General features: G+C 35.9%; 1 non-coding gene and 2 pseudogenes across 1 annotated transcript; all 3 read left to right on the forward strand.

Annotated features, from left to right (window-relative positions):
* Positions 1 to 10,666: 10,666 nt before the first annotated feature.
* Positions 10,667 to 10,737, forward strand: TRNAT-AGU (transfer RNA threonine (anticodon AGU)). The gene has a single exon. It is a non-coding gene; the product is annotated as a tRNA-Thr (tRNA).
* Positions 10,738 to 15,853: 5,116 nt separating this feature from the next.
* On the forward strand, positions 15,854 to 79,587 carry LOC131077348 (polyubiquitin-like; annotated as a pseudogene).
* A 12,319-nt stretch (positions 79,588 to 91,906) lies between these two features.
* LOC131875481 (uncharacterized) lies at positions 91,907 to 93,576 on the forward strand (annotated as a pseudogene).
* Positions 93,577 to 144,179: the final 50,603 nt, after the last annotated feature.

Genomic DNA, 144,179 nt, shown 5'->3' on the forward strand with positions numbered 1-144,179 from the left:
ATCGGAAGTCCAAAAATGGAGAGTTTATACAAAAAAAGGAGGCGGGAGGCAGAGCCTCAACCACCAAACTGTGAAATTAGACTAAACAAACATCATATATAGTTATCAGCTATATAGTATAGGTAGTTCTAATTTTATCAGAGGGTACTACTACAGGATCTCGTCCTGATCTTCCAGCCAGGTGGTCCAGCCTAGTGGTCCTTCCATCCATGCCACCTTTTTTCCTTCCAGGATCTAGGAACACATTTCTACCTTGTTGAAGGGTGGAGGTCGGTTGTCCTGTAGCTCCTTAATGAGTTTCTTCACAGCCTTATCAAAGGAGACTTGGTTTTCAGCGAGTCTAGCCCATTCATAGCCATCTTGCATCTCGTAAACAAACATAGTTGCTCTGCCATCTTTGAGGAATCGCAGCAGCTTGTTCCTCTCTAAGTTCATCAGAAAGCAAACCTGCACAACAATTTTGTAATGTGTGAGTTTTTTTAAAAAACCAGTAAGTACGCTTTCATTGCCTTGAAACTTCTCCTCATTCCTTAGTTTCCAAATAAACCAAAGTATGAAGGTAGATAGAATTTGCCAGACTAGGTTAGCATCCTTCTTGAGTCCATGAATAAAACCAGTGATTATATCAAGAGTACAAACATGTTCTGTGATAGAGATTCCAAATAGCAGCCATATTTCTCTAGCAAAAGAGCAGTCAAGAAAAATGTGGTGCGCAGTCTCAAGCTTCTTGCAAACAGAGCATAGGTCGTATGCAACAGTTTTATTTCTAATAGGTAATCTGTTTAATATAAGTTGCCATCTAAAGCATTTGATCTTAGGGGGGATGGGGGATCTACATAATTTCTCAAAGGTTTTCTGCCATGCGTGGAGATTATGATCAACATACCACAGAGCATTAATATGATTGATCACCAAGGTGTCATTGTTAAGCAGGGTATAAATAGACTCGGCCTTGATCTTGGGGAGGGTGGAGCCATCTTTCCAAAGGAAGGTAAGGTACCTGTGAGCATCTACATGCGTGTTTCTAGGAAGATGGAGAGGGGTACATGCCTGCTTAATCATGTTGTAGGTCCTCTTATGCGAGGTAGGGAGATCATATTTATTGCTAAGAGTTTCCCAGCTGATAAGATTGTCATGTTCTAATATATCCATAAGGTACTTGACACCTTTATTGTGCCAGTACTTAGCAGAGCATCATGGGTTAAGGCAAGGGGTTTAGAGTTGTAATATAGGTTCCACCATATTGACCTTTCATCGTGGAGGGTAGCATCATAGTCAATGTTAGAGTTGACAATAAGCCTACGCACATGCTCCCAGGCTTTTCAGATAGATTTAAACATGCAGGTACCTTGGACAAACATAGAGAAATTGCCTGCAATCATATCACTGAGGGGGAGGGTTTTCCAGGTTTTGGCAGTCTTGGGGACACCATTTTGTATATTGTTCCTGATGAGAATCTTCCAAGGTTCATGACCTTCGAGTGAGTGGAATATCCATTTGGCCACAAGGGCTATTCCCTGCAGCCTAAGATCCTTAAGGCCCAACCCACCAGGTTTTTTGTCTAGGTGGCACCAGGCCCATTTGACAGCGTGAGCTTTCCTCTTGCCCTTGCCATCTGACCAAAGGAAACGTCTGATAGCCTTTTGGATTTCAAAAATTTGATAGTTGCTGAACATCCAGACAGAGGAATAGTAAATACTATAGGAGGAGAGGATTTTCTAGCAGACTTGAATCCTGTTGGCTAGGGATAGGACCCTATTGTCCCATTTATTTAGCTTCCTATCTATTTTTCCTTTGACCCAGCTCCACATGTCTCTCAGAGATGGGGAAACAAATAAGGGGATACCTAAGTACCTAACTATTTTGTTAGGTCCTCCCCAAGCATAACCAAACTATTGAAGCCAATCTAGAGGCTCATCTTTCCACCCAAGAATGGATTTTGAGCTAGAAATCCGAGCACCTGACGCTCTACCAAAGGTGTCAAATTTTTTATTGAGGGAAACAATATTATGCCTATAGAGCTCCAGGAATAGCAAGGTGTCATCGACAAACTGAATGTTGATTAATTCAGAGTTGTCCGACATCTTGATGCCATGCACTCTAGGGGATAGGGTGTCGTCTCTTAGGAGATAGTAGAGGGCATCTGATGCTATGACAAACAGAGCAGGGGCAAGGGGGCAACCCTGCCTAATTGATCAGGGTGGATGCATCCTTGAGGAGGATCTGGACATAATCACAGAATTCACTAGGGAAGATGAAGGCTTGGAGCATCATGAGGATGAAGCCCCATTCCACCCTATCATAGGCTTTTTCAAAGTCGACAAGGAACATGGTTGAGTCTTGGTTCAAGGTTTTGGCCCATTCCATGGATTCCCAGCTGGTCACAAGATTCTCTAATATGTACCTGTCTTTAATGAACCTTGTCTGGGTAGAGAAGATGAATTTGGGGAGGATATTCTCAAGGCGGGAGGCTAAGGCTTTGGCTAAGATTTTGTAGGAGACGTTGAGGAGGGTAATTAGCCTCCAGTTTTTTATGAGGGCTTTGTCCCCATCTTTTGGGATAAGTTTAACAATAACCATATTGATGGACTCCCCCAGGGTGCAAGTATCAAGTGCTTCATTATAGATACCATAGAGATCATTAGTGATCCAATCAATATTGACTTTGTAGAATTCAGCAAGAAGGTCGTTGGGGCCTGGGGCCTTATCATCCTTGAGTGCCTTAATGGCATTAGCAATTTCTTGCTTGGAGATCCTAGCTTTGAGGAGGAGGGCTTCATTCTCAGATATTCGTTTTGGGATAATGGAACTACATTTACTTCGAGCATCTTTCGAGGCTTCATTATCCTCTGAGGTAAACAGGGTTTTGTAAAACATTTCAAAGGCATCTTTGATATCATTGATATTCAGGAGCTCCTTATCTTCTACGGTTATTCTGTCAATTTTCTCTTTGGTCTGTTTTTGCTTTAGAAGATTAAAGAAAAGTTTGGAGCCTTTATCTCCATACTTAAGCCAGTGATAGCGGGCTCTGATGAAAGCCCCTTTGATTTTTATTTGTTGATGTTTTCTGAGGATGTCCCTAGCTTCAGAAACCTGCTTGGCCAAGGTAGGGGAGGAGGGATGTACTTGTATTTCTTATTCTAGAGAGTGGAGTTGATGTGTAAGGGATTTCTCCTAGGATCTAAAGTCCTTAGCTTTCTTTTGGCCAATGGTTTGAAATATCTTCTACCAAGAGGAAATGTTTCTCTTCCATCTGAGAATATGGGATTGAGGCAACTGAGGTTGCAAGTTGAAGAGACTAACTATTTTGATGGCATTAAGGACTTCCTTGTCTTATAGCAAGGAGGTGTTGAGGAAAAATTTCTTACTGTGGGGGTAGTTATTAGTGATGGAGTTTCTAGTGTTAATGATGGCAAGGATAGGAAAATGGTCAGAAAGGGTTACTAGAAGGACAACCACCGCATTCCCAAGTTGATTGGGGGAGAAAGAAAAGAAATTATTATTAACATAAAACCTATCTAGTCTGGAATAGATCCGATTAGTGCCTTGCTGAAAGTTGCACCAAGTATACCATAGGTTATGGGCATCAGATTTGGTGCCTTCCAGGGGGTCAAACAACTGGAGTTGATGCTTAAACCTGTCCCAGTGAGGTTTTTCTGGATTTTTCTATTCAAAAGGAAGGCCCCTAGCCTTGTCATCCTGGTGTTCAGTCATGTTAAAGTCTCCGACCATGACCTAGGGGATACTTGGGAGGATGTTAGCCAAATCCAGAGGGACAATCTTTCCTTATAGTCATTGGGTGCATATATGGAGCATATGCCAAAGCAAGATCCTCTAATATCTAATGTAACCCAGGCTACTCGATTACAAGGGGAAGTTCCCTTATTCCTGAGGTAGTTTGCCCATTTAGGGGCTAGAAGAAGGCCAACTCCTCCCTTACCTCTCGGGTGCTTGGTGTAAATTTTAATTGCATCTCTCCAAATGAAGTCAAGAGCAGTGTCAAGAGAGAAACCAACGGCTTTAAGTTCTTGTAGCATAAGGAAATCTAAGTTTTTATGGGAGTCTAGAAACCTTTTGATTACAAATTTCCTGTCAGGCGACTCAAGGCCTCTAATGTTCCATGATATGTACTTCATTAGAAAGGGGGGCTAAACAGGGTTGGTAGGGAGATCATGTTGATCTCCAAGTTTTTTCTTGTTCTTAGATCCCATAGGTCTACCTTTCTTCTTATTCATGGAGGATCCTTTCATAAGGTCCTCATCATCTTCACTAATCTCGGATGGCTCAATTCTAACATCTGCATTTCCTCCTATGTCGGACCCAGACAACTGGGAGCCTGGAAAACCAAGGAGCATCATGCTAGAGCTAATGTCATCTAGACCCTTGTTGGCATAGATAAATTCTATCACATGACTATCCTCTATTTCATTAAGTTGGGACCCTGTCGAGGGGTTGGTGGTGCTAACATCAAAGGTAAGGCCTGCAAATGAAGATGGTGTCATTTGTTTGGGTGTTCCAGATCTGAGTACCATTTTTGCAGTATTATCATTGATGCTAGCATCATCAGCACCACGATTAGGGTTTTCCAAATTTTTAACCATTTTTTTAACCAGAGAATTAGTCAGGTTTTGCGCAGTGGATGGTAGGTCCTTAATTTCAGGAGGGGGATTTCCAGTAACGGTCAATTGATTTGTACTTGGGACATTAGATCGGTTTAGGGAATTTTGGTGGGTTAATTTTCGTCTTCGCTTTCTTGAGGTAACCACTTGAAAACAATCAGAAGGTGATTCTTTGGAGCTTTTGAGGGGTCGGAAATAGGGATGAGGGGTTCAGGGACCAGAGGTGTGAGATCAACATGCATCGGGTTTAATTCATTGGGCTTGGGACCGGGTGCAAAGGTTTTTCCGCTAGCAGAGTGCAGGGGAATCGAATTTAGGTCATTATTGGCTTTAGGGTTTTCTGAGGTATTGGGTGAATCATTCTTTTGTTTCCTGCGATTGATGATTGGACAGTTTTTACGAATATGCCCTTCCTTTTTGCAAAGAAAACAGGCGTTCAAACCTCCAAGCATCTCAATAGGGCAGAGGAAGGTGTCTCCATTAATATTTAGGTTTAAGCAAGGGGGGATGTCAATTCCAGGCTTAATAGATACGAGCATTCTTGCATCTAGGTTGGCCATCAGACGGGTAGTCTCATCAACCCTAATTGTTTTGCCAAACGGTTCCATTAGTTGGGGAAAAAATCACCACAGAAAGGGAGGGACATCTTTAAGGATGACCCATTTGGGGGAGGAAAGTGCGAGAACTTCTTCATTGACCGCCTCTGGAGACCAAGCTAGGGATCAAAAGGATGTATTTCCGACCATCCAGTATTGGCGTTTGAGGGCTTCCAGTTGGGCTTCATGCGAGTTTAAAAAAATATGGTAGAGACCTCTCTGAATTTGCCTACAGAACGATATTTTAAGCCCTAGTTTTAGGTTCCAAAGATTGTTAAACTAGTCATCTAACAATTTCCTAGGCGGACATTTTTGGATGCCCACACAAGCAAAGAAAATAGCAGTGTCACATAACCCAAGTTTTTCTGAAGCAATTTCATTCAACATCTCATTATTTGGTGAAATGCAGAAGGAGTCCGAGGTAATGCGAGGGCACTTACCTTCCTTATTGGATCCTTCGCCGTCAGGAGCCTTAAGGAATTGCGTCGATGGGTGGACTCCATTCACAAGCAGGGTGACGATCTCCGCAAAAGTTTTTTTTAGGGTTGTGGTTGTGTGAGCGGCAGATTTTGGGCCATTAATGGCTCCTCCATCTGACTCTGGCTCCATCAAGAACCAGGGTTGGGTCACACTGGGCATGTAAAGAGGCAGTGCAGTTAGGTTTAACTAATAGTGGAGAGCATTTAAAACCAAATGGATTCGAAAAGATGCAAGTGGGCGAGGTAGAGATCGCAAACCAGGTGGAGGAGGTTAACTCCTCCACGTTGACTCCTTGATTCTGCTTCCGTCGTCGACTGCCTTAAGTCCAAAAAATTTGCAGAGCTCGCCTTCATTATTATTTTAATCCGTGAGAGAAGATTTAATTAAATAAATATGATTTATTTATTTAATTAATGATCTGAATTTGGTTAAGTGAATTAAATCAAATAAATTGAATAATTTATTTAATTAATAGGAGAAGAGGGTTAAGATGAATTAATTAAATATTAATTTAATTAATTATTGATTGATGGTTAAATAATCAAATAAATACTAAATATTCATTTAATTAAGTGGACAAATTTATGTGACTACACCTTCATTTGATGCTTTCACAGAAATGTTGATTTTGGAACAATCTAAGTTGTTGAACATGGGACTTCTCAAGTCTTCAAAGTCCAAGGATTTAGTGGATAATCAAGGGAATCAAGGAAGTCAAGGCAAAGATTCCAAGAAGAAGAAGAATCACTCTAAGTCAAAGCCACAACAGGAAAAAGGACAATCATCCTCTCCATCACAAGGTGATTTTTCATCCTCTTCCAAGAAGGGGACACCACCTAAGAAGGATAAACCAACTTGTGCATATTGCAAGAAGTATGGTCATGATGAGCATCGATGCCACACAAAGCAAGTTGATGAGTTAACTAATCTTCTTAAGAAAAACAACATCAACTTGCCATCCGCCTACACAAAGAAGGATTCATCTCCTTCCTCTTCCTCACATTCTAAGGGAAAAGAGCAAGCATTTGTGGCTACAATAGGTTCTTCACAACAATGGATACTTGACTCGGGTGCCTCATATCACATGGGTTCTACAAAGGAGCAGTTTTCTTCATTGGAGCCATCTAAGGTACCTCACATTTACATAGGTGATGATACACAAGTAGAGGTTGAAGGGAAAGGTTTAGTTGACATGGATGATGGAACTTTTGAGAATGTTCTCTATGTTCCTAACTTGTATACCAATCTTCTCTCTATCTACCAAATCACTCACTATGGGAATGGGAAAAAGGTTGAGTTTACACCAGATCCAGTTGTGGTAAAGGAACTTGATGATGATGCCTTGGTAGCAGTGGGACAAGTCAATGACAACTCAAGGCTTTATTCATTCTCCCACTTTGTGCCAAGTTCACCTTCTAGGGCCTTTCTTACTCATTCAAATTCTGAAAGTAAGCTATGGCATGAGCGGTTTGATCACCTCAACTACCGCTATCTTCAGCAGCTCAACACTAAAGACATGGTCACAGGTCTACCTCAAATCAGTTTTTCAGAGGGTGTATGTTCAGGTTGTTCCATGGGCAAGCATCTCGAGGAGAAGTTTGATAAGGGGAAAGCTTGGAGAACTTTGGAAGTTCTTCAACTTGTTCACAGCGATGTAGCAGGTCCATTTCCAGCACCTTCATCTAGCAAGGCCCGCTATGTCCTCACCTTCATTGATGACTACTCCTGTTTCACTTGGGTCTACTTTCTCATTCATAAGAGTGAAGTATTTGATAGATTTCAGGACTTCAAGACTCGTGTGGAGAAGCAATCCAGGAAAGTGGTCAAGATTCTTCACACAGATAATGGAAGGGAATATGTGAACAAGAGACTTGAGGATTTCTGTACATTTGAGGGGATTGATCTTCAGTATTTTGTAGCATACACTCCACAGCAGAACAGAGTTGCAGAATGCAAGAATATAACTCTCAAAGAAATGGCTAGCTGTATGATTCATGCACAATCTCTTGATCCCGCCTTTTGGGCAGAGGCTATCAGTTGTGCCACACACATCCAGAATCGGGTTCCTCACAAAGATTTGCAAGGTATTACTCCTTTTGAAGTTTGGGCTGGTAGGAAACCGATTGTGAGACATTTCAGAGTATTTGGGTGTCCAGCATGGGCTCGCATTCCTCCGCAGAAACGCAAGGCATTGGAACCTCAGAGTCGGCGTTGTGTATTTGTTGGATATCCTGAGGGTGTTAAGGCATATAGATTGATGGATCCTGAGACACATGAGGTGTTCATTGAGAGGAGTGTTCACTTTGAGGAAAGCTCACCTAGCTTAACCTCTCTACCTCCTCCACCTTCCTCCATTGTGGATAGTGATGCTAGTGATTCAAATGATGAGACTCCTTCAACTCCGACTCACAGGGTTACACCTTCACAGGGTCCACTTGTAGTTGAGGAGCCTCATTCTCCACCTCCACCTCCACCTCATTGGGCTTGATAGAAACTTGAGTCAGCGGGTTATCTTGTTGGGGATCCTTTAGATACATAGAGGACTCGATCATAGCATCAAGATCTTCCACATGAATTCATTGCTACCGCTTCCGATCCATAGACATTTCGGGAAGCATCAGGGGTTCCTGAGTGGGACCAAGCTATGGAGGAAGAGTATAGTTCCTTGATGAGGAGCAACACATGGTATGATGAGAAACAACACATGGGATTTAGTCCATCTCCCTAAGGGGAGAAAGATGGTTCGATGCAAGTGGATCTATCAGACCAAGTTTGTAGCGGATGGTAGTGTGGATAAGTACAAGGCTCGACTTGTTGCGAAAGGTTTCTCTCAGGTTGCAGGTGTTGACTATACTGAGACCTTTGCGCCCGTAGCCAAGATGAAATCCACTCGCTGGACACTTGCTATTGCTGCAGCTCATGGTTGGGTTGTACATCATATGGATTTGAAGAGTGTTTTTCTTCATGGTGATCTTGATGAGGAGATTTATATGGAGCAGCCACAGGGTTTCATCCAAGATACTTCCTTGTTTTGCAGACTAAGGAAATCTCTCTATGGCCTTAAGCAGGTCCCCAGGGCTTGGTATGCCAAGATGGATTCTTTTCTTCTCTCAGCAGGGTTCACCAGGTGTCATTTTGATCCGAATGTCTACATTTTGCGATAGGATGACTCTCACTTGATACTTGTGCTCTATGTTGATGATTTGATCATTACAGGGAGTACCACATCCATCATTAGCAGGGTCAAATCTGCTTTGCATGACAAATTTGCTATGACTGACTTGGGTCTTTTGCACTACTTTCTCAGGATAGAGATTTGACAGTCACCTTTTGGGATTACACTATTGCAGCCCAAGTATGCTCTTGATCTACTTGCATGCTTTCATATGGTTGATTGTAAGCCTGCCCTGACTCCCTTTCTTTTAGGAGTCAAGCTTAAGGCTCAGTGTTCTTCTCCACCAGTTGATGCCACTTTGTATCATCAGCTTGTGGGTAGTATCATCTACGTGACCCATACACGCCCTGATATTTCATTTGCAGTTGGCATGGTAATCCGCTTCATGCAAAAACCACATGAGATTCATTGGAAAGCCGCCAAATGCATCCTTCATTACATCCAGGGTACACATCACTATGGGATTCACTATGCAGCAGGCACAGGACTTCGCTTTCTTGGTTACACACTCTTCGATTGGGCTGGCGATCTTGATGATCGTAAGTCTACTTCAGGTTACAGTTTTCACCTTGGTTTAGGCCCCATTTGTTGGCAGAGCAAGAAGCAACATGTTATTGCTCTCTCTTCGACTAAGGCTAAGTATCGAGGTGCTGTTAACACAGCGACTGAGACCATTTGGCTCCAACAGATTCTCACAAAGTTTGGATTCACCACTCCACGGTCGACAGTTCTACATTGCGACAATCAGAGTGCTATTGCAATCTCGAAGAACCCGGTCCAGCACCAGCGGACCAAACACATCGAGATTCATATGCACTATATCCGAGAGCTCATTCAGGAGTAGGTCATTGATTTGCAGTATTGTCCTACAGCGGAGCAGGCTGCTGACATATTCACCAAACCTTTCACCAAGAGTAAGTTCCAGCAGTTGCGAGCTCTCTTGGAGGTGCGGGATGTGTCATTAGGGGGGGTCAGCTGACTTCTCCTTCCTCTCTTATGGGGGGACTTTTTCCTCCTTGAGGTTTTGTCCTTCTTCTTTGAGAGTCTTTTGTACATTCATCTCTCTTTTGGGGGGGAGTTTTTTTCCCACTGGGTTTTCTCCCTTTCTCCGTTTGTGAGAGATTGCATTGCATAGTTTTGCTTTCTTTTGCATATTGTACGTGGGTACCTATCATGGCCTAGTAGTCGGGACCCATCTTGCATTGTTGACTTGAGTCTTCATTCCCCTAAGTTGCACTTAAGGGGGGTTGTTGGTGTAAATAAATATTCATTATGGATATTATTACACTTTACTTAAGTTAGCTTAGGATAATGCATCTCTTCGTAGTTTGGATTTGAGACACTTAGGGAAGTGTGCACATAGGGATAGAGCTTGTAGGACAAATTCCACCTTTTGTGGTCTTGTTTTGTTGTTACACTCCACATTCAATGGGTCATCCACCTCTTGTGGAATATTATATTATTTATCCTACCTACCCTTGTTTCTCATTGAGCCACATGTCATGATTGTGTGCTCGTGCATCCATATGGCCTTGCTTATATAAGAAAGCCTATATTCATTGTATTGGTTAATCCAGTTGATCATTTGCATATTGATGAGAATACAGTTTGTTCTTGTCATTCTATTGTCTCTCTTTTTATGCTTTTCATTGTGCCCTTGATCTTGGCAAAATCCTACATGGTATTACAGTCAGGTCCAGGCTAGGAGCCCCAAGCACACGAGAGGTGTGGCTTAAGGGGGGGTGTTGGTGTTGGAAATAAGCCACACCCGGACCGACGATGGATTGGTCCAAGAGGGGCCAGTAGCTCAGTGGTAGAGCACTCCAGCAGTGTTGGAAGGTCCTAGGTTCGAGTCCTAGCTGGTCCATGTCTCAACACTTATTAATGTACTCTTTTAGCTTGAAGGCCGCTATGTTAGTTTTTTATTTAAAATGTCTGAAAAATGCAATTCAAAATAGGAAGAATTATTTTTAGAAAAATGGCATGCATTTCCTATAGCTCAATTGTGAAAAAGCAAACTAACTTGGGTTTTCTTTTGAGTATTTTTAACTAAAAAAAAATTATCGTTTTGAGAAAACATGTGCACTTTTAAAAAGAACATAAATGAATTATACACATTTTTAGTTTATTTAACAATTTAATTTAACTTTTCCAAATATGCAAAGCTTGAGGGTAATAAAAAATTATGCTCATAGGTCAAATATTGTTAAGGAAAATCTCCATTCTATGATAACATATTGAAAGAACTAGGAACACAATAATGAAAACTAAAGTAATTTTTATTTTTTTTTGATCGGTAATTGGCTGAAGCCTAAATAGCTTTTGACTGGAGCTATGAACCAGTGGGGACACAGTAGGGGGCCTCATCCCCATTACATATCTTTGAATTATTATTATTATATTTGATTAGATTGACCCCAAGACCTTCCCCATCCTATGGAAGGCCAAGAGTCACAAATTAGAATTCCGATGTCCCTATTGGGAATTGAACTTGGGTCTCCACAGTGGGAACCTAGTGTACTAACCAGTTAAGCTCAACCCCTTGGACTTTTAAAAAAAAAAAGGTCGAAGCCGCAATATTTTGAATTATTATTTTTATTATTATTATTATAATGTTTGATTAGATTGGCCCTAGACCTTCCCCATTTTTATGGAAGGCCAAGAGTCACAACTTAGAATTCCACTTTAGATGTTCTTATTGGGAATTGAACTTGGGTCTCCACAGTGAGAACCCAATGTTTTGACCAGTTAAGCTCAACCCCTTGGACATATATGAATGTGAAGTAATAGGCCGAAGCCACAGTATTTTTTGAATTATTATTATTATTATGTTTGATTAGATTGACCCTAGACCTTCCCTATTTTTATGGAAGGCCAAGAGTCACATCATTATTATTATTATTATTATTATTATTATTATTATGTTTGATTAGATTGACCCTAGACCTTCCCTATTTTTATGGAAGGCCAAGAATCACAACTTAGAATTCATTTTAGATGTCCCTATTGGGAATTGAACTTGGGTCTACATAGTGAGAACCAGTGTTTTAACCAATGAAGCTCAACCCCTTGGACGAAAACTAAAGTAATATTATTTTAGGGGATGTACATTACATTTCAATACATAAGTTTATAATGTTGTTGCTTTCTCCATCCTAAACAATTAGCTCACTTTTATTTATATGTACAACTAATATAACTTACCTATCTAACCAACTTATCATATGGTTAGCATAACATTTTCGATAAAAGACATTACTTTTAAGACATTATTTTTAGAAATAAATTTATCAGTTTAATTTAAGAATTTTGTACATGGTTGCTGATTTGGAACTCTCATTGTGAATTGTTTGGGTCCAAATTTGTGTGTGGATCTAAATATATATCTCATGGAGATGATATGATAAATCCTCATAGCTTGCAACATGTTTTATCTCATTATTTGATATATGAATTTAGTAAGGACAAGAGATGTTTACAAAATGACTTAAGGGAATTTATTGGATTGTGAGGGTTATGTTCTCCTTAATTAGACCTCTAGCAAATCGACTTAAGGACAATAAACAAGCATGCAATAATCTTAGGATGTTTTTTTGCAAATTAAATGACTATACTCTTATGGACTCTGATGCTAGATATCTGTTAGATGATTCATTCTAATAAGAATTAGTTTGTAAATACACAATCCTAATGAACAATACTTCTTCTTTTTTTTCAATAAAAGTGGATTATTCCACTAAACTTTTCTATTAATATTTTTTATTTTTTACACGGGATTCAAAGAGCATACCAGAGGAAAGATCCCTGAGAAGAAAACCTCCGGGCACAACTCATAAAATAAGCCTATAGTATCTAACGGATCAATATATACACCCCGCCCAAAACCACATACAAAATGCGGTCACAACACATATAATATTAGTTTTGCATAGAGCCCATATGACAATTTGCCAAAAAAAAAAAAAACCCATCGGATAATTTTCAAATGTAGACTCCATAGTTGCTATCAATGGAAGAAGACAAAATTTTCCAAAGTCCTGTGCCAAGTCCCATGAGCCAAAAATCTTCCTGCCAAAAAAGAAAGTATCAAAAAACCTTTGAAAAAACACTATTATATCAAATACCATGACCTCGAACACTTCTCCAAACAACGAACATGAATACTTGAAATGAAAGGGGAAAGCGTGAATAATTATCATCATAAAATTTTACATCGACGTTACTCAAGAAAATCATATGACTATTGCTGCAAACCTTCCCATACCCTAGAAGGAATTTCCTCAAAACCCACCTCTCACCGATTAGCATTGCTATCAATGGCTAAATTTGCCAAATAATCTGCAATCTTATTAACTTCTCTGTAACAATGGGATACCAAGAAAGATTCAAACAATTCTAATTTTTGTAAAATGGGATCAAGTATATACTGCAAATTCCAACAATTCGATTTCTTTTTCATAACACATTGAATAATCACCATAGAATCACCTTCAATTATTAAGTCCTTAATACCCAAAGAGATTGCCATATCCAATCTAAAAGACAAAGCATGAAATTCCGCATAATTGTTAGTTTTAAAACCAATAGCATGACACTTAGCTCGAATAAAATTTGCATTGTGATCATAAATTACCATGCCTACCCCAGCTGGCCCAAGGTTACCACGAGAGGCCCCATCAAAATTTAGTTTAAAGTGCCCTTGCGGAGGAGGTTTCCATCTAGCAGAGCATCTCTTACCTATTGCATCATTCTTTTTTAAAATTGAACCATGAGAGGGTAAAAGTGACAGCAGCTTCCAAACTCTAGTAACTCTACTATCCCAATGCGAAAAAGAAGTAAGATTTTCCAAATTCTTATAAATAAACGACAAAGCAACCTCAGAGATTGAAGACTCAATTTTTAATAGAACCTCAGACACAGGAGACCTTGTTTTTTTAAATATCCTGTTGTTTCTCTCTAGCCAAACATTCCAAATCACAATAGATGGAGATATGATCCAAAGGCATGCATAAAAAGATGAGGCAAACATAAATGGCCAAGATCTAAAATGGGAAATGAGATCCTTACCAATAACAAAGGATATATTTAACTTCTCAAACAACCACTGCCAACATTCTAAGCATAATCACAATGTAGGAATAAGTGTGAAGAAGATTCCAAATTTTTGTTACAAAGGACACAAGGGAAAACAACAATAATACCAAGTCTGTCTAGTCTCATACCTGTAAGGACTCTATCCTGAACTACCAACCAAGCAAAGGCTCTAGCTTTGGGAAGACAAGCCAAATGTCAAAACAACTTATAAGGCCAAGAAGATAAATCTTTAGCAACCATAAGAGAGTTGTAACCATCTTTAACAGTGTACTTACCTGAAATATTCTTTGTCCAAATAAGTTCATCCTCAGAATCAGAAAGAAATACAATTCTATCCCCCAAAATCTTTTCAAAATCTAATTTCATGCTTTGATCAACATCTAAGAAATCAATCGACTTCCATCTAGCTAGCTTAAGGGGACCACTAGTCACAATTTCAAAATAATCTGCTACAAAAACACCCCAAAGGGAGGAAAGAACAGTGATCAGAGGAGACCAATCCCTAATATTCACCAAAGGTGTGTGTCCATTCCATACTTCATCCCAAAATCTGACCTTTCTACCATTATGAACAATCCATGAGAGATGAGGCAAAATAACTGATCTACATTACAAAGGAAATTCCAAATAGCAGAACCCGAAGGCAAATTTGAGACTTTAAAAATTTACTCTCTCGGTCCATTATTTAAATATTTGGCAAACATAATCTGTGCCCATAAGGAGCTAGGCTTGTCATATAATTTCCAAACCAACATAGCACCTAAGGCTAAATTCTGATTCTCTAGACTCCGAATTCTTGTTCCCCCAAGTTCCTTAAGCAAACATACCTTATCCCATGCAACTAAAGGGAGTTTCTTCTTGTCATCTTTATTATTGTTCCAAAGAAAATCTCTAAGAGTATCATGTAAACTAACAATGGCTACTTTTGGAGACTTCAAAACAGACATGAGATATATGGGAACAACATTCAAAACAGACTTGATGAGAACAATTTTACCCGCCAAAGTTAACCATCTATGATTCCATGAGAGAATTCTTTTAGAAATGACCGAAATAATCTTATCCCAAAAACCAATCTTATCCTATTTAACAAAGAAAGGAATCCCAAGGTAAGTACATGGAAGATTTCCAGTCTCAAATCCCCAAAAGGATTGCAACCTATGCTGAACCAGTTGTGATGTATTAAGGAAAAAAATCTTTGATTTATCTCCATTCACTTTCTAACCAGAAAACGATGCATAATTTTGTATTATTCCTTTAATCACTTTTGCCTCAACTAACGAAACATGTCCAAATAATAGAGTATCATCTGCAAAGAGACAATGAGAAATACTTTGGGGAATATTTTGAATCCTTATACCTTTCCAAAGCCCTCCCCACTTTAGCAGCCCTAATAGCCCAACTAAAAGCAATACTTTTAATTGATTTATAATAATTAATAAAAAAATGATAAAAATTTTAAATTTGAAAATATATAATTCAAAATTATAAATACATACTTACAAACAAAATGAATAAACAAATAATTTAAATATAAATAAATATACTAAAATAACCTAAACATTGTAAACACGATTTTTATCATTACAACAATAAAATTCATTTTTTTAAATCTAAAAAACATTGGAATTGGATTCAAACTCACGCTTGAAAATAGTGGGAAATCCCCTTTTTAATTTTAGTGTTTGAAATCAACAAAAATAGTTGAAAGTCTCCCTTTGAAAATTGTCTAAAATTGACCATCCCCCATATTCCAAACTTCAACTCATCCTGGAACGTTCCGAGTTCGAATCGCGCCTTCTTCCAAACGGCACTAGAAACTACGCGACGGTTTACAATGGGAATGACTCTGTTGAGAGAGTATAAATAGGCTCCTCGGGTCTTCTTCTAACGCAATCTGATTTTGAGTTTCATTAAAAGAGGCTGAATAGTTTTCAAAGTAGGACGCTTGTTTCTCTAAATCCATCGATTTACAGGTTTTCTGTTGAAGAAAGCAAGAAATACAGTATGCAGATATTCGTGAAGACTCTGACAGGCAAAACCATCACTCTGGAGGTGGAAAGCTCTGATACCATCGACAATGTGAAGGCTAAGATCCAGGACAAGGAGGGAATCCCTCCCGATCAGCAGCGCCTCATCTTTGCCGGCAAACAGCTCGAGGAGGGGCGTACCCTTGCTGATTACAACATCCAAAAGGAATCCACCCTTCACCTGGTTCTCCGTCTTAGGGGAGGAATGCAAATCTTTGTCAAAACCCTAACGGGCAAAACCATCACTCTGGAGGTGGAGAGCTCCGACACCATTGACAATGTCAAGGCCAAAATTCAGGACAAGGAGGGGATTCCCCCAAATCAGCAGCGCTTGATCTTTGCCGGCAAACAGCTGGAAGACGGCAGAACCCTTGCCGACTACAACATTCAGAAGGAATCCACCCTTCACCTGGTTCTTCGTCTGAGGGGAGGAATGCAGATTTTTGTGAAGACATTGACAGGCAAGACAATCACCCTGGAGGTGGAGAGCTCTGACACAATCGACAACGTCAAGGCCAAAATTCAAGACAAGGAGGGCATTCCCCCGGATCAACAGCGTCTGATTTTCGCTGGTAAACAGCTGGAAGACGGCAGAACCCTTGCCGATTACAATATCCAGAAGGAGTCCACCCTTCACCTTGTGCTTCGCCTGCGTGGTGGAATGCAGATCTTTGTGAAAACCCTCACCGGCAAAACCATCACTTTGGAAGTGGAGAGCTCCGACACGATTGACAATGTGAAAGCGAAGATCCAAGACAAGGAAGGCATTCCTCCCGATCAACAGCGCCTCATCTTCGCTGGGAAGCAGCTGGAGGATGGCCGGACTCTTGCTGATTACAACATACAGAAGGAGTCCACCCTTCACCTTGTCCTGCGCCTCCGTGGAGGGTTTTAATCCTATATTTCTGTTTAATTCGTACCTCTGATATATATGTATACGACCTTTTTCATCAAATAAATAAATCTCTGTTCCATTAGAGTGCAATTTGCTTGTGTGTTTCTACTTAAGATAACTCAGACGATTTTGTAGTTATTTTGCTCTTAAGAAGGAATCTTTGCCGTGAAAAAAGTAATACAGAAGTCAAATGACACAATGATTTTGCTGTCTGAGTTTCTCTAACTGATGTTTTGTTGTTCTGAGCTTTTTCCAACTGATTCTTCTCTTGCTGCTCTTCAAATTTTTATTAAATTGCGACTGTGGAGGCCATTCTGATTTGCCTTTTTAAAAATCTTGACTAAGAACTCTTGAATGCAAAATCTGTCAGATGATAGTTAAAACACAGGGTTATAATTTTGTGAAAGCTACTTTTCAAATAATCTTGGCATAGAAGCAAAAACCTTGAAGTTCTTTAAGCCTGCCTTTACCTAAAATCAAAATCAACTTGGAAGTACTTTTAATTTCTCATCTGCCATTTCACTGACTGGGCAAACTTAAGCAAAGCCACCTTAATAGACAGTGGGGAACATAGACAAATTGTCATGAAGGAGGAATGGTTAAGGAATGAAAGATTGCAAGATTCTTTAATGCCTTCCTCTGCATGTAGGCTTACTTCATGTGAGGTCTAGAGGAATGAGCAAATGAGACGCTGCATAATGGCATACTTCATACCTCCCTCTGCATGCCGCTTGCTTTACATGAGTTAGCAGAAGTAAATCAAGTGTGACGCAATCTAAGATATCTCCCATTCATCACTTTTCTGTTGTACTTCAGAAATTGTGTTAGGGGGGGTTCATATAATTCTGTCCTGTAGTACATCTGTTATATCTTCTACAACGACCCAGTTTAAATTCTAAAACAAATTTTAAGACAATGATGATTATTACTATTTCATTGTTTCTATAAATTCCTCTGAATCCTAAGACTAAGCTCAAGCTATAGAGTAATTGCTTAACATAAGATTTTTTCCCCAAAGTGGTCTCCAAATTTTGAAAAGAATATTGAACCTGCGAGACGAAGTTAAACTTTGCAACAGCTAACATATGCCAAAGACAGTATAGAATTGGAACTATTTGAACATTCAAGAAAATTGCAAAACCACATCAATATTTTAACAAACTGATAGAATAATCTTTTGCAAATTCGAAGCCCAAATAAATCCCTCAAGGAAATGTGCTCACAAGGACCCTGCACTTCTCTGCATCTTCAACTCTCTCCACTTCCACACAACATTTGCAGGCAGGGAGAACATTTGTTGGCATCCTCAATGCCTGTCCCAATATGAGAGGTCAGCCTGTGCCAAAAAGACAGCCTTTCAACAGGGTTTGGACATCCATTAAAGCATACTGGAAGGGCATTTTGGGCAGATTTTAATTGCAGATGTTTTGGCAGAAGATTGTAGAAAATACAAACCAATTCCTCTTATTCTGTTTTGAAATAGGCTCAATGTTTTCTGCAAATGTCTGGCAAGCTAGCAAGAATGCAGCTAGATTGTTCTAATGAATTTTTGCCCGTAAAACTTGGGCATGTTCAACTTTAGAAACTTCTGTTGCAAACAAATAATTAAAATATCCAACAGAACGTATTGGCTAGAAAAGATCTGTATTTATGCATCTCTTAAAGAAAATCATCATGTCTTAAAATCCAATATATCTGGAAATAAAATAAATCTTTGAGGTAAGATCTGTATTTATGCATCTCTTAAAGAAAATCATCATGTCTTAAAATCCAATATATCTGGAAATAAAATAAATCTTTGAGGTAAGGTAACATTCTATAATACTTCTTATGGAAAAAGTCATTTTGTGCTACATCTTTAAAATATATGAGCATCATATTATATTCGTTGGATTTCTTATGATGATATTCACTTATGTAAATCTCATCATAGTAACATAATGGAAGGGAAAACCACTGAGCTCATATGGTCCTTCTAATTACCTTATACATTTCATGATTCAATATAATTATAATTATGTATGTAACATGTTGGTCGCATTCACATATATGTATTATAATAGCATATTTCTAAGTTCATAACCTTGATGGCTTGAAAATCTGGTTATTGTTGTTATAAGAACTCTATACACCTAATTTGTTGTTTTATCTACATTATTTTGGTAAGAAATTATCTTAAATAAGTTGTGTTGGTAGATTATGTACTTTGGAGATGAGTGATGAGCTGATATCTAGTTTGCATGTACCTCAAGGAGACGGATCCTAAAAGTTGAGCTAATAAAATGAGTTAATATATATTTTATAATTTGTTATGAGAAATTGAAGAACTTCATTGGAAGAATATAGAGGGAAAGTCTTGGATTGTCTTCTAACAACCATGCCATGTAAGATGTAAAGAAGTAGGGTTGATGACATATCACATGAGAATTGAAGTATATTACAAAGTGAACTTATGTGTTGTCAAAGAGAAATTGATAACTAGAAACACCATCACCTAGATGAGGAAGAAACTTTTTCATGAAGATATCTCAAAGAGGCGATTAAGTTTAGTCTTGGAAATTGTTTTGCCACCATTTTAATGCTAATTAAATCAAATGGAGAGGTTGTTACCAATCATGAACCTATACCACAAATATCAAGTGATTAGTTTAGACAAAAAACGTTGTTATGTCAACTAGTGAAAGAAGACAATATTGAAGGGTAGGGATCTACTGACAATGGACATGGAAAATTATAGGGGTCTTCATGGCAAAAAGTGAGACACATTTCTCAAAATGTTTTTTAAATTTCCATGAAGTCAAGAGAAAGAGGAAGGGAAACACATTGTTATGTTCAAAGATGGACAATTCTAAAACATAAAATTTTAAATTAGAGCATACCTATGAAGAAAAAGACCTTATTGTTCTCATTGTGGGAACCCAGGGAACAAAGGCATCAGCATTATTACGTTGAATTCTTGTCGCAAAACAAAAAAAATAAAAGCAATGTTGAATCAGTTCAAGCAACCTTTATTTGATATAATACTTGATAATGCATAGCATTGTAAGGAAAAGGGAGACGATGTGTCAAGTACTCAAAGTGCTTGCCCAAAATAAAACGTTGTGAGTAGGCAAATGCTAGATGGCACCATGCTATAAAAGACAATGATATCATTAGGCTGATATGGTGCAAGGACCATGATAAATGCAAGAAAAATGATAATACATGCAAGCAAACAAACAAGAATATACAAATTATTCAAAGATAAATAAAGATTTTGTCCCTAGCCCAATTGATTGATTGATAACATTGATAACATTTTTGACAAGGAGAATAATGTAAGGATTAGGAATGATATATCATGATGCCGACTTGAGTAAAAATGGATTGATGTTTGTAGTAAGGATCATAAAAAAACTAAATAATGCTTTGGGTGATGTGCTAGATTGTTTGCCTAAATCTCATTGATTGGGATGGCATGCATTTGTTTGGATTGTTTGAGGATTGTAGGGGATATGGAGGCTTGGTACCAAGTATATATACAAGGATGAAGTGATGGAGGCATTTCCTAGATCAAAGATGGGATTGTTGGATGGAGGGTTTGAAGGAAGCACATGAGTGTAGAGAGTATCTAGCAAATGACTTTGTAACATATATAGTAAAGATGGGAGGAATTGGGGGTAATGAGAGAGGTTTCAGCATGTCATATCCATGTATTATGTTGCATATGAATAACATGCCCCTTTTTGGATGTATTGTAGCATATAGGTTGAGAACATTGAATAAAAATTTACCAATATTCATGTGGGATGATAGGGTAAGGGTTTCATTTTCAAGAGGATAACTTGATTGTTCAATGTAGTAGAGGATTCATGGAGAGCTATAAGATGCATAATTATAAAATAAATTAAGGCTTGTATTCTCCAAATTATGCTTCAACAATATGCACCAATTCATATTAAGATCAAAAGCGATAAGGGGGGATAAATTGGGTATGATGGGAGAAGTATGCAAATGTAACAAATGGGTAGATGATGGGTGGAGAGGAAGGAAGATGATTGCCCACATGTGTAGGGTGGTTTTAGATAAAATATTTATGCATGATGCATGTTTACCAAGTTTGCATCATGGTGCTTCTCCAAGGCATCATAAGAATAATTTTCATTATTTGATGATTTTTTCTCTTTACTTTTTTAAATATAAAATAAAATTATATTACTTGGAAAAGATAGATGGGATTCAATTTAAGGTATGTGAATTGGATTTGGGTGTGGAAGAGGGTGTTGGATGAATTCAAAAATTTGTTTACATCCATTAGTGGTAGTATCCCATTCTAAATAATTGATTTTACAAACCATGTTAATTGTCATCACACTCCTAGATATTAGTAAAAATCTTGTTGAGTGCTAATTTGGCTTCCCTAAATTGGAAAAACAATATAATATCATATCCCTAATATTGTAGGATGTGGCCAATGGAAATGAATGGTATGGTGAATGAATGATAATGGGGATTAGGCCAAATAATCGATTAAATGGATGTGATATATTGGATAATGGATTGGATAACGGTAAATAGGTGGATGGAAGGACGAGGTAGTGAAGGTAGAGGGAAATGTCAAGGAACTAACACAAACTAGGGCCAAAATTTGTTGATACCATGATAGATATTAAAGCTTAGAATTAGGATCCAGGATTTAAGTGTGTGGGATTTTAGTGGTTAGTGCATTTAGATGGGAGTGTGAGTATTATTGATTTTTGAATAAAGGGACCCAAAAAGGATTTAGGATTTCCAAGATGGGGATGCTTGAATTTATATAGAGGATTATAGGATCAAAGTAGGGGATATGGATTTCTGGATTTGGAATGGAGTGGACATTTGGAGAGACAAATTTGGATGGTCCTTGTGGATGGATTGTTTCTTTATGCTTGCGAACCCTTATTCAAATGCTTCATTTTTAAATGGTGGGCATAATTGGTATTTTTCCTTAATGTGGATTTTGGATCTAAATTTCATTTGATTTTACATGTCGATGTGTTTTGACATGGTGATTCTTAGATTTTTGTAGACTTTGTTTTTATATGTTTTTGCATACAAAATTCTTTCAAACACTATGTTTTGGTCCCACAAAGAGATAATATCTTGGCATTCTATGAATTGGATGATGAATTCATCATTTTGCAATATTCTAATGATGCTCAAATATTTTGATCCTATTTAAGGATTTCAAGAGATGCATAGCTAAGATTAATAAAAGGATTACTGGAGGAGGTGATCGGAGTGATGAGGATGATGGGATCGATGAGAGGATTGGTGCTAGAACTCTCATGAGAGGAGTAAAGAGAGAAACCTTTTTTTTTTTTATGTTGGAAGAAGTTTCTTTATCTTTTGTAGAGGTGTTACGAATGTCTTTCTCATGAGATCTATAATTGAGGCCTTAAAAATCTTATATTTTCTTAGTTTAGATGGGTTCTAATATGCCCTATTCGTGAAGGCCTAACTCAGATAGTTCATGTTTTGAGAAATCCAATTGGCTATGAGATATGTATTACAACAAAAATAATATTTTCAAATATATTTTTAGATGAGTGGGGAATGGTGGTGATTTTAGTTTCCTTACCAATAATAAAACTAGATTGGATGAAGGTAGGGGATAATGGAAAGGATTAGTTGGGATGCTTGGATATTGACTTGGATGGGGAAAAGTTTGCAGATGACTTGGTACAATCTCTTTACATATTTGGGTGTGCTTAGATGATATGAGGATGGACTAGAATTTTGTGTTAGCAAATAGTGCATAGATAGATGAGGCACATGTAACATTTATGGATATGGGGTTTGAGACATGTAAGATTTGTATGGATGCAATAGAATGACGAGTGTTCAAAATTTCACACCTTAGCTTGTAGTTTGTGATTTAGGGTCCTTTGTGAATTACCCTTGGAGGAAATCCCTAAATTTGGCATTATTTAATGGGTGTTTGAAGTGGCATGGGTTAGATTATGAAGGTTTTGAGGATGAAGGAGTGTTATATGAGGTGGAGTCTATGAGGTGCTTGCATTAGATAGGGATTTTGAATATGTATAAGTGATGAAGGGATTGGACTAAAGAGTTGAATCCATTGTCAAATGTACCATAAATATTTAACTAATAGATGCTTATTTAGGTTCAACAAAATAGATTTTTCTATCCATTTCTTGATCCAAAGTCATTATGAGTGGATAATTAGAGATTGTGCAATTTTTCTTGAAGTGGTACTTTCTAAGGGTTTGTGAGTAAGTTTTTCTTGGTCCATAAGACTCATTATCATCATAGATATCGAATTCATATTGATTGGCAAAGCTAGAATCATCATCATTAAAGAAGGATCTTCTAAAAAGACAAGGGGACTCATAAAAAATAGCGTAACATTTTACATTTGGATTGGGATGGATGACATATTGATTTTGGTTTTAGATTGAATATTTATTTTGATATCAAGTGATTTAAAATTTGATGTACGAAATTTCAAATCATGGATAAGTTTGTAGTTCTTGATTGGATTGGGGGTGATGGGATTTGGTTTAGGGAAGATTTTGGTGGATAAATAGATGACTGAGACAATTGGATGATTTAATTTGATTGATTTTTTATAGTTAGTATAAGATAAATTTCTCAGAAAGGATTTGAGTCCAATGATTATATACTTAGGATAGGTAAAGTTCCTAAGAAAGAATTGGATTTTATTAGAGTTAAGGTTTGATCCTGATAATGGTTGGATTCAGATTGGATGGAATTCAATTTGGTTGGGTTAGATTATTTGGATTAGGAAAAGTGGAATGGAGAAGATTAGGGTTTCCTTGGATTTTATATTTATCTTTAGTTGTCTTGGATTCCTTAGGGTTTTGGATTAGGATCTAGGATTACTAGGATGGATTTAAGGTTTATAAGTTGTATGAGGGGATTTGAGCTCTAAGGATGATTAATTTGGATGGTTAAATTGGGATTATAGTTGGGAATATGGTATTAGGCATCCAACTTTATTTTACAAGAGTATTTGGATTTTCATTTTATTTTCCTCAATGGTTGGTTTTGATTTTGATGGTTGATGGTGAACAATGTTAATTATTCTAAATTCAAGGGGTGAGCATGGACTTTGACAAGAAAACATACCAATCGCAATAATAACCTATATTTTTCCAAGTAGGTATATTACAACCAAACATGGTTGATGGTTCCTAGCTAGGATGAACATGGTTGCTAGATGATGTCCTTAATATAACCAAAGGTGCATGAAGCCTAATTTTATGCAATGAGAGGGTATGTCTAATGGCTTAGTGTGAGAGGGTGACCCACCCTCCTCCTTCACTTTTGTAAGGTATACATTTATTTCATGCTTAGTGATAATAAAAAGTGTCCTTAATGGGATAGCCTCTTAACTCTCTCCAAAATCTATATACCCTTCTAGAACATTAAGTTTTGATTTGTCCCCTTTAGTGTGAAAAATAATTTAATACAATCACATGAAAGAAATACCAATTTCTTTTAATCTCCAAGATCACCACATGGCACAAGGAGCAAGCATACCCACTTGGCTCTGCTAGGATTTGTTGATGTGTGTTTTATGCACATACGAACACCGAATAAAATACCAAAGTATTTTACCCTATCTTGAACAAAAACACTGAATATGATATGATTGAGAAAGATCATATTGTGATTCCAAGGTTTCTATGATCAGTTCTTGACATGTGGGTAACTTAATGGCTTGACGTGATAATGTTGTTTTCACTTGGGGACTTACGTAATTGTTCAATATTGAGACTCTTCTGAATTGGATTTGGAATAGGAATGCTGGTAACTGAGTATTTTGGAATTCAACTCTTGATTCTAATCTAACAAATATTTCTAAAAAAGGGAAAAAGAAATAGGGTTTAGGAATTCTATTCTAAAACCTAGAATGCAAGAAAGGGGTGAATGACTCGCTAGAATCCTATTGGGCAAGGTCTCACCATCAAATCAAACAATTTGACACAAGATAAGTGCAATCATCTAAGGTATACTTCAAAGATGTTCAAATCATTACCATCAAACATTGATACCATTCAAGTTAATGCATAACAATGGAGGTATAAAAATTGAAGTTAACTGCATGCAAAATTCCAATTGACCACACAAGGCACACTTACAATCAGCAAGAGGCTAATGGTATGGACTAATGGATTCCATATAAATGCATTCAACAAATTCTCTCATTCAACCTAAAAATACTTGAAAGCAAATTCTAATGTAACTTGGAGGAATTGAGAACCTCAAATGTACACAACACTTAGAAAAAAATCACCATCAATTCGAACAATTACTTATATTCAAATCTGCGGCATATACTGACAATTCTAAAAAATATCGCTCTTACAAATGAGAGGCAATGGGGTTTATATAGAGTCTCAAATGAAATGAATGGCCAAGATTGAATCAAAATCAAGGGTCAAGATCATGCCAACATTTCCCTAAAGTTCCCCTAATTAGGGTTTACATAAAAAATGGAGCCACCAACATATGGCTCAATAAAATAATACCTAATAATCAAATAGGGAATCTTCTAAAATATTTAGGTCCGCATCTCTTTCTCTCACAACATATTATAGGAATCTAGCCAATACAAAATCTAATTCCTACATGGAAATGCTTGGCAAAGCATCCTGTTGCACATCAATCAAATCCAATGTATCAGAACAAGCATCTAAGGTGTTCTCCCAATCTGGCATAAGCTTCTGCAAATTATGGACATGGACCAGCAAGGAAACCAAATCATATGTTTGATTCTTCTTCAAAGAATCCAACTGATTGAAGTACATGAACTTCATCTTATCTCTCAACTTTGCTAAGTGTAAACCACTGGCATCACTGACATCCACTCTCAATCTCTTCAATTGATTTAAGGATCCTCAATTGTATCTCTTGAATCGATCCTTCAATCTCTACACAATCCTTGCGTGCATGCCCATAAGTGAATTTCTTCATGGTTGATGAACAATACTAGCCATGGAAATCATATATGTCTCCATCATGCACAACTCCTTCCCTGATCAATGTGGTCATGTCAAAGGATTTCAAATCCTTTACACATTCCCATGCTCTCTCTTCCCAAGGAATTTTAAATTCCTTTTGTCCTTTCTTTTCCCCATGCAATCTTCTATTTGGGAATTTTTAATTCCCTTGTCCCTTCCCAAGGAATTTTAAATTCCTTTTATTCTTCAAATGTGCCTAGGGATCTCTTTCGCATGCACCTAGAGGAGTGTGGAGACAAGAAATGCCTTTATGGAAAATCTCTTGGTCTCTACACCTTGTCCTCTCAAATTTGGTTTGGAAGATTCAAAATCGGTTGGTACTCCTATGATGACCGGATGTAAGTTGACTAAAGATGACGATTCCACTAAGGCAAATCGGACTAGATATAGATCTATGATTGGTGGATTGCTCTATTTGACTCAGACCAGACCTAATACCATTAATGTCGTTTGTCTCAAGTTGTTATATTTCAAGATGATCCTAAGGAATCTCATGTTGTAGTTGTCAAAAGAATTTTTCATATATTTGAAAGGAACAATTGATTTTGGTATGTGGTATCCTAAAGATGATGATTTTACTTTGAGTGCTTTTACTGATGTTGATTGGGTAGGAGATGTGGATGACAGAAAGAGTACTAGTGGTGGTACATTTTTCTTGGGAAAAAGATTAGTTTCATGGTTGAGCAAAAAACAAAATTCTATTTCTCTATATACTGCAGAGGTGGAGTATATTGTTGCTACAAACAATTGTACTCAGGTGGTATGGATGAAGTAGAAGTTGAAAGATATCAGAGTAGTGTATGATGAGCCTACTGCTATCTACTGTGACAATTCAAGTGCAATTAACATTTCTAAAATCCAGTGTTGCATTCAAAGACTAAACATATATCCATCAAGTTTCACTTTTTGAGAGACAAGGTAAATGAGAAGGAAGACAGATTGGAGTATGTACCTACTAAGGAACAAATTGTAGACATCTTCACAAAGCCATTGCCTAAGGATACTTTTGAGTATCTTTGAGGGAAGTTAGGGGTGATTTCCCCTCCTAATATGAATTAAGATGCATTGGTATGCATCAGTTTGGTGCATTTCACAGTCATATCTTGTAATTATCTAGATTGATGATTGGTGGGTGCTACTCAGGGGGAGTAGTCAGTTTTGAGAATCAGTTTTGTGAGTCAGATGTTTAGATTCGGGGTGAGAGAGTCAGTTTTGTGGTTTGATTGCAAATATGTGTCTTTGCCATTGACGTCAAAGGGGGAGCTCGAGTCATGTGAAAATTTGTGAAGAAATGTAGTAAGTAAGGTCTAAGGGGGAGTTGTTGATATTTTTATTTGTCTTTGATTGTGTCAGCTTTTCACATAATATGTTGCCATCAATGGCAAAGGGGGAGATTGTAGGAAGAATGTTCCAAACATGTGCTTGAGAGATATTTGAGAGGTGTGTTGTCAACATATTTTTTTGTTTGAGACAGTGATGCAATGAAGTTTGTTTAGCATGATTAAGATTAGAGTTTGCAAATTAAAGGATTTTTAGAGGGTTGTATGTAGTTGATTCGGTTCAAGATTCAGAGGTCCGCATAGATATTTGATTGAATTATGGGTATCTATGTTGTGGCTAGTTTTTTTAGTTGTCTAGTGGTGACAGAGTGACAGTATTTTGAGATCTGCATTGCTTCACATTATAATATTTTATTTTATAGATTTCTAGAGGTATGTTTGGGACGTTGGTGTGTGTCCTCAATTCAAGTGGTTCATGGTTTGGAGGTCCGCAAGTTATTTTTCAAGGTTGACAATCATTGCAGTTAGTGTTCTTGAGGTTCGGTATGAAGATGCTGGTGATCCTAGTAATTTGTATTGGTGCAAATGCTTGTATTGTAGGTCCTGATGCTTGTAGATGTTTCTGGATCATGTGTCTTTTGTGTTGGTGGTCTGCATTGATCGTTGAGCTCATAATTGATGTTTTTCTTTGGTACGTTGGTGTTCTTTATGTTCTCGGTCAACTAGATGCTTGTAGCATGTTGCAGATGTTCAAGGCGTAATTTTTGGAGGTGTAGCGTGTTCGAGGCAAAGATTTGGGTCTATGTTATGTCTTGACGGACATTGCTTGGCCTGCACGTAATATTGTATTGAGTGTGGTTGTATTTTTGTAATTAGGTGGTGAGTGTCGATCAGACCTTGATGATTTCTCCAAGGTTGATGTCATGTATAAATAAATGTAATAATCTTGTATTCATGTGGATGTGTGGATGAGTATGAGTATGTATGTACGCTGAATGTATACATCTTTTGAAGATTGAGAAGAAGTGTGAAAAAGAAAGTTGTGTGCTTCAATGGAACTGAACCGGGCATTGAGATGCTATTCCACAGTTCATTATTTCTAGATGTGATCTGTGACTGTTTGTACAAGTAGTGAGCCTTCCCTGGGCAATGAGCCTTCTTATTTTGAGAAGTGATCTCTAGGTAGTGTGCCTGAATGCATGTGCATTACCCATTGTAATACTTCTAACAGAATATACCTATTTTATGGGTTCATCCCTATCGTGGTTTTTCCCTTAACTAGGTTTCCACGTCAAAAATATTGGTGTTGTGTGTTTATGATGTGTTGTTGATCTATGCTTTCATGTTTAATTATCAGATCTAAGAATAAGTTTAAGTTGCTTGAGTTTTTGGTGACAACTGATTCACCCCCCCTCTCAGTTGTCTACCCTATTTCCATCAATTGGTATCAGAGTTATTTCCATCACACATTTCTCATCTTCTAATTATTTTTCAAGAGTTCTTGGTGTATATATTTAGATTAAATTATTTTGGATTAATGTTTCCTTCTATCTCTTTCCATCCTCAAATATATATGAAAACCCAACTTCTAAAATCCCAGAGGTCGTTTAATGAATCACAACGGGTCCCTATTCATTAAAATTCCCATAAAGTTTTTTTTTCGTAGATCCAAATCTTAAGATCAACAGTTCTTTTTTGGCATGCCCGATGAGACCTTGATTTTGAGACCTTAAAGGAATTATATGAGACATAGGCTTATTACTAGATCTCAAACCACCAGAATCGAAGCCTATCTAGTATATATATCATAAGTCAAGGCTACTAGACAAACCACAAACCAAACTCAAGTACAAGTTTAGTCATAGCTTTAGATGGCTATGCTACCTAGAATTTTTTTGCTTGGGATAATGGTAGTCCATTAGTTGCTCACATGCCTCCTACTCAATGGGATCCCACTCCCATTTCAACATCGAAAGCTTTTCCTAGGTTTACAGGAGAAGATTTTAACACACCCACAAAGCATTTGTAAGATGTAGCTTATTATTGTAGGGTACATACCATCACAAATAAAATTGTTTCTCTTAGACTTCTTGTAACTTCTTTCAAAGGAAAAAATCTTGCATGCCTATTTGATCATTCACATAAATACACTCAACAAAAAATTAAGCCCCATTTGAACATAAAAATAAGTATTAGCCATAGAAGGACTAATAAAAAAAGGTCATAGATCCTAAAGTCGACCATAAATTGGAGGAGGAGACCACTGGGGAAGGTTATGATCAGAGGATTGATGGAAAAGTTGATAAGATCACTAGTGGTGACGCCCCCAAAAATGAACAGGACAATCTTGGTGAGAAAACTCCCCCTTCAAATCCTCCCTCTGAGGGTTTGAAAGGATTTGTGGACACCATCGATTGGTTAATTAACAGTTACAAGAAAGTTGTGGAGTACAATAAGAAGCTGAGCCACAGGGTCCAAATTATGGAGACAATCAGTATTGGTGGAGGCAAATCTATGGCGGAATATGTTGAGGATTTGACTAAAACTTTTGCCAGAGCCAAAGAGATCAGAGATTCCTTCAACCCTAGGTTCAAACAAATTGAGAAGGACCTGACAGAGATAAAAACTAATGATAATGTTATGGATCAAAGAATGGCGGATATTGATAACAAATTCAACAAAATTGAAAAATGCCTGAAAAGTATTGCTGAACAAAGCTTTAGCATTCTAAAGGCCTTGGCCGACAATACCAAAATCCTCACCAACAAACTGGAGGACGAGAAGGATTCCCTGGAGCTATAACCAGACATTGAAGATATGGGAGAAGTGCAAGGACCTAGAACAAGAACCTGAGGCAAAAAGAAGGAGAAGAAGCCAAACAAGGATATGAAAGAACTCAAAGTTGTTGCAGCAAACTATGACCAGCTGGTCAATAAGGCGGTGAATCTTCTTAAGTCTTTATAGTTGTTGTTAATCTTTTGTCTTTTCTCTGGTTCTTCCGCTTTGCTGTCTCTTTCTTTTGATGTCCGTTCAGTTTACTGGCCTTTTTGCTAGTTGTTTTGTAAGTTGTTTCAAGCAGGTCTGGATGCTTTTTGATAAACTATTTTATGCTCCTATGTTAAAGGTTTCAAGTCCTTAAAACCTGTTTTTCATATTAATAAAAAAAAAAGGTCATAGATAATGCTCTTGTGCGCTTATACAACTCTTGACAATAGTATGTAATCAACAAAAACAAAAGCCTTTTTTGAAACGAACAATTGTTGTTAGTCATAGAATGATTAAAGTCATTCTTGACTAGAACATTTCTTTCCTAAAAAGAAAATCAATATAATGGCTAGAAAATTGAGTGAGTATGATGGTTTAGTGATAGATCAAGACAACTTCTAGGGGTAGAGGTATACCTCCTAGGTTGAGAAGGGCAACCTAGTGATAAGGCAAGGTGATATGATATTGTAGTAAAAAGTTTCACATTTTATAAGCATATAATACTCCTACTACAAAAATAACTATATTAGCTTATAAATTTTATAATATCCTTTCAATGTTTAATTACTATCTTAAGAAAAAAAAGTTAAAATTATCAATTAATTTTAGTCTGATATTTCTTATGAGCTCAAAATAATTTAGGTGTAATTACTAGTATGATCATTTTAGTTTTTCAAGCCAAGGGAACAAACCTTTCTCTTGTGTGTGCATTCATGAAAACCAAAGAGCCACTTACGAGAAAGCTATCATGTAAGGAAAAATGATATTAACTATTAATGCTCAATAAACTAAATATTAGATCTTGCAAATCACATGAGACCACCCTTAAAACTACTCTTAATCATTTTGCTTGAACCTCTAGAATTCCAAGTAATTTAATCTCTTATATATAAAATTAAGATTTAAAAAATTATATTCAAAATTTTTACATAAATGTTTTAAACATCTAATTTTTTTTTATCATAATGAAAAAGTATTCAAAACTGAAGGGATTAAACCCCATTGCCCCTAAATTATACTTCAAAATTGAATTAAATTGGGATAATGCAAATAACCCATAGGTGGACAAAATAATATCACAAGTTTACATGCCAAGAGTGACAATTCCAATAACACTAATCACACTGCTTACAAACATGCATAAACTCTTATTTTATTGTCTATCTTCACACATAGTCAATTCTCATAAGTAGCAAGTATGCAAGAGATAGATGACAAACTATGTGTGTTTCTTTCAAGAATGGTGCCACATTGTGAATGCCACAAAGATGATTTTAAAGAATTTTAAATAAACAACAAACAAAACCCATGAAGCAAATGAAGAGGGATATTAAGATAACCTTTAATAGAAGGCTTCTTGCTACTCTTTTAACAACTTTCATGGGAAATTATTGTTAGGGTTTCAAGCAGATCCGAAGCAAGCATGAACTAACAATTATATGTAGATTTAAATACAAAAGATAAAGGAATAAAACAAGACATAGATAACACAGAGATTTAACGTGGTTCACCCAGAATGGGTTACGTCCACCATACACAGCCGTCCAATCTTTCTTATTATCCAGCAAAAATAGTACATCAACCTTACAATGCCTTAAGCATCCCAGCCGCTTATAACATGCATTTTTAGGGCAAAAACAAAGTCAATTTTTTTAGGGTTTTTATTACAATGTCAGTTTTAATAAAAAAATACCCCAAAAAAATTTTCTCGGGGGCTCCCGCCCTGGAACCCCTACCCGGCCCCAGACCCCGATGAGGATACGTGTTGAGTGTACAATACTTTGCTGATCAGTCACCACATTTCAACAATCTCCCACTTGGAGACTAATTAGGCTCCACACCGAACAATCTCCCACTTGGAGACTGATACTACATGACACCACTGTACATGCAACATCCGCTGGATAAAACACTAGGACTCGACTGGTATAAATTCCACAATTATCAACAAAGAAGACCAACAGAAACTGATGAAGAAATCAGCTTCTCTTGTGGAACTGCCTTCGTGAACAGATCGGCAGGATTCTCACTTGTGTGAATCTTCTCAAGCCATAACTGACCCTCCTCCAAAACAGTCCAGATGAAGTGGTACCTGAGCTGAATGTGCTTTGTCCTTGAATGAAAAGTAGAGTTCTTCACAAGATGAATGGCACTCTGGCTATTAGTATACAATGGGCTATCCTCTTGTGTCTGACCCAATTCCTCCAGAAAACATTGCAACCAAATCATCTCCTTCCTGGCTTCTATAGCAGCAACATACTCAGCTTCAGTGGTTGAAAGTGCAACAACCTTTTGCAGCCTAGAAATCCAACTGACTGCAGTTCCCCCTATAGTAAAAACATACCCTGTAGTACTCCTCCATGAATCAATATCACCCGCCAGATCAGAGTCAACAAATCCACTCAGAGCAGCATTAGATCCTTTGAAACATAATGCCTTCGTAGTAGTTCCTTTCAAATACCGAAGAATCCATTTCACAGCATTCCAATGTTCCATACCCGGATTACTCATAAACCTACTCACAACTCCCACTGCATGTGCAATATTTGGCCTTGTGCATACCATTGCATACATTAGACTGCCAACAGCTGATGAATACGGGATGTTAGACATTTTATTAACCTCTTCCTATGCCTTTGGGCACATCTCCTTAGTCAATTTGAAATGACTAGCCAAAGGTGTACTAACCGCTTTTGCACCCTGCATGTTAAATCTTTTCAACACCTTCTTTATATACTCACTTTGGGACAAATTCAAGGTTCTATTTTTCCTGTCCCGTGTAATCCTCATACTGAGAATTTGCTTAGCTGCACCCAAATCCTTCATAGCAAATGACCTGGCTAATTTCTGTTTAAGATCATTTATATGTTGCATGCTAGATCCAGCAACAAGCATGTCATCAACATAAAGCAACAGGATAATATAACTGCCATTATCAAATCTCTTAAAATATACACAATGATCAGAATGACATCTATGATAACCATGTTCAGCCATGAAACTATCAAATTTTAAATACCATTGTCGGGGTGCTTGCTTTAGGCCATACAGACTTTTCTTCAACCTGCACACCAAGTTCTCCTTACCTTTGACCTCATATCCCTGTGGTTGCAACATGTAAATTTCCTCCTCCAAATCTCCATGGAGAAAAGTTGTTTTCACATCTAATTGTTCAAGATGTAAATTATCTGCAGCCACAACACTAAGTACAGTTCTAATTGAAGTCATTTTTACAACTAGAGAAAATATTTCATCATAATCTATACCCTTTTTATGTGCAAAACCTTTTACCACAAGTCTGGCCTTATATCTTTTCTGACCTCCTTCCTCCTCCTTCAGCCTATAAACCCATTTGTTAGGCAAAGATTTTTTTTCTGCAGGTAAAGGGACTATATCCCAAGTCTTATTTTTCATCAAGGAGTCCATCTCCTCTTTCATGCCTAGCTCCCACTATTGTTTGGCATCCACCTGCATTGCTTCTTGATATTCTTCTGGTTTACCAGAATCAGTTAATAATATAGAATACAAAGAAGGAGAAAATCTTTCAGGGGGTCTACTTGACCTTGTAGAACGTCTAACACTTGCAGGAGTTTGTGGGACATTCTATTGTTGCTGAGCATTAGGTACCTATGGCATTTCATTTTCAGGAATCTCATCCAACACCACATATTCTTGCTTGTCCTGTTCATGCTTCTTTTCCTGCATCTGTTCTTTATACATAACCTTCTCATTGAATATAACATCTCTACTTCTAATTATTTTCTTATTTTCAAAATCCCATAACCGATAGCCATATTCATCTATCCCATATCCAATGAAGGTACATTGTCTGAGATTTAACATCAAGTTTGGTTCTATTTTCTTTATCAACATGGACAAAAGCTTCGCAGCCAAAAGTTTTTAGAAAAGAATAATTTACCTTTTTACCAGTCCATGCCTCCTCTGGAATACCACCATCTAAAGGGGTTGAAGGTCCTCTATTTATCAAATAGACAACAGTATGTACAACATCTGCCCAAAAATGTAAGGGCAATCTAGCATGCAATCTCATGCTCCTCACACGTTCCATGATACTCCTATTCATTCTCTCTGACACACCATTTTCCTGTGGATTTCCTGGAACTGTCTTCTGCTTTCGAATCCCATTTAAGGAGCAGTAATCTTCAAATGCTTTGCTGCAATACTCACCTCCATTATCCGATCTGAGACACTTCAACTTTTTTCCTGTCTCATTCTCAACCAAAGCTTTCCATTTCTTAAAAGTTTCAAAAACATCTGATTTTTGTTTTAGGAAATATACCCATGTTTTTCTGGTTGAGTCATCAATAAAAATAACATAATAACAAGAGCCACCAAGAGATGATACCTGAGCCAGTCCCCATACATTTGAATGTACAAGCTTTAACTTCTCACTCTTCTTCTCTTTCGCAACCTTGAGAAATCTGACTCTTTTCTGTTTACCATAAACATAGTTTTCACATAACTCTAAATCAATCTTCTTTAGTCTTAGCAATAGATTTTTGGAGTGAAGGGTTTTCATCCCTTTCTCACTCATGTGCCCAAGCCTATGGTGCCACATTATCGAATCTGTTCTTGCAACATTTATTGTTGTTGTCCTTGTAGTAACTTTATCTATAGCAGCTAGGGTAGAGTAAGTGTTACCTGTACACAGATATAATGTGTCTACCTTCACACCTTTAGCTATTACTAATGATCCTTTAGCGACCTTCCACATACTGTCTGAGAGGGTAACTATGCAACCTTCACTGCCTAGTTGCCCTGTAGAAATTAAATTTCTTCTTAAATTAGGAACATGTCTTACCTCCTGCAGAAACCAGTCATTTCCATTCTACAACTTGATCTTTATCTTTCCTTTTCCAACAATTTGACAGGGCTCATCATCACCCAAATATACCTGTCCAAAATCACCTTGAACATAATCTAGAAAATATTTTCTATGGGGTGTAGCATGAAATGAAGCCCCAAAATCTATTATCCAGGAATCATTAACATTATCCAAACATAAGATTAAAGCATCTTGTAAAGTATTACTTGCAATATTAGCTTCCTTACTGTCATTTTCATTTTTGTCTCCTTCTTTGTTTTTCCGAGAGCAACAGTCTTTCTCTAGATGACCAGGCTTTCCTCAGTACCAGCAATCTTTCTTTCCTCTAGATTGAGAGCGTCCTTTCTTTGACTTCCCTTGTGACTTCTCATTCCAAGGGCCTTTTCCTCTTTCTTTTGATCTTCCTCTGTTCTCCACATTCAAAACACTACCCAATGATGTTGGAGTCTCACCTGTGCTTTTCCTTCGCATTTCCTCGCTTAGGATAACACCAACAATATCATCAAATACCAAAGTATTTTTACCAGAGACAAAGTTACTTATAGCCATAACCAAGCTATTCCAGCTTTCTAGCAAAGAACATAAAATCAAGAGAGCCCTAACCTCTTCTGCAAAGGTAATTTTTACTGAAGACAATTGACTAGTAATTGTATTAAATTCATTTAAGTGCTCCGCTACAGATCCGCCCTCACTCATTTTCAAATTAAACAAACGCTTCATAAGAAATACCTTATTCAAAGCCGAGGGTTTCTCATACAACTTAGCCAATGTTGCCATCAAATCTACAGTTGTTTTTGCTTATGTTATATTGAATGCTATAGACGGCACAAGGCACAATCGAATGGATCCCAGTGCCTTTCTATCTAAAATGTCCCACTCTTCATCTGACATTGTGGTCGGTTTCTTTGCCTTTCCTTCCAATGGCCGCCACAAATATTTTTGATACAGGTAATCCTCCATCTGCATTTTCCATAACTAATAATTCTGGCTGTTAAACTTTTCGACCTTGAATTTGGAATCCTCCATTGCTCCCACTCAAATCCAAATCTGAGAGTCCTGCCAATTTACAGAATACCTCGCTCTGATACCAATTGTTAGGGTTTCAAGCAGATCCGAAGCAAATATGAACTAACAATTATATGTAGATTTAAATACAAAAGATAAAGGAATAAAACAAGACACAGATAACACAGAGATTTAACGTGGTTCACCCAGAATGGGTTACGTCCACCATACACAGCCGTCCAATCTTTCTTATTATCCAGCAAAAATAGTACATCAACCTTACAATGCCTTAAGCATCCCAGCCCCTTATAACATGCATTTTTAGGGCAAAAACAAAGTCGACCTTTTTAGGGTTTTTATTACAATGTCAGTTTTCATGAAAAAAATACCCCCAAAAAAATTTCTCGGAGGCTCCCGCCCCCGAACCCCGATGAGGATACATGCTCAGTGTACAGTACTTTGCTAATCAGTCGCCACATTTCAACAATTATGACTGGAGGTCTTGGTGGCAAGGAAATTAGATATGGTGGTGATGAATATGCACAAGTAACATTTAAGCATAGATTGTATGGATTTCTTAATGTTATATTACAATAAGTTGAGTGTGTATATATAGAAGGGGATAGACATAATTATGGATGATATAATAGGGAAAAGATTGAGTGACAAAGAGAGATGTCTTATGAGTCATCATAAATTTGATTGCATGATAATATTGTAAGTCAATATTATGTGAGAGCGTATTTATGAAAGATTAATGTTGGTCAACCCTTTAAGTTGTTCTAAGAAATTAATAAACAACATGTGTAAGTAAAGCAAAATGTTGAGTCAAAATCCACTTCCATTTGTTGAATGGCTTTACACTCAATATAAACCACATTCATTGAGTGCACCAAATTTATATGCACTACCTTTAAAACCCTAACAAACTTAAAACTTTCCTATATAATTGTTCAATAGTAAAAAATAAACAACGTAAAATAAAATCTAATACTTGTATTTAGAAAGAAACACCAATAGACATGGTTATTCCTTCAAATCTTTGAAAAAACATGTCGGGGAATCAGTTGAAGCGAAACGCATGCAAGAGTAACTTTGAACATTTTCCCTTTGAAAGTTGTCCGCAATTGACCATCTAATATTCCAAATTTCAATGCATCCAAGAAAGTTCTGAGTTCGAATCCCGCCTTCTTCGAAACGACACAACCGCCAGTAGAAACTACGCGCTGGTTTACATGTTTCGTGCTACAAGGGAAATGAATTGTCTGAAGACAGACTATAAATAGGATTCTCGGTTCTTCCCTTCACACATTCTCAATTTGGATTTTGTTGAAATAGCTGAATAGATTTCAAAGTAGGACACTTAATTTTCCTGAATCCATCTATGGAAGGGCTTCAATTTGCAGGTTTAGTGTTGAAGAAAGGGAGTAATAATACATCATGCAGATATTTGTGAAGACATTGACAGGCAAGACCATGATAGATGTCATAATAGGTCCTATAATGTCATAAGACCCCTTAAGAGGACCTATTATGACATTATACCCCTTTGTAGGACCCGTTAAAAGGTATTATGTCATAATAGGACTAATAATGACATAATAAGATCTATGATGATGTAATAGGTCCTATTATGTCATCATAGGTCCTATTATGACATCATAGGTCATATTATATCATAAAACCCCTTACAAAGGCCTATTATGACTTTATACCCCTTACTAGGACTTGTTAAGGGGTATTATGTCATAATAGGTCCTATTATGACAAAATATGACCTATTATGACATAATAGGTCCTATTATGACAAAATATGACCTATTATGACATAATAGGTCCTATTATGTCACAATGCAACCTATTATGTCATAATAGTTCCCATTGTGACATAATAGGTCCTATTATGACAAAATACGACCTATTATGACATAATAGGTCCTATTATGACATAATAGGTCCTATTATGACATAATAGGTCCTATTATGACATAATAGGTCCTATTATGTCATAAGACCCTTAAGAGGATCTATTAAGACATTATACCTCTTACTAGGACCTATTATGACATAAGACCCCTTAGTAGGACCTATTATGACATATGTAGAGAAAGATAAGTTGGTTGGGAGAGAGAGATGGTACGCTAAGAGAGAGGTAGAGATGTATATATAGAGAAATATATAGGTAGGTAGGGGGTAAGGGGAGGTGTATAGAGATAGTGAAGATAAAGAGTAAAGAGTTAAGGATGTGAGAGAGAGGTAGAGACATAGTTTTAGATTTTGGGAGAGAGGGGACAAAGTGAGATAGAAAGGGAAAAAAAGACAAACAGAAATATGACTTATATATAAATTTTATATTTCATGTATATATAGCTTGTATTTTTTATTACAAAAATTTTAAAAAAAATTTAATTTTAATTTTTTTTATAAAGGAAACAGGATCCCGTTTTGTTTTTGAAACGGGATCCTGTTTTGTTTTTGAAACGGGATCCCGTTTCTTAGATCTAGGCTCGGGATCCTGAAGCTAAACGGGATCTGGTTTCAAATTTTGGCTCGGGATCTTGACATGAAACGGGATCCCGTTTCGTTTCTCATGCATTCCGTGAGATTTGCATTTTTTTTCTAAGTGTAAAACTTCCACACTAAGTGGACACATCTTTGTGCACTTACCCATATATATATATATATATATATATAGAGAGAGAGAGAGAGAGAGAGAGAGAGAGAGAGAGAGAGAGAGAGAGAGAGAGAGAGAGAGAGAGAGAGAGAGAGAGAGAGAGAGAGAGAGAGAGAGAGAGAGAGAGAGAGAGAGAGAGAGATTAATATTTAAAATTGCATCTATAACATTTAACAAAATCCTCTTCCATGATGTTATTTTAGATGACATACCCTATTATAGAGCTCCTATTCTGGTACAATTAAGAAGTAGATAAGCAAAGGTTTTTGAGACAAACTTTATAGAGCTTCCGCATAATTTGATCACTTTAACTAAAATAAAAATTATTTATCTTGTAGTCACACAAATCTGTCCAGCTTAATTAAATAAATATTCGCTATTTATTTGATTAAAAATCCACTAGCCATGAGTTAATTAAATAAATATTTAATTAATTCATCTCCAAACATTCTTCTATTAATTAAATAAATTATTCAATTTATTTTAATTAATTCATTAAACCAAATACAAATCAATTAAATAAATAAAATCTATTTATTTAATTAAAAATCCCTTTTTCCTCTTTTAAATAAATTAAATAAAACATTTATTTAAATCATTACCCCTCCCACTTGCATTTTCCTACAAATGCAACTTGCACACATTTATTGAAATAAATTAATTTTTATTTTAATAAAATCCTATTTTCCCTCACCCACCAAATCCACTTGCAAAATCTAATCTCCTTCTAGATTCTTCTAACCCCTTCCTAATTAGCCTAATCCATCCCCTAATTATTGTCACATTCCTAAGCAAAATGGAGTCACTTCTCAAAGACTCCAAAGTCTTTGAAAAGCATTTAATGCTTTGTGTGTTCAACAAATTAACCCCCAAAGTCTTCCAAGACCACTAATGGCTCTTACATGACCATTTATGGCTCTTACATAACCATTTATGGTTATTTCAAACTTGTCCCCCTAAACATTTATTGTTTTGACCATATTCATCCATTTCACATTTGCACAAGAGTTTATCCATTAGATAAAAGCTTTATTCTTTGAATAAAGATTTTATTCATTCAACCAATCTTGACTCTAAATCTCAAAGTCATATCAGGCATTTAATGCTTATTCTCTCCCCTCTCAACCTATCTCACATTGACACTTGTCATCCTGGGATTGGGTTGAAAGCCCTCACATGGATTTGAAATCATTCAATCCTGACCCTTGTTGAGATTGCTCAATCTCAACCATCCATTGCTCCATTTTTCCTATAAATAGAGCCCATTTCTTCATAATCCAGATCCTGAAAACATGTATGCATCTAAGCTATAGACATTTTAGAGAGCATTTTTAGCATAATCATCTAATACCTTGTTATTTTGGTTAAAATATATCATTTTAGTATCAATAGCATAGCATTAGCTTCTCATTTCATATTCAAAATTCAATATTACAATCTCAATCCTCCATAAGCATCCATAGTGCAAAAAGTTGCTGAGAGCTACACTATTTTGAAACTTGGAGAGGAGAGGAACAAGGGAGAAAGGAACCAAAACCATGCTAAGAGGCATTTGGAGATGCCTCATTATCTTTGCTTCTTTAGTTAGATACATTAGCATGCTTTTAGTATCTCTCTTGATATGCCTTTTTAGATTAGTTTTTGATTGACTAACACTAACAATCTAATGGTTTTGTGTCTTTTTGTGTTGTTGATCATTCACTAACCTTGTGCCATTTAGGAGGGCATCATATCTAATTACAAAATAATATTAACTCAATCTATAGTTAAATTGTCTTTGTGATTCCTTCTCTTCTAGTCCTGTTTAGGTGCAATTGTTGTACCTTCCATTACATTTATTGTGCGAGTCAAGGCTATAATGAAATGGAAACTCCATTGGCAAGTTTCTAAATTCTTCTATTAACATTAAGAATTACGCTAGCATACATTTGCACAAATATACATTGAAATAGATTTCTCAGAAGGCTAGTCAAAATATATTCATATGAAAAAAGATGCTAGGTACTTATTGTTTCAAACTCTAGACTATGTTAATGTTTCATTCAACTGTCATTGATGTTTTCAATAAGGACACTCTTCTTCTTCTTGTCCAAGAATGCACAAATTTGTTTCTAAGAAATCTTCTGAAATTCTTTCCATTAATGCAACTTGGTGGAAAGGGGCCCCTCCCCCTCAACATGTAAATGTTTAGATGTGTGAGGTACAAATTTAAGCTACTTCAACTCTAGATCCAAGGACGTGTCTCCCATCTCAAGGATGATATGCCTTTTATGCACCCTTGTGTACCCAAGGCTTCTTTGTTAATGGAGTTGGATGATATTCTATTTGAAGAGAGGGTTCTAGAATACGCTCCCACAAAATCTATAAAGAAAGTTGGAAAATTAGAGCTTGGGGTACATTTCCAAATTAAAAATCCGATGGTATTGGATTATGTAACTTCACAAGTAATTGTTGAAGGTCAAGTCTATGTTCCATGAAAGTGCATTAGGTTAGTTGAAATATATGAAGAAATTACCCATGAACCTTTAGTCTTCAAATTTGAATTGATAGCTAACCTAACCCATTCATTGCCTATTTTTTAAAATATCTAGGGTATCTTTTGCATTCCTATACATTATTTTCAATATTTTTATAATCTATTGCATGATAGTAAGATATGAAGAATGCTATAATAATTATAATCAAGATAAATAGATCTATATGTCGAGTATATTTGATATTATTTGTAGCGACTGTAGTAATTACTGACAATAATTTATTGCAAATAAAGCACTCCAATTAATTCAGGGAAAAATAAATAAACGAAGAGGCTTTGTTAATATTTCTCATTATTTAATAAAAGTAATTAGGTTCTATTTGGATTCCTTTCAAGTATATGTGTCATTCCCCTTTAGTTTTCAAATAGTCTAGATCTCTTCAAATTGCATATTTCATTTTTTTAAAACTCGGACCTTTAAATATATACTTGCAACGATTTTCAATTACAATAGGCAATTTTTTCAATCATTTGCTAAAGGAGACATATTATAAGAAAAATCCAAGCTGTTATTTGTGATGTATGTCGTAACTACTGGAAACTATTAACATCGACATCAAGCTCTCCAATAACATTGGGACAAAGAAAACATACAATGAATTGTCAATATTTCTCATTCATTAATATATGTAATAGGTTTAAGGTGGATATTTTCCATATTCTATGTTGTTCCCTTCTAATCTTTTACAAATTTCAAATTTATGTATTCTAAAAAGAGTTAGATTTTGAGATATACAGTTGTGGGAATTTTAAGCTATACGAAAAGATCTCGGTTGAAGGAAGATTACACTAGAAGTGCTACAGATCATATGGGTAAACACTTGCTAAAAAATATCCTTCATAAAGAACCATGAAAGACTACAAGACTACTTCTCAAGCCATGTATTTACATCTTTGATTTTAGTTCTTAAGTTTTAAACTGCAACACAAATTTGCAGGAACTCATTTCTTTGTAAAACAATAACTTTGATTTGAAAAGATTAAAATGCCACTAAAACATGCAACCCATAACAAGATTGATGAAGATAAACTTTCATATTGAATGTGTTTGGTATCATTTGCTGCGTCTGTAGTTACAACTGACAATCATTTACTAAAATAATATTTTGGGTCTTAGTTACTTACTGAGAAAATCACAATGCAAAATTTCAGTGAGCATGAATGGACCCATGCAATTTTAGATTGGGCATCATTTTTTAAAAACACGGTTCTGATTTTTCCTTTTTCTCATGATGTGTATTGTAGTAATCTTCATTCTTCCTCCTCTTAGCAGCTACCTGATCAGGGCGAATTTTGTCATCTACCAAGATATAAACTCCAGGAGACCAAGTATTTGCTCTACAAAGGATTTGCGTCATATGTTCGATGACTCTAAGCCAAACAAAGTCGATCTTGTTCTGCTTCGGTGTGCAAAGGCAGTGAAGGTAGTGCAATGCCGCTTTCATTACTTTTTTGTCCGCTTTAAAGTTCCTCAACAACCAAAAATGATCCAATGGTTCAAGAGGTTGCAATTGTCTTGCACACTTCTACGCAAATGTAAACCGTCGATATTTAAAGTCATCAGATACATCTCATATAAGAGACGCTTTTGGCGTAATAATATTTTAAAATTCAATTTAAAATGAAGAGTATTTAAAAAAAATGTATTTTTAACAATTTAAATTTGAAAAAGAGGTGGAAGAATAATTATTTTTAGGCTTGAGATATTTAAATTTAGAAAATTTTCATTCATTGTTATTAATAGGAATAAAATTATTAAGAATGTGAAAATAATGTAAATTAATGGTTTTTAAGATCATAAATATTTATTTTTTAAAATTTAATTTTTTTTTAATGTTTGTTAAAAACTTGTTTCTTGTATTTAGGAGTATTTTAAATGACTGATATTTTTTCACCTAGCATAATAGTTTTTAAAAATAAGATAAATTTATAATATATCTTTTTTATTGATAAAATAGGAATTTTTAGCTTGGTTTGAGTCATTTGAAGTCACAAATGGGGATCTCATTGCCAACATGAATATGTGCTCATTAGTTTAGTAGAGGTGCAAAGCTTGCAAGAATATTGGCCTAATGAGGGTTTGGAAAACAAAGACATGAGCATGAAGGCCAAAAGCTTTAACACAAAGATTCAAGTTTTTGAGCATGCAATACTCAAGATCACAATGGCTTAGTGAAGGTTTGAACCTTAATGGTTAGCTACAACAACAATGTCACAGTTCAAATATGTAAACATAAACACAAAATCCCCCAAAAAATTAAAAATAAGAAAAGATCATCCCAAGCACATCATCCAGAAGCTGAAGGGAGGTAAAGTGTAATTTGGGGTGTGACATAATCCATTTCTTAACCCCTATAATGCAAGAAGCCTAATAGGATTAGGTGTCTTATGCTAGACATCTTCTAGGGAAAATCCTTCAAGATTGTTGCCATTAAAGATTCTCTACATGAAAAATGAAGGTCTAGTCTCCAAGATGAGATCCAAACCCTAAGATTGACTTGATTTACTAATTAAATTATATTAATTAAAAAACTACTGTATTGATTAAGTCTTCAACTTAATAATTGGTTCTAATCCTACAACTATTAAATATTTAATATAATTGACATGAAGCACTTCTAATTTTCAAACAATTTGATTTTAAATTCTCAAGAAAATGTTAAACTTCTTTGTTTCAATAATTATCGCACCACTGATTAAATTTGGCACTATATGAGTAGTAACCTTACCAAAAGATCTTAACCATCTAACAACTTAAGTTTTACAAAATTAATTTAGATCAATTCTTTGTCCCTTAAGGATGAACAATTTCGAAGCATATTTTAAACCCTTCCTTTCCAATATTTCATTAATCCATCCTTACAAAAAATTCTAAATAAACATTGAATTTTCAAAATTATTTAAATAATGATAAACAAATAAATTTTTCAATATATAAGATTCATTTTCCATCACTAATTGAATAGCACATAAAATTAATTATGGTTTGAAAAATGAGATAATAATGAAAATGAAAATAATAATTTAAATTAACCATTACACCTATTATTACTTAATGTGGTACTATTATTTGGTTTGAATGTTGTTATAATCCAACCATAGAGATAAAATTCTTATTCTTTCCAAAACTTACAAGATATTTATTCTACTTAAATACTTTCATAGATAATAAATTAAAATAAAACCTCATCATGAATAAAGATTTATTTTGATATTAGCGAAAGAAATATGAAGATAGTAAGAAAATAATATTGTATTCATTGCATACTTCTAAACCAAAACAAGAATATGAATCTAAATATTTCATTTGAACAAGTATGTATTACGATATATTTAAACAAACTTATTTCTCTTTCATCAACAACCAAAAATTAATCCAAGACTATGATACAACAAGTCATATGCTAATATATAATTAATACAACATGAGTGAATGCAATAATACTTCATTTATATAAACCGCATTAAAAAAATATGTTTAATACAATAAATTTTTACATCATAGAATCATCCGCTACAACTTGAATCACTCATTTACAATAAATTTTATAGTTGTTACACAACCCTTTTTAGTAACTTAGACAAGAGAGAAATGGCTCTAATCTCCCAATAAATTAAATCACTCGAGCAATCTCTTTAATTATGCATGTCAATCATAGTTTGCTATTTTTTTTTGCACTTAGGTCTCTTAAGAGACATTGTCAAAAACTAGTCTAAAATGATCATGTGATATATAGGGTATGAATAGAAGCCTTCCCTATCATTAATCTATCTATGCCCAAATGTGTTGGCACACTCATTTTGGCTTCATGATGCACATAACACAAAATATGCTTCTTGCCACATTTGTATTTCTCTCAACTTATACTTTTTACAAGAATACATTTGATGTTGGCAGGGTCAAATGGTGTTGAGTTGACTAGGAAATGTAGAGGGATCTATATGAAACATTTATTGGTGTCATGACTTATGAGAATTAATTTGTCATTGTTTGGTAAATTTTTCTCTTAAGGCTCTTAAAAGATTTACTTGGAATAGTGTAGTTTGGAAGGACCAACTAACCTAGGGAGCATGTTACGAGACTTTTTCCCATGGAAATAAATTGTAATAAATATAATTAAATAAATATAATTATGAACATTATTATAGTTATGAAAGGGTGTGATTTTTGGTAACCATCTCGTGACATTATATAAACCCATGAATTAATAAATAAGGATACACAAAGGGAGAAAATAATAGAAGAAAAAGAGATTGAAAGAAACAAAAGCAAGAGGATAGTTACGGTCTAGTGGCTGTGCATTGGGAATTGGAGAAGGGGCATACATTGTGTGTCCAACTCAAGGTACAACATACACCTGGGAGTGTCCTGGCTAGGGCTGTGTTTATTTCATGTTGTGAAGGCATGTGGGGTTCTGTGTAGGAACCGTGTCCTCCTAGAGTGCTTCGTTGAACTAGCGGCTCAAGTCAATCAACTTAAGAAGGAATCTATAGAACGAAGCAAACAAAAAGAGATGTCAATCTCAGGAAGCAAGAAAAGTTCTCGATCAACACGACATCAAAACAAAAGAAATGAAAAACATAGAACAAAAAGTAAATGACGACGAGAATCATCCGAAGAGAGTGACACTTCCGAATCAAGCAATTCTAACACTTCTGAATCAGGATCCTCAGAAAACACATTTAGCAAACAAACACAACGAGAATTAGATAATTTTGCCCGTAAATTCAAGCTACCTAAATATAGTGGTGACATTGGTACAAGAGAGGAAGCAGAGCAGTGGTTGACTAACCTAGAAAGATATTTTGACTTACAAAACACAAGTATCTATGCTAGAACAAATATCACCACCTACCAATTGAAAAGTAGTGCATTAAATTGGTGGCAAGATACAGTTAGATCTTTAAAGCTATGAACTGATAGAACAAAATGGTCACAATTTAAACAATTATTTCAACAGAAATATCTTTCCAATTACTTTTTACAAGAAAAGAAGAATGAATTTTTTGAATTAAAACAAAGGCTATAAACTATAAGTGAATATAAACAAAAATTTGAAAGACTTAATAGATTTGTACCATTCATCGAAGGACATGATCATGTTGTTAGATATATTAATGGTTTAAGATATGAATACCAAGCTCAAGTATGGTGCGGCAAGCCAGTATCAGTAGATGAAGCTGCACAAATTGAAGAAAAATTTGAAAATTATCATCAAATTTCAAGACAAAAAAGAGAAAATTGCAAAAGAAATAGGGAAGGATCATATAAGGAAACATTCAAAAAAGGAAGACACTATTCCAACCAAAATACAGTTCAGTTTAGATCCATCAATATGTCCCATTTCAACAAAGACCACAAGACATCATCAAGAAGTCAATGTTGGGCTTGTGGCGAGAATCATCTTCAGCGAAATTGTCCTCGAATGCACCCTTATTGTGGGAAATGTGGCAAGAACCACCGTAAAAATGATCATTCATGCAAACCCCAACAACACCAAAATAAAGATAATAAATTTTTCACCCCTTCCAACATGAAGATTTATGCAACTATAGATACCGGTACAGTACATTACCAACCTTCTTTAATTGAAATTAAATGTTCTATAAATAATCATCCCATTGTTTTTCTTGTTGATTTAGGAAGTAGTCATAACTTTATTTATCCTAGGGTTGTAGCACAACTAACAATTGCATCTAAATCAATAGAACCTTTAGATGGTAGAATAGTTAGACAAACAGGCGCAATTATTGAAAATTTAAAAGTTGAATTAGACAAGCTTGTAACATATGATCATTTTCACATATTAAATCTAGGTATGTATGATGCTATTATAGGTATGAGTTGGTTGGAGAAAATCAATTCTTTCCTAGGTTGTTAAAACAAACAGGTTATGCTAAACTCTAACATGCGGATATGCCATATTTTACAGGGGGAGAAAAGACCTCTTCACATTAAAACCATTTCAGCAATGCAAGTTAAGCATAGTGCGAGGAAAAAATGTAAAATATTTTGTGCTATTCTTTTTAAAACATGTGATAAATTTAAATTAGATATTAATATTAAACCTGTGCTGCAATTATTTAAAGATGTGTTCCCCAAAGAATTAAATAGCTTACCTCCTAAATGATCTATAGAACATGCAATTGATCTAGTTCCCGAGGTAGAACCTGTCTCCAAAGCTCCCTATCGATAGTCAATCCCTAAATTAACTGAACTAAAAATCCAATTAATGCAACTACTTAAGGAAGGTAAGATAAGGCCAAGGATCTCTCCATGGGGTGCACTAGTATTATTTGTTAAAAAGAAAGATGGGACCATGAGGTTATGTATAGATTATAGAAAACTTAAAAAAATAAACCATAAAGAACAAGTACCCCTTGCCTCAAATTGATGACCTCCTAGACCAATTACATGGTGCCAAAGGCTTTTCCAAAATAGATCTATGGCCAGGATACCATCAAATTCATATTAAAGAATTTGATATTTCCAAAATGGCATTTTGAACACAATATGGTCATTATGAATTTGTGGTAATGCCTTTTGGTCTAACTAACGCACCTGCAACCTTTATGACCTTGATGCATGATATATTCTGACCATTTCTAGATGTATTTGTTATCATATTTTAGGATGACATATTAATATACTCAAAAAATGAGCAAGAACATGAGCAACATTTGAGGATGGTACTAGAAACCTTACGAAAACACAAATTATATGCCAAATTAAGCAAGTGTAAATTCTTTAAATCAGAGGTATCTTATTTAGGTCATATAGTTTCAGAAAAAGGTATTTCACCAGACCCTGCTAAGATCAAAGCAATTCAAGATTGGCCTATCCCCAAGGATGCTCACGGAGTAAGAAGTTTCCTAGGATTATCTGGGTTCTATCGTTGGTATGTTAAAAACTATTCAAAAATTGTTGCACCTTTAACCGACCTAACTAAGAAAGATCAAAATTATAAATGGACTGATGAATGTGATAAGGCTTTTGAAATATTAAAAACATTGCTAACAACTGCACCTATTCTTTGCATTCCAAATTTTAGCAAACCTTTTGTTGTGATTACAGATGCATGTGGGAAAGGTGTAGGTGGTGTTCTAATGTAGGATAACCAAGTTGTATGCTATGAATCAAGAAAATTATTACCTACCGAAAGAAACTATCCTATTCATGATCTTGAATTATTAGGGATTGTCCATGCCTTAAAGGTTTGGCGACACTATTTATTGGGAAATAGTTTATTTTGAAAATAAACCATCGTAGTCTTCAACACATATTTATTGGGAGACAAGTTCATTGGGAAACACATTTATTGGGAAACACGTTTATTGGGAAACAAGTTTATCTTGAAAATAATGAATATAATTAGATAAAAAAAATTGTATTAATTATCATATAATATCAATACAAAATTCAGAAGTCTTGGTTGGAGAACACACAGCCAGCTAGCGTTTTAGATCACATAGAGCAAATAAAACCATGATAGGAAGGATCGTGGGCCATATTATGAGGCCACATACATAAGATGCGTCTGAGATAAAAAATTATAGAGATGTGTCCCATAACCAAAATATAACATAGAGGATTGACAACTAGATAAATAGGAAGGAAGAGTCGGGATCATTATTGTCACCCACAAGGGGGAGCCACGTAGTCCATCCTAGCTCCCCCTCACACCATACCAACACATTTCCTTCGGCGAACTGGTCTCTGAAGGGGTGTGAAGGCAGACCTTCTAGTTCCAACTCGATAAAATCCTCTCTCTGTTGTCTTGCCTCCATCTCTTGCATGAATCTCATTAACGCCTGCTCGAAATGTGTCTTGTTGCTTCCCATACGGTCCCAAGTGAAGCCATGGGATAGCTCTCGGATGAAGACAAGAGTTGTTCCATTCTTCAACCATCTGTCAAACTTGTCCTCATCCAACCGTAGAACCACAGTGACCTGCATAGAAACAAGGTAACGAATGAGTCTCCTAAGAGACTCAGTGAGGTATCTACCCTTTTCAATAAACACATCATCATTCCTAGATTTCCAAATAATCCAAATAATTTCCAATGAGAGAACAAACCAAAAAAGATTAGCACATTTCTTGCCACCTCTAACATAACCAAGTACCACCTCTTCAATATAAAGACATTTATTATTAACTGAGATGCCAAACAATTTTCATACTTCTTTGGCAAATGACATTCAAAGAAAATATGAGGCACTGACTCGGGGAGACAACATTGTTTACACGGTAGGGGGACGCCATTGTTATCTTTAAGCGGAAGCTTGTGAAGCAAGAGTTTCTAGGCAAAAATTAGATAAAATTTAATTTAATTATAATATTTTTTTATACCATATAAAAATGATTTACCCAAATTATAAAAAATCAAAATTAATCTCATATAATTAATTTCTTACATACTTTTAAAATAAAATATACTTAAGATTATAAGGCCTAATATGGTCGATTAAAAAAAAACTTATTACTATATTTGTATTTTAGCACATTTGTTATCCATTAATGAGGGCTCCAAATAACTGTGTGGGGGGTATATATGTAAATAAACCTATATTTAGCCGATAGGCTATTGCCCTTGGGGCTACCCCACGTCGAGAAACTGTCTCATTTCCCAAATGGTATTTTCCCAAATATTGTAAGCATTTCCCAAATGGTATTTCCAAAATGATTTTACTCTTTATTTGCAAAAATGATTTAAGCATTACATTACACACTGTTGTCACTCAAAATACCATTTGCTTCCAAAGTAAGCCAATTTGCCTAAAATTTTTATGATACATCCTACAAAAAAAAAATCAACTTGGCACTTTAAATCTGAATTTGCTTTCAGTTACAATTACTTCTTCATCTTGAGACAACCATTTGAATTTTTTCCCTCTTTTCTTCTAGTAGCTAAAAAGGAAATAGAGAGCAACTCATTACATACACCATAAAACTCAATCCAATAAATAAAAAGTTGAAGAATGGCGCTTTACATGAGAGAGATGACATAGAAACCAACGAGTTTAGGTTGCCCTCAAACCACAAAATTTAGGAAAAAGAACTATGTGGTGAAATCTATAGCTTGCATTACATTGAATTCATTTCAGAGGGAATAGAAGATTCACCTGCAATATTAAGTACACAGGAAGTCAAATTAACTTCTATAAGTCATGACTCGATTGATTGATCAACAACAAATAATAAAGAAGTTGCACTTGATAAATGATTAGCTAGTATGGAATCTTACAAAGGATTTACTACTCAGCCTCATTCTTTATTGCAATTCTCCTTGTTGCTTGCACTGGGTGTGAAGAATGCCCATGGATTTCACATCCAAAATGATCACTTTGTTGTAAGTATGAACAAACCATATGGGTCCTCTTGAAGAAAAATTCCACTGGAGGTTGTGTCAGGTTTTGTGAGATGTCTACCTGATTAACAGTGCCATTCTCATCTTGTAAGTCTAGTTTTGGTGTTTAGTGCTGGAACTTCCTTCGTTAAAGAAGTGAAATGGCCCAGTGATATTTGTAATTTTATAGCATGATACTTAGAAGACATGCAGGAAAAAATTAATTATAAGTTTAGCAAATAATTTTTTTATAAAAGATTAATTAGATCATATAATTAACAATACAACATTGCAAAACAAGATATTTCACAAACCAAATTATATTATAATATTATTTGAAAAACAAATAGTATATGTTTAAAGACACTTCTTAATAATATGACTAATTTTTACTATTTTTTTAATTTTTTTTTGAAAAAAGGGGTAAAGATTTATTCAGAAATCATAGAAATACAAAGAACAGGCCTTAGGCCCACCAAGATACCAACAAAAACTAAAAGGATCCTAAAGGAACCACCGACGCCACCATTGCAAAGTCCAGTGACCATAGCAATAGATCCGACTATCAGATTTCCAATGATAATACCTTTTCGGAAAGCCCTCAAAAAGATGACATAGGGCCAAAGGCCAACTACTTTGGAATTACACAAAAAACCAGGCTCATCCGAAGCCTTGAAGGGCCTCAAAAATGACAATGAAAATGAATCAAACATAAAAGGGAAACTGATCCTACACCACGGGGTGCTCTTGCATCATCCTATCTTCTAGCATTAACCTATCTAAAGTTTCAAGATAATCAGGAGGTAGACCATCCCTTCCACTAAAATACCAACCATCAACATGCTCTAAAACCCACTTGGCCAAACAATCAACCACTCTATTCCACTCCCTAAGAATATGAAAAAATGAGACAAATTCCAATGGATTACACAGTTGTAAAATCCGTCTGACCATAGAAGCTGATTGCCAACTCACATCATTCAAATTTTGTTTGTTCAACATGTCCACAACAATCTAAGAATTCTACTCACAAATAATCTTCCTCCATCCTAAACAACAACCTCGCTCAACAACAATCTTAATAGCTAGGGCCTCCATAAGATTGCTAGAGTGTTGCACAATATAAATAGAGAAGAAAAAAATTGCACAACCATCATCACCTCTCCCTATACCTCCAATACCTGCATGTCCAGGATTCCCACAAGAAGAGCCATCTGTATTAATTTTTAAGATTCCCACAGGAGGGGGAATCTACCTTCCATCTCTACTTATCCGCTGCTTTGCATGTCGAGATCTATTTCCAGCAGCACAGTCCATTTTAATGTTTTCCAATTGCAGATTCCTTACAATAGCATAATCACCCGGATCAAAATTTTCAGACAAATTGGACTTAGCCGAGATTGTCTCCTGAAGCCTATTAACTATCTTCTACCATAGCTGAGGACTCCCTATATGTGAATCACAAAAGACCCTCTGATTCCTTTCCAGCCACAAATTCTAGATAATAAGGGTTGGCCCAATAGCCCATGCCACTTGAAGAAAAGAGGTCTTTGCTGGGGATTTGCCCAAGCTATCCCAAAATTCAATTAAGGAGGTAGCATGAAAACAAGCATGTTGCCAAGTCTCCCACCACTTATGCCAAATCTCCCTAGAGAAAGGGCATAGAAAAAACAAGTGGGAGCAGTCTTCCTCATTATGCATACAAAGATAACAGATAGATGGTCCCTGGAAGCCTCTCTTACGGAGATTCTCCCATGTGAGGCATTTCCTCTAAGCAACCAACCATAAGAAGAAATTACATTTCGGCCAAGAGAAGCTATTCCAAACCTTCTTCCACCAAGGAACATCCGTCGGGACATGCAATTGCCTATCAAGCTGAGCATAACCTTCAACAACATAAAACTTGCCATTTGGATTAGGACCCCAAGCCAAAATATCTCTCACCTTGAGGGAACTACATAACCTACCCTCCAAGATATTAACCAACACCACACGATGTTCATCTAAACCACCCAAGGACCATTCAAGAGGATCCTTCCAACAAGTCACCTCAACCTGTCCAATGTACCTAACTGTTTTAAAATTATCCACCTTAACCCATCCAGCATCAGTGGAAAATGTTGCAAAGAGGTTGAAGTTGTGGATAACTAGACATAATAGAAGGGTGACAATCCCAAGAGTCCTGCCAAAAAAGAGCTTCAAAGCCTCTATTACAAATTCAAAAAAGGCCATCTTTAATAAGTTGGGTACCTTTTTTAAGAGTATCTCAGATACAAGAGCCCCTGCCCACTAAACTAAGATGAGGCACCTCATGATCATTAGCACCAGGGAGATACTTGTGGGTTAAAATCTTGGCCCAGTCCTGATCCTGACTATTACACGACCTCTAATACAGCTTAACTGCCAAGGCCTTGCTAACCAAAGCAATAGATCTGAGGCCAAGACCCCCAGCATGTCTCGGTCTACAAACAGAGTCCCATTTAACTAAACTCCACTTAGAAGAAAGAAAACTAGTAGACCAAAGAAATTGAAAGGAAAGAGCATCAAACTCTCTCACAAAGATGGAGGGGGGAGCCTGCATAAAACACCTATAAATAGGAAAGTCTTGCACCACAATCTTCAAAAGAATCACTCTTCTAGAAGAGGATAACCACCTGTAAGTCCAATGATTAACCTTACAACGAAATTTATCCAAAATTCCTTGCCAAAAATCTCCACGTTGAACCCCCAAATATGAGGATCCTGACAATTCTATTCTGAATAAGCCGAGGGGTATTAAAGAAATATATGGATGATTTATCTTCATTAATTTTGTGACCTGAGGCTTTGCAATAAATATCCAAAGCTCTCTTGAAATTCACTGCCTCATTGTTTCTGACCTTGCCCATCAAACCTATGTCATCCACAAACTAGAGATGAGAGTAGGGAGGTAGAGAATTACTCCAAACCCAGCCTTGAATAAGACCATGTCTCACCTGGGAAGTGAGAAATCTGCCAAGACCTTCAGCCATGAGAATAAATAAGTAGGGAGATAAAGGGTCTCCTTGCCAAAGCCCCCATGAAGTGCTAAACAATTTTGAGGGTTCCCCATTAATAAGAACTAAGAAAGAGGCAGAAATCACACAACTAAGAACCCAATTCACCCACTCTTCTCCAAAACCAAAAGACAAAAGGATCTTTTGTAAGAAATCCCAACTCACCCTATCATAAGCTTTGGCCATTTCAAGTTTAATAAACATAGCCTTCTCCTTAGAGGAAGCCATCAAATGAATAGCCTCCATTGCTATCACAACTCCATCAAGGATCTATCTTCCATCAATGAAACCACCTTGCTCCTTAGAAACCAAAGTGCAGAGGAGAGATATGAGTTGTTCAACACTCAATTTAGTGATTATCTTGTAGACAAAATTACATAAAGCAATAGGCATGTACTGATCCAATCTATTAGCCCCCTCCCTCTTAGGAATGAGAGCCAAGAAGGTAGAATTCATAGATTTGAGCATTTATTTATTCCCATGAGATTCTTGAACCACATCTAGAAGATCATACTTTATAATCTCCCAAAATTCTTTAAAAAACTCAATAGGAAACCCGTCAGGGCCACGAGCCTTGCCTTTTTTCATTTGAAACACAACCCCCTCAAGTTCAGACAACAAAATGGGGTGCAAGAGAGAATCATTCATTTCAACAGAGACAAGAGGGGGAGTACAGTTCAAGATTGCCCTCTCTTCCACCATAGCTTTGAGATCCTCTTTGGTAAACAAATTAGAAAAAAAATTGATAGCTTCCGTTGCAATTTCTTCTTTAGATGAAAGATGAACCCCTTCTAAAGAAATGAGAGAGGTAATAGAGTTACCATACCTCCGAGCCTTAACATAATTATGAAAAAAAGCAGTGTTTCTATCACCTTCTTGGAGCCAATCCACACAAGACTTTTGTTTCCAGAAAATCTCCTCACGCAACTCCCACTCTTCTAAGTCCTTTAGAGCAAGGGAATCGGCCATACTGAGCTCCACAGTCATCCCTTGATCCCTAATTTGACGTGTAGCCTCATCCAGCTTGGATTGAGATTCCATATTGTGTCTATGCAGGTTCCCAAAACATTGTTTATTCCATCTCTTCAGCCTGCATTTTACATGTTTTAATCTCTTCCCAAAGGAGTACATAGCCCACCCATGGGTAGGCACCCCTTCATCCCACCAATCAACCATAAGATCCCTCAATGACTGATCACAAAGCCACATCAATTGAAATTTAAAAGAGGGATTTTTGGAGGCTCTAAAAGATGTAATAGAAATCTTAATAGGCCAATGATCAAAACCCCTCCAATCAAGAATTTCTGAACTAGTGGACCACTTATCATGCACCTAATAGCAGGAAACCAAAAATCTATCAAGCCTTTCAGAGATAGCCTCAACACCAATCCTCCTATTATTCCATGTAAAGACACCATTAATTGGCTTCACATCAATGAGATTCAAGAGACCAATATTATCTCTGAGTAAATTTGAGGAAGGATCAAGCCTGAATAACCCACCTCGCGTTTCCTCCAAACTAGTAATGGCATTAAAATCTCCAGCCAAAATCCAGGGGAGAAAAGGATCCTGAGCCTGAACAAGATTGATGTGAGCCCAAAGATGAGACTTACCCACAAGATCAGTAGGAGCATAAATATTAGAGAAGAAGCATCTTTCTCCGATCTCAAAGCTAGAAGTGACCATAGAAATGGAAGACCTACTAGAAAACCACCACAAAGGGAAAAATTTCATCAGGTTCCAGAAGCAAGCAACCCCCCCTGTACGGCCATGAGAGCTCACTCCTTGCCAAAGGCCCTAGGGCCAAACACGCAAAGCACAACTAGCCAAACCATCCATTGAAAGCTTGGTTTCCTGAATAAAAACAACATCAGGAGACTCAGAGTCAATTAATCTAGGAACAACCTTTTGTCTAGGGATGTTGTTCAACCCCCTTACATTCCATGAGAGAACAATCATTTATGTGGTTGAGAGAAGTGGGAATCAATGGGCTTCACAGACCCCGACTCAACCAAAGTATCACCAATAAGCTTAACCATTTCCTGATTCATTTTTCATTCACTCCTTAAAGGTTTGTCTAAAGAACCCGTTTTGAGGGTCTTCTATTGCAAGCCTAAAACAGGTGGTGCTTTTTTACTCTTCACTAAACCTAAGGCCACTATAGTGGAAGGAGGAGTAGACGCCATGACCACTGCACCTTCAGGGACTTGTGACTCACTAAGATCTCAGTTGTCCTAAACATGGGAAGGCAAATCCATAACCATTTGAACATCCTATTGATTCTCCAAAGATAGGGCCCGACCCTCTTTCTTGGAATCCCCATCCAACACCTCATGCTAAAATTGGGCACCCAAGGACATTTCAACTGGAACTCTTTCCTCTTGGACCAAATCCTCTAGAACCTCAAACCTATTTAGGGTGACATCATTTTGTCTATCCAACCAAGTTCTCTTCTTTCCCTTGTCTTTATTCCGAGGTTTGATAGGAATGAAGCCATCTTTATCAACAAGACCATTAGGCATAGGGGCTTTCCCCTTATCTTCTCCCAAAATAGAGTGAGGAGGATTGGAAACAACTAGTTTAGAAGATTTATTTTTGGGACATCTCTATTGTAAATGACCATATTCATGGCAAATTCTGCATCTAAATTTCTTCACTCAATCTCACTGCTCCTTAGTAGAATTAAAGCCAATATGCCAAGGTTTGATAAAGAGTCCCAACTGGTTGAAAAAATAAGGGCCACCCTCAAAAGCCTTGTTCTTGTCTGCCAGGTTGGAAAAAATAGTTATTGGCTACCATAAGTAGCTCCATGTCTCCTTCAGGATTCTAGACACGACATGCCCAAGACTCTAAAATAGGTATAGAGAGGCGAAGACCGATAAATTTTCATATGAGAGCATGATTGCACCAATATTCAACATCCTCTAAAATTTGCTCAGGTTGAATAACCAGAACTGGACGATCTTGGGATCTCTCCAAACAAGCATTCACCTTTTTCATGCAAAAAGGCTCTTTTGAAGAAGAGACGCCTGCCCCTGATTGGGAATGACCAATGTGTTCCTTTCCACATGCATGCATCAAATGAGATGGATCCGCCATATCTAGATCTCCAGAGACCATCTGAGAAGAGGATAATCCTCTATTCTCCATGCATCCAGAGAAAATACCAAAAGAAGAAAAAGAAGGGTGGAAAACCCAACCCCACACACCCCAACGACAACCCAGAGCAGAAGAAATAGAAAAGGGTTGCAAAAAAAACCCTGCGGCAACCCAGAAAACCCGACCACAGGCAAGCAAAAATCGACCCCCAGCAAGCAAGAACCCCCCCCCCCTAGAATGAAGCAAGCAGAGCGCAGGACACAGGCTAGGGCACGTCGACCCTACCATGACACCCACGCACACACAGAGCCATCTCCCACATTCCCTTCCAAATCAAGACTAATTATTAGTATTTAATTATTTAATTCAGAGACTAATTTTAATTAGTATTTAATTATTTAATTCAGAGACTAATTTTTTAGTATTTAATCATTCTCTAAAGCAATTCAACTCAAAGACAAACTTAATTCAAACACTCTCTAATCAATTCAATTCAAAGAATAATTTTTTAGTATTTAATTCAAAGTCTAATTTTAGTATTTAATTCAATTTGTATAGTTTTATCTCACATATAATCACGGTTTCCCATTCATATTGGTTGTATATGCAGGCTTGAGATGCTCATTTAAGGTTTGACTGATATTCTTATCCAAAAATTATTGCTTCACTATAGTTTATTTTAAGATTTGAGTGTATTTTTTATATGTAAGATTTTAGTTTAGACTACGTGAAAGAAAAGCTTGGAGGTTGGAGGTCCTTATATAGGAAGAGTGACTATGAAACCAAGAATTATTGAATAAATAATAAACAACAGTTACAACTTCCCATGACTGCCTTCCCTCATATATTATATGAGGGAAAACTTTATACAAGTTGTGGGCCAACTAGAGACCAATGGAGTATGAGTATAATGCTTGAAGTAAATTATTATTTGCAGATTTGAAAGATTGATTCACGGGTCCATAGTAGGATTAGTTTTATCCCAAAATTAAACCATCTTTATTATTTTATTATTTTTACAAATATATATTACCTTTTATTATTATTTCTTATGTAATTTGGTACAATCCATATACTCTCTTTATAGAAAAAAGGTATGTAATTCCAAGCCTGGTCACTTACACAATTATACTAATTTTCTTCAATATTAGCACTCTATGGATTTCTATATTGCAAGCAAGGCTCATGAAGATCATCTCCCCAACTTTTTTTTAAAGGAACAACACCAGATGCAAAGAAGAAATCTCCACACCAGCTTCATTGTAGAAGAGAACACAAAGATGAACATACATACTCCCTGAATCAATTTATTACAACTCTAGAAAAAAAATGTTCACATATTTTGTATTTGTATGATTTTTTCTCACATTTATAATTATATAAATTACTATCGGCGTTATCCATTGCACCTCACTTAGCCCACCACGCCGCTTCGACACCTATTCAACTCCACCATGCCACAAACGATATAAATAGAATTTGACTGACCACAACACAAATGAATTTATGACAGGAATTGGAGCAAGTTTTGGTAAAAATTACTTTGATTGTTCATTGAAATCACATTGAATAATTAGGACTTAGAATCAGTTATTGTTTCTTGCTGTGTTAATTTGTCACATTTTAAAGGGGTTTGTAATTCATATTGCATGCTTGAAGATATTGAGGATAATATATGTTGCTATTGAGTGGCTTTAAATCGAATAGATATCATATAATATTCCTAATATTCCTATCAATTATATTATAGAGATGTTCCTACAAGACAGGAAATGGAGATGGGGAGTGGACATTCTATCCCTATTTCACCTAGCCCTAAGACACTTGTGAACTAGGACATGTCAAAATATCTTGTGGGTCAAGCATCCAAGGGTCACACTAATTAGCAGTAACCGGATTTGTAAATGTTCAAATTCATACAGACAATAGTTTCTTTATAGCTAGAAAGTCCTTTCCATCATGCATGCTGATGTCATTGCATATTTTTACATTTCTCTATTATCATCAATGTTTTTACTTTTTAGGCTTCCACAGTACTTGCATTTGGTTCAATTCAACTAGGCTGTAAGGAATTGTCCATCTTTTGGACTTGTTATGGGAGAAGTCACTAATAATAATTTGTTCATTTTTAAGTTACCAAAGGTTGAAAGCAGTGCTTTGATTCACATGAGATGATCTAGATTTCTCTGTACTAAGGTTTTTAGACATTAAGCTTTCACTTAAATTGGATGTGTTTTAGGTGATATTTTTTTCTTGTGGATTAGGTGAGACCATATATCAAGCGAGCTTACTGTGGTTCTTGTTCTGTATGGATGTAGGGCCAAAAGAGTTCATGGCCTTGTGGCATGATCTGTAGGTATGGCGAGTTCAAAATGATTAGTATTTGTGCTTTATTAAGGTCATTTTTCTCCGTTGTATATGAAAATTAATTTATATTTGAAACATATTTCATACTTTGACAGTTACATATGAGGCTTCATTACATCATATCCCATTCAAATTCTAGTTTAGCCATTTTGAGCACAACTTCTTGTTATAAATTAACAATAGCCAGACAACCAATAAATACCTAAACTAAATATTTTGTGCAGTCAAATACCTAAAACATTGCTCAAAATAAATAAAATAACAATATAAAATGGACAACACAAATTTACGTGGAAAACCCCAACTGAGGAAAAATCCACGAGAAAAGGATTAGTAGCATTTTATTAATCATGAAAATGTACATCAAAAACAATTACCTCATAATTCTCAAAGAGGCTTATGATATAGATTCTAGAAACTGACAAAGAAACTGTCCACCGAACAACCTTTGGAAATGGAAACGGTTCCAAACCTAATCTCCTCATAAAACTTTTGTTTTTTTTTGATCTCACAAATAACAATCTCCCACATGAGATCAAATAGAGGTTTACACATTATTTTATATTTCCTTGCTGCTGATCTAATTCCAGGTTGTTTCATCACATTTGTATCACACCAACTGAGGTTCTACAAAGATATTGTTTATCCCTCGGTAAAAAATTGGTTAACATATCGGCTAGATTATGTTGCGTGTATTTTCTCCAATAGTAGTAGACCATCATTGAGCACTTGGCAAATCCAATGACATTTAACATCAATGTGTTTTGTTTTATCATGAAAGGTCGGATTTTTGGCAAGATGAATTGCACTTTAGCTATCACAATTCAATACATACTTTTCTTGTTGCAAACCTAGTTCTTCCAAAAACCTCCTCATCCAAAGCATTTATTTTCTTGCTTTAGTTGCTGCAATATATACAACCTATGTGGTAGATAGAGCCACTACTTTTTGTAACCTAGATACCCATGAGACTGTAGTTCCCACAAAAGTATAAATATGTCCTGTTGTAGATCTCCGAGAATCTATGTTACCTGCCATATCAGCATCTGTAAATCCTTCCAACAAGATATCAACATCCTGAAAACATAAGCAATGATTAACTAATCCTTTAATGTATCTAAGAATCCATTTAACTGCAACCCAATGTTCTTTGCCTGGATTTGCCAGAAACCTACTTACAACTCCCACTGAATGTGCAATGTCAGGACGTGTGCATCCCATAGCATACATAAGACTTCCTATTGCAGAGGCATATGAAATTTTGGATATTTCTTCCTTTTCTTCAATAGTAATGGGACATTGATTAGATGATAATTTAAAATGAGAAGTAAGTGGTGTACCGACAGGCTTTCCACTAGACATATTAAATTTTTCCCAACCTTTTCAAGATATTGCTGTTGTGATAGCCATAATTTTTTGTTTTCTCTATCACAAGTAATTTGCATCCCCAAAATCTACCTTGTTGGTCCCAAATCTTTCATTGGAAAGGCCTGACTTAATTCTTCTTTTAAATTTTTAATCATTAACTTGTCTTTTCCCGCAATCAACATGTCATCAACATACAATAATAAGACAATAAAATTACCATTTTCTTCTCTTTTAATGTATACACAATGATCTAAATTTAATCTTTTAAAACCATTATTAACCATAAAAGAATCAAATTTCTTATACCATTGACGTAGGGCTTGTTTCAACCCATAAAAACACTTATTTAACTTGCAGACCAAATTTTCTCTACCTTTTTCAATAAATCCCTCTAGCTACTCCATAAAAATTTCTTCATCTAAAACTCCATGTAAAAAGGTTGTCTTGACATCTAATTGTTCTAATTCTAATTCTAGAGCAACAACAAGACCAATTACTCCTTGTATTGATGTCATTTTAACAACTGGGGAATTTTTTTAAGTAAATCAATTCTTGGTTCTTGTTCAAATCCTTTCACCACGAGTCGTGCTTTAAATGTTTTATGATTTTCTTTGCCTTCATGTTTTAGGCGATACACCCACTTGTTCTTTAGAACTTTTCTTCCTTTTGGTCTTTAAACCAAGTCCCATGTGTTATTTTCATGTAGAGATTTTATCTCTTCTTGCATAGCCTCTTTCCAATTTACACAATTTTCACCTTCAACTGCTTCCTAAAAACAAGTAGGTTCACCTTCATCAGTAAATAACACACATTCTGATGGGAAATACCTTTGTGAAGGCCTATGTGTCCTACTCAATCTACGAAGTTGTTCTTGTACTTCTTGTTGGTGTCCCTGATTTTCATTTTGTTAAAAGGGCTATTCATTATCTTCTTGTAATGGTGGCTGGTTTTCTTGTTGTTTTTCCTGTACTTTTGGAATTTCAATAAATTGCTTCTCCACACCATTTTCAATAGTCTTAATTTTTTTTTCTTCATTAAAAATAACATCCCTACTTCTAATAATCCGCCTTGTTAAAGGATCCCACAACTGGTAACCTAACTCGTTATCAACATATCCTAAGAACATACATTTAAGTGACTTTTCATCCAACTTGGACCTTTGTTCATTAGGAATATGTGCATATGCTTCGTATAGCTCAAATCTTTACCAATCCATACCTTTTCGGGAATACCACCATTTAATGAAGTTGTGGGAGAACAATTTATTAAGTAGCAAGCTGTATTAAGAGCCTCTGCCCAAAAATATTTTGGCAAACTAGAATTTAAAGGCATACTCCTTACTTTTTCCATTATTGTTTGATTCATTCTTTCAGTTGTTCCAATTTGTTGTGGGGTGCGTGGAACTGTTTTGATGTGCTTTATCCCATGCTTACTGCAATACTCTTCAAACAATTTAGAACAATATTCCCCACCATTATTTGTTCTAATGCATATCAGCAATTTATTAGTTTCTCGTTCAATAGCCACATGAAATTTCTGAAAAAACCTAATCTTTTCTCTTCATAGCATAAGCCCACACCTTCTTCAATGCATCATCAAAAAAAGTTACAAAATAAATTGCTCCTCTTAATGATTTTACATTAATTGGGCCACATACATCAGAATGTATCAAATCTAATATTTATGTATCTCTTTTAGGACTATCTCTTATAAATGATACCCTTTTCTGTCTACCCATAACACAATGTTCACAAAATTTAAATTATGTACCTTTTATGCCAGGTAAAAGCTTTTGTTCGACAAGAATTTTCAGGCCTCTTTCAGTCATGTGGCCAAGTCTTTTGTGCCATAAATCTACTCTAGACTCCTCCTTTGCAATAGCAACAGTGTCTAATCTTTGCAACTTTGATTTCAATCTGTAGAGAGAGCCTATTTTCTGCCCTTTTGCAACAACCAGCGAATCTTTTATAATTTTCCATCCTCCTTTTCCAAACGTTGTATGGTAGCTTTCATCATCTAGCTTTCCAGATAAAATCAAATTCATTCCAAGTTCTGGTACATGCCTAACCTGTGTAAGCAATAGACTACAACCATCTTCTATTTTTATTAGAATGTCTCCTATTCCTTCAATAACATAGACTCTTATCACCCAAGCGAACTTTACCCATATAATCAGATCTATAAGAAATAAAATTTTCTTTTCTTGGTGTAACATGATAGAAGGCTCCAGAATCTAAAATCAAATCACTATAATAGTTAGAAGTAGAAAGACATACATCCTCATAAGGTACAATAATTAATACCTCTCCTTCTGCAGGACAACAATAGTTTCCTCATTATTGTTGGCTACCTTTTGGTCCTTTTGTTCCTTCTTTAATTTCCAGCAATGTTTTTTGATACGGCCAAGTTTTCCATAATGATAGCAGGTAATTCTTCCACGCCTAGACTTTGACCTACCTCTAGAAATCTATCTCTTGGAGTTATTTCTATATGGCTTCCTTCCACGATCACTCGGGGTTAATGCCTCCATATTTGGGATTTCTTCTCCCATAGATTTCCTGTGCATTTCTTCATTCAATAAACTATTAGAAACATCTTCAAAAGATAATTTACCTTTTGGTGTTGCATTACTTATGGCGACAACTAAGTTTTGCCAACTATCAGGCATAGAACTTAATAGTAGAAGAGTTCTAATCTCATCATCAAAAACAATCTTCAATGAAGTCAATTGATTCAACACTGTGTGCAGCTCATTTAAATGTTCAGCCACTGAACTTCCTTCCCTCATTTTGAGATTCAATAAACTTTTCATCAAAAAAATTTCCATAATGATGTAGTTGTCTTTTCTTGTGAAATATGGAAGTATACCGTGTCTACCAAAGATTGTCGAATAGTAGCAATTGTCTTTCGATCTAACTTGTCCCAATCTTCATCACTCATATTTTGTGGCTTATTTGATTTTCCCTGAATCAACAATTGTAGATCTTTGAGGGTGAGTATATCTTCCATTTTCGACCTCCATATGTTAAAGTTTGCCCTTGTAGGTTTTTCAATACTTATCATTGATTCCATTGAATCACCTGCAAATAAAACTTATACACACCAAATCTGCAACAAAGGCTTAGCAGGCTCTGATACCAGGTGTTATAAATTAACGACAACCATACAACTAATAAATACCTAAGCTAAATATTTTTTGCAGTCGAATACCTAAAACATTGCTCAAAATAAATAAAATAACAATATAAAATGGACAACACAAATTTACGTGGAAAACCCTAACTGGGGATAAAAACCACAGGAAAAGGATCAACAACATTTTATTAATCACGGAAATGTACATCAAAAACAACTACCTCACAATTCTCAAAGAGGCTTATGATATAGATTCTGGAAACTGACAAAGAAACTGTCCACTGAATAACCTTTGGAAACGGAAATGGTTCCAAACCTAATCTCCTCATAATAATAATCTATTTTATTTGATCTTACAAATAACACTTGTGGCTATGGTACTTGAAGTACATGAATTTGACCTTTATTCCTTATTGGTATTGCTCTAAAATCATATTTTGGGTATTTCTTCTGTTACCTTCAAATTTATTTGCACCTAAAGTTGCATTTGAATTTCAAGTAGGAGTTTTTTGACATGAAGATTCATTTTCACAAAAACGTGGGATCCAAATCCACTTCTAATTATCTGACAGTGAATTTTCCTTACCACTTTCAAAGATGATAACCTTGCAAATGCCTTAAGCACAAAGGCTTAAGTATATATATCTGCCCATATGCCTGCATGTTGCGTTTGAGAATACAATGACAAGACTTCTTTATAAGACCCATTCGATGCATACTCTCTACGGATCGAATTCCAGAGGAAAGCATCTCGTTTCTGCATTTTGTCAAACCCTTGGCGACCATTATCCATACTACCATGCTTAGAACACATGTGCACTAGTTTGGTACTTAAAGAGACATTTTGTCCAAGCCCATTGACATGAACGAGGGCATTTAATTGGTTAAGTGTTGTGATATTGGTGCACTCCTTTGCTAAGGAAGCATGTGTAGCAATGATATCCCCAAATATTTGGTTTTCAAATGCACTGATATTGTCTTTGAACTGAAAAACATGTTTTAATGATTCTAGGTTTTGTTCCAAAATTGCCTGATAAACTGAAGAAAAATTGTTTGTGAAGGTTGCAAAGGAACGAAATGGATAGGCCAACAATGAGAACCTTATGGGAACTTTTCTTGAAATAGCATTGCTAGAAACCATTTAGCATAACAATGGTGGACATTTGATTGAATCAGTTCCTGAGTTTTCCCTTGCCCATTTTGAAATGTTAATTGATGGAAACACATTTTGATGGAACGAAACAACTCTGGCTGTTGTAGACACCTAAAATTAATATTCAATTAATTTAAGCCTATCAACATAATTAATTAATTTAATTGTGTTATCCTTATTCCTCTCAAAATCAATTAAATTAAATTTAATTAATCTTGTCACTATTGTCAAATAATTAATTTATCAAATAAATTAATTATTCCCTTATTCTTCTAAAGTCCCCTCCAATAATAATTTCCTCTAAACCCACTCAGTTAATTAATTTTAATTAATTAACCTAGTCATGTGATTCCTACAAATCACTTTTCCTAGTCCCATTAGCCTAATTAATCCTTCTAGAATCTCTCATAATCATGCTTATCATTATCTCTCAATTTTTAATTCCCACTCATGTCACATCAACATTGAGTCTCTCAAAGAAATTCATATTTCTTTGAATCCTTCAATGCATCCTTATTTTGGAATTTTTAATTCCTCATATTTGAAATTCAAATTTCTCCCCCCTTTTCCCAAGGAATTTTATATTCTTGTTTATTTTCCCAAGGCACCCTTGATCCATGTCTTCTATCTAAAATCAATCTCAACGGGCTTCATGATCAAATCAATCTTGGCCCTCCATTGGCCTTCTCCAATCTATAAATTGGAGCCTATTCTCCTCACAAATCATCCACTTCTCATGCATTGTCATGTTGCTCTTTTCTCCTCTCTCTCTTCATATTCCTCTACCAAATCCATCCATCTTTAATCCATCACTCAGATCCAATCCTATCAAATCCACTTACCTTGTTGAGCATTTGGAGAGCATTCCACATCCATCAAGAAGGAGCCCATCCAATCAAGTTGAAGAGAGGTGTTATTCAACTTCACCGAAGGCTCAATCTGAGAGAGAAGGTAAAGGTTTGCAAGGTATAAGCATTATCTTCATGTTTTTATGTGGTTTTATTCATGTTTCATGTTTCAATATCTTTTAGTGTTGTGTTTGTGCACTAACCACATGAATCCACCTTACTGGTTTTTCCCCTCTTCAGCTGCTATAATGAAAAAGTGAGCAACATAGCTTACGAATAAAAATATTTGCCAATTCTTTTGTTGAGATGTATATGAGATTCTGTTTCTAAATTCTTTTGGCTGCATGTAGTAGGGTATTCTAACATGCATGCTAATGCTAGCTTCCAATGGAACTCGTGGTAGTGCTAGTCCTTTGGAATCAAAGGTTTGTGTTTTTTAGCCTAAACAACAAAATTAAAGTTTTTTGAAATTGATTCCAGAAAGTTTGGTTCAAATTGCACCACCAACCACTAAATTAGAAGGTAAATTCTTTTATCGTAGCAATGAAGTTGCTTTGGAGCAATGTGAGTATTAGCATCAGGTCTGGAATTTGATGACTACCTTTGTCGGTCAAATGATTTTTTCATGAGTGTTTGGTCATTGTAGTGCCTTTCATTTTATCTTTTAGGAAAAATAAAGTGTTAAATTGTGTTTTATTTATGATAATATAAAATACTTTAATTTATAATAACAAAGGAGATGTGCAGATTTTAATTAAAATGCAGAAGGAATAAAAATTTAAAGGTGCATATGAAAATTAGAGGGAAAAGACAAGGATCAACATTGGAAATTGAAAGAGTGATTGGTAGGGTTGAAAAGTTTTGAAATATCAATTCAAAGTTGTAGATTTAAAAACAAAGAAGTGGGTGTAGATATCAAATATGATATAGATTTAAAAAAATGAAAAAAATTAGAAAACAATGATAAATTAGTATATTAAAAAATCTTAAATTTATTAAGTAAGTTTCTAAATTCACACGGGCCAAAAATCTTGTTCATAATTAAAATAGAAACTATTCTAAATTTTTTAATTAAAATATTTTAAAAATTAGAAAGAAATATCCTATCATTTCGATTATGACAAGTTTCTAGATTGATATTTAAGACAATCTAATAAAAAAAATTGACAAAAAAATTGTACAAAATTAGAAACAATTATATTCTAATCCTTGTCTTCGGACATGTAGTGTCGCGGTTAAAACACTTCGTTGGTGAAGCGGCCACCAAGGTTCAAACCCCTGCTGAGCCATTGTGCTCGCAGGCCTTGTGTCTTCGTTGGGTCGTTGTGCTCACGAGTTTAAACAAGTGAAGTTTGGGGATGAGGTCCCCCAGTTGTGGCCTCACCGGTTCATAGCTCTAGGTCAAAAGCGTTTCACGTGGAGCTGGAGGGCATGTCATGCTAGCGTCGCCAGTCACGTTAAAAAGTTTACCAGACATATCCTACCATTTCAAAATATTCTAAATAAATTTAAGTTTTTTATAATTATTCTAAAATAATATATCAATTATATTATATACTAAAATAGTATATAATATATATTACCTATTATGATTTTTTATGGTTTATTAATAATTTGAAGTGTCATATGTACAGTTTTAAGAAAAAATAGCAAGTCAATGATACAGTCCAATAATTTTATAAGTTGTCATATATGGTCTAAAAGATAAAAGGCCATATAGACCGTCAAATTCCAAGCTTGATTAACAAGTATAGAGATCTAGCAAGTATAGAGATCTAATTGATGTCCAACAACTTAGCTAATGAAAGTCTTTATACCTCATTTTCAAGTACATACATTTTCAATTATGACAAGTCAAACACCTGAAAGAATTGTGCCTTTTGTTTATAAGTGAATGCATGGCTTTTATATTTTTAAATGTATGATTTCTAATTATTGATATAAAAAATAAAAAATAAAGGAATGCTTCTTTTATAATAATTTAAGGTAAAGTAATAAATGTAGTAATTGATTTTAGGTTAATTAATTATTAAAAAAATAATATTTAATATTTATATCTTGATAATGACCTTACAAATAGTTGTCTTCTTGTACATATGAGTTTCTTACAAGAGGATATCAATCTTCAAAGGAATTGAGATTTTTATACTAGAGTTATTATTAATGATTTTTGTCATACATTCAACTTAAGAAAAGTTCATTCAATTTATATCTATCCATGTAGTTTTTGGGAAAGTAGGATAATCAAATATATGTACATTTTATTTTACAAAGTAGTTTAGGTTTTGAATTTTGAGATTTTTCTAATAATTGATTAGGGTTCTTATTGTTGCTCATTAACATATCCAACATTTGCTATGTTTTTCATTAGAAGAGTACTAATATACTCTACACATGGACATTAGTTATAGGGGTTTTGCTACACTAATAAAGACAATTTATATATTTTGTCATATCCTTGAAGAAAATAATACAATTTTTTTTATCCTTTTCCAAATTGTGATGATTGTATAGAAGATGTCTAAAAAACTAGCAACACATGTAATTGACCTTGTAAGTTAATCGTCTTCATATATTGTAAATTTTTTGTATTACGAGAATATTTTTGCACAGCATGCCAATCTAAACCCATTTGTATTTGTTCTAAGCAATTTTCTTCACCTTTGAAGATCAGCTAACGTGTATTCCAAACACTTACTCCTACCAAAAACAATATTCAACTCTCACGACTTTCTCTATCCAAAGTATATCTAACTATCGGCGTAACCATTGCACCTCATTTAGATGCAAGTGCTAGTTTTAAATTTAAAACTATGGGCATCAATAGATAGTCATTTATTGTACAGGACAATCATACATCCTACAACCTGCTCCTTTAACCTGCCAAAGATAGGACAATATTTTATTGTTAAATGCATGTTGTAACAGTTGCACAGGTTTGAAAAGGACACCAAAGAATGAATGAATGAATGAGTTTTAATGACGTCCACGAGACCCAATGACCTAAGGGACCCACAAGCTCAAATTGGCCTAGTTTCAAACTCTTTTCCATGCTGGATCTTCTCTTGTGAATCTTGATTAAGAGGTTCGTTGTTTTGTGAAGTCTTGACTCTTCAAAAAGCTCGTTCAAACTGTCCACTTTTAATTCATTACCAAACTGACTATGAATGTCTTCATACGTTGTACAGTTCATAATGAAATGCCATCCTGTTTCTACTGTCCTCTTGCTGCAAAAAGACCTATTTGAAATTCGACAAGTTGTAGTCTCTAATCTGTACATGTAAGTTTTTTAGTACTGAAATACTAACCAGTTTTTTAGTACTTTCAACCACTAATGTATTAAAGTTTTTTTTTTTTTTTGAAAAGTGTGCGTTTATGCAAAGATTTAATAGGATCAAGATATTGAAATATAGTATGTCAAGTTGGCGGAAGACATAATTAAAAGAAGATAGTCCATTCACGATAAGCAAAGTGTTTTATTGAATTATTTAGTGTCATTGCTTTATACGATTCACCAACTCCGACGAATCCTTAAAAAGTTGAACATAATCTATACTGTTCCGAATTTAGAGATAAAAACTACCGATAAAAATGGACGGCTCTGATCAGACTTAGAAGTGAACCTGTCCATTTGAAATAGAAGACACCTTGAAATATTTGCTTGCAAGAATACGCTTAACGTCATTAAAACTCTTCTTCATTCATTCATTTGCTCTACCTCGAAAGAATGATGTATCTACTCGAGAGAAGAGGACATTTACTCCAAATTTTATTTCATTAAGTTTTGGGGAAGGTTTCAAATCTGCCGTCCACTACATTCACAGCGCAGGAGGTGCAGGGGTCGAGGCGCATGAGAGCTTGCAGCACGCAACACTTGTACAATTAATTAATGAAGGAAACGGTGGTAGTAGAAAATCTCTGTTTCAAACTTCAACTCATCCCTGACCGTTCCAAGTTCGTATCGATCCTTTCCGGTAACCGACAGTTGCCAGTAGAAACTGCGCGCTGGTTCACAAGGGAAACGAATTGTCCGTAGAGAGACTACAAATAGGCTTCTCGGCTCTTCCCTTCACACATTCAAATTTTGGGTTTTGTAAAACATCGCTGAATAGGTTCCAAAGTAGGATGCTTATTTCTCTGTAAAGGCTTCGATTTGCAGGTTTTGGGTTGAAGAAAGAAAGACATAGATGATGCAGATATTTATGAAGACATTGACAGGCAAAATGAATACTCTGGAGGTGGAAAGCTATGAATCGCTCCACGCAACGGCCTTTCCCTTTCTCTTTCTTTTCACTTGTATTTTTTCGTGTATTTGACTCTGGAACAGCTTCTTCATTGCCTTGGAGGTCTTCCTTCTCACAGCCGCTTTTGCTTATTTGAGAAGCAGCCTTCTCTTGTTTCTTTGCCTCATTTTTGTCAGTGCTCTAGGGTTTGTAGATTGGGTGCCTCTTCGCATGGAGAATTCTTCAAATACGCTACTTCTTGAGAAACGAAAAACACAAGTGATGAGAAGACAAGAGAATAGGAAGGGAAGGCAGGCCAACAAGTCTGATAAAAGAAAACTTTGCCTGGAGCGCAAGAATGAAGAAGCGTTCTGCAGTTAAAATCGCGTCTTCCTGGAAGCGGCACAATATAAATAGGCTTCTCGGGTTTTCTCTAACACAATCTGTTTTTGGTTTTGATTAAAAACGGCTGAATAGTTTTCAAAGTAGGACGCTTATTTCTCTTAATCCATATCTGTAAAGGCTTTGATTTGCAGGTTCTATGTTGAAGTAAGCAAGAAATACAGTTTGCAGATATTCGTGAAGACTTTGGAGGTGGAAAGCTCTGATTGCATCGAAAATGTAAAGGCAAGGATCGAGGACAAGGAGGGAATCACTTCCGATCAGCTGCGCCTCATCTTTGCAGGCAAACTGCTGGAAGAGGGGCGTACCCTTGCCGATTATAACATCCAGAAAGAGTCTACCCTTACCTGGTTCTCCGTTTCAGAGGAGGAATGCAGATCTTCGGTGAGGAGCAGTTCGAGGATGGCCGAATTCTCGCTGATTACAGCATATAGAAAGAGTTAAACTTCATCTCGTTCTGCCTCTTCGCGCAGGGTTTTAATTCTATATTTCTGCTTTAGACGAGATTTTTCATCAAATAAATAAATCTCTTCCATTGGTGTGCAATTTGCCTATGTGCTAATGCTTAGATAAGCCGAATAAAGGATTTTATCGTCATTTTCCTCTCAGGGATAAATCTTTGCTATGAACAAATTAATACTTTCGTCAAATTACCTCTATGGTTCAAGTAACACACTTAAGCCCCCTGGCATGCATTTGGTCTGTTAACAAGTTCAATTTACATAAATTAATGAAAGTTATTTTGTCCATGAAAAATGGGGGCTGCAAGCACATTCATTTCATTTGAAATTTAGTTCTGAATCTAGGAAAGAGCCCTAAATCCTAAAAAGGAAATAATTCATGAAGATGGGCATGAGCAATTTTATTGGTGAATATAGATTTATTGATATCCGTGACAAACATAATAAGCAATATCATGAATCATGTGACATAAAATCATGTAGACAAGTGAAAACAAAAGTGGTGGAACATGAATAGATATAAGTCTGTAAGTAGTGAAATTGTCAAGGGACTATAGTATAGCTTGTAACTTAACATGTAAGAAGCATTAGTGTCAAAAGGTAATAGATGTTCCTCAGGTCAGGAAAACACAACATAAACCATAACATATAGATGGATTGAGAATAGGAAAAACACAACAAACATGACATAAATAATAAAGAAAAAAAGTAAGAACACAAAAAGATAATGTAGAAAAAAATATGAGTTTGTAGGTAAATAAAGCTTAAAAATGTTCATTGTCTCATGGAAAGATCATTATCTTCCCAAAAAATAGTAGCATGTTCTTCTTCCTAAGTGCATGAGTTTATTTTTTAAGTACACATTCCCTCTTAATAGGGATTGACGATTTTGGTGAACAGACTATCATTAAGTGAAATTGTAGGAGAGTCTTTCTTAACCCATTACTCTTGCTTCTTAGGAGTTGGTTTCATTAAAGATTTTATATTTTTTGAATCATAATACTTTGTTTTGGTGTCCATGGAGAAGTTATTTAAGCATGAAATGCATGTTGTTGAAATAGTGTTCTAATCCTTTTAATGTGGTATAGGTAAAATATGCTTAGAATGACCATGTGGCATTTTAGCCTCTTCTCTCTTTTCTTAAATCTCTTATAAATAATTTTGATAAACAGTGTTGATGCAATAGGAAAACTCCTCTTGCCTGCAACAACAACACACTAACACAAAAATAACTATATATACTTTGCTTCAGTTTGAATTCACAAACACAAAACAAATTCTTTTCATTGCTTAAAGACTAATATAGATTACAATTAAAAACTCTATGAATACATATACTAATCATTATCAAAAATCCCATCATCAATGCCCATGAATTTCTTATCGGGCCTCCTCCTTACAACTACAACCCACACTTTCACTCACTAAATAAAATCTACAAACATTTTCTTTACTCCTCTTGCGCATTGGGTCTCTCAACAACTCTTTGTTATGTCATTCAATGCACCTACTCTCGCTGTTTTGGTCTTTCTATTGTGTAGGTCTTACTGCACTTTCTCACACACCTCCATCCATACTTCCACCCATTATTTTCATGTCTAACACTTCCAAACTTTGCAAGAATTTCCTTTCACACTATTATCTCCTCCTTTACCAATTGGTTTGTCTTACTTTTCAGACATTCATTTCTTTCATAGCCACCCCCTTCTTCTTTAGACTCCCCTCTTATTTGATGATGCTTCTATTTTTATTTGTTTCTTTGCACAACTTTTCTCACGACCCTCTCCCACGATCATTCCCATGACCACTCTCTTATAGAGAATTAAAGCTCTACCTCCACTCAATGCGTTACTCATAGAAAGGATGTTGGTAATGGTCGAGTCTTTAATTCCAGCTTTGACCTCCAACAGATGTGCATACTCTATTTTATTATTTAGCACACACAAGCAACATGATGCAAAAGGTTGTGGAATTCAACGTTATGTTTTCCAAGTATAAATCCTTCTTTACAAATCCAGTCTGCGCATAGATTCCATAGTGAAATCCTTTGAGATTGCAAATAATCTATGGCGAACTCCTTCATTGTGGCAATTACACATGAAACTATTTCTTTTTCGTCTTCTTCTAGCATTTCGTCGAAACAACTGTCACCCTCCTCTCAAAACTTTGCTTCCTACTCTTTGCTCCTCTCATGGATTGGCATCCACCATATACTATCCTCCACCGATGACTCTCTCCTCTCTTCTTATCCTTTATGGGATCCAATCCACCATCAACTAACCTCCACCAAATATCCACTCCACTCTTCTCCTCTTTTGTGGATTTCAATCCACCACGAACCAACCACCTCCACCAAGTTTCACTTGCAAAACCTTTCACAACTTCCACCTACAAATATGCAACATTTGTATTCCACCTTGTCAGTATACCATTCTCTTTCTCACTCACTTAAGCACACACAAATCCATCTCAAATTCTTTATTACAAAATTCATAAAAAATTTACCTCTTCTGTTGCAACATCTTATTTATGACCTATCACTGCAACTGTAAATTCCTTTGGCAATTCATTTTTTATCTCATTCTCTTCACTTAAAGTGATCTCTTCTCCAAGCAATGGGTCATCTTCATCAGGTCCTCAATCAACCTCTACTCTAACGTCAACTTTGTTCTCTTCTTTAATGGCTTCAACAAGATATATAACTCCATCATCCCTTTGACCTTGTATTGGTACTTAAATTTCCATCTCTTACTTTGTGCTCTCCTCAAATAATACTTTTACAACATGTTAGCCCTATTTTTTATTATGATGCAAAAACTGGATAAGCCCTACAAACTTTTGTTCGAATTCATACTTCAATTCTCTAAGTTCATTTTTCAAGTAAATTGTTCACCTCGTTCATCTTTTGGGATCTATGTAGTTGCTTCTTAGTCCTAGCTTTGGTGTTAATTCAAAAAATTAGCTCAAAGTTGTCTTTTTAAGTCTTCTTTTCTAAAATAGTGCAAAGTCAGAGTTTAAGTCCAATATTACACTTCTCTTAGTCTCTTGGTGTAAAGTCGAAGTTTACGTCCAATATTGCACTTGCTTGGGTTAAATGCATCCAAAATATGTATTTCGGGTTTGTAAATTTGAAATACACATCTTGGTGTATTTCGGGTTTGCAAACCCAAAATACACATTTACGTCACATGTTTGGGGTTCATTAATTGTTTGTCTTTCAAATTGTATCGATTTCTTCTTGCTTTCAATCTTCTTTTAATCTTATTTTTGGTCTTTTTGCTTTCCATTTTTCTCCTGAGTGCCTAGAGTCTTGTCAAGCTGTGGAGTTTGAGAGGCTAAAGGTGTTTGAAATCTTCCCTTCCGGACATGTTTCTTTACTTCATTTCTTACTGTTTTAGGGTTTGTATTCTTTCTTTTTACCCGACTATTCAAGTTTTGAATGATCAAGCATTGTTTTCATTTCGACCATTTCATGGTGTACGCCAGGGATATAATATTATCATACATCATGTTTCTTTGTCATGATGTATGGCGGGGTTGTATCCCCAACATACACGATTTTTATTTCAAATGCCATAACCTGCAATTGTTGTTTGGTGAAAGTTGGGGCCTTAACCCGAACATACACCAAATGTCAATGTTTGATGTATGTCGAGGTTACTGTTGGACCTCAACAATTTTGCTAAATTTTGAGGGCCAATGTTGAAAAATTTGCTTGTGACACTTAGAAACACTTCCACAAAATCAATCGAAGTAGCCCAATTTGAGGCTGAATATTTTCACACCCATCGATTGTCATCAAAAATTGCTTTGGGATCTTCTTGACCTCTTATCAGAGATGACATATGACCATTTGCAGCCTCTTGGGATCAGAATTGATGAGTTTTTGAATTCTTTGTTTTGGGGTCCTGAGGTAGGTTTGTTGTTTGCAATTGTTAAACTTTTCTAAGTAGTCATCTTTGGAGAGTTGCATTTCATTTCCTATTGAGTTTCTTGTCAAACCAACAATTTTTTGTGTTTTTTTGCACCCTAATGAAGCCCCATGTCAGTTTGTAGAACTCCATGAATCCATTTGACATGTTTTCTAGGTCAAATCTATTTGCAAATTGTTCAGATTTGCAAACTGAACTGTGCAAAATTTGCTAAAGTAGTCCTACATTCTGATTTTTATTTCATGACCTATTGACCTACATGAAAAAATTAATGTTTCCCATGATTATCTATATGTTTATCTACCACTTTGCCGGTTTGCAACTCCCTAACATTTCATTTGATGTTTTTTCAAAGTCGGATGTAGAAGGACTTTGTGAAGGTTGAAAAAATAGCACTTTCAAAAAACAATTGAGTAGGCAAATTTGAGGATTAAAATATTTCACCTTAGACATCGTCATGAGAAACCGTTTGGCATTCTAAATTCTTTGTATGACATTCTACAAATGTGCTAGTTTTTAGAACTTGGGGGGTGATTTGATCATTTTTTGAAGCCAATTTCAAAGGCTACTTAGGTTGTTTTGATCAGAATTCAGAGCTGTCAAGCATCAAATTAAATCATCATTTGCTCAAATTTTTGAGCCCCAAATACATCCAAATGAGTTTTCAGAGCATTTTCAATGGTCAATTGTCCAGGAACAAAATTTATTTTAGTCGGACCCACCAGGGACCCTACTAATGACGAAGCCCAATAAGACAAATTGAAGTCTATTATAAGAAAGATATATTAATTAAATCTATTTGATCTAAATAATATTATGTCCAAGTCAATTTGGATGATAAAGGTAGGAACGGTTATTCAAATCATCAAATTGATTTGAGTACTGGGTAATGAAAGGAAAATTACATAAATCATTTTGTAATGATTTAGTCAAAGTAAGTGTAAAACATTTTTTAAATCATTTTAGTGTAATGGTGGTGAAAGAGGGCGATGAAGAAATCAAGGGGAAATCTTTTCTCTCCTCAAGAGAAGGAGGGGAATTTTCACAAAAGATTCTCCTTAACCTTTTCATGCACATTACATTTAAAAGAGGGGGGAGAATTCACTAGATCCAATCTCAATAGGAAGAGATTGAATGCTAAGTGAATTGACAATGGATTTGGAAAGTAAAAGTAACCCCTCTTTTAGAATATAAAAGGTTGGATTATGCGATTTAAGACTAAGCGTAAAAGAGACAAAGAAATGACTATAACTTGAGATAGGAATGCACGATGAAGTTGTGCACCTTGAATTGGCAGTAAAATGTCGAGATGAAGCTCCCATGCAAATTCAAGTGAAAGTTGTCAGGACCATGTTGAAAGTGCACACGGTCCTCTGAAAAATCTGCGCATTGAAAAGGGTTTCTCATTATAATTAATGGGCAGTCCTTTAGTTGGACCTAATGGATGTATAGGTGGAAGAGTAACCAGATTAGAGATCAATAAAAAAATTCATAATATCCTACCCCACACTTGTAACTAAGATTTTTTTTTAAAAGTAGCTAAATGATCACTCTGGAATAATAACCATTTGAAAAGGTATTAGATGTTTGAAATTTTAAAGGAAAGAATGCATGGAAGATGATGAGGATAAGTGTATGAGTTAGGTTCATTATATATATATATATATATCCCTTAAATAGAGGGGTAAAAATAAAAAGCACTTACATATAGGTTATTAATTAGTGTAAAAACATGAAATGTAAGATTTTGTTTCTAGTTTACAAATATGTAATTTACTTAGTACCTAGAAAATAAAAGTGATTTTTGTATAGGATGTTGTCAGTCATATTATCAAAGTCCATTCCTTCCAACAATTTATTAAGATTTTTGTTTTAAATTAATTAATAAATAAAAATATATATTCAACACTAAAAAATATTTATATATTTATATGAAAACTATATATTATTATTTCTAATGGATTTTAATTTCAACCAAAAATTCTTTAAAAATGTTATCAACAATATTGCCAAAATATGTTCCTTTTGAAAAAAATTACTTCATGATTCTTTTTTAAAGAGTGGACCATACTTACTTGTAAACCTATTACGTTTTATGAGGTATGGTTTGAACATCACAAGATAGCAAGCAATCTTGTATGATAGTCTTAACATTTCATATGATATAATTAATCATAAATATTTAAAATAAAAATAAAAAATATGTTACATGGAAGTAGATTTGTGCCCTAATCCTACTATTGGAAATCATTTAACTAGAGAAGAACTTAGAGCTTATTAATGTACTCTTGTAGCTTGAAGGGTGATGTAATTTTTCATTTAAAATGTTCGAAAAATGCAGTTCAAAATAAGAAGAATTATTTTAAGAAAAATGACATGTATTTCCTCTAACTCAATTTTGAACAAGCAAACTAACTTGGGTTTGCTTTTGAGTATTTTTAACTAAAAAATTGTTGTTTTCAGAAAACATGTGCATTTTTTAAAAGAACATAATTGAATTATACACATTTTTAGTTTATTTAACAATTTAATTTAACTTTTCCAAATATGCAAAGTTTGAGGGTAATAAAAAAATTACATTCATAGGCCAAACATTGTTAAGGGAAATCTCCATTACTATGACAACATATTGATAGAACTAGGAACACATAATAATGAAAAGTAAACCATGAATAATAGTATAAAAAGAAAGTAATATTATTTTAGGGGATGTACATTACATTTCAATACACAAGTTTATAATGTTATTGCTTTCTCCATCTTATACGATTAGCCCACTTTTATTTATATGTACAATTAATATAACTTATCTATCTAAACAACTTATCATCTGGCTAGCATAACATTTCCAATAAAAGACACTACTTTTAGAAATACATTTGTCAAAATTTAAGAATTTTGTACATTGTTGCTGATTTGGAACTCTCATTGTGAATGTTTGGGTCCAAATTTGTGTGTGGATCTAAATATATATCTCATAGAGATGATATGATAAATCCTCATAGCTTGCAACATGTTTTATTTCATTATTTGATATATGAATTTATTAAGGATAAGAGATGTTTACAAAATGGCTTAAGGGAATTTATTCGATTGTGAGGGCCATGTTCTTCTTAATTAGACCTCTAGCAAACCGACTTTATAACGTTGGGCAAAAATTTAAGAACAATAAACAAGCATACAATAATCTTAAGGTGTTTTTTTGTAAATTGAATCTATATATATTCTTTGACTATACTCTTATAGATTGTGATGCTAGATATGCATTAGATGATTCATTCTAATAAGAATTAGTTTGTAAATATACAATCCTAATGAACAATACTTTTAATTGATTCATAATAATTAATTTAAAAAATAATAAAATTTTAAATTTGAAAATATTTAATTCAGAATTAAGAATATATATTTACAAACAAAATGAATAAACTAAATAAATAATACTAAAATAACAACATTGTAAACACGTTTTTTTATCATTACAACAATTAAATTTATTTTTCTAAATCTAAAAAATGTTGAAATTAGATTCAAACGCACTCTTGAAAATAGTTGGAAATCCCCGTTTTAATTTTAGTGTTTGAAATGTTACTCTTCCTTGATGCTCATTCTTTTGAAATCAGCAAAAATAGTTGAAAGTCTAGCTTTGAAAGTTGTCTAAAATTGACCATCCCCCCATATTCCCAACTTCAACTCATCCCAGAAAGTTCCGGAGTTTTTGAGTCGCGCCTTCTTCGAAACGGCACTAGAAACCACGCCACGGTTCACTCGTATCGTGCTACAACGGAAACGATTCCGTAGAGAGAGTATAAATAGGCTTCTCGGATCTTCTTCTACACACAATATGATTTTGGGTTTCATTAAAAAAGGCTGAATAGTTTTCAAAGTAGGACGCTTGTTTCTCTGAGTCCATTTCTCTAAAGGCTTTGATTTGCAGCTTTTCTGTTGAAGAAAGCAAGAAATACAATATGCAGATATTCGTAAAGACTTTGACCGGCAAAACCATCACTCTGGAGGTAGAAAGCTCTGATACCATCGATAATGTGAAGGCGAAGATCCAGGACAAGGAGGGGATCCCTCCCGATCAGCAGCGCCTCATTTTTGCCGGCAAGCAGTTGGAGGACGGCCGTACGCTTGCTGATTACAACATTCAAAAGGAGTCCACCCTTCACCTGGTTCTCCGTCTCAGGGGAGGAATGCAAATCTTTGTCAAAACCCTAACGGGCAAAACTATTACTCTGGAGGTGGAGAGTTCAGACACCATTGACAATGTGAAGGCCAAAATCCAAGACAAGGAAGGAATTCCCCCAGATCAGCAGCGATTGATCTTTGCAGGCAAACAGCTGGAGGACGGCAGGACCCTTGCCGACTACAACATCCAGAAGGAATCCACCCTTCACCTGGTTCTTCGTCTGAGGGGAGGAATGCAGATTTTTGTGAAGACATTGACAGGCAAGACAATCACTCTAGAGGTGGAGAGTTCTGACACCATCGACAACGTTAAGGCTAAAATTCAGGACAAGGAGGGCATTCCCCCAGATCAGCAGCGCCTGATCTTCGCTGGTAAACAGCTGGAAGACGGCAGAACCCTAGCCGACTACAATATCCAGAAGGAATCCACCCTTCATCTTGTGTTGCGCCTGCGTGGTGGAATGCAGATCTTTGTCAAAACCCTCACCGGCAAAACCATTACTTTGGAAGTTGAGAGCTCCGACACGATTGACAATGTGAAGGCGAAGATCCAAGACAAGGAGGGCATTCCTCCCGATCAACAGCGCCTCATCTTCGCTGGGAAGCAGCTCGAGGATGGCCGAACCCTTGCTGATTACAACATACAGAAGGAGTCCACCCTTCACCTCGTCCTGCGCCTGCGAGGAGGGTTTTAATCCTATATTTCTGTTGAACTCGGACCTCTGATATATGTATTCGACCTTTTTCATCAAATAATAAATCTCTATTCCGTTAGTGTGCAATTTGCTTGTGTGCTTCTACTTATATAACCCTGAGAGGATTTTGTGGTTATTTTTCTCATACAAAGGAATCTTCTTTGCTGTGAACAAAGTAATACAGAAGTCAAATGACACAATAACTTGGCTGTCTGAGTTTCTGTAACTGATGTTTTGTTGTTCTGAGTTTTTTGCAACTGATTCTTCGCTTGCTGCTCTTCAAATTTTTATTAAATTGTGATTGTGGAGGCTATTCTGATTTTGCTTTTTTAAAAGTAATATTAAGAACTCTTAAATACGAAGTCTGTCAGATGATTGTTAAAATGCATGGCTATTATATTGTGAAGGCTGCTTTTAAAATAAACTATGGCATAGAAGCAAGAACAGTGGGAAACAGAGACAAATTGTCACGATGGAGGAATGATAGATTGCTAGATTTACATGTAGGGCTCAAGTCATATCCATACTTCCATCTGCATGTAGGTTTCCTTCATATGAGGTCAAGGGTCTATCAATACTAATAGAGGAATGAGCGAATGATACCCTGCATGCTGGCTTACTTCTAACTAAATAGATTGGCTCAACCATTTTCAAAATCACGCGTGATGCAATCTCAGGTATCTTCCTATGATCATTTTCGTGTTATTTGTAAGCAATTGTGTAAGGGGGATTTCATACAACTCCCTGTCCTATAGTAAATCTACTATATCTTCTACAACAAGCCAGTTTTAATTGTAATTTGTTTTAAAGACAATGGTGATTATTGCTATTTCATGGTTTCTGTACAGACCTGTCAATCCTGAGAGTAAGCTTAAGCTAGAGTAATTGCTAACTGTCTGCAGGGAGAACATTTTCTGGAATTGTCATTGGCTGTGCCAGAAAGAGAGCCTTGCAGCAGGGTTTGGACATCCATTAAAGCATAATGAAAGGGGTATTTATGGTAGAGTATAATGCAGATGTTTTGGCAGAAATGTGGACTGAATTTTCTCAGGCTACATGACATCATTTCATCTTGTTGTGTCTTTAAATAGGCTCAATGTTTTCTGGCAATGTCTGGCAAGCCAGTAAGAATGCAGCTAGGTTGTTTTTAATGAAATTCTGTGCATAGAAAATGGGCATGTTCAACTTATCAGAGGTCGTGTTGCAAACAATTAAATAAATGTGAACAGAAACTATTGGCCAAACTTTATAATACCTCCATTTTATACCTACAAAATATCCCAAGAATGATATCACACTGATCACATTCTTTATGATATTCATGTTGCAAATCGATGTAAAACTCCTCACACGATTCAACATAACTAACTTATGTATGCAATATTTTGATATTTCATTATTTCATCTACATGTACATGTTACATAATATTGATGGCTTAAAGATCTAAAGAAATTGTTAAAGGAAAGAGAAAATCCAAAGGTGAGTTTGTCTTAATATAGTTTATTTACTTTGGAGATGAATGATGAGCTAATATTTGGTTTGCATGTACCTCAAGCAAATGAATTGTGATAGTTGAGCTAATAAAATGAGTTATTGCAGATTTTAAAATTTGTTATGAAAAATAGATCTAAATAGGTGACATAAAGAACTTTATTAGAAGATTATAGAGGAAAGCGGATGGGATGTCATGGATCGTAAGGTCTTTTGAGCATATTTATCTCTTCTTAATGATATTCTTGAATTGTCTTCTAACAACCGTGTCACATAGGATGTAAAGGAGTAGGTCACATGGGAATTGAAGGATATTATAAACTGAACTTATGTGTTGTCAAAGAGAAATTGACAACTACAAATGCCATCACCTAGGCAAAAAAGATTTTTCATGAAGATATCTTAAAGAGGAGATTGAGTTTAGTTTTAGAACTTGTGCCACCACCTTTTTAATGCTTATTAAATCAATTGAAGAGGTTGTCTCCAACAATGAGCCTATGCCACAAACATCAAGCGATTGATATAGGACATGTTCCTAGCCAAAAAAAAGGTTGATATGCCAATTGCAAGAAATCCATTTCTACAAAGAAATGTACTAAACAAAATTTGAGGAAATTGTGGCAACTCCACGAAAGTATAGAAAAATCTCTAAAACATAAATACTATATTTTTTGATGCAATATTTGGATAATTGACTATATGATTTTTCATGTTTATCATTTTATTCACACACTACATCGTCTTTCACAATTGGCATAGAGTCCTCCAGGACTAGGGAAAAGAACCAATCCACACCTTTAGTAGTCAACACACCAACCACAACTTTCAGAAACTCAAACCCCCATTTTGGCTTCTTACAAGCAGCCTCATTAACACCAATCACACCAATGATAAAAGCAATTTAGGACCTAATATAATTTGGAACATTGACCAACCAAAACCCAAGTCCAAAAGAAACCCCAAATCTAACATCATTAATTATAATTTTTGGATGAACACATTCATTCTCCTCAGCAATATCTAACGTCACCACTATAAAAGTAGATATAATATCATAATTAACTTAATATTTGTGAGCATAAGCCATAAAAATATCCCCTAAAACAATTCTCATTGTATGTAACATGACACAGATTTTATTTTGAACACTTTGTTCAAGTAGAATTCTATGATCTCACCTCTAAAAGAAATTTGTCTCATCTTAGAATAAAGAAGACACATTGTAGTATCCATTGCACCAAAAATAATGAAATAAGTAATGGATTCATCATTTTTCCACATCAAAAAGTACCACACACAAGGGAGAGTGGATTGAGCTGAACTAGCACACTGTAATGATGTGACTTTGTGCAGATTCCTTGGCCCCACTATTATTTTGTTCCTTCATTTGTTTTCTATTAACGCTTTGTTCCTTTCTCGCTCTATAGCCGCCACCATGACAATGTAAACGTTTTAAATTATTAAAGTTTGTTTTCTCTTCCACCTAAGGGAATTATTTAAATGGTAAATTTAAATAATTATCTAATTTAATTTTTACTATTTTTTTTTAAGTGTTGTCATATGGAGACAATTCTTTTTATTTGAAATGGACCGAGCTGATTTGAAACATCCTCGGCTCAAACTGCTCGAAAAGGGATGCAAGACGATTGCATTCATCTTGACCATTCGTTATTTTGCAAGAGAATTTTACCCTGACTTTTAATGAATATCACCCGCGAGCAATTTTTTATTATACAAAAACTATCTAGTCACCACACACGCCCTTCGATTCACTGTGCTAAATGAAATAGAATGTAGAAGTACACATTTAAAATATTAAAAAATGGTTGCAGTGGTAAAATAATTTTAAAAAATGTTAAGATGTGTGCAGTGTTAATTCCTAATTTATCGTTTCCATTCTCACTTTATATAAATGTATGTATAAATAAAATATGATATATTATAATAAAATAACATTTTTTATTATAAATATACAAACATTATAATAAATAGAATTATATTAATAATTTATATATAAATAATATAAATAAGAGTCATGTAAGAGGAAAAATCTGAAATCATTATGGAGGGTGTACTTCATTGATATAATTAATAGTATATAAATTGAATTAATTATGTTTATAAATATAGTGTTTATATATATTTGATTTGAAAATTATATATATAGTTATCTTGGCTTGCTCTTATTTTTGATGATGGAGCATGTAATTTGATCTAAAACATTGAAGAAATAATTACAAACAACTTTTATCAATAATAATAATTTTAGTAAATTGTAATTTAACTTTTAGAAAATATTATATAAATAAATAATTATGTTTTAGATTATATATATATATATATATATATATTCCCACAAGTTTAGCAACCCAATTAATAATATATAAGTTCTACAATATTAATAATTATTATTCATATATAAATTGAATTACATAAATTTATAAACTAACTTTACTTTTTACCTTTTTAATGAGTTTTATTTGATTTTTTTAATTTTTTTAAAGTTTCCTTTTACTTATAATTTTTACATTACAGTAGAATTTTATCTTTAACAATTTGAATATAATTTTTCTAAATTTCAATATTCTATTTGAAGTAGAATTTTACGTTCAATTTTATAATAATTATAATTGATTACTATTGAATTTATCTTTCATAACAACTAATACAAAAATTATTTATTTAGGTACATGTTTCATTCATTTTTAAAATTTGATATATTAAAAAAAATGTTTTATTTTAAATTTAATTACTTGTCAATTTAAAATGTTTATCATTTATTAATAAAATTTTAAAACTATTATAATTCTATAAAATACAACATATGCAAAATATGTTTTTGTTTTTGTTCTTGATTTTTCTTTCTTTGATTGATCCAAACAAAAATAATTATGATGATGTTAGGATATTAAGGTTATTATTAAGAATTCTTCTATAATAAAATTTCATATAGAGAAAGGGGCCTAATTACTACCTATATTCATTCATTGAATTTTGCTAATTAAAAGCCGATTAAAAAAATCTGCTAGGCCAACACTAGTCCATTAGTAGACCCAAAAGTTGGAAAAAAAGTTAGTAACTAGACTAATTGTACAACTTTAATAGTACCTTAGCATACAATTACTAGGGCATTTGTGCATATTCAATTAGTTTTGCAAATTTTGGGGTGGTCAAAGTGAATAGTTAACAGGAAAATAGAGTATGTATTGAATGTTCAATCAAAATGACCGCTTTTTGGCCCTTGCACGAGTATGTATTGAATGTTAAATCAAAATGACCACTTTTTGGCCCTTGCACGCAAAACAAATCCCACTGTGCTCAACGTAACTACCCACAAGCCAAACAATATGTATAAGCACTCAAGTCACATATGAAGAAGACCAAAACAATCTAGTCATCAAGACCAAATGTACTATTTAGGAGCTATAAGGTGCATGAAGTTAGCCACAATGGCTATTGATTCCCTTACCCTAATATAATTTAAATTATTATTATATCTTATATTTTATATTATGTAAATTCATTTTGTAAAGTACTATAGTTATATTAATAATTAATGAATATATTTTATAATAGAAATTATTAGATATAAATATAATATAATATATAATTATTATTAAGTCAAACCCTTAAAATTAAATTCTCTATATTTATAAATATTAGAAACATATTGTCGATTCTTATATTGGGTGGTAGTAATGAAGTTTTGTTCTAAGTTCCATGGTTATTTTGAAAATGTTAGAGAGCATTTGAGACATGAATAAAGCGATCAAATTGCTTTTACTTCTTCTCCTATCTACCAATGAAACAAAATGGAGACAAGATGATTTGTTGGTTTCCTTCTTAAATAGGTACATTGCATGCAAGACATTAGATCATCCAATGGGCATAGCTACAATACTTTGGTCAATTGAATGTTATAAAAAATAGAGCAGAGTATTTTATGAGAATGTAGAAACTAGTATATGAAAGAATCAAAAGAATTGTGCAACATATTTTTTAGACTATTCTTAACACTAAATTTAAGCATGTAGGAGTATGATCCTTTATGACATTTTGACAATAAATAAAAAATAGAATTTGAGGCTTTTCATTTATGTAACTTACACTAAAAGACAAGAAGAGAACTAGAGTAAAGATAAAATGTACATGACAATATTAACTAACTCAAAAAATTATTTGCTTCATTGGGAGTCACTACAAACCCCTAATTAATTGAACTTAATATACTTCCTAAAAGAAATATTTATCTTTTGGGATGCCATTAACATTTCCATCCATCTCTCTCCACCTCTCCCCCTCTTTATATTTATCTCTTCTGTCTCTATCCACCCCTCTCCTCTCTCTCTCTTTATATCCCCCTTCTCTTTCTCTCTTTCTCTTCCCCTCTCCATCTCTCCATCTCTCTTATTGAAAACCTAACATGTACCTATTGGTAATGGATGCATAGTTGATTTTAAGATATCAATTTCCTCTCTCTCTCTCTTCATATCTCTGTCTCTATATCTTTCCCTCTCTCTACATCAGTCTCCATATCTCTATTACAAGTTATCTTTGTCACCTTCTTTCTCTCTCACTCCGTCCCCCTCTAAATCTCTCTATATTTATCTATATCTCCCTATTTCTCCCTCTCCTTCTCTATCTATCTCTTATTGTCTCTAACTCTCCCTTATTCACCACATCTCTCTTGCTCTATATCTCAATCTCTTTATTTATCTCTCCCTTTATCTCCCTCTCACTCCTATGTCTCTTTATATCCCCATCTCTTTCTCCCATCTCTTTATCTCTTTCTATCAATACATTTCTCTACCTTTGTCTATATCTCTCTATCTCTCTCCTTATCTCTCTACATCACCCTCTATCTCTCCCTCTCTATCTTCTTCATCTCTCTCTATATCTCCCCCTCTCTACCCCCTATCTATCTCCCTAACTCTACCTCTCTTCTTTTATCTTCCCATACCTCTCTCTCTCTCTCTCTCTCTCTCTCTCTCTCTCTCTCTCTCTCTCTCTCTCTCTCTCTCTCTCTCTCTCTCTCTCTCTCTCTCTCTCTCTCTCTCTCTATGTCTATCTCCTTATCTCCCTCTATCTATCCATCTCTCCCTATTGCAAACATGACAATATGAGCCTAATTATCTTCCTGATTCAAAGGTTTTTTTTCAATAATGTTTGTGTCCTTGTAAGTGGATGCATAGTTTCTTTGAAGATATCACTTCTACATTGAAACCTATGTTGAAAAAAAATATTATGTACTTCACAAATGTTTGAAAAAAAATAGACCAAGATTTTTCCTAATTTACCTTCCACAATTCTTCGGCGTACCCATTACACACCAAGGTGCAATTGCTAGTTTATATAATAGAAAATATATAATATTTAGTACATGTGATGGAAGTATTTCACTCCCTCACCAAATTCTATGAGCTTCTCAACAAGGATTTTATCAAATATTTTACCTTCAGAGCCAACATAAGCTTTAAACTCATTTTACTTTGTCCAATAGTGACAATCTCTTTTTGCAGAGTATGCATGTTTTCCTTTGTTGCCATTTACCTTTCGAATTTCTTCAGAAAAAATAATTAGATTCTAACTCTTAATTTAGAATGTGTAGTTTTTGCATCAATCACATGGTCCTTCTATAGAATTCTTGCTCGGTATTTTGTTAGCAAATCTGCTAATCCTTCCCAATCCTTTGGATTGGAATCTATAATAATGTTTTCACTTTGAAATACTCTTGAATTAGTCAAAAGATCTGCGACTTTGTTTGCTAATATATATTTGTGCGACATTGAAATTTTTTCCAATTCCTCCAAATATTTATAGATTTCTCAAACCCATCCTTTTAGTTTTCAACTTGGTGTGTCTTTCTTCATTATTGCTTGAATACATATAACATTGAATCCCCTTCAATTTCAATATTCTTGATGTTTTTTTCTTTACATAACCAAAGTCCTAGATCCAACGCTTCCATTTTGGCTTCATTATTTGTGGCATGTTCTATCTTTTTGGACAATGCCTAAACACACCTTCCTTCATCATCCCTTATGATGTATACTACCCACTTGTTATAGGATTTACTTTAGCCGATCCATCAAATTTTATTTTAATTTTTCTTGGGTTCAAGAGCTTCCAGATCACCTCCTATCTATTATTTGTTTTTCCTTTGAAATGTCCTTTGGGTCTTTTTAAAATTTCCCCTTTTTTGCAGCTCCTCATCCCATTTTGTGAATATCATACTACCTTTCACTTAGTATTTTGCATTTAGTAATTCACATATATCTTCTTTAATCTTTTGTATCGCCCTTTCTTCGTTCATACCTTTTTCTTGAAATATTCTATGGTTTTTTTCTTTCCAAATATTCCAAACTATTATTGAAGGAGCTACTACCCATAAAGTATCTTTCCTCCCCTTTGGCCAACTTATCAACCATTTATTTAAATCATCCAAACTTGCTCCACTCCAACCTAGTGTTTCTTGAATCCAATACTAACATTCATTGAATATGTGCATCCTAGTAATAGATGATTAATCATTTCTACTTTTATAACATAGAGTGCATGAGTTCGGTCCATGATCCCAATTTCATTTAGTTTGTTTGTTGTTTGTTGTTAACACCTTCATGTGTAGTGTTTTTCATAGATATGGGTCTGCTTTAGGAATAATTGATGCTCGCAAAGAGATTTTGGCCACGTGTTATTTGTTTGAATGGTGTTTTGACTTTGATATCCCACTTTGGCCAAATATTCCCCCGACTTGGCACCACACCGTACCTATTTTAAAATTGTCTCTATTAATATAATCTACCACCTTGGTGTTGTTTCTATCTATAATCTAACTAATGTGGACTTTCATTCCTTTTATTTCTTCTAACAGTTTGTATCCATTCCACAACTCTATCTAGAAATTAGCTCGTCTTTCATTGACTTCCATGTAAGGTGTGTTGCAAATGTGAAGTTGATGGTGTGTCAATATGGTTGTCATTGATGTCAACGTATTGATTATGTGTTTCAGTGTTTGGTTTGTGCTCTGCATTTCTGATATGTCATTGATGTCAACGTATTGATTATGTGTTTCAGTGATTGGTTTGTGCTCTGCATTTCTGATATGTTGTAGTTGTAATCATGAGGTTTTGGTATGTTGTTGGAAGTTGCTTTGGGATGTCATGCTTATGATTTAGTGCTCTGAAAGTGTGCTCGTTGATGATGTTCAACAATATTTGTAGTACTCCACATTTCTCTGTATTTTTGGTTCTGATGATAATATTTTGAATTTATTTTATTCATGTCTTTATCTTTGTTATCCTGATTTGGGACGTGATGATGTGCTCCAGAGTTGTGATTGGTGATATATTCATTTCAGGTCCACTTGACCTTGAATGTTTTTGTTTTTTGCTTCAGTGATTATGGTGTATGGATAACATGTTGTTTAGATCGATGTAATACATTGTGGTGTGGTCCACTTCTTATTTCTTTCCACCGCTGGAATATTTGGTGTAGACCTATTTCAAATTGTGTTCAAGTGAAGTATTTTTTAGCCAACTTGGGAGATTCTTATTTCAAAGATCAGTATAAATAAAGGGTGATTGTAATGAAAAACATATAGAAGTAAGTGGATTGAAAAAGAAAAATTTGTTGGTACAAATTTATGCGAGGTTATGTGAAGTTGTGGTTGAGTAGTGTGATAGTGTGTTGTTGTTGTTTGGTACTAGAGGTAGTGAGCCAAAGGTTTCTTTTGGCATTGCAGAGTTGTGGCAGTTGTGCTTCAGTGGTAGATTCTTTCTTTTTCCTTCTTCTTCTTCTTCTGGGCATTGAGCGCTCTTTCAAGCAGTTTCATCCAGGCAGTGAGCCCACCTGCAATGAGCATTCTATCAGTGAGCCACCCTTTGTAAAAATCAACTTAACCTGTGTCACCCTAATAGGTGTTGAATCATAATTGAGAATTAGCATTGTCCACGATTTTTCCCTTCTTGGGTTTTCCACGTAAAATTTGGTGTTTCTTGTGGATGTTTCACGTGTGTGCTCATTCATGCTTATATCTATTTATGGTTAAGTAATCAAAAGTTTGTTTACCAGATCTGTTTTTGTGGAATGAGTAAAAGATTTTAATTGACAACTAATTCACCTCCCCTCTCAGTTGTCTAGGATATTCAACAAGGTGATTTGTGATCAGTTTCGTACTGCCCCAAAAAATTTCTATACGGTTGATCCTCCAGTCAATCTTTTCATAGTTAGTACCCTTTTTGTATCTATTTTGTCCAAGTATTTGCATTGAATATTTTACACCAGACACTAATACATTTGGACTAGATTTCCGACTGAGGTTTCCGACAGAGAAGGTATATTGTGGCCAAATTTGATTTTTTTTTTTTAAAATGCCCGCATTCATCATAATTCCGACGAAAATTTCCCATTTGGTTTTGACGAAGAAGGCATTAGCAATGAGAATTTTCTTTTTTCCAAAAAAGTGCTCGAGTTCGTCGTAATTCTGACAACAACGACCATTATAAGTTAAAAAAGAAGAAGAGGGGAATTCATTTGTATTGCAAATTTCCCACATAGGCATCCATGGCGACTTCAACCCCCAAGAACATCAAACCTGCATCAAAGGCATTTGTGGCATTGTTTGAAATCCCGCGTAGGAGGTAGATTCAAATTGCCCAATTTTTTAATTTCATGTTGCAAAAAATATACATGTGGTGGTTAATTGTCCTAGTTTAATCTCGTAAAACCATAGAACTGTGATTGAGCAGTGAGCATTCAATTTTGTAGCAGCAATCCCTTCCTCCTGTATACGCGTGTGTTGATTGTTCACATGAGATAACATCTCGTTGCGGCATCGTATCAAACAATTCACGAGCCTTGTCCATGTTTCCACATTTTGCATTCATGTCAAGCAAGGCATTTGCAAGTACAACACCTAACAAAATTCCTCTATCCATTATGCTTTGATGGATGTCCATACCCTGTTCCAAAGCTCCCATTTTTGCACACGTAGGGAGGATGCTGGCAAAGGTTGTGGAATTTGGCTTTATGCCTTCCAATTTCATTTGCTTGAAAGTGTCTAAAGCCTTTTCGACAAAACCATTTTGTGCATATCCAGCAATCGTTGCAGTCCACGAGACAACATTTCTTTTAGGCATTCTATCAAACAGTTCACGTGCCTTGTCTATGCTTCCACATTTTGCATACATGTCTACCAGGGAGTTGCAACTACAACATTTGACAAAATTCCTCTATCCTTTATGCTTCGATGAATGTCCATACCCTGTTCCAAATCTCCCATTTTGGCACAGGTAGGGAGGATAGTAGCAAAGGTCATGGAATTTGTCTTTACACTTGTCGATTCCATTTGCTTGAAAGTTTCTAAAGTCTTCTCAACAAATCCATTTTGTGCATATCTGGCAATCATTGCAGTCCAGGAAACCACATTTCTTTGAGGCATACAAATAAGTGAATTTGATATTCAAAACTATCTACAATGAATTCAATTCTTGTCCATTAGTCATTTATGTTTGCAATAAGCATCTTTCTTTGTTTTTCTTAATCTTTATTCATAGTTATGTGCATATTTCACATTCTATAATTAGAATATCAATTGCTATGGCTGAACACTAGCATGATGTTTGTGTTGTGGTATAGATGCGTGGAAACATAATTATGGGATTGTTATATTATAGAGATCATAAATCTAGATATCGCATTTTAGTTCTAGCTCTTCTTGGATTGAGTCTAAATTTGACAATGGACATACAGTCATAAAGCCATTATTAGCCGATCTATCCATTTCTAGTAAAGACAATTGAGAAAGTCATTTTGATATTGAGAGTTTCTTATCTATTTACCTATTGATCATTATTAAGCCATAATATTTAGGTCTATTTATCTCTCTTGCAAAACCTCTATAAGTGTCCTAGATTGTCCCTACTACTCACTTTTCAATGAAATAGTGGAGTTCTAAAGATTTGTTGCACAAGATGGTGTTGAATGTATCAACAAGGCTAGCATGGAAGGCATGTTCAAGCTTCCACTTGTATAACTTACAACAAATGATTTGTTGATAGAAGAAATTCTTGAAATAGGGATACAATCGAAAGACAAGTAAGTACATACAAACCTCCTCAGCTAAAAGTAAAATCTGTGTATAAAAAGAGTACATTGAATCCCAATCCATAAACACAATAGAGATACCGATGGAGACTTAATTGGATGTAGCATGTCACACCAAAGTTGTTAGAGTATGCTAAGCTAGTAAATAATATTTCCTAAAGCCACATTAGTATTTTACCCAGATCATTATCTACCAAAACTAACTATAGTAATCCTTTTGAGGATTCATTTCATGGTGCTAGATCTTCATTTAGTTCCACTTCTTGTTGGAGAAAAGAACAGTTATTTCTTGAGGTAGATGAATATCCCATCAACAAAGGACAAGACCCTTTCTAGAATATAACAAATTCTACTCCAACAAAAGATCATGGGAGTTTCACTAGAGATATTGAATAAGAGATAGACTTCTACTACTGCATTAAAAGCATTGGCGTGTTCTTCATTTATTGATGTAAACTCTCTGTGACGCCACCACAACCAACAAAGGTGTAAAAAGTTGTTTGCAATGCATGGATTTTTAGGATTGTCCTTTGAGAAAACAGAATTAAAGTATGGAAGCAGGATCTGCCAACTCCTGAGGGAATCTCGATGAAAAATAACTGTAAAATATTTGGGCGAGCTTATATGCAAAAACTCATGCTTCCTGATGGGTTTATGTACAAAAATAAGCACAAATTAAGTGGTAAAGGGGCTTCTGGAAACAAGAGGGACAGAGAGGCAGTGGAAGTGAAAACTTCTGGTGTTGTGTCTGCTCCATCTTAGAATGGGAATGGTGAAGGTGTTGTAAGAGGAGCTGAGAAGGGTGTTGGAAGAAGTGGGGGTGTTTACATTCCCCCATTTAAGCTGGCTCAAATGATGAAAGATGTGGAAGACAAGAGCAATGTGGAATACCAGCGGATGACATGGGATGCCCTTCGAAAGAGTATCAATGGGTTAGTAAACAAGGTAAATGCATCTAACATCAAGAACATCATTCCAGAGTTGTTTGCAGAGAATCTCATCCATGGGAGGGGTCTATTTTGTAGTCTTGTATGAAATCCCAAATGGCATCCCCTGGATTTACAGATGTTTTTGTTGTGTTGGTTGCTGTGGTAAATACAAAATTTCTTGAAGTTGGCAATCTGCTTTTGCGAAGAATTATTTTGCAGCTTAAGAGGGAATACAGACGCAATGACAAGTACATGTTGATAGCAGCAGCCAAATTCATAGCTCATTTAGTGAATCAACAAGTTGCACGTGATATCATTGCTTTGGAACTTCTCACCCTTTTACTAGAGAACCCCACAGATGATAGTGTAGAGGTTTCTATTGGGTTTGTGAAAGAATGTGGTTCTTTGTTGCAAGAACTTTCACCCAAAGGTCTCTATGGGACTTTTGAAATATTTAGAGTTATTCTCCATGAGGGGGAAATTGACAAACGAGTACAATTTTTAATCGAAGGCCTTTTTGCATTTCACAAAGCTAAGTTCAAGGGTCATCTAGCTGTGCATCCCGATCAGTTAACACATGAAGTTTTCCTAGAAGATGAACTTGATCAAGAGGCTGGTTTGGATGTTTTCAAGCCAGGTCCTGATTTCTTAGAGCATGAGGCAACCTATGAAAAATTGAAGAAAGATATCCTTGGAGATGCTTCTTCAGATGAAGCAAAAGGGGAGAATGATTCACGTGATGATTCAGATGATGATGATGATGATGATGAAGAGGAAGGTGAGGAAGCACTGAGAATATAGGATGAGACAGAGACAAACTTGGTCAATTTACGAAGTACAATTTATTTGACAATCATGTCAAGTGTTGATTTTGAGGAAGCTGGTCATAAGCTACTAAAGATCAAGCTTGAACCTGGTCAAGAGAGAACATACCTTCATTATTATGGTATTCTTGGGCAAAGATTCTGTATGATCAATAAAATATATGAGGACTTTTTTGATAAGTGTTTTGTACAACAGTATTCTATGATACATAGGCTGGAAACAAATAAACTACGTAATGTTGCAAAAAATTTTGCCCACTTACTTGGCACAGATGCTCTTCCATGGCATTGTCTTGCTTATATACGTGAGACAGAGGAAGATACTACTTCCTCTTCCCATATTTTTATAAAGATTCTCTTGCAGGAGCTGGCAGAGCAACTTGGTATATTGTTGCTTAATGAAAGGTTGAACGATCCAACAATACAGGAGTCTTTTGATTCAATTTCTCCAAAGGACAATCCCAAAAATTCACGGTTTGCTATCAATTTAATTACTTCTATTGGTCTTGGTGGTATCACTGAGAGTTTACGTGAGTATTTGAAGAATATGCCAAGGCTTGTAATGCAGCAACAAAAGTCTATTCCTGAGTCAGATGAATCTACCTCTAATGATGATTCGTCTAGTTCATCAGGTTCATCAAATTCTAATACATCAGACTCAGATTCTGAGAGTGAAACTGATAGTGAAAGCAGTAAGGAGTCACCAAGAAAGAAAAATAATTCAAAGCATGACAATGAGTATGAAAAAACAAGAAGAAAAGGGCATGTTGTCTTATGTATTTTAATAATTTCTATTTTCTTGCCTGTGAAGAAAGACCATGTCAGACAATATCAATGGACAACAAAATAAGGAGACAATTGCTAGATTGTGGTCTAACTTGAAAAGAAAAGGTGATGGAAAATGTTATTGCCCGTGCAAAATTTGTAAGGGGTTAAAGACTAGAAGACTTCTAATCAAAACAATGAAGAAACATTGTAGGCTGCATGGTCACATTGAAGGTGGACATGATTATCATCCATTGGTAAGTTTTTCATTATATCATTTTGACAATTTATATACATAATAAATCACGTGATGATGAGATCATGATCATGGTTTATTTATGTATATCAATTTTATATAGGTCGAGCACCCCGAAGCATGTGGTATGGATCAAAACAACCCTGAGAATATGGTTTTTGAAGTGGACGAACATGGAGGTGTGAATATCGAAGTTGAAGATAATGATCCCATGGAAGATGACGATCATGAGCCAGAAAACACAATTGAAGATGATGGTACAAATACATTGATCCATGACTCATTTAGTACTTGCGTAGCTGATCATGATGATGAAGATGACCTTGATGTTGTTCATGATGTCCCTCTACTTGAGAAGGCATCTAAGGCCCTTTATGAAGGCTCGCAAGCAACTCTTCTCTCCGCTATATTGTTGTTGGTGAACTTGAAGGTTATGAATGGTTTATCCAACATAACAATGTCACGTATGTTAAGGCATGTCATATATGTCATAATAAATTGTGAATCATGCTGTACCATTAATATTCTTTATTATAACAAATTATATTTTGTTGCTGTAGATTGATAGGTGAGTTTTTGTTACCACCATCAAATATTCTACCTCGCTCATACCGAGAATTATCTGTCGTTATGAAAGATATTGGAATGGAGTATCAAGCAATAGATGCTTGTCCCAATGATCATATTATATATCACAAACAACATGAATTTCGAACTGAATGCCTTGAATGTCATATCAGTAGATATCGAACAGATCAAATAACAAAAAGGGTTCCTCGCAAGGTTCTTCTCTATATTCCCATTATTCCATGTATGCAACGATTATTCAAGTGCACTAGCTTGGCACAATTTATGGATTACCATGCACGCAATAGAAGTCGAGATGACATTATTCGAATGCCTACGGATGGTTCAACATTTATGGACATAGAGGAAAAGTGGCCACACTTTAAAGAAGAACCTCATAATCTCAGGCTTTCATTGGCAATGGACGGTGTCAATCCATTTGGAGAGATGAGATCTGTTTACTCAGTGTGGCCGGTTTTTTTAATCAACAATAACATTCCTCCATGGATGTCAATAAAGAGGGAGCACATAATGTTGGCAATGATTGTTCCAGGTATTTTATCATTTAAATATAGTTGTCTAAATTTAATTATAAATATTGCAGTAAAATGGTCATAATAATTATGTAATGTTTTTGTTCATTCGATTAGGTAAGTACCAAGTTAAAGATATGAATGTATATATTGAGCCTCTTATCAACGAGTTGCTGGAGTTATGGAATGGTGTCACTATGTATGACGTCTCTAGACCAATAGGACAAAGACAATTTCAATTCCATGCGATGCTTCTATGGACAATACACGATGCCCCGGGGCTAACACATTTTTGTGGTATGTTATAGTGTTTAAGTTGTGCATGAACATTATAATTCAAAAAATTATCATATTTAATCCAATTATACATCATCTTGTCGGTCTTCAAACAAAGGGAAAATTTGCATGTCCTATTTGTGGTCCAAAGATGAAATCTCGTCATTTAAAAAGTTTAGGAAAGCAGGTGTTTGATGAGTAAAGGCACTTTCTCCACAAAAATCATAAGTATCAAAATACTGAAAAAACATCTTTTCAATTGGAAAGAAGAGAATACATCAAAGCCACGAAGAATGACACCTCACCTATGGAAGTTGGAATATAATAGAATTAATCATCAAGGTAATGCCATTCCATCTATTGGTTTGTCATAAAACATCTTTTCTATTTTGTTTTGTTTACTGATGATGTGATTGATGATCATGAAGGTCGTGAAGGCATAAATGACCACCTTCCTAAGGGAAAAAAAGTTATCCCTGACAATTTAGTAGGTTTCCCTACTACGAGCAGTTACAAATTGTTCATTTGTTTGATAGTATGCATATTGGAAAGAATATAATAGAGACATTATGGAAAATATTGGATGGAAGGTGTGACAAAGAAAAAATTGTCAAAATATGTAGTGACATTCAGGATTCCAATCATGCAATGATAAATGTCATTCAATCAAATAGCCATGGAGACCAGATTAATATAAGTGAGCTTCCTTGGTTATTAACGAACCAGCAAAGCAATGATATAAAAGGAGTCATACGAAAAATTCGATTTCCCATAGGATTTGCTGTGAACATAAACAATCTCATATCAAAGAAAAGTGAATTTGGGCCAGGGATGAAAACACATGATTGGCATACCTTCATTAAGGTAATTCATGTTCTTGTGTTTATAGTATGTATTTAAGTACTGCGCGTACATGTACTTTTCATTATGTTACAAAAAAATGAAAAGATAATTTTATAATTGTTGCAGTACGTTCTACCTCTATCTCTCCCAGATGACTTCGCCAATAATGTCAAGCAAGTCATATATGATCTTGGAAAATACATGAGGTAAGTAGTGATATTGTTTAGTTTGTTGTATAGATATTATATTTGCGATTTGTTTTACATCTTATGTTTTTTTTTGCGTCTTGAATACCTTGTAGGTGGTTGTCATGTAAAGAAATCCATAAAGATGATATAAAATATTGGAAGAGAAAAATTCTTCATTTAATGTGTGAAATGCAAAAGTGTCTACCTCCAGCTTTTTTCAATGCACAAGAACACTACCTCATACACCAAGTTGAGGAGATTGAATTGTGTGGATCTGTACACACTAGGTCAATGTGGATGGTTGAGAGGCACTTGAAATTTTTGAAGGCTTTGGTTCGACAAAGAGCACATCCTCAGGGTTCTATGGTGGAGGGATATATGGTATACCAGACTATGGTGTACATATCTGAATATCTTCCTAAGTTTGCAACAAATATCCACGTGGATCGCATTTGGGATCCCAACCCCATTAACAAATTCAAAGGGGAGTACTTTACGAGGAAAGGTAGATTGAGGAAAGTGAGAGGTAATTATAAGATGTTATTGTAGTTAATTAATTCTTAATCTTAAAAATAAATCGATTGTAAGACGTCTATTTATTTTTTGTACGGTTGGTCGAGAGTGGGATGCACTACATTTGTATATTGCAAACAATCTTGATTGGATGACGGTATGGATTGAACGTTGTCAACATTCTGGACGCACGTTAACATGGGAAGGTGTGGCTTCATTGGTTAAAGAAGCACATCGTAATGGAGATTCCAATGTTACGCAAAGGGAAATTGATTTAGCATATGGTTTAAGAGATAAACAAGTATGTATAAATTTATTAATCACCCATATGTTTATCAATTCACAATGCAATAAATTTTACATGTTTGACATATCGCAGGTCAAACACCACAACGCTATGTGCTGCAATGGGCATAAATTTCGCATAAAAAAGTTGGATGACACGAAGAAAACTTGTGATTCTGGCATCTCTGCAGTCTTTGAGGTGACAAATATTTCATCGAGAAATGACATTCATCCTCAATAGTCTCAAAATCGATACTATGGCATTTTGGATGATATACTTGAGTGTGACTTTAATTCCTTCAAATTAGTTTTGTTTGTCGTCAAATGGTACAGGCTACGATTGAATAAAAATGATCCTGATAGAACTGTTATTGAACATGATAATGGTTTTCTAATGCTAAATAGAAGAAGAAGAAGAAGAAGAAGAAGAAGAAGAAGAAGAAGAAGAAGAAGAGGGATGTTCGGGGAAAGGGAAAGGGAGTTGCAGTACCTGAGCACCTTTCTATGGATGTGGAATCATTAGGGTTAAGTAATGATGACCTTGAAGATCCCACAAACCTTGTGAAATTCTTTAAAATGCCTCTTATAAAAATTAGAAGAGAGATTGTTGCTTTGGCAGTCGTGCATCCTACCACTGATGAGATACGACAGAGGGTGGAATTATTGTATAAGACAGCAGAAAAATTGCAAGTAAGCAGTAATGAAAGCTTTCATTATAACAAAAGTTCAATAATGGTTTATATTTTATTCTCTTTTTATGTCATTAACTAAAATATGTGCGTATTGTTTTTACAGCAATTTATCCGCCCTCATGAAAGTCGTTCCTACGATCAGGGTGTTGCAAGATCAGGTGATGACGATTTTCTTATATTATCACTTGCTTGGCTTATCACTCTGAGTACCCAAAACACATCATACTTGATAGTGTCAATTTTCAAAATAAATGTTCATCCTTGTTTACAATTCTTGCACTTTTCATATATTTAATGTTTGATATATTTAATGTATTATTCTTTAGGTGTTGTCAATGTTACTGTGCAAATGCTAACGCCACCTCATCAGAGGTCACCCTCACCTGTATTGCTGACTACAATGTCGGCAACACGTAGCATGCAGACATCCTCTAGTGCACGTCATATTGGCCCGCCCACTGTTGGTAGATCCCTCTTTTGCTCTATCTTCTATCATGTGTTTATTTCCCTTCAAGCATTCTTTCTTGAATTCTAATTGATAGTTCTGATACTTAATATAAGTACAGATCCAATAACCAACAAGATGAGAGGGGGGGAGGGTGAATCATACAAACTTAATCATCCATAAAAACATTAGATTCAACCTCGGTAACATATATTTCAGTAATATAACCAAAACTGTTAAACATGCAAACTCAAAAGCATATAAACATCATAAACCTCATAACACCAGATTTAACGTGGAAACCCAAATAGGGAAAAACCACTGTGGGATTTCGGACCCACTAAGAAATATACTCTTCTAGAATATGCTTGGTTAAAACCAAATCCTGTTAAAGATTACAAACACATTGCTAGATGCGACCCGGTTAAGGGATTTCCCTCAGATCTGTTAGGATCTTCACCTTGTTAGAAGTGACCTTGTTAAAGGATTTCAAACACTCAATTAGAATGTCACCTTGCTAGAGGGTTTTACAAATAAGACTGTTAAGTCCACTCGGTTAAGAGATTTTCAGTCACTTTCACAAAATAACAGTAATAAAATCTATCTGCAACTTCACATCTAAAATGCTAAAGCAGATTCCTATTTGTTCAATACAATTTAGACATAGAACTAATCTTGTCTATCTGTTGGGCTTCTATACTCTATTATTCAAACAGGTCTTCAAGCTTCTGTGCTCGGTAATCACTTTGTAGCATCCCTGTGCATACACTTGCATGCATACATTGTTTATCAACAGTTTCCTATTTATAAACAATTAGGTAACCGCATAATCTCCTTGATCACATTTCCCATGATCAATCATAGCCATCAGATCTTTGATCTTATCTAGGTTCAATGCATCTTTCGATCTGAAAATGTTTTACCCCGCCTTGGAACTTGCATAATAGTCTTCAAACTTGTGCCAAGGTATTGCGGTTCAATCTGAGTTGTAGATCTTCATGCCAACTTTTCATTGCCTTAGATTCTTTAACAAACTTCATTCACGCCTCACCAATCATTTAATCAGTTCCAGCTCATCAGCTTCCTTCATTAAATAACGCATACAAACATTTAATTCATTCTGTTATAGCTCGGTTACAACTCGGTAACAACTCGGTGAATACTAAACTTCACTCGGTAGACATTCCGCCTTCATTAACCGATAACGATAACCTTAGGGTTTACTGACTAGGTTCCTTAGGGTTTACCAACTAAGTTCTTTGCTTGATAACATAGTATAGTATTAACCTTTACATTTTACAACATATGTATGATGTTAAAACAATCTAAAACATCATGATCTCATCATTGTTTGACTCGGTACTAGTTGCCCATTGAATACCTTATTCATCCCCTTATTCATCATATTCTTTCCTGTGTCTTTTACCGACATCTTTATAATCTTCAAATCATACTTCTCAAGATATGGCAACATCATACTGAATTAGAAAATCAATTTCTTGACATCAATGACAAAATAATAATATCAAGACAGTAAAATATCCTTAATCAGTTATATCCATAATCATCAACAACCTTCTCAATATCCTTATGAAATGCCAACAATCTTTCATTGTCTGTTATAATGCAATATTGCCAACACTAATGCCATTTCATAGTGGATTCATTTTTTGCAAGAGGAGATGCACATGAGGATGTGCCACAGGCGACTACTGCTAATAACATAGCATCGTTTCCTGGATCTTCTCGTATTGCTAGTACGGGAACATTGCAGGCCACATTCGTAGTGAGCGATGAAGAAATGCTTCCCTTAAAGATACAAAAGGTTCCAGGTACTTTAAAATTATTATTATATATACTCTAATTGTAATTTACTTTATGATCACTCGTTTTGGACTAATATTGATCCCATGAATTTTTTGCAGGCAATGATATTTTCTATAAACATCTTAGTGACATTGCATTGCAGATATTTGGGCCCACCATACATAAAAGGTGGTACATCATATGTGAACTAACCCTTATCCACTTTTGATTTCATATCATTGCTAGAATACTTTTCCTTTGATCCATTTCTTGAAGTGTAATAAATGTAGCTCCAGTTCATTTCTAAATCTAACAGGTTTGTTTTTGCTTTAAAAGGTGGAATGACCAAGAAAAAAGGTTAAAAGATGAATTGACAAACCAAATGGTTGAGTGGTTTGGAAATGACACCTTTGACAAAACCAAGCTCCTTGAAAAAGTTGGCACATATCTAAAGTATGTGAGGGACCAATACAGGACCCATTTCGAGAGGAACCTAAAGTACGAGCATCCCCCCATGATTCCAGAGAGGGAGTGGAAGGACCTGATTTTGGATGCCAAGGAGAGAATTGAAAGGAAAAAAAGAAATACACCAGTAGATGCCAGAAGAAGGTACGGGATACTATTAAGAATGTAATTATGTACTAATTAATTACTCTTTATATTTATATAATCTAACATATTTCAAACTTTTTATAGACTGAGTGACACGTCAAAGGCAACCAAGGCAAGGCAAGAAAAGCACGGGCAACACAAACTCGGCTCTGGTGGTTACATGAAACTTGTTGCACGAATTGTAAGTATCTCATGTAAACTCCCATATTGTCTCAAAATATTAATAAATTGCAAACATTTTTTTTTATCAAACAATGCAAGCAAAATTCACGGTACCAAGCAAAAATGTAGGGCTCTGAATTCAATAGAGCGCCCACAGAAGATGACAAGAGAATTGCCTACCAGCAAGGCTATTTAGTCATGGCTGATCGGCTACGAGAATTGAGTGGGCATACACAACATTCGAGTGCATCCGTCGCACAGGTAAATATGGTAAATGGAAGTTGTTTCAAATTGAATACTTTACCAATAATCTAATTGATGTTGAGTTCCAACATAAAGTGACTATATTTGTTTTAAATAAGCAAGCAATGATAACAATGTGCATGTCATTGGAATGCAACTTGCTACTTGTGAAACACCACCTGCACATGAAGGTCTGAATGTGCATCCCAGTAGTGGAGGTATTCATTTGCTATTCAGATTTATTTATTTAGCTATTAATATAATTAAACATCTTAATTTGTAATTAGAGTAGTAATTAATGTAACCTTTCTTGTTAATATTTTAGAGCATGTAGTTGGTGGTGAGCAAGTGGAGCATGATCTAGGTACACAACCTCAAGAACGTGATGTTCCCCACTCAGGTGAAGGGGACCGTGGTGTTCAGCATGTTGAGGTTGAGGCTACACAAAATGATGTGGCCCCATCAGGTAAAGAGCACAACAATTATGTTCTCTAAATTAATGAAATACTTGTAACAATAATATTTATTTTTTTGAATTTAACCCATTTCTTTGTTATTACAGAGGACCCCCCTTCGCTTCAATGTCCTCATCCTCAGTATAGGACTAGGCATACATTGAGATCACAGGCAGTTGGCAGAACATCTGCAGAGGGGGGAAATGATGAAGACACCGATGTTCCACTTAGTCTTTTCATAGCTTCAAAGAAAAAACAAAGAAAGAAATGATTGTAATCTAACTTATTTGATAATGACTGGTTTTAATGTGTTAGTGAATGTAATTATGTGCTAATTAATGGTTATGGATGATATGTGTTAATTAATATTGATGGATGTTGCGTGTTAATTAATGTTAATCAATGTTATGTGTTAATGAATGTTATGTGATATTAATGAATGAATGCTATATTTTATTAATGGTCGAAAGAATTAATGAATGAATGTTATAAGATGTTAACGGGGAATTTAGAGTGATGTTTGGGGGGGGGGGAGGGGCCAAATGAGCTTCCACCTTCACATGGTTGGCCCTGTTAAGTAGAGAATATTAAACTATTCTCGAAACCAAGTGAAGCTCAACAAGGTAACACACTTTTCAATATTTCATTATGTTGCACAATTAATCTTATTGAATAATGTATATTGAATCTTAATTGCAGGTTCCAACAGAGCCAACATGAACAACAACACCATGAGTTGCTGGGTATAATGAACCCCATATTGTCTTGTCTGTACACGAACAATATGAGTTGCTTCTAGTGTTGATATCCAAGGTGGGACTGCAAAAGTTATGAATATGTCTCATCCTTGTAAGTTTTTTTATTACAACTCCTAATTCTTGAGACTAAACTTTTTGTTCTTGATGTTTTTCACTAGTTGTCATAACCTCTGACTTTGATGCTTGTGCCTTAATAGAAATAGATGTTTCTTGTATGCATACTTGGTCAAGGACTACATTATGATGTTATAGGGCTACAAACTAAGATTATTTATTGTATTGAGTTGCACATTTGACATGAGTTGCCCTATGACTGCTATGCACATTTATGTATATACACTATTTCTAGTCTATATATTGATATTAATTTTGAGAAAATATTACAAAACTCAGAGTATTCTCCATAAGACTAGAAAAAAGCTCAGATAAATTTCTGCAGTGTTTTCTTACAATTACTTGTGATCATTTTTTTAGGAGTCCTGATATCCATTTATAGTAGTATGGATGTATACAAGCTTTGGACCCTTCAAAAGAAAGTTTGTTACAAACAACCGGTCATTTTCAAGAAGCGGATATAAGTCCTTTTCAGCATCTGCGGCTTCCTCTGCTTGTTGTTCTATTGCAACCTCCTATAACTGCTCCTGAGCATCTTCTTTCTATCCCATATACTTATCTTTCCACTCCTGATACACATCATCACTAGGCCAAGTAAAACTAGCAATCATTTGTTTCATATCTTCTAGTCGCTTCCAAGTGACTCGTACATGCCCAATCTCTATTTCTATGAAACCATAATGAGATTTCACTTTTTCAATTTCCTCAATTATTTGGACAAATAAGGATGTGTCATCAGTACTAATAATCTAATTAATCCTTAGGGACAAATTGTGGTCCACCTCCTTTAACCAAGTCTTCTCTTCCTTTAGCTGGACAAGACCAATGAAACCTCTTGGAAACATTTCAAATTTATGATTTGAATATTCTTTCCTATAAAGGTGGGCTTTTCTTTTTATACCCACTCCTTCCACTAAAAGAATATTCATCTCTTTTATAAACTCACATCTGGACCTTAAATTGTCATTCTCTTCTGCATCTACATGGGAAGAACACATGAGCTCTAACTCTTTACCTCTAGGCACCCACTTATTCAGGATTGGTTCCAAAGTGGCTTCTTCTTCTCTTAATTTGATCAAAATCTCAAGAATCCTCTTCATATTTATGTATACATTGGAGGTTTTGACTGAGTCAATAAACTTCAAGATGGTGGCTTTCACCTTCTCCTCATATTTGTTTGCATACAATGTCTGAGCTTGTTTCAATTTTTCCAACTCATGTTGCACATTTTCAGGTAATTGGGAACTAGAAGGGATAGGAGAAGGGGGATATTCAATGATGGGACTAGTAGGAGGGGCTCTTGCTGGAGAGGAGGCTATAATGAGTGTAGAAGATTCACTGAGATGATATTGACCTGCCAGTTGACTCTGGAGTCGAGCAATTATGCTGTCTCTGTTGGCTATTCCTTCTTTAGCATCATTGTAAGCTTTTAAAATAGTCTCCAACTTCAATTGGAGATTAGACTTTTCTTGTGCCTCTTTCTCTACCACCACAACACTGAATTTTGCAGTCTCTAGGACTGTGCTTGCAGCTTCCACTACCCTTGTGTCTTGCACTCTTTTAACTATCATGCCTCCTAAGAGGCTAGAATTTGATGCATCCTTCCTTCTTTTGTTTTCATCCTTCTTTAAAGACCACATGACAAGAGCAACACTATCTTTGCTGAATGTTACTCCTTCCATAGGCTTTGTTTCTTTCCTCACTGCATCAAGCACTAAGGCATTGGCTATATCCCATTTAGGGAGAATCAACACACCAGCCTTTACTACCATTTCTCTTCCTTTCTCAGGGGTGATTGCTTTGAACTCCTCCATCATTTCTTGCTTAACCTCTTCTTCTACCTGAGTTGTATTTTTAAGAGGCTGTTCACTTTTCCTTTGTTCACATCTAGTCTTGAATTGATCAATACTTTGCTTCCAAAGAAACTGTATAAAAGCTCCTGATGTGACAAAATTACTGTCAGCTAGGAATTCTTCACTAGCTTGCTTAACGGTAAGGTCCATTTCTTGGCCCTTTAACTCACCATCAGTCAAATCCATTTCAGCATTAGGTGGCTCTTCGGGCATCCCCTCTTGGGTCTCCTCATAGGTATAGGCAATCTCACCGAGACTCCCTAACTGCAATAATTGTTCAGCCACAGCTTGTTCATCTCCAATGTGGATAGGAGACTGAGATGGAGAATATTGAGGCTCGTTAGTTTCAATTTCCTTTCCCACTCTCTACTTCTTAGGGGAATCCTGGATGTCAATGACATCTTCAATTTTCCTCTTCCCTTTTGAAGTGGAAGGCTCACCTATCACTGGCATTATCACAATGTACTTTGACCTTTTGTGCATTACATAGTCACCACATGGGATATCTCTAGCAAAGACAGGCTTAGCCAATACCATCTTAGCCTTATCAGGCTCATTTTGCATTATGGCCTCCCTCTTTTCTTTCAAGGTCTGCATGAGATCTTCAAAATAAAGAATCAAGAATTTTATTTTCTCCTCAAATGGATTGAAGCTAGAAAGGGGGTCATAGCCAGTGTCAAATTGATGGATAAAATCAAGGGCTTTCTTATATGCCACCCACTTCTCCTTCCTTAGTTCTTTCTCATCTAAGCTGAATTCATTTCTAATTAGATCTTCTGGGAACTGAAATTGATGTGGCCTACCTCTGCACACTGCTCTTTTTCTGAACATGCCATTGAAAAAATCCTCGAGGTCTGCACATCTTGACACTGCAGTAAACAACCTATATGGCTTAAAGAATTATTCAAAAAATCTCCATCCACCCTTAGGGATCACAAAATAGTGAGCCATGGTAATAGTTGGGAAAATAGTCCCTTTACCTCTATTGGTTAGCTCTGCTTCTTGTACTCCCCCAATTTGTCTCAGGACTTCTGCAATCCCTATCTTCAATGGGACCTGATAGGGTAGTAAAAAGGGGGTGCCTCTAAATCCAAACACTCTAAAAATAGTAGACACGGTACAAATATGTGTCTCCCCAATTGTGAACAATATTGATATCCTCTGCAAACTCCTTTGGTCTGAGAAACTCCAAAAGAGCCTTAGGAATTCTAGGGTTTTCTCTGCATAGAAGAATCCTAATTTTAGATGCAAAGCATCTATCAAACTTTAAATAACTTGCATCTTCTCTATCCCAAGATAGAACTGTAGCATCGTAAATTGTACGCACTTGCTAGGGTGGTACAATTTCACACCTAGTTTAGCACCCGCCTTGGCACATTTTTCATTTTGCATTGCATTTCCGCTTTAGCACTTAATTAATCAAATTAATTAAGTCTAAGGTCCTATTTCATCATCTTCCACATCATAAAGTTGGGCCCTTTTCATTAAAGTGTGCCTCTTTCATTTTATTCCTCCAATACATCATTTAATCAAAAACCCTAATTAGGTCCTATTTTGAACTTGGGGGCTTGATTTCTTGGGTCAAAACATCTTGAAATCACCTGTAACTTCGGGATTCTCTCTAAAATCATCATATCCGACGGCCCTGAAAATTTGGTGAAAAGTTGTCGGGACCATGGTGCCCGGAGTGCACATGGTCACGAACATTTTTCCTGAAATTTTAGGAGCGCGATCCAATCATAAAATAAAGCTTAACCCCAAGAAATTGGCGGGAGATTCAATCTCTAAGTCGGCCTAAAGTTGAAATTAAAACCTAGGGTTTCATATATAAGAGCTCTCTTTCTTCATTTGAAAGGATGGAGATTTTTGGTTTCAGGGGACCTTCTATGCAACGAAAGAGCAGATCTTTGAAGACTTCAACAACATTCAACATCCATCCATCAAGCATTCATCAATTTCATTCATCCATTTAGGGCTTTGAAGACATTGAAGAGCAATAAGGGATCACCGACTGAAGATTGGCTTGTACCCCTCCCTTGGGGTTGGGTATGATTTCATGTTGTTTTCATGTCTTTGCATAAGCCTCATTATATCATTTTTATTCATCCTTTAGATCACTTTGCATCTTGATTTGGAGCATTTACATTATCATTTACAAGCAATTAGGGTTTACTTTCTAGGTTGCTCTAGTTTGCTTACTTGCATTTTAGGATCTTGCACACACACAAGGTCTGCACACACACTACTTTTACAATACAACTTGGCTATTCGTGGAGGTGGAAATCACCAAAGAGGGGGTTTGACTAAGGCAAAACCCTATATAGCCGCCCACCATACCCTTTCAGATATAAGTGTAGATTTCCGAATTCGAAGGACACCGCAAATTGCAAATCCGACGGAAGTGGACCGAGACAAAGCTTCACACCAAACTCCAACCCAGAAGACTAGGACAGGGGCATGGGGCACCCTGGTCCTACCAGGACAGGGGCGCTGGGCGCCCTAGTCCCTGGGATAGTGGCGTTGGGAGCCCTGGTCCCTCTGTCAGACAACAAGTTTCAGATAGCTTTTCAGGTTGTAGAACAACAGTTTTAGGAGCAGTTTCAGGGGCAGAATCAGGACAGTGGCGCCCACGCCCCCGTCCCAAACATTTTCACTTAGATTTTAACTCTGGGTATGCATCTGCATTCTTGTCTTGTCCTTGTGTTTACAGCTTTCCATTGTTTAATCTTAATTCTGCAATCTTGTTACTAATTCATACTTACACTTTAGGGTTAATAGTTGAACTTGCATCATTCTATCTATCATTTGCAACAAAGGAATAGAAATCCTAATAGGTAGCCCATGGCTCTCTCTTCCACAAAAAGAAGTAGCCAATTGTGTGATACCTCTAGGCTCTTTTGTATTCCACAAGTGTGTGATTGAAAGTGAGATTAGGGCATGTTTGCTTAGTGTCACTTTTTCCCCTACACATTTTGGTGAACCCGACGTGAATTCCAATCTTCTCTAATTCCAATTTATGTTTTCAAATTTGAGTATTTATGTTATTTCAAATTCAAATTTGTATTTACAAGTTTTAATTTCTTGCAAGATTCAAAAGTTTAGAGGAAATTTTTGCTAAAACCCTAATTTTTCAATTCAAAGTTGAACTTGTGGATAGCTTAATTGGGATCAATAATTTCAAATCTGATTTAGGAACTCATTTGAATCATAAATTTCATTTTCTAAATCTACATTCTAAGTTCTTTCATTGGTTAAAATTAAACATTTCCTTCTATTTTGCATGTGTTATCATTTGAAAGAGGAAAATTGATGTCATGATGCATTCATTTCATAGATGTGATAATGGGTTAGCTTCCCTTGTTTCAATTTTTCCTTCTCCTAAAGAACCTCCCCCCATCTATAACAATATTTTAGTGCCTAAAAGAGTTGCTACCAATCCCTTTGAGACTCTCCCATGCTCTAAGGATGAAGACTTTAAGAGTGATCTTGACAATTCTCCTAAAATGTGCCCTTCCTATTTAGCTATCCTAGAGGAAGAGAACGATATCATAAACACCTTTCTTAATGTTACTTCACCTTCCCTACATGATGCCTCTCTAAGTGAAAAGGTATTGATGGACATTGACTTATTTTCTCCTAAAGTTTGTCCTTTCGATGGGGGCATGTTAGTGCAACAAGAGGTTATGAACACTTCTTTCAAAGATCTCCTTCCTAAGCATGAATCTTTGGAGAAATATGTTCATGTTCCTCCTAAAAAACACTCCCTTCATGAGGATCATTTTGTGCAAGAAGATGACATTATCCCTACATTTCTTAGTGATGGCATTTCCTTTTCCAACAAAATTCCCACTAGAGATGATGAATTAATGATAAATGCTTACCCTTCTCCTAAAGTTTGTCTTACCCATAAGCATCCCTTAGAGAAAGAAGATGAAATAATAAGCAATTTCCTTAATTCTCTCTCCCCTAAAGATCATATTGAACATATTTTGAGGAAAGAGGATGAGTTTAACACATCTATTGATGCTCTCCCTCCTAAGGATGAGGAATTAATAAACAATGTTATCTCCTCTCCCGAAATTGACAATACTTCAAACATTCCTTCCAACAACTTCGCTATTTGGGATGAACCATTAGAAGAAGGTGTAGATTATTCTCTACCTCATGAGAGAACCCTAGCCAAAGGGGATGAAATCAAGATTGAAAACTCCCTTGATAGTTTCTCACCTTCCTTGAATCTCAATTATTCTCCCTCTCCTCAACTTGGTTCTACTCATAAGGAAACCCTAGTTCAAGGCAAGATGGTTAACATCTCTTTCAAAGATCTCCCTCTCAAGAGTGAGACTTTAGAGAGTAATGTCGATCCTTCTCCTAGAGAGTTTATTCCCCATGTAGATCCTTTGATGATAGAAGATGATATGACCTTTCTTAGTATTACTCTGCCTACTAGAACATCAATGCCTACCCCTTGTCTCTCTCCTAAAATTGATTTAATCTGTGATAAGATTTTAGTGCAAGAGAAGACTATCAATAATTCTTTCAACACTTTTGTTCATTCCCCTAAACCATCCTCAATCAATTTGGTACATGTGAATGAAACACCTAACAAACCTCTCTTCACTGTCCAAGGTGCTTGTCCTTCTCAAAATTCTCAACCTTTAAATAAGCCTATCTTAGTGGTTCAAGGTGGTTATGCTAATGATTCTTTTTGCACTCCTAACAAACCTATTATTACTGTGCAAGGAGGTTATTCTAATAAGAGCCCTTATGAGTATGCTAAGCAACTGACTAGAGAGAGTTATAATGCAGTTGCTCATACCTATAATACTAGAAATAATAGGCAGCCTAATCCTCCTCCTGTTACTCCAGTTTCTCTTCCTAATCCTCAACCAATTCTTCCGCAATCTCCACGTATTTCACAAGTTCTTGGTAAGGAATATGATCTCATAGAACAACTTAAAGCTACCCCTGCTAAGATATCCCTTTGGGATTTGAGCCAAACTTCTTCCGCTCATCATGGAATGTTACAAGATTCCTTGAAAGATTTGAATGTTCCTCCACCTAATACATCTAGTAATATAGTGTCTTTGGTTAACTCTGTGATGAATCCTAAAGCTCAAATTGTGTTTACTCAAGATGAGTTGCCTACTAGTGAAATTCAACATCAATATGATCCCTTGATGATTGTGGTTATCATAAATGACACTGCTATAAGACGAACACTAGTAGATAATGGTTCTGGCCTTAATGTGTGTAGCATTAATCTATTGCATAAGATGAATGTGGATACATCCCTTATTGAGCCTGACTCTCATCCCATTCGAGGCTTTGATAATGTGGCTAAGTCTTCATTAGGTATTATCACCTTACCCATCACAGTGGGACCTATTACTTTGCCTACTCCTATCCATGTTATGTCGGGAAATCTAACATACAACTTGTTATTAGGGAGACCTTGGATTCACAGTATGCAATCTGTCCCCTCTACATTGCATAGACAAGTTAAATTTATTTATAATAATAAGACATATACCTTGATAGGTGATAACTAATTTTCAAGCTTGTTTGCAAACATCTACTTCCAAAGGGAGTTCTTCTAAGCCTTCCTCTTCTAGTGATGACTCATTAAACAAGATACCTATGGATGAATCATCACCCTCTAATAATCAAAATTCTTTGGATGAGTCTAAAGTTCCTGAAGAAGATTCTTCTCAACTTGAATCTACACATGAAAAGGCTTTTGATCTTGAGAAGGTTCTCGCAGAAGATGATTGGGGATCTCTTGATTTCAATCCCACCTTTGTAGGTGAGTATAGGGTTCCTCCTAGAGAGCTTAAAGTTAAAAAGAAGGAAGAAACTAGAGATCAATCAGTCTTACCTGAACCTATGAGCAATAATTTTGTGGCCGCTTCTCAAACTTCTTCTCCTCACATCTCTAATTCTGAAGAATTTGATTCTTTGTCTTATGAAAAATCACCTTCTCTTTCTAAAATGGCTAATCGTTATGGTCGTGGTTTTCATATTTTGGCTAAGAGCGACTATAGTGGAAATGGTTGTGGCACAAATGAACAAGGAATTAAAGTTCCTTTAGAACATAACATGCATGAATATTCATTTGGACTTGGATATAATCTTTCTAGGCCCACCAAAGCATCTAAAAGACCATCTCTCAATGTGAATGCTATATTTAGTAGTGATGATGATCTCACTTCAACTAAATCATCTTCTATTTCTATCAACTCCCATTCCCCTCATAAGGAAATCTTGGCGATGAACAAATCTCTTTATGACTCCCCTCAAATTTCTAAATCCACTTATGAATCTTTATCTCCTATTCATCATAAAGTCCTTTCCTCTAGGGATAAGGCTCTAATAAATTACACTCATCTTTCTTCTAAGATTTCTCGTAACTTTCCTTCTTCAATTTTTATCACTTTATACATGTTTTTGATCTCACTTATAGTTGAGCATTTAGCATGTCATATTCAAATACCTCATTCAATCTATCATGTCTTTAAATAACATTAATGGCTATTATGTTGCTCATCATTATGTGACATTGGTAACTCATTTACTGGGGGCTCATTGTCATTCATGATGGTACAATTTTAAGTGCAATCATATTTTTGAAGCAACATAATAGCCTAATTTTTCTATGTTATCTCTTGTTCCTATGGGGTAATAGTGTGGAAATATTGATCATCTTTGCTTTAGAATTCTCTTTTCCTAGATATGGGAGAAGATGTGTATTCTCTTTCTTATCCTACCCACTTCTTGTGAGGAGCATTTTACATACACTAATGTCTTGCTTGCATGAACCCATGTGAGTATGTAGTACATTTTGTTTATGTCTAAATCTCTCCCTGGAAGATTGTGTAAGTCCTTCTCATTGACCTTATCTTGGGGAGGCAATGATCTTTTCTTATTTTTATCTAAGGATCCACTTTTTCCTATTTCATGGATGGGTGAACTTTATTACTTGATGTTATTCCTTGTATGCATTTTTTGTTGTTTGTTCAAGGATTCTCTCTTACAAGAGGTATAAGTCCTTGACTACAACCTCTTTTGCACTTGGTAAAATACATCCATAATGAATTTACTCTCCCAATTGGGTTAAAAAGAGCATCATCCTTCATTAAGAATCACTTTCGCCTCGCAAAAGAAGGAAGTATTGCATTCTTATTCTCTTCTTTGTCTTATTCTAGAAGGTGTTATATTTGTCTAAAACAATTCCTCTCAGGGATAGGTGTCTTTTGTACAAAGATCTCTTCTCCTCTAAGGATCTCCTTTACACATACTACAAGATATCCCTTTTCAACTATCTTATCCTTGCTTAAAGAGTGCAAAAACTCCCTTGCTTGGATCTATGACATTGTTGCATTTTTGGGGTATCTTCTTTTGTGATGAAGGTAGGTATCCTTGTTCTACTTTGCTTATGACATAAACATTACACTTTTTGAGCAATGGGTCATTCTCGGAACCAGAGCACAGACTCTTAGAGTGAGATGTCTCCATTTTTCTTTTATGCAAGGTGATTATTCTTGGAACTAGAGCACAGACTCTTAGAGCGAGATGTCACGCTTTTGTACTATACATATACAGGTTGTAGCATACTCGGGCATAGACTCCTATGAGGTGCTTCTAACCTCACTTACACACACATGCACGAGGTGGAGTGGAACTAGTGGCATAAGGCTAGACTTTCTCACTCTCCTCCCTTACATGGATCACCTAGACAAGATCTAGGGGCGAGAAGTCCATGTTTTCTCTCTCACTATTCTTCTCATGGATCACCAATGTGTGTATTCATGCTTTTTTCCTTTCTTTTCTTCTCTTTGCATTTTGTTTCCATTTACATCCTTCATCTTGCGTTAGAGAACTCTCAAATCCTCACCCTCTTTGTTGTGTTGGAATTGAGATTTAGTCCTCTTTCTTACCAAATGATTCTCCATTAGTTTTTGATCTCATATCAAATCTTCTTGTGAGCATTTGTCATCAATATTCTTTAACAATTCGAAGTGGTAAACATGATACCCTATTTCAACTCACTAAAATTAGCAAGCCAAAACAAGGGGGGGCATATAGCTACCCTCGAATTTTCATCACCTTTCTTAGTAAGCATTAGGTGATTTTGTGATCTAACATGTGGTTTTGTAGGTTGTGGTTCTTAACTGAGTACTGCAGATGCCGCTGGGGGCTTCATCCGACAACTTATGGATATATCCTTTTTCAAATAATGTTTACTTTTCTGTACTTTAGCTTGCATATGCACGTGGTGTTCATATGACCGCTAAAGTGGGGGCTAAATGTAGCGTCGTAAATTGTATGCACTTGCTAGGGTGGTACAATTTCACACCTAGTTTAGCACCCGCCTTGGCGCATTTTTCATTTTGCATTGCATTTCTACTTTAGCACTTAATTAATCAAATTAATTAAGTCTAAGGTCCTATTTCATCATCTTCCACATCATAAAGTTGGGCCCTTTTCATTAAAGTGTGCCTCTTTCATTTTATTCCTTCAATACATCATTTAATCAAAAACCGTAATTAGGTCCTATTTTGAACTTGGGGGCTTGATTTCGAGGGTCAAAACATCTCGAAATCACCTGTAACTTCGGGATTCTCTCTAAAATCATCATATCCGACGACCCTGAAAATTTGGTGAAAAGTTGCCGGGACCATGGTGCCCGGAGTGCACACGGTCACGAACATTTTTCCTGAAATTTTAGGAGCGCGATCCAATCATAAAATAAAGCTTAACCCCAAGAAATTGGTGGGAAATTCAATCTCTAAGTCGGCCTAAAGTTGAAATTAAGACCTAGGGTTTCATATATAAGAGCTCTCTTTCTTCATTTGAAAGGATGGAGATTTTTGGTTTCAGGGGACCTTCTATGCAACGAAAGAGCACATCTTTGAAGACTTCAACAACATTCAACATCCATCCATCAAGCATTCATCAATTTCATTCATCCATTTAGGGCTTTGAAGACATTGAAGAGCAATAAGGGATCACTGACTGAAGATTGGCTTGTACCCCTCCCTTGGGGTTGGGTATGATTTCATGTTGTTTTCATGTCTTTGCATAAGCCTCATTATATCATTTGTATTCATGCTTTAGATCACTTTTCATCTTGATTTGGATCATTTACATTATCATTTACAAGCAATTAGGGTTTACTTTCTAGGTTGCTCTAGTTTGCTTACTTGCATTTTAGGATCTTGCACACACACAAGGTCTGCACACACGCTACTTTTACAATACAACTTGGCTATTCATGGAGGTAGAAATCACCAAAGCGGGGGTTTGACTAAGGCAAAACCCTATATAGCCGCCCACCATACCCTTTCAGATATAAGTGCAGATTTCCGAATTCAAAGGACACCGCAAATTGCAGATCCGATGGAAGCGGACTGAGACAAAACTTCACACCAAACTCCAACCTAGAAGACTAGGACAGGGGCGTGGGGCGCCCTGGTCCTGCCAGGACAGGTGCGCTGGGCGCCCTAGTCCCTGGGACAGTGGCATTGGGTGCCCTGGTCCCTCTGTCAGACAACAAGTTTCAGACAACTTTTCAGGTTGCAGAACAACAGTTTCAAGAGCAGTTTCAGGGGCAGAATCAGGACAGTGGCGCCCACGCCCCCATCCCAAACATTTTCACTCAGATTTTAACTCTGGGTACGCATCTGCATTCTTGTCTTGTCCTTGTGTTTACAGCTTTCCATTGTTTAATCTTAATTCTGCAATCTTGTTACTAGTTCATACTTACACTTTAGGGTTAATAGTTGAACTTGCATCATTCTATCTATCATTTGCAACAAAGGAATAGAAATCCTAATAGGTAGCCCATGGCTCTCTCTTCCACAAAAAGAAGTAGCCAATTGTGTGATACCTCTAGGCTCTTTCGTATTCCACAAGTGTGTGATTGAAAGTGAGATTAGGGCATGTTTGCTTAGTGTCACTTTTTCCCCTACACAAGAACAGTACTCCACAATTGCACTGGCATCTCCTCTTTATCCTTGACCTTAATCAGGTCCATCTCCTTTCCAAAATAATCAACCCTTTTGAACAAAAACATATGCATTAACATGGAGTACCATCCAAATGGCCTATCCACCTTACCATTTTTTATTCCTACTAGCCCTTTATGAATTGCATCAGCAAGGTATGAGGCATAATCAAATGTTATTGCTAGGGAGGGGTTTAGAATTTGTGCAATCATTAACATATAATGGGTTGGCATATTCTTTTCAGCATCCTCTCCAAAAATCTTGCATAATGCCCAATACATACCCTTAGCTCTCAGAGTGAATAGGTTGAGAGAGAATGGTTCCATTATGCTGGGGCCTACAACTATTAACCCGCCTATCTTTACAAAGAATTCTTTCAATGGGCCACTTCTAAGATGATCCCTTTGTGTGTTGTAAACTTGGGTTAACGACTCAAAGTCAATAGGTTCTAACAAATTGGAGGACTCACTAAGTTTAAACACTTTCCTGAATTCATCTTCATTTATCTCAATCAAGACTGATCCCTTTATGTTCCTGATGCATCTTGCCACAGAGTCATAATTCTGTGCAATTAGGGCTAACAGATCTACATCCATAAAAACACCTGGGACCACAAGCTTTCCTACATCCTGCTCGCATATGCCATTCAAAGGAGTTGGGGAATTCCTCTACCCAAAACCAACTTTGAAGAGTCCTAAGCCTGACAATCCTATTTCAGGGTCCCTCAACCAATTACCCTTATCATAAAGGCCATCTCCAATTTTTAGATGAGGGCTCTTAGGTACTAGCTCTTTGGCCGTAGCCCCAGCATTGGTGGACATGGTTAATTTCTCTAAAAAATCATCACAGATATTTCGGTCCTGGTAATTCACTTTCCCTATAAATTCTCTTCTGGGTGCCATTCTAGTCAAACAATTATACCACTAGAAGCTAGCACAGACCTCTAATGAAGTAATTCACACAACAGTATTTGAGAACAAACCAAGAGTTATCAAGAAAAGCACAAGAAACCTGATTATTCACCTGAAAAAAATCGCTCTGCAACAAACTTCGATGAAACAGTACTTAGCAATCAAGTTGTTGCGGACTCAAAAGGGCAAGTTGGCATTTAAGTTTTTAGAAATTAACTTCGCATGCTTCGGCTTTCTTTTTAGAATTGAATTCGCCAAATCGTATTCAAAATTGGCTCCAACGGGTCATAATTTCTCTAAGTCTTTCCTCTGTTTCACTCTTTCGCTACTTCGCATAACATAAAACCCGTGCTCTTTTCTTTCGTGAAACAACGCTGGCCATTGGATCTCGATAACTTACATCGCCTTTATCTTCGTTTAATCTCTTTGCTTTAGTGTCGGGCCCTACCTCCTTTTCGCCACTTCGTGGAGTTTAATAGTCATGCACTTTTCCTTCGCGAGATCACGCCAAGCATTAGATCAAACCCAAATCACCCGGCCTTTAACTCCAACCGAGACCATCAATCCTTTTAACTAACCATGCCTCATCTTGACGGCTAACGGTTTTTGCCATTTCTCTGAGGTTAAGCTATGGGCATCTTCAGGTCACGAAACAATGAGAAGTGTTGGATCAATCTCGAGATGAATGCCTTTTAAGTGGGCCTTTAACGCCACATGGTAGTCAGCCATTAGCCCTGGAAACTCCTTTTGGTTCCACCCTTAATCCACCACGTGTTCCCTTTTACTATTCCCACATAACTATCGGTTACACCTAGGCGGGCCCTCAACACTTTTTTAAACCACGTGTCACTCGACACATTACTATCAAGCTCTATAAAAAGCGGTAGTTGTTATGCCACGTCACTCCTCCGTGTGATTTCTACTTGTCTTTCATGACTTCGTGAACATTATTCGTCGTTTGTCTTGCAGCCACAAAACCACGAGAACCGTTAGATCAAAACAGACCTGATCTGCTTTTAACTTCATGCCATGCCTGTCCTTGGGCCAATCGGCCTTTTCGCTACTTTGCAATGACTAACTTGCTAGCATCTTATCTTCATGAATTCACGCGAGCCGTTAGATCTCAAGAACTTGCTCATTGTTTACTCTTTTTATGACAACCTTGCCCGGACCCACTGCATACCGCTAACTGAGTGCCTTGTCACTGCCATGTCATCGCCAACTAGGGTTACCACATTTACTACCACTCTTAGCAGGACCCTCCACCTTTTCGCTATTTTGCTGAAGGTATAGCTCGTGCATCTCCCGGCCATGAAACAATGAGAAGCCATTGATCTTTTTCCAACCCGATCATTCTTTAACCAAAGAAGACCACTTATCTCTGGGACCTGCCAAACCCTTTCGCCACTTTGTGAAGGTTAAAACACGTTCAACTTGATCTCACGAAACCACGATGTCCGTTCGATCAGATGAAACTTGATCGGTGTTTAGCTTTGGTCCAACCCTATATGTCGGGTCCACCTTCCCCTTTCGCTACTTCGCGGAAACTAAGTTTCGAGCACTTCTTGGTCACGAATCAACGCAAGCCGTTAGATCAACAGAAAATCGCATGATACTTATAAGGCCCGACGAACATTAGAAAAGGCAGATTAAAAGCGAACAAGAATAAAATATTTAAAGGGACCGCCTAGGTAAATGACAAGGGGAGAACACTTTTATGATCAATGGACCCATCGCTTAAGTGAATAAAGTAACGCCAAATTAGAAACCAATAGGGCTTTTCTCAGGTTTTTTTTTTTTTTTATATTGATGATAATTATTTTATTTTTTTATAAAAATGATCATCGTCGGAATTACAACGAATACCAAGCTTTTGACTGACGACTTCTTTGACTGTCGGCAGAGTCCATTGGATTGTCGAATTTTTGATGGGCATGGCATCGTCGACCAATCCGTCGCTGAGTTTTCGACGATGGATTTTATCGACACTCCGACGAAAATTCGTCGAAAATCTGACAAACGGCCGTCGGAAATCAGCTCCAAATGTACTAGTGAGAGCAGATTTAGTTCTAGATACATTTCCCATGAGAGTTTGGCACCTAATGCCATATTTTATGCTTTCATTTTTCTTATGCCTACACCTCTTGCACACTTGGGTAAACATACTTTTCCCCAATGTACCAATCACGTTTTCTTTTCACTCTTTGAGCCTTCCCATATAATTTTTTTAGGTATATTTCCAATTTGAGTTTGATCTAATGTGTAATTTGAAAACATGACATTACATATATGGGAAATGTTGAGAGGACAAACTTGATCGTCATAATTCTACCTACCAGTGTCAACTATTTGTTTTTCCAAGAACCTTTATTCCTACAATTTTTTGGAACTTCATCCCAATGTTGAGATTGACATGGGCTTGCAATTAGTGGCATACCAAGGTACTTAGCTAGAAGTATAGCTATTTCTAAGTCAAGCAATTTTGCAATTTGCTTCTGAACAATTTTTTGGTATTGAAGAATATTACTGTTAACTTATCCTTGTTTATATGTTGACCTGAGACCTTGGAATATTCTTCTAGCACTTCTTTTATTTCCCTTGCCTCTCTCATGTTGACCTCTCCAAATAGTATTGTATCATCATGAATATGTGTATGTGTGGTCACACTTAGATCTTGTACTACCTTGACTCCTTTCCATTTATTGCAATCCTTCCTTAATTTAAACGATCTCCCCATAGCTTGAGCCATAATATTAAAGAGAAAGGGAGAGAAAGTATCTCCCTACCTCAATCCATTGTGTGTACCACTTCATTTTCCACTATGATGCTATATATAATCTCTCAGCCTAGGAAAAAAATATTATGTTCTTCAGATATTATGGAGTTGAGGATCTTTTTTAATTTGTTGGCTATCATTTGGTTAGAATTTTGTTTATTGTATTGCATAATGAAATTGGCATGTAGTGATTAAAAGAACTACATGTTTTCTGTTTTGGTATTAAATAAATCAATATATTGCTGATTTCCTTCACGAATCTTTTCTTCGACCTAAATTCCTTAGCCACTCACCATGCATCTGTCTGTATCACATGCCAACATTTTTATGAAAAAATGTTGAAAAAACATCAAGCTCGGGTGCTTTCTATGGATGGAGTTGAAAGGTAGTCGTTCGAAAATCTTCCAATTTTTTTTATTAAGGGAAAAATAGGTTTTGAGGGAACCCAAAACCCCATACAATAGGTTCTGAAGGGACCCGAAACCCTCAGATTTTACCAAGATCTGGAACCCACAATACTATGTTGCCAAAGAGTACAAACATTGAGAATCAACAACTGAACTGACAAATGCAAGCCAAACACCAGCGTGGCCACAATCAAATAGAGCCATCCAAATAATTAAGAGATAGCCAATACAAAATAGGTTGGCCACACTATCAAGGATACAACCTCAAACTATAACTCTTAAAAGAAAAGGACAAGGGTTTAACAGGTGTCCTCAATCAAACAACAGGGATATTCTTGGCTCCCATAACCTATGACAAAAATAGCAAGCAACTAAAAGATAGCCCAAACCTTAACCAAAAACGTCCATAGTTTATACTAGGGCCTTGACAATTGTCAGCATCCAGCTAGACAAGAAAGCACAAAAAAAGCATTAAGAGTTGAACAAAAACATGGGGGTTTTGAAAGGCTCCCCTAACATTTATAATGGGTTTTGTAATGGCTCCCAAAACCACCAGGATGAAGCTAGCAACCTCAAAGCATCTGATAGTCCCACCTTTGTCAACAAAGCATCTATCCACCTCAATAGGATAGGAACCCACCTCAATAGGGGCTAAAAGGTAGGAAACCATCAGCAGAGAGAACAAAGCTTCACAAATCAAATTCCAGCAACCAAAAGATGGATTCACAATGTATTGCTGGACAACTAGGTTTTGAGAAGGCTCCCAGAACCACATGATGAATAAGAGGCCTAAACCAGCCCAACTCCAAGTAGCTAAGAATAACCAAAATCTCTACCTCTATAGGAGAAAAGGGGTAGAAACTCAACCTCGAGGAGAGAGTAGCAATCAACCAACCAACATCAACAAATAGGTCATCACCAACCATCCACCAACACCACCCAACCTTCACCGTAACACCCAACTCCACCTCAATAGGAGGGAGGTTGTCTCCAATACCATCCATCTCCACTTCTGAATAAAGAAGGGTCACCTCAATAAGGAAAACAAGAGAAAACCCATGCTGCAAAGAGAGGGCAGGCCAAAAGATACTCCAAGCAAGAACACGGCTAGACCCAAGAAGACAACCCCTCAACAAATTTTCAAATGAGCACCAAGGCACAAAAGGAATAAAAAATAACCCCATATGGCTTGCTAGGTCAAATAGAGAAAATAGGGAAAAGGGCACAAGAAGTAAACAGTACACCCCTACCCTCAGGGCCTTCAACTAGGGTTCCATTAAGAACACCACTGCCATGAAAAAGAACAACATGAAAACAAACAAAAAACCCCTTCCCTAGGATAGAAGACAATCTGAGGGGAAAGGAGAGACCAAAAACCCTAAGAAGAATCATGCAATAGAGGTTCCATATGGGTCCCAAACCTTAGCCTTGCACAAAATCAACAAAAAGAAGGAGGGAGGCATGCAAAAACCACCAGCCAACAAAAACTCGTCGGCAACAGGGCCACCAGAGAGCCAAGCCAAAGCACCCGTCAGAAACAAAGCCCCCAAGCCATGAAGATGCAAGAGGAAGAGAGCCAGATTATTCAAGTATAATAGTAGGACTCCACCTGCACACCCCACTAATCTCCCCATGCCTCCCACGAACCAGCACCAGCCAAGCGCATCTCCCACAAGAAAATCCAATAGCAGGGGACAAGACCACCTCACATCGATAGAGGGAGTTGGAACCAAAGAAGACCCCATCCTTGCACATGCAAAAGGAAGTGCATAGGGAGGATCCACTGGTCAAAGAGAAGAATCCTGCACCCACACCATCTACTTTTGCATCCTCGTCTCCTTCTCCAAGATCCTCTGTGGCAAAAACCCTAGCCTGCCCTCTCTGACCCGTTCTCCCGTTCTCACTCATCCTATGAACATCTTCCAATGGTATCAGTGCATTTAGCATTACATTATCAACTTGTAATAAACAATTTGAAATTGCTTCTATAGTTGTTGTTCCATCATATAGTCTTCTAAAATAACCTACCCTAAGTATTTTCCCATAATACTTCATAGACACTTTTTTGACTGAATTCCTAAAATTGGCAATTTCCACGTTGTCCATTATAATTCCTTCTATTTTGTTAAATGTCCTTTTCACTTTGGATGAAGCATGGAATAATTTGGAGTTGAAATTTCCTTCCTTTAGCCATGTCTCCTTGGCTTTGTCCTGCTAGTATATTTCTTCTCATGCCAATATTTCTTTTTGAATGTCCTTGAGTTGTTGCTCTCTTTGATAATCTTCTTGAAACGTTCCATATCCAATTGTCTTGTTATTCAATGCTTCAAGATTTTCCTCTACTCTCTCCTTCTCTGTGAACCTGTTTTTGAATTCATGCCTATTCCCATCTTTAACTTTTATTTTGATATGTTGTAGTTTCTTTATTAATACAAAGCTCAATGTGCCTTTTACCCTGCATCCTTTCCATCAAGCCTCTATCATTGGCAACAAGATCACATGTCTCCACTACATTTTTTTGAATTTAAAGTATGATTTTCTCATAAACTCGCTCAATTTCAGCTCCAACAGTATTGGGAAATGTTCAGAGGACCGATATTGGAAGAATAGAGGTGTTTATAGTTGTGGCATCACCCAACCACTCTGGGGAGACAAATAATTTCTGTAGTCTTTTCCAATATATTTGTGAACGGTAATCTTCGATTCATCCATTTGTAAATCCCATTGAATGTCTAAAAATATATTCCTCTAATGTCTTCCACAAGTTCTCTAAAGTCTTCCATATTCAGGGTTACTTTTATGAGCCCTGCACTCTTTTTTGATTAGTCCAGGATTGCATTAAAGTCTCCCCTCAATATATAGCGTAATGTATTGCCTAATTGCCTTATGCGATTGTTGATCTATGTCCATGTCATTTTTTTATCCTTTACTTTTATGGGTCCATAAACATTGAAGAGAGTGAATTCTAAAGATGAGTTAGATTCAGTAGTCTAACATTCTGTAAAGTGGAAAATCGATCGAACCCTAGTTGCTCTCCCCTCTTCCAACTCCAAGGAGAGAGAAGGGAGGTTGCTAGGGTTGATGGTTTTCACTTAAGGAGACTTTACATTCAAAAGAGGGGTTGAAACCCACAAGATCCAATCCCACGCAATGCAAGATTGGATGCTAAATGCGTTTCAAGGGTTAAGACAGCAAGGCTACCCTCTTTTGTAAAGAATGTGCATAGAAGAATTAAGCTAGGAATGCATAGAAAGTGAGAAAGATTCGCTTATAAACTGAGATAGGGATACAGGATGAAGCTGCGGACCTGGAATTAGTAGTAAAATGTCGATACGGCGCTGTCCTGCAAATTTGAGCGAAAGTTGATGGGACGATGGCGCCCGGCGTGCACATGGTCCTCCGAAAAATCCGCAAAACGAAGGGGGATCTGTTCGTCTCTGCACAAGGATTCCAGATCTTCAATTTCAGCTGTGTACCTACAACCTACACAGAGAAAAGCGAAGACGATTGGGGGGTTAGGGATTAGGGGTTTGCCCTTAGGTCAAACCCCGGTTTTGGAATTAACCAAGAAATGAGAAATGCTGTAAATGTAAATGTCTGTAATGTAAAACAAGTACTAATACCTTGTTGTAAGGATGTTTGTATCCTTATGTGCGAAGGTATAGATGTTGTTGTATGTTGTATGTTGTAGTAGTATGTAGTAAGTGATCTCCTCTTCAATGGTTGAATCCTTGTCTTGAATGCAACACTTAGCCTTGAATGGAGACTTAGAAGGAATGCTTGAATGCTTGAATGCTTGAATGTTTGAGTATCGTTTCCACGTCTTGTACACATATGTCCTTCCTACCCAAAATGGGAGAGGAAATGGAGTTTATATACTTGTCAATTAGGGTTAATAGACTGATTTTCCCGACCTTAGGCCGACCAAGAAAGATAATTTCCAATTTGCAAACAAAAAGACCCGAAGTCCCATAGGAGACTGGGCCCAAAATAGGGCCAGGGACCAGGGCGCTGGGCGCCATGGTCCTGAAGGACCAGGGCACTGGGCACTCTGGTCCCACCTCCCGGGATAGCAGGGTGCAAAGGAGGTTCAGGCCAGGGTGCTTGAAAAATGCAGTTTTTGGTGTCGTGGACAAGTTTCGGGGTCTCCATTCAGGTTCCGTGTTGCGTCGCCATCGTGAAGACCGAAATGCAGTCGAAATTGCAAGTGTCGCAATTTTAGGACGCTACATTTAGCCCCCACTTTAGCGGGAGTATGTATGCTCATACTTCCGGTAAAGTACAAGGAAACAACATTGAAAGACTTTCACCACGTCAAGGAGGCAAGACACACCAAGCCCCCCAGTGGACTAAGGATCTTACGACTTTGATTGACAGAGCAAAAGGGAAGATCACGAGGGAAAACCATGACTGTTAGTAGTAAGGTTCCCTCACTATGAGTCATGCAAGAGAAAATACCAAAAATTTTCAAGGCAAAGCTAAGTTCGCCAAGAAATTTTCAAGGGATAGACGGGGTGTATGCCCCCCTACCTTAAAGCGATCACACACGCCTCAACGGGGGTGATTGCTTTAATGTAGTGATACACATAAGAAATGAGAAAGGAAAGGAGCACGTTATCACAAAGATTTATCCCCCAAGTGTGAGATAAACCCAAGGATAATAGACACAAAACACAAAGCATGAGGTGACTTCACTTTCCTCGGGGTCAGTATGCTGTATGATATTTCATCTATATATATCATATATATGTATGCATAATTGTTCTTCATTCCCCAATCAAGGAAGGTCACCTAGAAGAAGGGAACACATGTGTCTTTTGAGTCAACATGAGAGAGACCAAAAGAGATCTCAATGCTTTGCATCGTCCTCAAGTAGACAATACTAAGGACAACAAATAGAAGAATGAGAATAACATATAGAAGAAGTAACACAAGAGAGGAGGAGAGAATCTGCTATGCTAATGTAACTAGTCTAGCGCGTCATCTACCCCCCGATCTTGCTGATCAATGTTTCGGGAAGGTAGGGAACACGCTAGAGGAGGAACATCCAACACAGCAGATGGAGCTATCACAAGATCCAAACAAGGGCTATGTTCATGTTCCAAGCCACATTGTTCTTGTCTAGGAGCTAGGATAAGTGCTTTAGAAAATTCGTTAGATAAATGGTTATCAATATCAACAAGTTCATATTCACTATCAGAAGCAAGAGAAGTAACATTTTCATCATGAATAACATTTTCATCTATAGCATCATCAAGATTTATAAAAATAGGATCTTTAACTCGCATAGGATCAAGACCATCATGCATCTTATGTTTAGGAGATTTTGGAGAAAATGGAATAATGCTTGTTGAAGGTGTTTTTGGAGATTGTAAAGTTTGAGAAGCAGTTGCTTGAGCTCTAAGACGATGCTTTCGTCGGTGTTCATGCGCAGAATGATTTCATCTAGTCTTAGTAGGAAGTGGAGAAGATTGAGGAGGAGGAATGTTCTCATCCTTATCACTTGGGTGTTTAGGTTGTGGTCTCTTAGGCTGGATAATAGGAGAAGAAGAAGGTCTCTTCTCTCTATAAAAAGAAGGAGGAGGAACTGCTCCATATAAAGGAGGAATTTTTGGTTTAGGAAGAAGACCAAGTCCATCATGACGAGGAGGTATAGGTCTACTTTTAGAAGGTTTATTAGGCATAGACATAGTCACATCCATAGGGATGGGTTGGGAATCTTCTTGAGGAAAGACATTAGTTTTATCTTTCAAAGGAAGAACTTCCTTCTCAAGAACGATAGGAATATCAAGTTTGGGTGTTCTAGGTTCACTTAAAGATAGGATCATATCTGTTTTCCATTTTTGATAAGATTTGAAAAGATGATCACTTCGCGGAGGAAGAGATTGGAATTGTTTAGGCCAAAAATAATCAATAGGAACGCTAGAAGTTCTTTCAGCTGGTTTAAAGAGACTATGATTAACAGTAACAACTTCACCATTATGGGGAAATTTCAAACATTTGTGAATAGGAGAAGCAATAGCTTTCATGGAAGATAGCCAAGGATAGCCAAGCTTCACACGAAATTGTTCGGATGAAGGAATAATAGCAAAGTTCACATCAAGGGATTTGTTATGAACTTCAATAGGTAATGTAATAGAACCAATTGCAGGAGAAGAAAATGCATCAAATAATTTCACAACCACATCTGTTTTGTCATAGATCACTTGATTCAATTGCAAAGTAAAAAGAAATTCTTCAGTAATAACATTAATCATGCACGAAGGATCAATAAGCACTCCACGGCAAGGTGTATTCTTGACTTTTGCAACTATGTATAAAGGACCATCAGGTGCCCTGATAGTTTCACTAGAATCAAATGTGATGGAAGGTTCATTAGGGTTTTCTTGCTGCTCTACAAAGTTAATCACATTCGGAGTCATAGACACAAGACCATCAGATGAGAGAGAGGAATCATTAGCCTCAATTGCATTAGAGGTATGAGAAGGTAATGGATCAGTAAAAATCTGAAGATTTTGGTTAGGAGGAGCTACAGATGTATTGCCTTTATCATTCACTCTAGAAACAGAGATATTATTATTATCAATCAAATCTTGAATTTTACCCTTTAAAGCAAAACATTTTTCAGTATCATGCCCAGGTTGATGATGAAATTGACAAAAAGATTTGCTATCAAAATAAGGTGAAGTAATCTTTGCAGGATCAATTTGCCTTATAGGAGGAAGAGTAAGCACATTTTGTTCCAATAACTTATTCATAATACTATGCAATGATTCATTCAAAGGAGTATACTTTCTTTCTTTCTTGAAAAACTTAGAAATAGGAGGCACACCTGATGCTGCATTCACATTGTTGTTGATGATGTTTTCATTGAATTTGATGGAATCTTTGTTCAGTTTAAACTTCCCAAATGGTTGTTGACTGCTATCACCCTTATCACTCGGAGCCATAGGATGTGATTGTTCCATTTGACTCATAGTCAGTTGATAATTGTGAAGAGTTGCACACAACTATTGGAAAGAAGTAAACTCAGAAAACAGAAGTTTGTCTCGAATATCTTTTTGTAAATTAGAAATAAAGATTCTTTGAATATCATTGTCAGGCACTGGAAAAGAAATTTGAGCATACAAATGCTTATATCTACCAATGAAATCAGTCACTTTTTCTTTAACACCTTGTTTACAATGCATTAAATCAATCAAAGTAACTTTAGGACTTATATTGTTTTGAAATTGTTGAATGAAAGCATTTGCAAGTTGTTCGAAAGAAGTAATAGAATAAGAAGGCAACGAGCAATACCATTGTAGGGCTTTATCTCTTAATGTTCTAGTAAACAGTTTTGCAAGCAACCTTTGGTCATAAGCAAAATCGGTACATATTGTTTGAAAAGTCTTAACATGTGTTAGAGGATCTCCTTTACCATTATAAAGCTGCAAATGCGGGATTTCAACATGTTTAGGAGGGATAGCTCGAACAATGTCAAGAGAAAGTGGGCTCGCAACATCAAATGTGGGCACACTAAACTTAGATTGATTCATAGAGGCAATTTGTTGCTGTAAAGAGGAGATAGTTTGTGCAAGATTGTTAATGGTCGCTTCAATCGAAGAATTCATATTAGATGTGTTAGATTGAGATGGAGGTGTTATGTTATTGAAAGAAGGTAAAGAGTAAGATGGTGGGACTCTATGATAATTAGTCATAGGAGATGATTGGACAGGAGGAACACTACAAGGAGGAATGGAATGATTGAATGAATTGCCCCCTTGCGTCATGTTCATTTGTGAAGATGTAATAGGAACACTCATTGAAGGAATGAATGAAGAAGTTGGATTAAATGAAGGAAGAGGGTTAATTGAAGAAGAAGGATTGCCCCCATGACTGGTGATCACAGGAGGAATGTCTTGTATAGAAGTAGTCATTATGTTTGATGTAAAGGTAGGTATGCTAGCAATAGAAGTTGTCAAAGGGATAGAGTGATTGACTTGAGTGGGAGGTTGTGTATAACCTAAAGTTTCGGCACAACTCTTCATAGGCATCACATTCGAATCCACAATGTGTGCAATACCACGCAAAATATCAATTCCATTCTTGTCACTTTGAAGCATATGTTTTAAACCCTCAATTAAAGGAAGAGCTTGACTATCGGGGTATTCTTGAGACATCCATTGTCGAAAATCGTCAAATTGGTTATCCAATTTCACAAGTTGTTCTACAGAAACCTCATGGAGAGCTTCTTCATCATTAGGAGGATTAGAGGAATTACCCATGTCCTCATTAAAAAGGCTATTCAAATTAGGTTCCATCTCCTCAGTAATTAAACCTCGGAAAGACTTAATTCTACGGCTTCGTCTAACGGGAATAGTGTAAGTAGGGCTTATTGTTGTAAAACTCATGCACTAGAGAGAGAGAAAAAAATTTGAATTTTAGAGGTAGCAAATTTCAGTAAAATCAGCCAATCTTCTGGATTTAAGCTGTTAAATACAATCAGGACAATCTCCCGAAATTTCAGAAAAAATGTCAGGGACCGTGGCGCTCGGAGTGCACACGGTCTCGGCAACTTTTTTCGAAATTTGCATGGATGAAAGTTATGATGATTTTAGAGCTAATCTGAAAAAATTGAGTGATTTTACGATTTGTAGATAGGCCAAATTAAAGTTGCAATCTCGAAATTGAACCCTACCAAGATTGTCGAAAAATGCAAAATTTGAATTTTGAAAAAGAGAGGGAAACTGAAATTTTGAATTTTATGATTTTAGAGGGAATACCAAAAGCAATGCAAGTTTTGAAATTTAAAAGTTGACTCAATTTCACGCAAAATTAAATTTTGAAAGCGGAAATTAAAGTTGTTGTAATTAAGCACTTAATTTCAAAAGTCACAAATTGCAAGAATTTAAATAAAGCACTGAAATTTTTAATGAATGCAAACACACTTTTCAGATTTAGGACAGTAAGAACACAATTTTGACACAAAATTTCAATTTCAATGATTTTTGAATGTTTAGAAGCCTTAAACCAAGCAATCACAAGACCGACTTTGACTTTAATTTTGAAAGTGTTGTAATTGATAAAATCAGCCAAAATTCTGGATTTTAGCAAAAAAATACAATAAGATCCAGCTCCCGAAATTTCGAAAAAAATGTCAGGGACGAGGGCGCTCGGCGTGCACACGGTCCTCGCAACTTTTTTCCAAATTTTCAGGGATGAAAGATATTGTGATTTTATTGCAGAATCCAAAGTTACAGCTGATTTGGAGATGTTTTGATCAGTGAAATTGTCAGTCAAAGGTTGAATCAAGAGGGTTTCAAAAATTAGGGTTTTGACACTTAACCACTTAATTTTCAAAATTAAAGCACAAATATGAACTGATAATTTGTAATAGAAGGGCAGATCTAAAACAAGTATTAACATTTAGACATTTCACAAGCTTAATTACTAAAAAGAAAATTTAGGGTTTTTATGCAATTAACCTCTAAAATTTTGCAAAAGATCAAACATGGAAATGTAATCAAGGAATGAATAATCAGAAAGGATGTTCATGTCGGGTTCACCAAAATGTAAAGTGGAAAATCGATCGAACCCTAGTTGCTCTCCCCTCTTCCAACTCCAAGGAGAGAGAAGGGAGGTTGCTAGGGTTGATGGTTTTCACTTAAGGAGACTTTACATTCAAAAGAGGGGTTGAAACCCACAAGATCCAATCCCACACAATGCAAGATTGGATGCTAAATGCGTTTCAAGGGTTAAGACAGCAAGGCTACCCTCTTTTGTAAAGAATGTGCATAGAAGAATTAAGCTAGGAATGCATAGAAAGTGAGAAAGATTCGCTTATAAACTGAGATAGGGATACAGGATGAAGCTGCGGACCTGGAATTAGCAGTAAAATGTCGATACGGCGCTGTCCTGCAAATTTGAGCGAAATTTGACGGGATGATGGCGCCCGGTGTGCACACGGTCCTCCGAAAAATCCGCGAAACGAAGGGGGATCTGTTCGTCTCTGCACAAGGATTCCAGATCTTCAATTTCAGCCGCGTACCTGCAACCTACACACAGAAAAGCGAAGACGATTGGGGGGTTAGGGATTAGGGGTTTGCCCTTAGGTCAAACCCCAGTTTTGGAATTAACCAAGAAATGAGAAATGCTATAAATGTAAATGTCTGTAATGTAAAACAAGTACTAATACCTTGTTGTAAGGATGTTTGTATCCTTATGTGCGAAGGTATAGATGTTGTTGTATGTTGTATGTTGTAGTAGTATGTAGTAAGTGATCTCCTCTTCAATGGTTGAATCCTTGTCTTGAATGCAACACTTAGCCTTGAATGGAGACTTAGAAGGAATGCTTGAATGCTTGAATGCTTGAATGCTTGAATGTTTGAGTATCGTTTCCACATCTTGTACACATATGTCCTTCCTACCCAAAATGGGAGAGGAAATGGAGTTTATATACTTGTCAATTAGGGTTAATAGACTGATTTTCCCAACCTTAGGCTGACCAAGAAAGATAATTTCCAATTTGCAAACAAAAAGACCCGAAGTCCCATAGGAGACCGGGCCCAAAATAGGGCTAGGGACCAGGGCGCTGGGCACCATGGTCCTGAGGGACCAGGGCGCTAGGCGCTCTGGTCCCACCTCCCGGGACAGCAGGGTGCAAAGGAGGTTCAAGCCAGGGTGCTTGAAAAATGCAATTTTTGGTGTCGTGGACAAGTTTCGGGGTCTCCATTCAGGTTCCGTGTTGCGTCGCCATCGTGAAGACCGAAATGCAGTCGAAATTGCAAGTGTCGCAATTTTAGGACGCTACACATTTCATCCACTTAAGTTGTGTTTGTATCAAATTAACTTTGATATTGTTATTTCTCCATAGAATTGTCATTCCCCCAGCTGCTCTTGTGGCTTGACCAAATTTTATTATACTTCAAGAATTTATTTTCTTCTATCAAATTATCTCTTCAAGTAGAGTTATGTCAGTAAACATCTTATCTAAATGACGCTTGACAAAGCACCTCTTGTTAGGGATATTAATGCCCTTGACATTCCATGTTAAAATATTCATTTCCATCTACGGGATGTCTTTTCTCCCCTGGTATTCAAAGATTTAGTAATGTTTTACAGACCTTTATATGTTGCTTCCTCTTCTCTCTTTTGTTTATTTGATTTCCTTCCTTTTCCTTTTTGCAACTTACCCATGACTTTGGTCATTATCTGACTTATGCATCTGGGATCTATTATTCCCAATTCATCTATTCCCATCCAATCTTCCCCTACCTCCATTTCTTCATTTTTTATTCTTCTTCATTAAAATACCTTCTTTGAGTGTTGATGGGATTCAGTCTAATCTTTGGTATCCATACCTTCCTCTGTTCTTGTTTCTTTTTACATTTTATTCCTAGTGATTTCTTATCACAATCCTTTTCTCTATGTTCTTTGCTCCAACATGTAAGACAAAAGTTTTTGTTTTCTTCAACTTCCACTGCTTGTGTCCAATGTTCACCTTCCATATAGAGTCATATTTCTTTGGGCATTAACCAAACAACCACTATCTTTAATCAAGTATACATGTAGAGGTCTTGTTTGGTTATTTCTACATCGATAGCAATAAGAGTACCCAACGAGTGTCTAATATTTTTGAGACATTCTTGAGACCAATATCCATTGGGAAATGGTATAGACAAATCCATGGTGGTTAACCATAAGGATCCAATTTGAGCAGACTAAAATTTTGATGCCATTTCTGCATATATAGTGGTTGTCCATCCATTTCCCATAGGCCCCCTTGTAAGACTTTTTCTCTTTCTTCCTTTGAAACAAAAATAGCTATGAAGAATCCTTTCAATAGAAATTTAATTATCTCTTGTGCCTTGTAAAGATTCTATTTTCCTTAATAAATAAAATTCAAAAATTCCTCATAATTTCGAATACTAAGTAATTCAAGAAGTATATACATCAGAGTTTAAATTTACAACATTCTCTCTATTTAAGATATAATACAAAAGCAAGACCATATAGATTGATTACATACAAAAGTGACCACAAGGTCGATATTATGTCATATACAAATTGACCATAAGGTTGAAATACATGGAATGACAAATATAAAGATACTATAACAATATATCTCTAGTTATTGCAGACTACCCTCCATCTACTCATGCAAGACAAAAATGTGGTCCAAGTGATTTTTCCACCCAGCCACAAAGCAATTGCTTCTCAATTCTCTTAGAGTACTATTGTCGCAAGGATTTGCACCTGAAAGCTAAGTTGAAAGCTCAACAATCATGTGAAACATGGGAACATCCTTGAGCCTGTGGGTTGCTCATTGTGAGGATGAACCTTTAGACTATGGGTTGGCTCCCCTTTAGATAACCTAAAAACTATTGATTTTTACTAAGGAAAAGGATATAAGGATTATTTAAAACTGAAACTATACTCTAATAGGTGATTGCACCAAGATATTTTGACTTCATCTGATATATAGAATCACAATTACTCAACTATGAAGTTGTAAATTCACAACTCAAATTGACATGTTTTGCAAAAATGATTCAAGTGAAAGGTTCGCAATATGTTTTTTTGAAAGAAAATAATATTATTTTCATAACATTCATTCAACAAAAGAAAAGGAAAAGCGCCCCCTGATTGGAAACTGAGGACATTGTCAAGGAAAGCAGTGGTATGGAGACGAATGACTCTAACGGCAAAGACAGCTGGAAGGAAGAGGAGCTGGGCAACGAGGAAGAAAGTGGAGATTTTGAGCCTGGTCAAGATAGCCCTATTCCAAGTGATCACCCTGGTAAGGACAATAGCCATCTGATGGAGGAGACGGCTCCCAAGGATAATGAGGAAACCGAAGTTAATTCTGAGAAGGAAACAAACAAAGGCTCCGAGAAGAACCTGACTGAGGAAAGGGATAGCAAGGCCAAGGACAGTGCTGGTGAGGGGCTTATCCTGGATAATCTCAAGAAGCTATCTGAGGCTAGAATGAATTTCGACAGACGGACTTACGAAACCCTGAAAAACCTGGAGAAGCAAGGGATAAATTCGGATAAAAAGAGGGAGGATGAAAACAAAGAGCATATTAATTGGAAGCAGGATATGGAGAATAAGGTAAAATCGTTGGAAGATGGAAAAGAAGTGATGAAAAATCTGATGGGAATTATCCCAAGTATCCTCACTGCTGTCACCAAAAACCTGGAAGACATTGCCAAGGTTTTTGACCATACTCCTAAACTGGTTGTGGATCTTGACTTGGAAGAGGAGACCATCTAGACTGGAAGTGGTGGTGATGCTACCCTGGCGGGCGGAACTGCAAAGAGAACCAGGGCCAGTATCAAGAAAGTTGTAGCTGCTGCGGCCAAGGACCCTCCCAACCTCAAAGACAACATCAAAGAGCTACAGGAAATTAGCAGCACCCTGGCTAAAGCCCTGGATAAAATCTGATTCCTGGATGGCCTGCTGGCTTTTAGGGGCTTTTGTGGGTTTTCGTTGGTTTTCTGCTGGTTTTTTCCTTTTGTTCTGTTTCTCGTGGCTTTGTTGTCATTGTCTTTCTTGTAAAGGGTTTCAGGGCCCCTTCAAAACCTACTTTTTCATTAATCAAAAACAAAACAAGAAACACAATCAATGACCTACACTATAACATTTGTTCTTGAACTAAACATCAAAGGAATGTAGCAAAAATAAAAGATTTTTAGAAAAAATCATAGTATTCCTATAAAAATATTCACATACAATACTTAGAATATAAATATATAAGAAGGAACAAGATCTTTTATTGAAAAGGAGTCTTTTTCATTACAAGTCTATAAAGCTTTACATAAATCTAAAAATACTCATAAGAAATGAGTTCCAAAGTACAAGCTCTACTGCTATAGCAAAAGAAAGACCAAGAACTAGAGAAGAATAGAAAAAAGAAGGCCTTATATCAAGAAAGAGCTCCAACATTTGAAAATTTGAATTCTTGGCTTCCTTTGACTTGATTGTTCACTCCTCCTTCCTCAAAATCAGGTACTCACTGATTGAAATTTTGAAAAAGCAGTTGTTGGGCGAGCTCATTTGAAAACCCATCAAAAAGTGGATTGGAACTAAGGTTTGTTGGTTTTCTATGCTTCCAAATATCCCCTTGGTTTATGGCCTAGACTTGGAGGCCTTCAAAATAGGTGTAAAACTATTGATCTTGTCTCAAAATCCCCTCAAAAAGTGGGATTTCTCTCCCGGTCGCCACTGTAGACACCTAAAATTGTCCTGTCTAATTAAACACATATTTTTTATTTAATTAATTATTTTATCCTAAGTCTTCTATTAATTAAATAAATCTTTATTTATTTAATTAATTCATTAATCCTCTTCTAAGCCTTTCCTCATTTAAATAAATACTTTTATTTATTTAAATTGTCCTTTTCCTAAATTAAATAAATATTTTATTTATTTAATTAATCTCACTTCTTCTATTAATTAAATAAATTTGTATTTATTTAATTAATTCATTAGCCTTTTCTACCCATGACATGTGTCATTCATCTCTTAATTCTTCTCTTACCTACCCCCTTTATCATTTAATTATTTCCTCTACCTGCCCTTTAATCCTAGTCGACAATTTATCTTTACACCTTTTAATCTTTCCCTCCATTTCCTAAAGTATCTTCTATATAAGAAGATACTCTCCTTCATTATCAATCCTAATGATCGCGTCAATTAAGCCTTCTTGCAATCAAACAATCAACCACAATCTGTTATTTGTTGAGCTATTGTGCACACATAAAATCTGAGAGCAAATATATCAAACAAGATCAATGAAGATAGGAGACAATGGAGATAGAAACCCTACTTGACATGTGAATGGTAATATTGCTTTATTTTGTTGATTTGCATGATCTTAGGTATCTCTATTGGTATTGGTGAATGTTTCATTGTAGGACCTAGATTGTTTGTCATTGAATCTTTATGGTTTTACAATAATTTATCATCATCACTTTTCACCATATACAACCACTTTTGCATTTGATTTAAAATTTGGGCTTACATTGATGAGTACTTTGAATTTGAAATTCAAATGTGGCTTTTATTGATTCCATGGTCCACAAATTCCCTTTCATGACTATTATTGTTATCATAAGGTCATTATCAGACTATAGACAATTGGTTGTCATAAGCCATCATGAGTGCTATAGAATAATTGCTCTATTTTTTCACTGCCATAATCCTTTGAGACTATGAATGCAAGTGTTCCTTCCACTATGTTTGGTGATCATGATAGACCAATAGGATTATATGAGATATCCTTAATGTTGCATTGTGATAGTACCCTGTGATGACTTTTGGACTATCAAAAGATGTGCCAGTGACTACATCTTGTTTTGAGACTGCTCTAACAATATTCTTTCTCAAAGTTGTCCTTTTGACAATGAAACAAATCATTGTGCTTTGTGCCTTCATTGTTTCTCTTTGTATAGGGCACTATCCTAAAAGACTGCTATAGGGTTTATATTTGCTATCATCTTTGCGTTTGACATGCTATTGCACCTCAATACTGTAAGTTGAGAATGTTTGTCTTGATGCCAAAATTCATTGTCTTGTGCCCTTAGTCAAAACAATATATCCTGCATTGTCATTATAACCTTGTAGTGTCATAAAATTGCGACCTTTGCAATTTTGATCATATTTTAGGCCCTCACATTTGTGACTGTATCTCCCTACTCAATTGGAACCCCTCTCTGCATCATCCTTCTAAATCTCCTCCTGTTCCGGCCCCTGCATCACCTTGAGACCCTATCCACGCCCCAAAATAGGTCAGGACAAGGGCGTGGCGCCCCTGTCCTCCCTCTTAGGGTGGCCTTAAGATGGGTCCATCTGACCCTTGGACCTAATTTGCTTCTCGGGGACTTAAATTCTCCTATGTCGGCCTTCTGTGAGATGAAAATTATTCTCCTAGGCATGTATATAAAGGTATTTAGTCCTCTCATTTGCATAAGTGAAAAATATACAAGAATAAGCAAAGGAGGTCTCCATTATCATCATCAAGCATTCAAGTCTTCAAGCATCCATCAAGTCTTCTTCTACTTCTTCATTCATCCATTGGAACAACATTACAAAATTCATTTGCAAGAATGTGTGTGTGTTAGGGTTTTGTCATGTTACATGACATTTCATGCAACACTTGTGATTACATTCAAGAAGCAAAGCAACCATCATTAACAAATTGCAGATCTACAAGGTATACATTTCCATTATTTACATTTAAGCATTTTCAATTACTTTCTTTAAAGGTTGATTCCTCAACCGGGCTTTGACTGATAAAAATCCCTATCCACAACCCTTCTTCCCCTCTATTATGTGTGTAGGTTGTAGATGTGCAGCTATAATTGCAGGTTTGGGCTTCATTTGCAGAGACGGAAAACCCCTTTTCAATCTGTGGATTTTTCGGAGGATCAAGTACACTTTCAACCTAGTCCCGACGACTTTTCTCCAAATTTGCAGGGCAGATCCATATAAGTCTAAATATCTCAGATCTAAAGTTGCAATGTGATCTTGAATCAGTAGCTCCTTATTTCATCCCTTTTATTTTCATTTTCTGCATAGTCAACAAGTCAAATCTTCTACTTACAAAAGAGGGCAAATTACATTTTAACTCTTGTAATCCACTTGGCATTCACATCCGTATTTCCCTTGGATTTGGATCTAGTGGATTCAACCCCTCTTTTGAATGTAAAGTATCTCCCAAGTGAAAATCATCCTAGTGATTTCCTTTCTCTCTCCTAGGTGAGGAATCACTAGGGTTCAATTTTCTACTTTACAAACCCAATCTCAAGCCTTCGACTACTACTCTTGAATGCTTCATGACATTGTGCTTGGACTGTGACCCTTAGAAACATTGTCCTCTTTGATATGACTACTTCATATTCATGAATGCCTTACCATTATTGATCACTATAAATGATTTATGAAAATATTTATCATGCATTCTTTATGAATGCCTTAAATCCCTCTTGGTCTATTATATAATGTTGGGCATTGTATTCATGAAGATAGACTATATCTTTGTTGTTATTGACTGAGCTTTTCTAGTGAAGGCTACTTCTGACTGTCTTTTGTTGGGCATCTATGATATTTATCAACACACTATAGAAAATACACTCTCATTGTGTTTTGAACTGTCTTTTCTCCATCTGTATATATGTGACTATATTCATTATTGAGATTGACTTCCTTCTCCATGGTATGGGGTCTCAAGACCACCTCTTCATTGCAATTGGTTGTGCTAATTGGTCTCAAAGGTGACCCTTTTTTACTGTAGCTCTCTATCACATGTTAACAATGAAACCATTTTTTGGAGTTTTTCTATGTACCCTTGGCTCAGTGAGCTTCTTTCTCATGCACTTTGTTGTTATCAAGACAAACAACATTCTTACTATTTTGTCTGCTTATTGTGATTGTACCTCCTATGCAAAGGATTTCTATTTGACTATCTTGTAGAGGCACCTTGAAGACTCCTTAAGACTACAAATGGGACTGCTCTTTCATGACAACCACGCCATAGTTGTCTCTTAAAACTTTTCCATGCAACTAACAACTTTTATCTGATTTTTTGGACTGTTATTGCATCAGTTAGGAGTGTTATCTGATGACTACAATTGATGTTGCTATTAACCGGTTTAGCACTATGACTATCCAATACTAAGATTCTTCAATGCTTCTACTCTCTATGCTCACTATTTTTACTGTGACTAATATATATGGTTGTTCCTTTTGATCTGTATCATAGATCATTGCTTTGTATAGATCTTTGAATGCATTTATCTTAGACTTCATTCATTGACTGTCATGGATATGCATTTCAATAAACTGCTCTGGAATTGTCTTCTCCATCTTAATCATATGAGGCTACTTCTCAACAATATTTGATGGATGCTATTGTCCTTAGTTATCTCTGTGGTCTAAGTTTGATATGTGTCAATTCTTCACTGCTCCCTGTAATATTGACACATGAATCAAACCTAAAGCCTTTTGACATTGCTTTGGCTGCATGGATCTTCGTGTCTTGGTGATATCAAATGTACTTCCTTACTCCAAGGTTCCAGTCTTTTTGTACATCAACCTATGGACTTTTCAAACCCACTGTGTCCCTTACGATGATCTAATGTCTTCATTAAACCCCAAAGGACTATCATCAAATCTTTGTGTTGATGACTACTCTACAATATCTCGGGATAGGGTTGGGTGTGAAGACTTTGATTGAATACCTAAGGCTACATTTTTGTCTTAATTCTATCTTTGTATGAATGTCTCAAAGTTATTTAGCCTCATTATTAATGATTCTTTGAGACTTTATCTCTAAAGAATAATGCTTTCAAAAACCTATGTGAAGTGCAGTTTTAGTTGTAGGAAAGACGGACAAAAGAGCCAATAGAACTTACAGATAATATCCTCATCAAAATCCACATGCTAGGAAGCCACCTTCTAATTGTATTCACATATCCTTCTAGTTTTCTTTGCCCTCTTGGCGGCCATAGAAGAGTAGAACATAAATCTAGGGTTTTCTCAGTAAGAACCCAAGCTCTTCTCCTTCTAACTCAAGCTAACTTGGGTTTGGTTGGAGTTCCCTCCAAGATATGACTTTGAGTTTAAAAGGAAAGACATGTCTAAAACGATGTGGTCCCTTAAAAAACCTCCCCCCCTTTTCTTTTAAAATATTTAACAATAAATAAAATGAGAAATATGCCCACTTTTAATCTTTCTAGGAAAGGAGCCAAGCTATAGCTTAAATGAGATAAATAAGTTATACTTAAGGCTTGAATGTAAAACTCAAAAATGACTAACAACATTGGCATAAAGACAACCTACACAAGACAGGACTCCTCAAAGTAAATCCATAAGTGCAATTAAGGCATAAATCCAAAATTGGACTACATTTTATGGCGACATCTCAGGGGTATTTGCCTGCAAAATAGATAGACCAGTAGCCTTAATGACTTGCATTGGGCATAGAGACTCAAACAACTTAGAGATCATACTTAAACAAAATCAAACCCTTCTATTAGAAACATATAACAACACTTAAAGGCTTAGACCAGACTGCAACTGAACTACAAATGTACCACAACACTTGGAGAAAGGTAACTAAGCTAAAGAAAGACTGGAACAACTTAGAAAAAACTAAGGAACTGCTACTAAAACTTATTTATATGCACTTGGAGGAAAAAACCTAGACAAGCAATGATTGAAACAAGATGTTACACCACCTTATTGGAAAGAAAAACTAGTGTAATATGTACAAATGTTGAAACATCACCTCAATAGTAATGTTTGAGATGGATCCCATTGACTAGGATTGGCTCCATCTCACTATCCAGCTTAGACAACTGAAAGGCATTGTGCCACTTGCACTCAGTAATAACATATGGCTCACTCCAAAAAGAATAAAGTTTTGTATGTTTACCTAGTCTGCTCTTGAATTCATCCCATTTCAAAACAATATCTCCCTCTTTTAACACCCTTGGGGATGCTCTCTTTCCAAATGACCTCTTCATATGAGTTTGGTATATCTCCATATTCTTCATTGCATCATTTCCTACCTCTTCTAGCTCAACTAGCTGAGCCAATCTTGTTGTCATAGGTTTTTCTTCGATCATATCTATCTGATTGACTAAGTCAAGGGTTGGAAGTGAAAGAGAGATACGCAATGTAGTCCAATTTTGGCTTTATGCCTTAATTGTACTTATGTATTTATTTTGAGGAGTCATATCTTGTGTAGGCTATCTTTATGGCAATGTTGTTGGTCATTTTTGAGTTTTACATTCAAGCCTTAAGTATAACTTATTTTATCTCATTTAAGCTACAACTTGACTCCTTTCCTAGAAAGATTAAAAATGGGCATAATTCTCAGTTTATTTATTGTTAAATATTTTAAAAGAAAAGGGGAGAAGGTTTCATAAGGGACCACGTGGTTTTAGACATGTCTTTCCTTTTAAACTCAAAGTCATATCTTGGAGGGAACTCCAACCAAACCAAATTTATCTTGAGTTAGAAGGAGAAGAGCTTGGGTTTTCACTGAGAAAGTTGTAGATTTATGTTCTACTCTTCTATGGCTGCCAAGAGGGCAAAGACAACTAGAAGGATATGTGAATACAATTAGAAGGTGGCTTCCTGGCACATGGATGTTCATGAGGATATTATCTGTAAGTTCTATTGGCTCTTTTGTCCCTCTTTCTTACAGCTAAAATTGCACTTCCTGTAGGTTTTTGAAATCATTATTCTTTAGAGATAAAGTCTTAAAGAATCATTACTAAGGAGGCTAAATAAATTTGAGACAGTCATACAAAGATAGCCTTAAGCCAAAAATGGAGCCTTAGGTATTCAATCAAAGTCTTCAAACCCAACCCTACCTTGAATGATTGTAGAGCAATCATCAACACAAAAATTTGATGACAGTCCTTTAGGGTTTAATGAAAACATTAGATCATCATAAGGGACACAATGGGTTTGAAAACCCCAAAGGTTGATGTAGAAAGAGACTAGAACCATGGAGTATTGATATACATTTGAGATCACCAAGACAAGAAGATCCATGCAACCAAAGCAATGTCAAAAGGCTTCAGGTTTGATTTATGTGTCAATATTACAGGGAGCAGTGAAAAATTGACACTTATAAAACTTAGACCACAAAGATAGCTAAGGAAAATGGCATCCATCAAATCTTGTTGAGAAGTACCCTCATATGATTAATATGGAGAAGACAATTCTAAAGCAGTTTATTGAAATGCATATCCACGACAGTGAAGAATTGAACTAAGAGACAAATGCATTCAAAGATCTATACAGAGAAATGACCTAGGTTACAAATCAAAAGGAATAGTCATATATGGATATCACAGTAAAAATAGTGAGCATAGAGAGAAGAAGCATTGAAGAATCTTAGTATTGGACATTCATAGTGCCAAACTAGTTGATAGCAACATCATTAGTAGTCATCATATAGCACTCCTAACTGATGCAATAACAATTCAAAAAATAAGACCAAAGTTGTTGGTTGCATGGAAAAGGATTAAGAGAACTATGATGTGGCTGTCATGAAAGAGCAGTCCCATTTGCAATCCTAAGGAGTCTTCAAGGTGCCTCTACAAGATAGTCAAATAATAGTCCTTTGAATAGGAGGTACAATCACAATAAGCAGACAAAATGGTAAGAAGGTTGTTTGTCTTGATAACAGCAAAGTTCATGAGAAAGAAGCTCACCGAGACAAGGGTATATAGCCAAACTCCAAAAAAAGGTTTCATTTTTAACATGTGATAGAGAGCTACAGTAAAAAACATGCACCTTTGAGACCAATTAGCACAATCAAAAGCAGTGAAGATGTGGTCTTGAGACCCCATACCATGGAGAAGGAGGTCAATGTCAATAATGAATATAGTTACATATATATTGATGGAGAAAAGACAATTCAAAATACAATGGGTCTATTTTCTATAGTGTGTTGATAGCAATCACACAGGCCCAAGAGGGGACAGTCAGAAGTAGCCTTCACTAGAAAAAATCAGTCAATAACAACAAAGATATAGTCTATCTTAATGAATACAATGCCCAACATTATGTAATAGACCAAGAGGGCTTTAAGGCATTCGTAAAAAATTATGATAAATATTGTCATAAAGCATTTACAGTGATCATTAATGGTAAGGAATTCATGAATATGAAGCAGTCATATCAAAGAGGACAATGTTTCTAAGGGTCACAGTCCAAGCACAATGTCATGAAGTATTCAAGAGTAGCAGTCAAAGGCCTGAGACTGGGTTATAATGATAGTGCAAGATATAGTGTTTTGACTAAGGGCACAAGAAAATGAATTTTGGCATTGAGACATTGAACATTATAATAGCATTTTCAACCTTTAGTGTTGAGGTGCAATAACATGTCAAATGCAAAGAAGATAGAAAATATAAACCCTATAGCAATCTTTGAGGACAGTGCCCTATACAAATAGAAACAATGAATGCACAAAGCATGGTGATTCGTTTCATTGTCAAAAGGACAATTTTGAGAAAGAATATTGTTAGAGCAATCTCAAAACAAGATGTAGTCACTAGCACATCTTATGACAGTCTAGAAGAAATCACAAGTTGGTACTATCATAGTGCAACATTAAGGACATCTTAGAGCATCTTATGGGCCTGTATCGCCAAAAATAGTGGAAGGAACACTTGCATTAATAGTCTTAAAGGATTATGACAGTGAAATAACAAAGTAGCTATTCTATAGCAGTCATGAGGGCTTATGACAACCAATCATCTATAGTCTAATAATGACCTTATGATAACAATCATAGTCATGAAAGGGAATTTGTGGACCATGGAATCAATAAAATCCACATTTGAATTTCAAATTCAAAGTACTCATTAATGTAAGCCCAATTTTCAAATCAATTGCAAAAAGAGCAACCAGGAGAGAAATCCCACTTTTTGAGGGGATTTCGAGACAAGATCAGTAGTTTTACACCTGATTTGAAGGCCTCCAAGTCCAGGCCATCAACCAAGGGGACATTTGGAAGCATAGATAGTCAATAAACCTCAGTTCCAACCCACTTTTTGAGGGGTTTGCAAATGAGCTCGCCCAACAACTGCTTTTTCAAATTTTTTATCTGTTAGCACCTAATTTTGAGGAAGGAGAAATCAACAATCAAGTCAAAGGTAGCCAAGAATTCAAATTTTCAAATATTAGAGCTCTTTCTTGATATAAGGCCTTCTTTTCTCTATTCTTCTCTAGTTCTTGGTCTTTCTTTTGTTGTAGTAGTAGATCTTGTACTTTGGAACTCATTTCTTATGAGTATTTTTAGATTCATGTAAAGTGTTACAAACTTGTAATGAAAAAGACTCCTTTTCAATAAAATATCTTGTTCCTTCTCATATATTTTTGTTCTAAGTATTGTATGTGAATATTTTGGTAGGAACATTGTGATTTTGTCTAAAATTCCTTTATTTTTGTTGCATTCCTCTGATGTTTAGTTCAAAAACATCATGTTAGAGTGCATGTCATTGATTGTGTTTCTTGTTTTATGGAATGAATGTTATGAAAACAACATTGTCTTCTTTCAAACAAACACTAAATATTATGAACCTTTCACTTAAACCATTTTTGCAAAACATATCAATCTGGGTTGTGAATTTAGAACTTCATAGTTCAGTAATTGTGAGTCTATATATCAGATCAAGTCAAAATATCTTGGTGCAATCACCTAGTAGAGTGTAGTTTTAGTTTTAAAGCATCCTTCTATCCTTTTCCTCAGTAAAAATTAGTGTTTTTTAGGTTATCTAAAGGGGAGCCATCCCATAATATGGAGGTTCATCCTCACAATGATCAACCCACAAGCTCGAGGATGTTCCCATGTTTCACGGTATTGTTGAGCTTCTAGCTTATCTTTCAGGTACAAAACCCTGTGACAACAAGTACGAAGAGCTCCTGACCCTTGCATGAGGTACCTAGTTGACTGGAATTAGCAGGAGAGATGGAATCTTAGTGCAACATGAAAATATCTAACTAATGTATCACCTATGATTATGCAATCCTAATTTTCATGATATGGTGGGAAGTGAATAAGAAAATCAACTAGCATTAGATTGATTTTAAAACAATTTGGACAAAGTTTTATGTTCACTACCGATAGGTAAATTAGGTTTTAAGATTTACCATTCCTTGTTTCCCCATATTTGACACTCATCCATTCAACATACATAATTCCATTTTAGTAAAAGAAAAAAATTGACCTCCCTAGTATGCATTCAAGAAAATTACAATTTCCCCTAGGAATACGTGGTTGTTCTTACATAACTCTTAGAGACAATGTTTCTATGTATCACCATGCTTTAAAATCAAATATGATTTTCTTTGTACTATTAATTTTTTAATGATAAATCCTTTGTCATTCCTTTTAGAAAAATCACACAATTCCCAATATGATTGGATCATAAAATAAAAATATCCATAGGGCTAATAATTTTTATTCTTTTTATTTTAGAGAATAAAACACTAAGACTTACACTTCTTGTCTGATTTATCGTATAGTAATATTTATCTTTAATAGTCTCTAATAAAACTCGATAATTACTTTATAAGGCTAATTAGATATAAAATTGCCAAAGAATTGTCGTTGCAAAAGGGTTATATCTAAATCAAATTCTAAATCCATAATATTTTCATTCCCGCTATTAATTAAACAATGTAATTGAATATCAAATTTTTATAAGAAAGTTCTTTTAATACACTGAAAATTATTCATCTCTTATCTAGTTTATTAATGCACAACATTATGTGCTCATCCACTATCAAAAATAAAAGAGGCAACATGACCTGTTGGTGTCAACACAAAGATTTAACCCTTATACCAATATCTTCTTTAGTAATATATCACATGTTAATCGGTTATAAAGGGTGTTGTTGCAAAATAAATCAATAATATGTTGGCATTTGGCATAGCTGATACAGATGAGGTGATGCAATTGAAGATGGATGATTACACCGGTAAAGGATTAAACTCTATTTGTGATGAAGAGATTGATATTATATGATTAGATTCTATTTGTGATGAAGAGATTGAGATTTTGTGAATAGATGACATCATCCGTTATTTGTGTTGTCATTGATGGAAACTGATGTTTCTGATGTTTTAGTTTTTCATCTTAGTGATTTGGTTTACTGGAAGACAGGGTTTACCGCCAAAGAACTAAAGTCTATGAAATAGGACTTTAACTGGTAAAGAAGAGTTGTTTTGATTGGATCCGATGATCGGCGATGATTGGTGATTTGTGGTTTTGATGGTGAACTTGTATCATGGAAAGGTGTATCTGACTGAAATAGGAACTTGTGATTATTACCACAAGGCGTGTTTCAAATTCTTGATGAAGTTTTGCTAAGGTTTTAGTAGGGTTTAAGAGCGGTGAAGAAATCATCAAACCGGTAATGATTTTTGTTATGATGGTGATTGACGATGAGTCTACATGAAGTTGGTAACATGACACAACTTGCGTGAAAAGATTTGATTGTTGTTTTGGCGCGATTCAAGGAAGAATTTCTTGGGAATTAGCGAAACACTTAGTAGAGTGTTTTGAGGATACAGATCGGATTTTCGTGATGGGTTATGATCAACCAATGGTTGATATTGCATTGTAATTTTTTGTAATGATCTGTATATCAATCTATCATGATCTCTTATTATTTGAATTGTAAATTCATTATGTAATTAGGGTTTTGTGGCCAACCTAGTTGAGATGGCTATTTAGGAAGACACAGTCGATGTTTATGATGTCGATGGTCTTAGGAGATGTGTTAAGTCATCCAAGTGAAGTGTGAGATCTGCCTAAGAGTTGTAGAGTGTTGTGTATAACTAGATCTGATCAAGCAAGCAGAGAAGTGCAAGTAACAGATCATTTTCTTACTGTTGTTCCCTAACAGTTGCAGCAAGTTAAATACCTTGACCGGGTAGGTCCTAATATGCCTTAATCATTTAAGTCCCCTAACAGGGTATCTCTCAAAAGAGTGTTAAATCCTCTCACGAGGTTGATCCTAAGAGATCATCAAGCTCCTAATCGGGCTGCTAGGCAAATCTCTTAACTGGGTGACTCCTAACAGGGTCTACTCCTAACCGAGCGTATTGTAAGCTCCTAACAGGGCGTACTTTAAAAGAGTACAAATATTTATGGGTGCCAACTCCCACCATGGTTTTTCCCTATTTGGGTTTCCACGTCAAAAACTTATGGTGTTCATGTGTGGAATGGTTTTCATGTGATGTTCTTGTTTATGTTTCATTTCATGCATTAAATCTGAGACATCGGTTATGATGTTTTATCAGAGGTTACCGGTACTGATAAGAAGTTGTTTGAGAAATTATTTGAT

This window comes from Cryptomeria japonica, chromosome 4 (assembly GCF_030272615.1).
Source record: "Cryptomeria japonica chromosome 4, Sugi_1.0, whole genome shotgun sequence".
Classification (NCBI taxonomy): domain Eukaryota; kingdom Viridiplantae; phylum Streptophyta; class Pinopsida; order Cupressales; family Cupressaceae; genus Cryptomeria; species Cryptomeria japonica.